Source organism: Meriones unguiculatus, chromosome 7 (assembly GCF_030254825.1).
Source record: "Meriones unguiculatus strain TT.TT164.6M chromosome 7, Bangor_MerUng_6.1, whole genome shotgun sequence".
Classification (NCBI taxonomy): Eukaryota; Metazoa; Chordata; class Mammalia; order Rodentia; family Muridae; genus Meriones; species Meriones unguiculatus.
This window is the reverse complement of record NC_083355.1, coordinates 12,007,453-12,151,631: the sequence shown is the minus strand read 5'-3', so window position 1 is coordinate 12,151,631 and position 144,179 is coordinate 12,007,453. Positions and strand designations below refer to the sequence as shown.

At 41.8% G+C, this 144,179-nt stretch overlaps 1 protein-coding gene across 5 annotated transcripts; it reads right to left on the bottom strand.

Moving 5' to 3' along the window:
- Window positions 1-70,651: 70,651 nt before the first annotated feature.
- LOC110561939 (ABC-type organic anion transporter ABCA8B-like) lies at window positions 70,652-140,760 on the bottom strand. Of its 5 annotated transcripts, none has more exons than XM_060386487.1 (39): window positions 140,698-140,760; window positions 119,829-119,933; window positions 118,688-118,892; window positions 117,509-117,670; window positions 115,345-115,448; window positions 113,952-114,178; window positions 112,454-112,595; window positions 111,989-112,174; window positions 111,224-111,371; window positions 108,531-108,699; window positions 106,315-106,373; window positions 105,576-105,686; window positions 102,885-103,060; window positions 102,206-102,325; window positions 101,857-101,995; window positions 100,921-101,011; window positions 97,753-97,892; window positions 96,963-97,082; window positions 93,778-93,976; window positions 91,960-92,126; window positions 90,349-90,482; window positions 89,491-89,628; window positions 87,638-87,745; window positions 85,516-85,689; window positions 85,214-85,327; window positions 82,952-83,071; window positions 82,114-82,179; window positions 81,633-81,724; window positions 79,864-79,984; window positions 79,171-79,288; window positions 78,449-78,540; window positions 76,216-76,376; window positions 75,679-75,754; window positions 75,512-75,606; window positions 74,511-74,630; window positions 74,156-74,296; window positions 72,325-72,404; window positions 71,097-71,152; window positions 70,652-70,983 (listed from the first exon to the last, which is right to left on the bottom strand). In XM_060386487.1, the coding sequence occupies exons 2-39, from the start codon at window positions 119,922-119,924 to the stop codon at window positions 70,885-70,887; spliced, it is 4,866 nt and encodes a 1,621-aa protein (XP_060242470.1). In that variant the 5' UTR covers window positions 119,925-119,933; window positions 140,698-140,760; the 3' UTR covers window positions 70,652-70,884. The 5 variants fall into 5 exon arrangements, with proteins under 5 accessions (XP_060242470.1, XP_021514215.2, XP_060242473.1 ...); XM_021658540.2 differs by having other exon boundaries at window positions 119,829-119,930; window positions 140,698-140,751; XM_060386490.1 differs by lacking the exon at window positions 140,698-140,760 and adding an exon at window positions 130,026-130,401.
- Between the last annotated feature and the right edge of the window lie 3,419 nt (window positions 140,761-144,179).

The window sequence follows — 144,179 nt, the reverse complement described above, 5'->3', positions numbered from 1 at the left end:
TTAAGAAAACCAAACTAGATTCTATCCAAACTGGGACAAGAAGACAATAGAATTAAGAAAAAAAATTATAATACTGAAGAAAAGAGGAAGTTAGATAGAATATAATTCCCCCTGAAACTAACAACATCTGATTTTTTTCCCCCAAATACGGTCACATTCATAAGTCTGGAGACATCCACATGTCCCTTGGGAAAGGGCACAATTTGATGCACTGTAATTATTAAAATAAATGAACAAGATCTGATAAATATAATAAAAGAAGCAGCAGGGGTCAGTCCAGAAAGGAAGCTGATCCATAATTCATAGTTCCCTCTCAGAATGCGGTTTATCAGAACATGAGAGCCTCATTCTTGATGTGGGTGGGAGAGCGGTAGGCAGAAAGCATGCAATATTATGTAGAGATTGAGACTTGACAGGACCCTACTGGGAGACGGAAACTTCTCTTTAAGGGCTGGAGAAGGGTTTTCTTTAAGAGAAACACAGAAATCCAGGTGTGGTGGTGCACACCTTTAATCCAGCACTCAGGATGCCGGCAGATTTCTGAGTTTGAGGTCAGCCTGGTCTAGAAAGCAAGTTCTGGTGCAGCCAGGGCTACACAGAGAAACCCTGTCTAGAAGAACCAAGGGTAGGGGCGTGGTGCTGGCATGTTGCCTTTCAGACACAGTCCTTTTAATCTGAGTGCCAAGGTGTGTAGGTGGTGCAGGGACAACAACGGTCCTGGAAGCTGCCTTGTGCTCCTGTTGTCTGAGCAGGAGGGAAGACGATCGCTTGCCTCTGGCAGCCACAGGGAGTCTGAAACAAGAATAGGGTTTTATCCTATCTCTGCCTATGTCATTTAATAAATACTTACTGAATTCTCACCATGAATTAGGTTCAGGGGATATACAGAAACATAAAACATGATCTCTCCCTGCAGGGAACACTCCATGTAGCTGGGAAACCAGACCTATACATTAGCAGTTGAAGTATCATGTGACTAGGCTTTATGAAGAAAGAGTGGAAACAGCCTGCATCTTCTACAACAGGGTAAAGATTGCATCTTTTTCTCTCGTCCTTTTCCCTGTTGGCAGAGATGCTTAGAGAAGATGAGCAGAGGGAAAGGCTGAATGTGTTTAGGGAACTTTAAGCCAGACGGCAATCTTTGAGAAAGAGAACAGGCAGAGAAGGCAGTGAACACACACGTGAGAATGGACAGGATGCTGAAGCCTGGAGGCTGAACAGAACGTCAAGAGCCACAGCACAGAACCTGAATTTTGCCAGTGAAAGAGATCTTAAGCATGAACATGCTGCAGTCTATTTGATATCAGGGAGAACCTTGGATCAGAATATATTGTGTGAGAAAAAAAACATTAAAAAACCATTTTTAATAATAATAAAAAAGAGGAACCTTGGAGAAACAGCATGGAGAATGGCCCAGATGATGGAACTCATGAAGCAAGATAGTAGAGGTGAAAGGTTAGACTGAACTGAGGAGACTTGGAGAGTGGCTCAATCGAGGTAAGGAAAATCTGTTTCAACGAATATTTACCAGAGGCCCGGAAGGTGTTATTATTGTGGTGCTTGGAAAACAATCTAATGGCGTAATTGTGAGGGAAGCCATAGAAAGCAAACAAAAATTCACATAGTTCAGATCATGGCAAAGGCTTTAAGGGGTTGTGTGGTGGGGAGATAGGTGATGGCTGAGAACTAGGAACCTACACAAAGGTTCGGGGAAACAGCAACCTGCAGTAGAAACAGGACTGTTAACCGGAATCCTGGGGCTCTGCTTGCTGGGAAGGAGCTGTGGCTCCAGCTCAGGCCACAACCTAGGAGGTCTTGGCCACAGAACAGAGGCCCTACTCAGCACACCCATTTTGCTTCTGTTGAGAGCCCTGTCCTTCCTCCATTCTAGCAGAACATTGTTCTGACCTCAACGGACAGTAGGAACCACCAGAAAACCACTCAGACCAGATATTTGCTTTTAGGACTGGGGAGTGAGGTTGGTCCAGTGGTCTGTGCTTTGGGAGGAGGTAGTAGCATGCGGAATGCTTGGGCAGCAGGCACCTCATGGGTCTCTCTCCATCCCTGTGTCACAGGGGCAATGAGGGAAACAATTAAGCTGTTTTCTCTACTCTTCAGAGATTCTCAAACTTGAGTTTACCCAGAGAAACCCTGTCTTCCCTCCCCACATTCCCTCCCATTCCCTCCCTGTTTCCCTCTCTCATTTGTTTGTTCGTTCCGTCCTGCCTCTCTCCGCCCTTCCTTCCTTCTTCACTCCCTTCTTTCTTCCTTCTATGTTTCCCTTCACCTTCCCTCCTTTCTCTCCTTCCTTCTTTTCCCCTCCTCATTCCCTTCTTTCTCCCTCTCTCTGTCTGTCTCCCTTAAGAAACGAGGAGATAACAATAATTTACTACATGATTTTGTGAGTTGTTAAACCCAACTAAGCTTTGATAATTTTTCTCAGTTTTAATTGGGGCTATTAATTATACTATATCAAGCAGTTCAATGAGAGGACTCAGTAAGAAAGTCTATGTAAGGCACTTTACTATTACTGCCCAGAATATAGCAAGAACTTGATGAAGTCTCAAGGAAGGTTTGAAAATAGTTTTGTTTTGTTTTTAATCAATTAACTGTGATGTGTGAATCCTGTACCTTTGTACCTTTCAGCTTCTTTAAAATGCCCTGATGCCTTGATTTATTTCAGACAGTTTTGAGGGTGTTTGAGTACAGGTCTGGAGTTACTGCCGCTGATTTATTTATTTATTTATTGGTTTATTTATTTATTGGTTCTGGAAACGGAAACCCCAGAGCCTCACAAATGGTAAGCGAGTGCCACCCCTAATCCCCAGCTCTGCCTTCAGTCTATACCTGATAAACAATGTCCCTGACTCCGAAGGTGGTTTTCTGAAGCTGTACCCTGGGAAAAAGAGACCTGCACGGTTTTCTCAGCTAGGAAGTAACACTTTGTCCTCCCTTAATTGTGGGAAGCACATCAAACACTACCTATGGATAGCAAGAGGCAACATACGCAAAGCTCACTCACTGAGTCGTTGGAGTCCTGGAGAACCTGACCTTGAGTTTCCCAGTGGTCCTGCCATGTCCTCAGAGAGTGGCTGTTGGGTGAGTGATGACTTAGGGGGTTGACAGTGTTCAGGGCTCTCCCAGGAGATGCAGCATCCAAAGCATCTGAACTTTTGAAGGGGGAACACGGACAGGGTATGGGAACGGGCGGCACTGTGAATGGGCAGCACAGAGGGACAGTGCTCTCCCACCTAACTGCTGACGGTGGCGGAGACGGGCTCCAACCTCACCTTTCAACACTGCTCTTGCGGGCTTTTCTTTGGTTGATGCCTTTGATTAGCATGGGCATCGGGGAGCTGGCAGAGAATAAAATGACCTGTTTCTCTGTTGCGTCCTAGATTGGAGATGGCTTTGCGGTGGAGGCTGGTGATGTGATTACAGTGGATAAAGTGAACTGTGCCTTTTTTATTTCTTTTTTAGGAATAGAAGATGGAGAAAGATGGTAACAGTTGTTTTTTTTTTTAATCGAAGGCTAGCCCTCTGTTGGGCCCCCCACACAACCTACTTTTGATGAATATTCTTGTTTAACCCTCATGACAAGCTAAGCTAATAGAGGCTATGGTGGCATCCATTTTCAAGTTACATTTATTCATTTATGCTGTCTGTTTGTGTGTTTGTATGCTTGTGTCATCGGGCACGTGTGAGCATCCTCTTTGCAAGGCCTGGCTTAAGTATGTTCAGAGACAGCCCAGTTGGTCACCAGGGCGAGGTGAGGGGACTGGAGTAGTTCCTATAGGTGGCCACAATCAGGCCTTTGTTCTCTTGTCCCTGAGATTTGGAGTTGGCCAGAAGCAGACTTTTCTAACTGTGGGAACCCCAGCGGGTCTGAAAGCAGGTTTCTTGGTGGAGTGCTGTGCATTTAACATCCGGCATCCCTGAACTCAACAACCACATCGGTTTGCATGATAGAACAGGCTCTGTGTCTGATGCGGCTGATCTCATCTCCACTGTGCACAGAGTTGAGAAAAAGAGCTGTCTCCGTCTGTGGGAAAGGCCACAGAACAGCCCGTTTCTGAAGACTTTGTGTGTGTGTGTGTGCGTGTTTGATAGAGAGAGTGTGTGAGAGAGAGTGAGTGTGCAAGAATGTGTATGGGTGGGTGTGCATATGTGCACATGTGCCTGTAGAGGTCAGAGGTCAGTCTTAGGTATCATTTGTTCCTAGTATCATTTGTTCCTTAGGTATCATTTGTCCATCGTGTTTTTTTTGAGACAAGGTCTCTCCTTGACCTGCAGCCTTAAAGCAGGCTAGGCTGGCCTTGATCAAAGAGACCTGCCTGTCCTCGATTCCTCAGTGCTGAGACCACAAGCACGTGCCACCGCAGCGGGCTTTTCTAACATGGGTTCTAAGGAGTGCCCTCGGCTCCTCACGTTCACGCTGTGACAACTGAGCTGTCTCACCCTGCAGCTTTTCAGCTTCTGAACGTGTCAGTATCAGGAGGCCTATGCTCGGCGAAGCTCCCTCGTTCAGAGGAAACACCGTATCTTGTTAGTTCTCAACCTGGAACAGAGCATCCTTAGCCAGCCTGCAAGGTGGCCTCCTATGACATCTGCCTCCCACTAGCCACCTTTGCGTCTGTCTTCTGTATTTTGACAGTTACACAGATTCAGGCAGAACACAAGGCACGAAGCTGCTGCCAAGTCGTGAGCAACCCATGGAGAGGCCCAAGTGGCAGGGACTAACCCTTCCTGCTGGCGCCATGTGAGTAAGCTCAGAAACAGATCTGGGCTCATGACAGGAGCCCTGCTTGACAGCTTGGGCTTCCTGAGAAGCCCTGACCAGAGGCACCTAGATAAGCCGTTGCCGAATTCCTTGCCCTTAGAAACTGCGAGATAATAAAGCACATGCTGTGCCTAGCTAAATGTTAGAGTAACTTGATACACAGCAACAGATAATGCAGGTAGCCTCTCACGCGTAAGACAAATATTTTGTCTTTTATAATAAGATTTAACCTGTTGACAGTGTTCTGGGGTGGAGGGGTGGCTTCAGTGAACCATTTTAGCCATAGAACAGGTTATTTTTTGCTGTGAGGTGGGCAGGACTCAGAGCAAGGCCACTGCTGCCCCCAAGCAGGACAGTTGTCTCATGGGAGTGTATGTCCCATGCAACAAGCCCTGGCTACAAACCATAGGCACCACCTCAGTTTCACTGAGCGGTTTCTGACTCCGGAGGACTGCAACGTGGATTTGGTGGTCCATATTTTCACATCATATTTTCCTATGGTTCATATTTTCACATCGGTTCCCTCAACTCTCAGCTGTTTAGGCCACAAAGGTAAAGAGCTCCGGGCTTTGTGCTAACGGAAGATCTTCATGGTCTTTTGTACTGTGTTCATGGGGTCACACCGATCTCTGCCTTTTGTGGCCAAGACTCTAAGAGGAACACACTTGCAAAAAAGGCTGTGTTGGTGATGGCCAGGGATGACTTCCCAGAGGAGGCAAACAGAGAGAAGTCTTAAAAGATGAGCCCCTTGCTTCATCCAGTCAGAATCAAACTTTGTCTCCTTAAAAATTTCGACCAGTCTCTTTTAACCACATGGATTCTGAGTTTCAGAAGGAAGAATTTGGGTAGGGTTGTCTTGAGATGTTGGTGTTATCAGTCTTTGTTTTGGTTTAGTTGTTTTCCTTTCCTTTTCTTTCTTTTTTTTAAATTAAATTTTTATTTTTATATTAATTATAGTTTATTCACTTTGTATCCCAGCTGTAGCCCCCTTCCTCCTCCCCTCCCAATCCCACCCTCCCTTCCTCGTCTCCTATATATATATATATTTTAAAGATACAATTAACCGGTCTCAAGCATTTTGTTATAGGAATGAAAAACTAACTAATGCAGAGAGTTGCAGTTGACACACCTGATCCTAAGCTAAAAGTTGATTGCAATCTTGTTCCATAAGGGTCTTAAGAAAGACAATAGTCCAGTGATGCTAAGATGGGGGAGGGGAGTCTCTGAAGATTTACTATATGTATGTTCTAATACATTTAGTATAGATATCAAAGCCCAGTCAAGTTGTTTGTTTTGTACAGGCTTTCATATCACTTTTCATTTGTCCCTCTGAATTATATTGGGTGAGTTGGTCAGAGATTTAGGGAACACGTTTGACTGTCTTAAGGCTTTTAGTTCTCAAGAATGATAATAAAAGACTGTCTTAGTTACTTTTGCTATAATAAAATACCAGGCAAAGGGCAATTTAGGAAGGAAGGATTTGGCTTGTCTCATAGTTGGAGGATACTGTCATCATGGTGAGTGAGTTATGCTGGCAGGATTTTGAGGAGGCAGCTAGCCATCTTGCTTGCATCTTCATTATGGAAGCAGAGAGTGGAAAATGCCTGCCATCAGCTAGCCTTCTGCTCTGTATTTACTTCAGGACCCCGGCCCATAGACCAGGGCTGCCTAAAATGAAGGCGAGTGTACCCACCTCAGTAAACTTAATCCAGAGACTTCCTCGCAGGCATGCTTGGACTTTTGTCTCATCAGTGATTCCACTTCTGTCAAATCAAAAGTCAATATTAATTATCTCATTGACCGAAGATAAATTTCTTCCTGAAATGGCTGATTCTACTAAGTCTGTAGTCTTTGTAATTACTTAAAGAAAAACTAAGGTTATGATCCTGATATGAGATCTTCAAGACCACAAAGTAAAGCTGCAAGGTGAACCCAAAGCTCCTTGGGAAATCAGGAGAAATTGCTTAGCATTGACAGCCACTTGGATCTGGAAAGTGTCTCTTTTTAAGTCAGTGTGCTTTTCTGAGATGAGACAGGAAAAAGATACAATTTGGAAACTTAAACAATTCCTGCCACACAGAGCCATTTTGATAAGATCATTGGCCTTTGAACTAAGTCTGTGGCTTTTCCTATTTTCTCCAAGACTTCCAGGGTGGCAGGAAACCCTTCAGTCAAGTCAGAGCTGCCTTTGCCTTGGACAGATGAAAAGAATGAAGGCTATGTTCTTCAAGAGAATTGGGACTATTTTCATGGTGGAGAAGACAGTGACCGTCTCAGGGCAAAGGCGTTGTCTTGGGGCTGGATGAACTAAAGCAAGCATTCCGGAATATCTGCTGATCAACTGTTTTCAGAGGATCGAAGGGCACCTTTTAAAAGACACAGAGTAGGAGGCAGCATGCTGGTGGCGAATCATTTGGAAGGGGCACAGGTGGCCTTGGATGGAGATGCTTGATATGAAAGGAGAGAAAGGCCGATCGTGCCGCTGGCCGACCCAGCTGGGAGTCCCGCACCCATGGGAAAACAGGGATTCGGATATCAGGTTAGACACAGGTAGGTGAAATGACAGAGACCACACCAAGTAGTATTGGTTTGGATCTACTGCAATTTACTGAAGTCAAGCCAACACTTATATAGTGATTACATGAAGAAGCACCTGAAGTTGACATATTTCCTGGAGCATTCAGACTTTTTACCAACAATACAAAGTTTACATTTTAACTGAAAGAGTAACCTGGTAGAAGCAGTGTCTACAAAAAATCTTGGCCTAAAAGCTTTTAATCAAAGCAAATACAAAACCTTAAACTAGTGGTGTTTACACAGTTTACTGCTACTAATTAGTGAGTGGAAGGCCAGGGGCTGTCATTGCCCTCCGAACCAAGTCGGCTAAAGATTTACAACCCCCCCCCCCCGAGTTAAGAATTGAGAGGAATTCCTCCTGTTTGTCTTGCTAAGGATTTACAATCTTTCCTTAGAGATAAGATGATTGAGCTAGCCTGTCCATAAACTCATCGTATAATATAAAACTCTCTGACCTCCTATGTTTGCCTATCTTCTTTTTGCCTCATCATAAACACCTGTGTTTGGTAATGGTTATGTAGTAGTTTTACTGCACTGGGAATATTCAGAGCATTTATCTTAACAGATCCTGATTAAACATTTTCTTTAGAAAGCCCTAAAACTCTTGTCCCTTTACTACCTACAATGTTTGGTTTTTCCACAAGCAATTCCTGATACTGAATCTGATTTATTACCTCTCCTAAAATTTTATTTTCCTTCTACTCTTATTTGCTAAAGCTTTTAGTAATCTATTAGAAATGTTTCCTTCAATAGTTAATTGTACTGTTCCAAGAATCATAGAGAAACAGCAAAAAAGCTCATCAATCCAATCTTGCAATCGAGTAAGTCATGGGACTCTCAGAATACGTCTTTTTGGCTTAGATGGCCATGTTAGGGTTCTTGCTAGGGACCTCCAGGAAGCATATTTGTGAAGAAAACGTATCTCCCGCCTAGTAGCACAATCTATTGATATGCTACACAGATGACTCTGGAGAGGATGTAGCACATCGTAAGTACTGTTTAGTCTGCTCCCTGCTCTGCAATCTCAAGATTGCAAGGCTATCACAGGGCATGTCATCTTACGATGCTCTACAAAAATTCACAATCCAACTAATTCTAACTGTTCCCTGTGGGACCGCTCAGCATAAACATGGAGGACTATTGAAATGAGAAAGGTGATACTATAGGTTGAGTGTGGCTTAACCCCCAAGTATCCATGTATTGGAGGCTTGGCCATCAGTGTGTCAATGAGGAACGCGGGGGAGTCTTTAATGAGTAGGGTCTTGTGGGAAATCTTTAGACCCACTTAGAGGTATGTGGTCAGAAGAATTTTCTGTAGGGCTCTTAGTTCTCAAGAATGATAAGAAAAGTCTGAGCCTGGACCCTCCCAGCCTCTCTCTGGCTTGTCTATGATGTCATAGCTCACTCCTATATATGCATCTGCCATTTCCTTTCACCGTGATGTGACACATCTAAGAGGGGTTTCTCTAGAGCCAGTGCAGGTGTCATGTCCTTGAACCTTTAGCGTTACAATACGTGAACCTCTTTTTTGTTGTTGTTGTTGAAATAATCAACTAATCTGGGGCATTTTCTTATAGCAGTGTAAAACTGGCTAATGCAGTTCCACAACCTAACCCAATGCCAAGCTGAGATTAAAGGAGTTGCAGGACTCCATCCCAAAAACATTAAAATGGGGAGTACTCTGCAGAATTTACTATTGTTCCATCCTGGTGAATTTGCGAACTATGTTGACAAAGCGAGCCTACTTGTTTATTTTCTAGAGGTTTGCATGGACCGTATCTCTAAGAGGGGTACTGTCTGTCTGACATCAGTCGACGATGCAGGAGGCGATGCTTCTTCTTCCCTCCAGGCCATGACAATGTCACAGTCACTGAGCTTAACGAGGCAGCACAGACGTGGGTCAGGGTGGGTGTCAATGAGTCGACGGAAATGTAGATTTGTATAAAAGGGAGGAGGCTTGCTTGCACGGTAGAATTTCAGGCAAGTTAGTAACTATCTTTGACTTCAAGTCAAGAGTCTTGTATCCTTGTGTGTGTGTATGAGTTTGTGTGTGCATATACATGTGTGTATTTTGTGCATGCTCATGCAGGTGTGCATGTGTGAGCCACGCAGGCATGCATGCATGTATGCGTATGCATAAGTGTATATGCTCTGTATATGTGTGTGCATATGTGTATGTATGTATGCATACACATGTATGTATGTGTATGGTGTATGTGTGCATGTGTATGCTCATGTGTGTGTGTGCACATGTATATGTGTGTATGTGTGTGCATGTATGCACATGTGTATTACATACGTATGTTTATATGTGTGTGGGTGTGTGTATGTATATGTGTGTGAGTGCCCTTGAAGGCCAGTGAGTGATAGTAAATGTGTTCCTTTTAACCTTTAATCCTCTTTACCTTTAAAAAATACACTATCTTTATTAATTTTTGAGAATCCATACATGCACACCGTGTGTTTTGATCATAGCCAGCCTCCTTTCCCTTCCCTAACTCTTCTACGTCTTGTTCTTAGCCCATCAATTACAGATTTTGCTGCTCCTGCACTCATGGGTACGGGCTGCCCATTGGAACTTAGCCAGCCAATCAGGGGCCACACTCATGAGAGAAGGGATTCTTCCTCTCTCAGAAGCTATTGACTGCCAATGCCGCCCCAGAGAAGGGTAGGCTGAGCCCCTCCCTGCTCCATGCTAGAGTGTTGGCTGGTGGGATCTTACACGGGTCTTGTGGAGGCAACCAACGCTGCTGTGAAATCACAAGTGCACCACCCTGTTCCTCCTGTCCCGCACAGACACCCTCACTCTGGTCCTCCCTGACCTCTGGCCGTGACCCTTCTAAGAGGTTCATGTATAACTGATGTGGCAAGATGCTGATGAGCACACCTTATTTATTCGAAACGGGGTCTCTCACTGAGCCCGAAAGCCACTGTTACAATCAAACTGGATGGTTAGTAAGATCCAGGGATCCTCCTGTCCGTTCTCCTTCCCTACACACCCCCAAGAACCAGGGTCATGGGGCCCAACTAACATGGCTTCTGGGGATCCAAACTCAGGTCCACATGATAGCGCAGGAGTACGTCACCACGAAGCCATCCATTCCCTCTGCCTCGGGGGCCATGGCTTCTGCCTCTGATGGTGACATGGCTCTGTGCATGTGGTTCTGTTTTCTCGTATGAGAGCAGAAATGTAAAAAGTGAAGGCATTTAAAACTTAGAGAAATCGCAAGACTTAGAGAAACCCATGAATTAAGATGTTTTGAGACCGGTGGCTAAGTCCACGACTTAATGACAGGGTTTAGTTCTGACCACCAGCAGATAAACCAAGTGGTTGCACAGAGGCACAGGCAGATCCTGTCCCAGGATTGTGGGCAGCAGGCATCCTGGGTGCAGCCTGAGTCATGTCCGGTGTGCAAACACTTGCAATCAGGCAGGCTGCAACTTGGATGACAGTCCTCAGAGCAACCTCGATGATCTGGAAAGAAAGGAAACGCAGCAAGGAACAGTTGACTTTTATTGTAGAGAAAATAAGAGAAACGAAATAGCCAAACTTCAACAAGACACCCCCCCCTCTTTCCTGCTGGTTCAGGGGTCTCCCTCTTCACTGGAAGAATTTTGTGGGACTTCTTTTAGCCTCTGCAAGGAAGGCCGCATCTAAATATCTACTTTTCTAGACTACAGAGATGGTAAACTCGCGTCTGCTGGCCCTTGGTAATCTCCTTGGTTTAAATTGCATGCTTCTGCAGCTGCTTATTTCATCGCAGCTTGGAACCCCCTGGCAAGCAAGTCTCTGGATCCGGTCTTTTCTCCAGGAAGCCTGGCTTGCTGGGATGGAGCAAGATCGCCACCGTGTGTCTCATGAGATTATTGCAGTCTCCTCTTTGGATGAGAAAGGGGACTAGCTCGTTTTTTTGTTTGTTTGTTTTTGTTTTTGTTTTGTAACAAGGAAAGCAGGGCAGTCGTGTGTGGCATCCTGAGTTGATTTCGGTAAGATATAGGTACATTACTCAAGGTTCTCAAGAGAGACAGAACCAACTGTTTTTGTTGTTGTTGTTGTTGTTGTTTTTTCCTAAAGGAAGTGCCTCATGCATATGAGGGTACTAGAAAGCATGAAATTCATGGGACTGGCTGGCAGGTTGCTAAGTAAGCAGGAACTAGGGTTACATGATTTATCTATCTATCTATCTATCTATCAATCATCTATCTATCCATCCATGTATGTATGTATGTATGTATGTATGTATGTATGTATCACCTGTCTATATCTACCTACCTACCTATTATCTCTCTAGGTATTTGTGGGTTTTTTAATCTTTATTTTTACTCACTCACAGTTGTCTGTGTGTGGATATGAGTATGCCAGTACAGGTGTCCACGAAGGCCAGAGGCACCTGATCACTCTGGGGCTGGAGTTATAGGTGGTCTTAATCAGCTGATGTGGATGCTGGGAATCAGACTCAGGTCCACACGAGAGTAGTATGTTCTCATAACCGCTGAGTCATCTCTTCAGCCTCTGGGCTTATCGTTTGGAAGCAATACCACCTAGGAAAGAGTGCTTCATGTCAACTGGGTTTTCCCAGCGTCAGTTACAAAGCTATTGGAGAACAGGTCATTTGGATTTTATAGCATGAAGGATGAGGCATACTAATGGCATAACAGATACTCACCTTTTTAAAAAAGGCTAGAACTTAGAAAAGTGATGTATTTCATGGCTGAGGTTTTGTTTTGTTTTTCAACCTTATTAACTCAAACGGAGGACGAAGCTTATCAGAGACGCGGTCACACGTGCACCTTCCTTCTTTGGTTTGAAACTGGTGATCCCACGAACAACTTTGCCTTCAGATTCCTTTATAAACTCTTTCCCGAGCATTTTGCTGTGTTGTTTTCTGCATATAGTTTACTTAAAGCACTGACACCCCTTTTCAACGCAGTGGCTTCCCCTGGTCCCTGACACTCAGCCCATTGTTTCAAAGGGGAGGCCCCGCCCACTGCGGGTGGAGCCATCCCTGGGCTGGTGCTCCCGGGTTCTGGAGACTGAACTGGTCATCAGGCTTGATGACAAGCCCCTGTCCTTGTTGAACCATCTTCCCCACCTGTGTTACTTTTCAGATATTAAGGGTTTTGTTGTTGTTATTTATATATTCTGGATATATGTGATGAGTAGCTGACTCATCTCTTCGTTTTGTTGACTTTCTTCGTTGATATGTAGAGGATTTAGAGGTTTTTTTCCTTTCTTTCTTTCTTTTTTTTTTTTCTTCTTCTTCTTTGAGACGGGGTCTCTCTATGTAGGCTGTCCTAGAACTCACTGTGTAGTCAGGCCAGCTGAAAACTCACAGAGATCCACTTGCCTCTATTTTCCGACTATTGGGATTAAAGGCATACACTATCTAGCCAGCAGTTTTTTTTTTAACTTAATATACATACCATTGGAAATTTTTATTTTGTTTCCTGTACCTTTACATCCCTAATTTTATTACTAGTTTGTTGTTGTGTGAATCCTGAGAATGGTTCACTTTTCCGTTTTCTCCTTCAGTAAGTTTATCAGTGGTTTGTTGAAAAGTCTTTCTTTCTTTCTTTCTTTCTTTCTTTCTTTCTTTCTTTCTTTCTTTCTTTCTTTCTTTCTTTCTTTCTTTCTTTCTTTCTTTTTGTGCATTGTTTTTCACCTTGCAATCTTAATGGTTTGCTTATTAGTTCTATAGTTCTAAAGCGCTGTTGAAAGATTATTCGGGGTTTTCGGATGTGGAATCATGTAAGCTTTGAACAGGGCTAATTTGACTGCTCTCTTCCCTGTCTCCTGCTTTGTACTTACTTGGTTTCTAAACGGTCTGGCTGGCATCTTTAGTGGGACACTGAAGAGAAGCGGTGAGCGTGGGCATGCGAGCCTCATTCCTCACCCTAGAGCCAGTGCCTTCAGGCCTGCTGAGGCAGAGGCAGGCACAGTGGATCCCTGGGTGAGTGGATCCCTGAGTGTCAAGAGAGATTTTCCTGCTTGGCAAGTTCCTGGACAGTAAGAGACTCCATCTCTTAAAAAACAAGGTGAGAAGGATCTTCACCAACTCTATATCTGACAGACAGCTAATATCCACAATATCTAAAGAACTCAAGAAGTTAAACAGCAACAAATCAAGTAATCCAATTAAAAAAATGGGGCACAAAACCAAACAGAGAATTCTCAATAGAGGAATATTGAATGTCAGAGAAACACTTAAAGAAATGCTCAATGGGAAGTTCCCTGTGTTCAAATTTTCTTGTTCTGTTGCTCTCCTTGTGGAGACCCTGTCCTCTCCAGCTCTTACTATTTCCCAGTTCTTACCTAAAATTCCATTCACTCTGCCCAACAGTTGCCCATCAGGCTCAGCATCTGCTTTGATAGTCTGAAGGGCAGAGGCTTTCAGAGGCCCTCTGTGGTAGGTTCCTAGGTTGTTTCCTGTTTTCTTCTTCTTCTGATGTCTATCCTCTTTGCCTTTCCGGATGGGGATTGGACATTTTAGTTAGGGTCCTCTCTCTTGCTTAGTTTCTTTAGATGCACAGGTTTTAGTGGGTTTGTCCTATGTTGTATGTCTATATGAGTGACAGAGACTCATACTCCAACCAAGGACTATTCATGGAGATAACCCAGAACCCCTGCACAGATGTAGCCCAGGGCAGTTCAGAGTCCAATTGGGTTACATAGTAATGTGAAGAGGGACTGCCTCTGACATAATCTGATTGGCCTGCTCTTTGATCACCTCCCTCTGGGGGGGAGCAGCCTTACCAGGCCATAGTAGAGGACAATGCAGCCACTTTTGATGTGAACTGACAGACTAAGATCAGAAAGGAGAGGAGAACCTCCCCTATTAGTGGACTTGGGGAGTGGCATGCAAGCAGAGGGAGGAGGGAGGGTGGGATTGGGAGGGGAGGAGGGAGGGGCTTATGGGGGGATGCAGAATGAATAAAGTGTAATTGATGAAAAAAAAAAAGAAATGCTCAATGTCCTTCGTCATCAGAAAAATGCAAATCAAAACGAACCTGAGATTTCACTTTACACCCATCAGAATGGCTAAGATCAAAAACTCAAGTGACAACACATGCTGGAGAAGATGTGGAGAAAGGGGAACCCTCCTCCATTGCTGATGGGAATTTAAACTTGTACAATGACTTTGGAAATCAATCTGATGCTTTCTCAGACAAGTAGGAACAATAGTATCTCAAGATCCAGCTATACTACTCCTAGGCATATATCCAAAATATGCTCAAGTACACAACAAGGATATTTAATCAACCATGTTCATAGCCACTTTATTTGTAATATCCAGAATCTAGAAACAACCCATATGTTCCTCAACTGAGAAATGGATACAGAAATTGTGGTAATTTACACAGGGGACTACTATGCAGCAATTAAAAACAAGGAAATCATGAAATTTGCAGGCAAATGGTGGGAATTAGAAAAGATCATCTTGAGTGAGGTATCCCAGAAGCAGAAAGACACACATGGTATATACTCACTTTTAAGTAGATATTAGACATATAATATAGGATAAATATACTAAAATCTGTATACCTAAAGAAGTTAAGCAAGAAGGAGGAGCCTGGGTAAGATGCTCAATTCTTGTTCAGAAAGGCAAATGGGATGGACATCAGAAGAGGGAGAAAACAGGGAATAGTTCAGGAGCCTACCACAGAGGCCTCTGAAAGACTCTACCCTGAAGGGTATTAAAGCAGTTGCTGAGACTCATAGCCAAACTTTGGGCAGAGTGCAGGGGATCTTATGAAAAAAGGGAGAGATAGTAAGACCTAGAGGGGACAGGAGCTCCACAAAGAGAGCAACAGAACCAAAAAATCTGGACATAGGGGTGTTTTCTAAGACTGATACTCCAACCAAGGATCATTCATGGAGATAACCTAGAACCCCTGCTCCAGTGTAGCCCATGGCAGCTCATTGTCCAAGTGGATTCCTAGTGAGGGGAACAGAGGCTTTCTCTGACATGAACTCAGTGGCTGGCTTTTTGATCACCTCTCCCTGAGGGCAGGCAGCCTTACCAGGCCACAGAGGAAGACAATGCAGCCAGTCCTGATGAGACCTGATAGACTAGGGTCAAAGGGAAGGGGAGGAGGACCTCCCCTATCAGTGAACTGGGGGAGAGGCATGGAAGGAGATGAGAGAGGGTGGGATTGGGGATGAGGGAGGGGCTACAGCTGGGATACAAAGTGAATAAAATATAATAAAAAGCTAACATCTACAAAAAACAAAAACAAACAAACAAACAAAACCAAAACCCTGAAACCAAACAACCGAGGTGAAACAAAGAGATGGCTTGGCAATTCTGAGCAATTGGCGCTCTTGCTAGAGGAACTAGGTATGATTCCTGGAACTCACTTGGCATGGCAGATCATTACCATCTATAACTCCAGCTCCAGGGATCTGACTCCTCTTTTGATCTCCATGGGCTCCTGACACATGGGTTGCATAGAGATACACTCAGGCACACACCTATACACATACAATTAAATAAATATTAAACAAGCAAACAAACAAAGTGAATTGCACCTGAGGAAAAAACAGCACCTGAGGTGGATCTTTGGCCTCCACATACATGCATGTGCCCCCTCCACCAGACACAGACACAGACACAGACACAGACACAGACACAGACACACACACACACACACACACACACACACACACACACACTCACTCACATATACATGCCCAGATAGATAGAGCAGTACCAGCTTTATATATTAAAATAAAAGAAGAAAAAGAACCAAACCCCGTAAAAATGAATGTGCTGTGCTTGTGAGTGATCAAGAAAAAAAAATGTTGAGATTCATAAGCCTTTAGAGGGCAGTATTTCTCCTTGCCTGAAGTGTTTTCACTCTTGCAAACAGACCTTTAAGGCAAAACAGTTACATCCAAAATGACCAGAAATAAAAAATGAAAAGAAAAACGGTCTGGGCTCAGTCTTGTTAGCAAATGGCCACTGGAAAGGAGGCATCCTTGATACCTGAAGTTGTTGCAATTAATCCTTTAGCACCTAGAGGCTCACTTCAGGGCTTTTGTGTTGAGAGAGAAGAGAGAGAGAGAGAGAGAGAGAGAGAGAGAGAGAGAGAGAGAGAGAATGACGCAGAGGAATGGTAACAGTTCCCATCAACTCTCAACTCTCCGTGTGACCACCAGCAAGAAACTGAGAGGCAGAGGACTCCCAACTGCTCCCAAGGCTTCCGCCTAGCTTGCTCCCCACTTCTGATGCAGCCCACTCAAAACTCCGTGTACATCCACCCGTTTGTCCGTTTAGACCTGGTGCTGCACTTCCGATCCTACACTTCACCTCTGTGATCTCCATGGTCCTGTATCCTTGCTTTATAGCTGAAGCCAGCTCAAAAGCCTATCTCAACACCACGACCCTGCAGTTTGTCCTGTACGCTTCCAGCAGCCCTCCTACGGGGTCATCTCATATTTAACTGCTGCAGCAGCTCTTCCTTCTTCTCTCAACCTCTGTCTCTGGCTCCAGCCAAGTGTCTCTGAGCTCTGCTGAGGCCTCTTTAATCCTTTGGTAGTCATTCACTATATATCTGTCTATCTGTCTATCTGCCTATCTATCTGTTTATCTATCTATCTATCTATCTATCTATCTATCTATCTATCTATCTATCTATCCATAGACCTATCTATCATCTACCTACATACCTACCTGTAGATATATAGATCTATCTATCATCTATCTACTCAACTATCATCTATCATCATATCTTTCACTTTTCAATATTATCTATCATATATTTATCAATCAATCTCTCATCTATCAATCTATCTATTGATCTATCATTTATCTATCATCTATCATCTATATATGTTTTATTTTTCAAATATCTATATCCATCATCTATCTATCTGCAATCTATCATATCAATCAATCTATCTATCTTCTATTTATAGATATAATGACTGTGTGGTGTGTAATGTATGTTCTGAGAGTTAATATTAGCAGCTGACATTGGCCTGGAGAGATGTTCATACCTGGTGCTGCACCTTGCCTCCATGGTCCTCTGACTTTTATGGCCTCCATGGTCCTCTGACTTTTATGGCCTCCATGGTCCTGTATCTTTGCCTCTATAGACAGCCTCTATAATGACTTTCTCTAGGGAGACATGTTTAACCCTTAACAGCTTTCAATTACTCAGGGGTTAAAAGCACTCGCTGCTGTTCCAGACGACCTTCATTCAGTCCCCAGAACCCACTGGGGCAGCTCACCACCACATAGAACTCTAGCTCTAGGGGATCTGACTTCTTTTTCTGGTCCTCCTCAACACTGCACACACACACACACACACACACACTTTTACAAAAAGATCAAAAGAAACCTATGTTTGCCAATGGCCAACTTTTAAGAAGAATTGGAACTACTTGACAAACTGCGACCAACACAGCTGATGTTACTTGTGAATTTTTTGCTATTTTGTAGCTTCTACCACTGGGGTTGGGCACATCCGTTTCTGGCATGGCATGGCCACAGCACAGGACATGCAGCTTCATCTGTTTTCCCCTTGAAGTAGCAAAATAAAGGGAGCTAAATTCTTGCAGAGAAATTCTCTGTGGGAGATGAGGGTCACGTGGAAGGGGAAATGGGGACAGTTTATGATTAACTACAATCAACTACTCTTTCGAGGCCATGCTAATGAATTTCTCCAGAGAGGTATGTTTAGCACTTAACAGCTTTCATACAGAAACCCATTTGTGAGTCCACAAAAGATTTATTATTTCTCCCAACTTCCTCTCTCTCTTTCCCACCAAGTCAGGAGACAATGACCCATGACGAAAACCCAGAAGTAAAAAATAAGAAGAGAAATTATACAAAAAAGATTCTTAAAAAGTTTAAAATTCTAGGAGAGAAAACAAAGAAGAGACTCTAGGAAATTTCTTGCTTATGGTTCTTGAGTGCAGGAAATCCTTACACTGGAGGGGTCCTTGGAAGCCACTCCAGTCCAGTGCATTCTTGTTTTATGAAAAAGAGAAGATGGATTCAGTCCTTGTTGGAAGAGAGATTTGTAGAGCTGAGACCCAAGGGATCTAGTGGAAGCACTAATGGGTCAGAATTCAGCTCATTAAATGTCACTTGCTTGATTCACTTCCTAAAGGACTCAGAGGGAGTTCGTGTTGTTGTTGCTTCTACCCCAGTCACAAGCTTTAACCATCTTTCCTGTGGGTTGGGTAGTGGTCACAGATGGTGGTTAACTGGTTAGATGCAGATGGAGTCTCAGCATCTTATGGACCTTTCGGGTCAGGGTGCTCCCTGCTTTCACAGTGGGACTGTTTTCATGCATTGGTTTCTGTGCTGAGTCCTATCTCTGGGACATGATCACATTCAACAATAAAAATCCTTCTGGCAGTTTTGTGAACCAGGTTTTTTATAATGTGCTCCACAGGGCAGTAACATCTTGAGATGCTTTTTATGCTTTTCTGAATAAGTATTTTTTGGCTATAGAAGCTTGGAACAGATGTGTGAATTTGTGTGTGTGTGTTTGTGTACACCAGAGTTCAACCTCAGGTGTTGCCTTCAAGAGCCTTATTTTTTGAGTCAGAGTCTCTGACTGGTGGGGAGCGCACCTATTCAGTAAGGTTGACCAGTTAGCCCTAGGGATCACCTGTTTCTGTCTCCCTGGGATTGCAATTATACATCACCACAATTTTGTTTGTTCATTTGTTTTTAATGTGGTTTCTGGGACTCAAATTCAGGTCCTCATTCTTGCATGACAGAAATGACAAGGAAATTCCTGAGAAGGCAGTCATGGATTCATGAACTCCTGATTGAAAGTCCCCAGTCAGAGCAAAGAGTTCTCTGTGGATGATCCTCCTGTTTCTCATTTCCACCACAGACATTTTTAATACTGTGGGATAGACAATAGTAACTTCTGTTGGAAATGAGTGCAATATTGTTAATATCCTGAGCTGTTTGCCGTTTTCCTTTCTCCCTGTCACAGAGGTAGGGTATCAATCTATCTTAGGACAAAAAGTTATAGACACTATTTCAGACAAACATACAGGAGCCTAGGACAAGGAAGCTATCTTCTCAGAGTCCATTTCAATAAGTACAATGAGCACATGAGACTCCACAATTATTATTTGTATTATACCTGCCTTCTTCTTCTATTTTATTCAACGGACTCTATAATTGGAGATTCATCTGGATTCCTTGAGTACAGGAGGAAACTGATATTTGTGGGACTCATTAACCTGGGCTCATCCTTCTTTGCCTTTGTCTTACCTAAATGCTGACTGAGATGAAGAATGAACCGAGGGACAGGTGTTGTGGAGCGTGCCTTTAATCCTAGCTGGTGGGTAGAAACAAGTGGATCTCTGTGAGCTCAAGTCATTCTGGTCTGCACAGTGAGTGCCAGGTCATCCAGACTGCCTTGGAGGACCCCTGCCTCAAGAAGTGCTTTTGTGCAGATGTGTGTGTGGGGGAGGGGGGCAGGGTTGGAGAAACAGTTAATTAAGAGGTCAGTTTTCTCTTTGGGAAGATTAAAGTAGGTGCACAAAGACATCCCGCTGGCTTGTTTGTAATGTGAACATGTCCCCAGGTTTTACAAGTTAGACACTTGGTTTCCGGTGCAACAATATTGAGATGTTGACCCTTTGGGAGCTGATTGGCTCATGAGAGCTCAGCTCTAATGCATGGGTAAATCTATTTATTAGTTAACAGGCCACTCCAGGAATCTGGCTCTGTTATGTTCAGCTCTCTCCAGCATGCCAGCTCTCTGGTTGTGTGATGCCCTCGGCTGTGCTTTGATGCAGCAGAAAGACCCTTACTAGGTGCTGAGTAGGTGCTGTAGCCATGCCTGTGGACTTCCCAGCCTTCAGAGCCAGGAAGTCTGCATGCTTTACAGGTATTTTGTTATCAGAAAATAAGACAAAAAGTTTCTACTCAGGGGCTTGTGCTCTAAACTGTGTAACAGGCCTCCAAACCTTAGACACTTCTCCCCTCCCCACCTCACCGCAAGACCCTAGCACAGCTGACACCATGATAGAAGCCCATTCAGGCCTTGGAATGCAGCAGGAAAGAAAGTCTACATCCAGGTCCCAGGATGCAGCTGAGAAAATCCCTAAATGTACTAACCTTGCATTTCAGCTTCTGTTGCTCTGCGGCTTGCTAAATGTTCTTCTTAACTGAAGTGCGTCAACTCAGACTATGTTTTTTTTTGTGTGTGTGTGCTTAAAGGCTCAGGTAAGGTAAGTCTTGGGGCTGCATTATTTGGGCAAGTTCCCTGTGCTGGCTATAAAGATTTTCTATTCGGCTTTAAGAGTTTGTGAGTTCTCTGAGAGAGTTACCCCGCAACTACTTGAGATGAAACCTGAAGGAGTTTTCCAAGTGATTCACTTGCACGTATATATATTTTAAATCTTAAAGTTAATTTATCTTATGTGGATGAGTACTTGCCTTCATGTGGGTTTGTGCTGTATGCATGCCTGGTGCCTGCGGAGGTCAGAAAAAGAGTTCAGACCCCCTGAGCCTGGAGTTAGGGATGGTTGTGAACTACCACACTCATGTTCTCTGCAGGGTTAACAAGTGTTCTGAACTGTCGAGCCATCTCTCCGCCCCAGGCGTCCAACGTGCCTGTCTTCTTGACCTACCTTCCTTTATGGTGAATAGACTAGAGATTTCAGATCCTTTATAGTCAACCTCACACACACCCCTCCCCGCTGCCTCAAAGTCACAGATGTAGTTTTGAGTGTGCTCAGACATCTGTAAAGAGGACTTAATGTGCCTAGGGGCATTGGCAGCTGAAGGTCCCTGTAAGCTTATATCTAAACTAGCAACTTTTCTTCAACAGGGACTTGGTGCTCAGTAAGCAGAAGTGGCTCTGGTTTGATTTGAATGCAGTTCAAGCTGCTGTCTCCCAAGAAGCCCCGATCAAATTCTGGGGAGAGAGATTTCTTACTCTACTTTCCTCCTGGGCAAATTCCGTGCCATGGCTGCGTTAAAAATAAGAAACTCTGTCAGGTTATGTTCCAGATTCTACCAGAAGATGGCAGGATCTGAAAACTTATTTATGCATGTCCACAAAACCAGGTCTTGCTGTTTTTCACATTGAAGTCTTCTAAGATCTGAAACTGAACTGGATGAAAACCAAGCATTGGAGAATGGTTCATATTATAAAAATCCTTTGCAGTCCTTAGGGGTATTTCTTTGAAAAGTTTTGGAGAAAAAGATACAAATAGCAACTACCCTCTCCCCCATTCTCCTATGTGTATTCTGGAATGTTAGAACATGTTCTCAGACTCCTATAGGGGAGGGCACAAGAACAAAGGACTCTTTTGTGGTTGTAAATAACAAGACTGATTGGGACTGGGAGGAGCACGCTTCTAGAAAGAACCAGTGTCATGGCTGTAGCTCTGTGACCTTTCCTGCTGCCCCAGAGGAGCAGAAACTTCCTGACTGCTGCAAACCAACCATTTGGCTTTTCTTATTCTCATGGAATTTAAGAGTTGGATAGGACTCTTGAGAACATTTGGTTCAAGCAGTCTCCCAGCACGGAAGTCACTCTCATTATCTCCCTGGCCACGGTAAGGAACAACATCTGTCTGTGAACCTCAGCAACAGTGATCCCCCACCCATTCAGCTCTCGGGGCAGCCTCAGAAATGCTGGAGGAGCTTGCCTCTTCAGCTGTGTCGCTGATGACAATATTTCATGAGTGTTGCTGGCTCACATTTCCTAACTGAAAGCCCTCATTCCTCTAACAGACGCGGTTCTTCGTGGGTCAGACAATAAGCAAACCAGATTGCGTGCCTCCCTCTGCTGAACCCCATAGCCAGCATGTGAGACAGGGACTATTGTTCCCTCGTGTGAAAACGAAGGGCGTGGTGCTCAGAGAGATTAAGTCACTTGCCCCAGAAAACTTGGTTCATAAGGCGTGGTGGCGGCGGTAATGGCAAGAGGCTTGCTATGAATAGTCTACCTGACCCAAAGTTCATACCTTGATCTTTGATACTGATATTAAAGTATCTCTGTGTGTGAATGACCCGGGAGGAATTCAAGATCACTGCCATCTGAGCCCTTTCATCTGAACCCCCCTAGGTGCATTTACCTCCCAGGGCATCTAGAGCAGTCTTCCACCTCTACTCAGCCAAGTGTGTGAGCACTGGACCTTTTGCCTCACAACAACCTTCTGGGTATCTTGCGCAAAGGTCGTGTCTGGCGTGAGTTCTGCCTTTGTAACCACTCTGTACAGGTATTAGGGCTGAGGAGGTGGTTCAGTCTGTACGATACCTGCCTCATAATCACGAGGACCAGAATTTGATCCCCCGGTCCAGATAAAAAGCCAGGTGCAGTGGCTACAGTCCTGATGATGGGGAGGCAGAGACAGGCAGGTCCCTGGAATTCATAGAGCAGCCAGTCAAGCGGAGCTGGTGAGCACCAGCTTTAGTGAGAGACCCTGTCTCAAAAATTAAGGTGGAGAGTGGCTGAGGAAAGCACTTGACATCAACCTCTGGCCTTCATATCCACCTACACATATGAGCTCACACACACACACACACACACACACACACACACACACACACAAGCACACAAGCACACATGCATGCATGCATACACACACAACTATGGCTGTCAACCATCTGTCCTATTGCCCCTTGTAAATCACTAACCCCCCTGTAGTGTAGTCCTGTTTCCTTGTCTGTAGGCCTCATTGTGCATGTTGTAATCTTCCCAGACCCACAGTAACTCACTGGACATCTGCCTTTCCCATTATACTCTGTGAGGGCCAGAGTCCTTCTGTTATCATGACCTCCCTGGAGCCTCAACCAGTTTCCTGACTGGTGCAGCTGTCCGGTTGATAAAATAACCAACCAGAGAATGGGAATAATCATACTTCCCTTCCTCCTGCACAAGATGATTGTGAGAAACAAATATGGGATGCACTCAGGCAGAAGCACTGTGTTCTGTTAAAAAACAAAAACAAAAACAAAAAAAATGCTGCCATCATCAGGAACAAACAAATTACTTGTGGGGTTGATTAAGTAACCGGCTTCTCTAAAAGCCAAAAAGTGCTCTCATGCCTGTTGGCAACCTTAGTGGAGGCCAAAGATGCCAAGAGCATTTGCAAGGCTCTGCTCTGATTCCTAAGCAATTTTAGAGACATCCCTTCAGAGGGCCACTATTCGGATAGCAGTACAGTCTGCCAAAGAAAACCTCTTCTGGTCAAAAGACTGGAATCTCCGGTGGGTGGAGACTGTCACTCCACATGGACTGGATCAGTCGCCCACTCAGGAGACCACCACCAGGAACAGGAGAAGGAGGTGTCCTTAATCCAGGCTATCGAAATAGGCAGAATTAATTCGTTTAATGAGATGCTGTACCTTTCCTTCCCTGAATCCCCGGCCCTAGCTCAGTAGCTTCTTGAACTGCATCTATCTGGATCCAAAACTCTACTTGATTTTATGAGGTATATGAAAAAATGTGACTTCACTTTTTCTGCATTCTCTTTTCTACGCATGCTTTCTTTGACACCCCGGGCTTCCCTAACATCTTCCTCGTGTTTCCCCTAAAGACTCCTTCTTTCTCTTCCGGACTCTATCCTTGGCCACGTGCCTGCTCATCAGCCATGTGTCTGACCCCAATGCCAGCTTAAATGGCATAGTTCCCCTCCTTTTCCTTTTTCCTCTTCTGGGCAGCTGCTGAGATATTTGTAGTTGTGGATTTATTGCCTGCCCTGGGTGTTTTATTTTAAATTCTAATAAAATTGTCCTCTAGGCTTAAAAAATTAAAAAAAATCAAAACAATAAAATGATATTATTCATTTGTATGGTAGGCAAAACTCCAATCATTTATTCATTAAATTATTCAGTTCTTTCATTCTCTATTTGTTAAGGGTCAACTATGTACTCATGAGTGTATTCTAATTAATTAATTATTTATTTTTTGGTGGGGATGAGCCTTGTGTGTTCCACAGCACCTGGAGGTCTGAGGGAAACATGTAGGAGTGATATTTCTCTTTACACCCTGTGCATTTTGGGGATCAGACTCAAATCTGCTCTCTTGGAGGCAGGTGCCTTTCCACCCTGAACGACCTCACCGACTTCAGGTTTCAGCTTTTGAGTTCAAAGCTTGGGGATGTGGCTCAGTTTAGAGTTCTTGTCTAGGGTGCACATAGTCCTGGGTTGAAAAATAAGCCCCAAATATGCTTTTGCTTATGAGTTCAGCAAATGGTTTTCCTCTGCCACAGTTGTGCCTTTTCCCTTGATCCTAATCCTGGCACTTTTTCTGTTGTCCCAGCTACACGTGTTAGTCTTTTGCTATAGCTCTCCCTCCAGCAAATGAGGGGCCAGCTGGGCTTCTTCTTGTGTCGCTAAGATACACGATCCATATATTTGGTTTTCTCTGTTTTATGGAATTCTTCTGTTGGTGGGATCAACTGTTAGACCTGTTATACACACAGAAAGGTATTGACCTGTTTTAACTTGCTTGTATTGATGGAGGAGGCAATAGAAAGTGTAGATTAAAGTGATTTAATCACATCATGCAACGTTAATTGTGGCTGAAAGTAATTCACCCTAGTCTGGGACACTTTAGGCTAAAGGGATCATAGAGAAACAATCCCTCCTGAAAAAAACCTGGTACTGGTAGTAGTGTGTGTGTGTGTGTGTGTTTTTTTTTCCCTAAGAAGTCTCAAAGTAGGATAAATTCTGTTTTACTTTCTAAGGATTATTATAAACATATTCCATGAAACTTTATCTTGCTAGATTCTCAGAGAGTGTCTGATATGTGCCCCTCTAGGAAACAAATCACACACACACACACACACACACACACACACACACACACACACACCTTTGTTTAACACATTGGTTATCTAATTTTTCATTGCTGTTATTATTTTTTAATTTCAATGTTTTATATTAATTAAAGTTTATTCACTTTGTAGTCCAGTGTTATTATTTTTGAAACAAGTTTTCACTGTATTGCCCCGGCTGGTCTGGAACTCAATGTGTAGTCAGGCTGTCCCCAAACTCACAGAGATCTGCCTGCTTCTGTCTCTAGGTTTGGTTTTTAAATTATAATTAATTTTAGAATTTCTTATTCAGGAATATCTATCCACCATGATGCCGAATGTGGCGTACGTAGCCTGAATTTCCACGGGGTCTATTAGAAATCAACCCCAGTAACATATTGTTTCTCTTATTTCCTACAGACTGTTGTTTGCAAAATCTTCAGAAAATATATGAGAGAGACAAAAGTCTTGTCCCTTCTGGTAATTTGAGCTTGATTGAGATACAGATATTAGTTGAAAGTTCAGAATTTGGCAAGGGTAATTCAGAGAAGTCAATGTTAAGCTGTCCTAGGCCAGGTTTTTTTGTTGTCATTAACATTTATTTATTTTTTTGCTAGTTAGCCATCCGAAGCACATCTCAAGAAGCTCCTTTCTTTCCTGGCCAAGAAAAGAACTTCCCTTTAGGACTTGCTGACATGGTCAAGGCAGATGCTTCTTTGGGGAGAGCCAGCTGGGTGACAGGAAGCATTCTTTCCATCCCAGACATTGGTTTTAGCACTGTGGCCACCCAAGGCTCAAGCCTCAGGGATCCGACTATTCGAAAATCCTATGGCGTTTCTAACTAAAGCATTGGGCTTGGAGGAAAAGCAGGGCTCCCTCTCTAGCTGAAGATCTTTGTTGTCCAATACGGCTCTCCCAACAAGAGACCAGTCAGGCTTCGAGAGCAGCATCATTTTGAAGACCATGCTAGCTACTCAGGGGATTCCCAGTTCCCTTGGTTCAAGCCCTTCCCTGTGTGTAGCCTTAGGGTTCTGTCTCTGGGTTCCAGGAAGCCTAATTCTACCCACTAGATGATGAGAAAAGAATGTCCCTTCTCCTCTTCCTTCTTCTTTGGTACTGGGGTTGACTCCAGCCCTATGCACGGCAGACAAATACTCTGCCAATGGTGCGACCTCCCCAACCCACTTTATCCTTGACATGCATACCTGGCTGGCTGTGGGCCTCCCACTTCCTAAGTCACGGTTGGGGGGGGGGAGCTGCTCAGAAAGTGTCCCCATTAGGCAGGGCACGACCTCACACGTACTGCCTCTCAATGGAGAGTATCTGCTGGAGCTCTTTAATACCTAATCCTTCATCAGTTTGGACCAGTTTGATCCAGATGCTTTCCTAGTCCATGATAATCAGTATGAATTGCACCAGCTGTTTGACAATGATCTTGCCCAGTCTCTTACCCTGGAGAGTGAGGCATGTAGTTGGAACTTATGGCGATGAAACATGAAAGTTTGGCACGTGGACTCTGGGCCGGATTGACTTTGGTTCTCATTCCCACACCACAGCTTAGCCAGGGCTGCCTTAGACATGCCCAGGATGTTAGCCCACACGTGGAGAAAATTTATTGAATTGCAGAGCTTCTTTTATAATGAAAGTGTTGACTATCTCATGCAGCTTATTGGGTCTTAATTTTGAAAGTGAAAAAACAAAACAAAACAAAAACAAAAACAAAAAAAAAAACAAAAAACAAAACAGAACTGGAATGGTCCAGCTTCTGCCTAGCATGAATTTGGAAACATCATAAGTCAACTGGTCCTAGGCCATGGGTCCCCTGTACTGAACTCACTGCCTGCTGCAAAAAAGGAGTTCTCAACAAATAATAACGAAAGAAAAGAGGCATCCAAGAAAGAGAAAGGGCCACTGTTCTGTGGTCCCACAAGCCGGAGAGATTTCATGGCTCCCCAGGAACCAGTTCTATGGCAAATGTTCTAGTTTGCTTTCTCTTGCTTTGATAGATAGCACCACCAAAGCCCTCTCCTCCCCAAATTACTTTTGGTCATGGTGTTTCATCACAGCAGTTGAAACCCTAAGGAAGACCTTGAGTCATGAGGCAGTTCTATTTTTAGTTTTTGAAGAACCTCCACACTGGCTTCTAGAGTGTCTGCACACATCTACATTTTAACCAGAAGTGAGGGAGGGATCCTCCTTTTCCTCCAGCTTTGCCAACATTTGCTTCTTGAGGACAGCCATTTGTCTGGAGTGAGATGGACTCTCAAAGCTGTTTGATTTGCATTTCCCCGATGTCTGTGGGTGCTGAACACTTTCTCGTGTTTTTATTGTCTTTTGAGAGCCTCCTGTTCAGTTCCGGAGCCCGCTTATCGACTGAGTGACTTGTCTCTCACCCTGGGGCCGTGGCAGGTTCAGCATTCACTGTTCCTGGGCCCTTAGAATAGCTCAGTTTTTTTTCTCCTTTTTTAAAATAATTATTTTTATTTTTATTAATTACAGTTTATTCACTTTGTATCCCCCCTTTACCTTCCTCCCTCCTCCCCTCCCAATCCAACCCTCCCTTTTCCCCACCGCTGTTGCTCTCCAAGTCCACTGATAAGGGAGGACCTCTTCCTATTCCCTCTGATCCTAGTCTATCAGGTCTCATCAGGAGTGGCTGCATTGTCTTACTCTGTGGCCTGGTAAGGCTGCTTCCCCCTTAGAGGGAGGTGATCAAAGAGCAGGCCAATCAGTTCATGTCAGAGGCAGTCCCTGTCCCCATTACTATGGAGGCCACTTGGACACTGAACTGCCATAGGCTACCCAGAAGCAGAAAGACACACAGGGTATATACTCACTCATAAGTGGATATTAGACCTATAATATAGGATAAACATACCATAATCTGTACACCTAAGGAAGCTAATCAGGAAGGAGGACTCTGGCTAAGATGCTCAATCCCCATCCCCATTCAGAAAGACAAAGAGGATGGACATCGGAGGAGGGAGAAAACAGGGAACAGGACAGGAGCCTGCCACAGAGGACCTCTGAAAGGCTCTACACTGCAGGGCAATAGAGTAGATGCTGAGACTCATAGCCAAACTTTGGGCAGAGTGCAGAGAATCTTACAAAAGAAGTGGGAGATAATAAGACCTGGAGAGGACAGGAACTCCACAAGGACAGCAACAGATCCAAAAAGTCCGGACACAGGGGTCTTTTCTGAAACTGATACTCCAGCCAAGGACCACTCATGGAGATGGCCTGGAATAGCTCAGTTTTTAAGAAATATTTATTTATTTATACATTATTCTGGCTGCATGTGTGCCTGCATGCCAGAAGAGGTCATGTGATTTTATTTTAGATGGCTGGGAGCCACCACGTGGTTGCTGGGAATTGAACTCAGGACCTCTGGAAGAGCAGCCAGTGCTCTTAACCTTTGAGCCGTCTCTCCAGCCCAGAGAATAGCCTAGTTTTAAAAATAGATTTGCTGTTCACATGGCATCTAGCCTGTGCCTCTGAGTTACACAGAGTGAGAAAACAGGGTCCCTCTCCACTGCTGACCCTCTGTCAGAGGATTCACCCCACAAAACAAACACACAAAATAACAAAAACCCCACAGATGGCTGTGATGATTGTGAGATAATGGGCGTCTGTGGGTGCTGATGTCATTTTGCCAAGTGCTGCTTGCCTCACTTCTGGGGTGAGGTTTCTGCCCCCCACTTGTTACCACAGAGCAGGTCCCTGGAGCCGTGTTTTGCTCAGTTCATTCTTTGGGGTGAACCACTTGTCTTTTCCTCTACACTCTTCACGTCTCTGATCGCACTACTTCTGTGGGTTTATTGGTTGCATGGCAAGCCAAAGCAAAGGAGCAAATAACAAGCAACAGCTCAAAGTGGCAGGTAGGTGGCAAAACATCATCAAACCAGGACCTGGATCTCCAGAAGAGACGACCGCAGTAGGCTGACCAGGCAAGCCAAAACAACATCCTCAGATCGGTGCTTAACCATTTCCAGCGCAGGCCAGCTCAGAAAGGGGCCGTCATGCTGGCAGAGCTCCGAATGTGTGTGTCTCTCCATCGACAGGCTTTGCCATCGCGTTCCCGCTCCAGGCAATTTCACATCTAGTAACCGCTGTTGTGGAGTTTACTTCTCTCCTCATCATGGAGTCAGCCTGACACGGAACAGGAGGTCTTGGAGGACACTTGTCAACGTGCTTGAGTCTGACCCAGAGGGTCTCTTGCTCCAGAGCCCCCTTTCAACAAGCTTAAACAGCACATGATACTTTTCCAAGAGACTGCATGGCATGGGGCTTCACGTTCCTCCAGTGGGCCTCAGGCTTGCTAGATAGTTGAAAATGACCTTGAACTTACAGTTCTTCCACTTCTGGGTTTGCAGGCGCTTGCCGCCATGCCTGGCTCTTCTTTTTGCTTTCTTGATAGCATCCCTTAACAAAACAGATGTTTTTAATTTCGCTGAAGTTCATTTGAGCAGGGTTTTTTTTTTTTTCTGGTGGTGGTATTCGTGCTTGTGGTTACTAAAAAAAAAAAAAAAAAAAAAAAAAGGCATTGCTTAATCCAGAATCCAAAGGTTCATACCTATGGTCCCTTTTAAGGGTTTTAATAGTTTCAACTCTTCCGTTTAAGTTTTTGGGCCCTCGAGCTTACTTTTGTATATGAAGTAAAGTGGGGATCCAGTTTCATTATTTAGTCCATGGAAGGCTCTCTCGCCTTGTACTTTTGTGCATGGCAAAGGCCTAGCCATGTCTTCAGGATTTTGCATTTCCCTAACCAGGAAGCTATAGACTTATGTTCAGTGTCAAGCGTGTTAGACAGCAGTTCTTCTGGCACTGACTCTCCTCCTAGAGACTCTTAAATGACAGCTTTTCCTCTAGAGAATTCTGAGGCCTCACACCATGCACCTGTGTCCAGGGCCCTTGGCTAGGATGTTTACAACTTTTATGCAGATAGAACTGTTGGCTATGGTCGCAGTTGGGTGGGTAATGGAATTTGGCTTGTAGAGATCTTGCGACAGAGTCTTGACACTGAAGAAGAATAATGTGATGACAGGGTCAGTTCGTGGTCCGGTTTAAGAGCCGAGAGCAGGCTTTCCTCTAGGAAAGCTCTCTCTTCTTTCCTGAACGCCACAGTCGTTCAAAAATTCAAGACACAACAGACCCAGAAAAATGTTAAAAATTCTGCCCCTTCCACAAAGGGGATGCAGAGATCAAAATGAATGGCACTGCAGTGTTTATTATCACTCCTTAGTAGATGAACTGATCCCCTTTTACCAGTCTCAGAACAAGCCAGGCTTTCTGAAAGCTTTGGTGGAGTGCCTCAGGGTCTCCTGTTAGGGCCATCTTACCACCCTTAGGCATCTTTAGTATCCAAAGACTTTGTCTGGATCAGTATATTTCACAAGCCCCTGCTATCTCTCCCTGACATGCATACATTGCTGAATGTGTATATTCTTCTTGAAGAGTAATTAATGTGGGAGATTCGTATAGCCCTGGGGGTCAACCCAGAGGGCCTGTGCTGATGGTTCCTTGGAATTGGTGAAGGGGTTCCTTGTTCCTCTGAGTTGCTCTATTTCACTGGAACAAGTGCAAATTGTCCCAGCTCTCCCGACAGCCTGGAATGGAATGTCATGTCATGTCACCCCTTGGGGTGAAAGGAGTCAGGCTTCCACAAAAATGAAGCCTTCCTGTTTGAAGCCAGTTTGACGGATGGAACCTCATGGGGAAGGGGTCTCTTGGCTTCTGGGCATGCACAAAGCCCATGTTGTGCCCGTGTGGCATCGTGTGTGCCAGCCTTCCGCAGCACTGAGTGGACTTCAGTGTGGCACAGTAGCTCGATGCAAAGGTGTCAAATGCCTGTGCTCTGACTACACCGACTCTGGACACTGGGTAGAATGGACCCAACAGAATGAAGAGCCAAGGGTTCTCACTACCCCTTTGCCTTATATAACTCAGGCTCCAACTTTTAATCCTCTTAAATGGGATTGCAGGTATGCACTACCAGGCTTGATTTTTGTACTGCTGGGGGTGGGGGTGGGGTTCACAAGGCTTTGTGTAGTTGGTAGAGGCAAACACTCTCAAGTGAGATACATTAACCAGACTGAGGAGCCTGGTTATTATTATTATTATTATTATTATTATTATTATTATTATTATTTGTACATAAACCAAAGAGAACCTCCATCACTTAGGGAACTGGTGTGGACCTCTGAGATTTCCCCCATATCTGCTGCTGATCTTAGCAGCAGGGATAACTCATTCCATCTCAATCCTGCCTTTTCCGAGGAGGAGCACTAGGGGGAGTAGGTTGAGGAAGCATTTTAGTAAACTCCCACGGAGAGCAGCCAAAATGCAATCTTGTGGTTGGTGTTGAGGATCTGAAAGCTCATACAGGGAAAGGATAAATGACTAGAAGAGTTGGATTGAAACAAGGGAGGGGTTGACAAGGGGTGAGAGGCTGGAAACAGGATTGCTGTGTCTGTCAGATGCAGTGTGCTATCCTGTGACAGAGACTGAGACACTGTGGGTTGAGACAGGCAGAGTCTTGATGGTTTGCCGGGTGTTCTAGCTTGCTTTCTGTTTCTGTGATAAGCAAAGCAAACAGAAGAGGAAAGTGTTTATTTGGCTTATACTTCTACATAACAGTTAACAGTCTATCACTCAGTGAAGTCAGGAACTCAAGCAGGAACCCAGAGGCAGGAACTAAAGCAGAGGCCACAGGGAATTGCTGTTTGTTGGCTCACTTCCATGGCTTGCTTTCCTGGTGAGAGGTGGAACTCCCCTCAATAGGTTGCTCTCATATCAGACATCATCCAAGGAAATGTGGCCAGATATGCCTACAGGCCAGTGTGACATAGGCATTTTCTCAGATGAGGTTCTATCCTAGGTGATGGTAGTTATTATCAAGTTGGCAAAAACTAAGCAGCACAGTTGGAATGTTTTCAGTCCTTTATCTTGGGACTCTACTTGATTTTTGGACAATGTTAGGAGTTGATAACCCACTGTGCTACCAATGATAGAGTGACTTCTAACATTACCACTGGGGTCTCTGTATGCCCGCCTGCCAAGTGGATCAGTAAGACAGAAAAGAGCACGTGTTCTTCCTCCATTTTTCTCCAAAGTCTAAAGATATATTAATAGCTTGAGGAAATCAGTAACTAATATTACACATCACACCCACACAAAATGTCAGGGATAGAAAGAATGTCCAAAACGCTGAATCCCAAGTTTAGCAGAGAAAGATGTTGGTGGCCAGATAAAAAGACTGGAATCATTTGCCAGATAATTTTTGGAGCTAGTTCTCATAGTTTAAGGAAGGCACTAAATTTGTTTTTGATAAGTTGATGAATATTTCTGGGAATCCAATAAGACATTGAACAATACTACAAAACAATATGAAAGCCAAACTTGTGACATTTCATCTATCTTTTCTGACTTAATAAAAAATAAGGTACCATCATTCCAAAACAAATACTTTAATATCACTCCAAACTTGTTGAGTAATGTGACGAATTGGAGAGAAACACAGTGGACAGGGGAAAAGGAATTGATGGTTTCCATGTGTTGAGAGGCAAAAGAAGTGAATGAACAAACAATAAGGCTGCTCCTGTCAGGTCTAAATGTCATTTTGATTACTGCCTATGGTCACATGATGACTGACACTCAACTGAAGAATTGCCCAAATCACATAGTTTGTCCTGAGGGTATGCCTATAGGAGACTGTTTGATTATTAACTGATTTAGAAGGGCCCTGCCCACTGAGGGTGGCACCATTCCTAGGCACGTAGTCCTGAGCTGTTTTCAAATCTGTGCATGAGCTAGCAAGCAGTGTACTTTCATTGTTTCTGTTTTAAGTTTCTGCCCTGACTGCCCTCAGTGATGGATTATGACCTGGAAGCATAAGCCAATGAAACACTTTCCTTCCTTTAGTTGCTTCAGGTTACGGTATTTGTCATAGCAACAAGAAGGAAACCAGAACAAAGCCCAATCATGCGAGTATCTTATAATTTAAGGACATTATTTGTACTTTTTTCTCATCCAGAATGAGAAGGTGGAAGGGTAAAAAAGTGAGTCAGGTGAAAGAGAGGGAGAGACAGAGAGAGAGAGAGAGAGAGAGAGAGAGAGAGAGAGAGAGAGAGAGAGAGACTCAGCAAAGCACCTGCAAGCTGACTTACCTGGAACAACCAGAAACACAAACAGGAAGGAGAGACAGGCAAGAATCCTTTCTTGTATTCCATATTGTTAAAATGGAGTGAGTGACTGGTTCTGATTGCTATTTCCACATACTTGATAACCAGAAGAACTTTATGAATAGAAGGTTTCTGAGGCTGGATATTTCCTTTTGTCTTGTGGCTCATTTCCTCGTACAGAGATACATTTTCTCTATATATTAACTCTCAAGCTTGGAGTGCTTTTATGACCTAGTCTTAGACAAACCATCTCTCTTCTTCCTTCAGGTTTTCTTAGAAGAGGTCTACACCACAATAAACTGAAATTATAAAGATCTGCTGTGCCAAGGATCTAACCCCATTGCTAGTCAGAGCATGCTTTCTGGGAAAACCATGCTTTGGGATTTTTACTATTAGTTACCTAAATCATGACCCTCATGGAATATTCTTAGGTTCTCACAGCTGTGGCCTTGTTACCAGTTCTGTTGCAGGTGACTTTTGGTGTGTTTTGCTTTCCTACAGCTTTGCCATGTCTGTTGTTCTTTTGCTTCACTGATAATTCATATTATGTTCTAAGATGGAACTCAAAGTCTGTCTTAAAATCCTATGTGAAATGGAGAAACACCTGCATCTAAGGTTGTTTCTGCAATGAAAGCTTCAATTTTGGAAGTCTTGACGTCTCTCAGCCAGACAACTGGAATAAAAAAGGACATATAGGACATATAAAAATAAAATTTAAGTATATATAATTTTCTGCCTGGTGGTGACTCACACTTTTAATCCTAGCATTTGGGAGATAGAGGCAGGGGAATCTCTGAGTTCAAGGCCATCCTGGTTAACAGAGTGAAGTCCAAGACAGCCAGCACTACCCAGAGAAACCCTGCCTCAACCCTCCCCCAAAGAATACATGATTGTATAAAATATTATTCTTGTGAAATTTTCAAACTATGAAAAGCAGATGAGTAATTCCATATGTTTATTCTTCTTGGATGTAGCTGTATTTATGCTATATTTATTTATGTGTGTATGTGTATGTATACATAAATGTCTATATATTTATATATGTATATTTCTTTATATGTATATTTATATATTCATATATGTATTTCTATATGTACATATCTATGTTTATTCATATGTACATGTTTTCACGTGTGTGCATGCATATGTGCCCTAGAGTGCATGAAAGCATGCATATGTTTGTGGTTATGTGTGGAAGGCAAGGTTGATGCCAAGAATCTTTGGGACCACCCTTCCACCTAATTCTTTAGGTTCAGATTTCTCAGTCAAACCTAGAACCCGCCATGATGGCTGGTCTGAGAGGATCTCCCGTCTCAGCATTGTGAGGCTGGAACCAGGGCATTTACAGGCTTTCTGAGGTTTGAACTCCAGCCTTCAGGCTTGCACAGTAAGCATTTTGTCACTGAGCCATCTTCCCTGTTCTAATGTCTCCCTCTTAAAAGGTATCAAGTATCCATAACCCCATGAGTCTTCCTCCCTTGTGTGAAACCTCTTCTCCAGAGAATTTTCTCAGTGCATTGTGATTCCTTAAAGACTTTGGTTGTAAAGAGGCCACAGATCCTCTTTGTAAAATGTAAAAAAAGAAAAAAAAAAGCACTAAAACAACAGCTCCATTCTTTGTTCCCCATCATTCACTGATGCTGGAAGACTGGAGCCGAAGTTATATACAACCTGACAGTTTTTCTGATTCACAGATGAGGTCTGAAAGGCAGAAGCATTTCACTTGGAACTGAAGGCGGCAGTGTTGTGCCTGGAAGAGCCTTGGAGGTGAAGCCTTTCTAGTATTTGTTGTGAAACAAAACAAAATACCCCAAGAATTTGAACATTCCTATTTTAAACCACTTGCTTTGGGGTGGAATCAAGTTAGGGTCAAGAATCCAGTGTTCTGGAACAGGGTTGTTTGAATGAGAGGCTTCAGAGCTTTGCAAGCCAGGCTGTCCTCAAGCCACAACTGAAAACACAGTTCAGTCTCTGAACTATGTCTTCAGAGCAGGACATTAACCACCAGGACACGGGCGTGCGCGGTGGTGAAGTGGCTGAGCAACCCCAATGGCACCACACAGCTTCCATCACCACCGTGGGATGTTCCGGTTAACACAGAGGGGCACTCCCCTGGGCTATTTCTATGTTCCTACCAGGGTTCACTTACAGGTGAAGTACTTGATTTTGCATCATTATTTCAATCGTTCATCTACTTTTTTTTTTTTTTCTAGGATATGCAATGTGACCAAAAAGCACATATCCCGAAGTTTGTCAGAAGAGGGAGAACTGGTAACTGGTACCTTAGAAAGTGCATGCGTGCGCACACACACACACACACACACACACATATAACATGGGTTCAGCTGTGTGTTAAAAGCCACCCATTTTCACAGCTGCACGGAGCACCGGATGTTTTTTGGCTGGGAGTCCTGAGCAAAGAAAGTTCTTCATGGCCCCAGGCTCAAGATGTTTCCAGAACACCCTGCCCCCCCTTTCTATTTTCCAATTATTCACACACAATTATTCTTACCAACATGCAACTTGGAAATATGTATAATCCTCCCAGCATACCAGAACAAAGCAAAACAAATCAAAGCCCGCAAAGCAAGCTATAAAGATGATAGAAATTAGAAAACAAACAAAAAACAAAAAACCCTAGCTGCTGTGAACTATAGGAACAGAGGAAGAACATGGCACTTTAAACACAGGGCGGTTGTCACGTTCTTCTCATTACTGTACATACTTTACCTTCTTGAGTTGAGAGCCAATTTGATTTATTTTATTTTATTTACTTTTTAATTAATTTATTCACTTTGTTTCCCAGCTGTAGCCCCCTCCCTTGTCCCCTTTCAATCCTGCCTTCCCACCCTCTTTTCCTCCCATGCCCCTCCCCCAGTCTACTGATAAGAGAGGTCCTCCTCCCCTTCCCTCTTACCCTAGTCTATCAGGTCTCATCAGGACTGGCTGCATTGTCTTCCTCTGTGGCCTGGTAAGGCTGCTCCCCACTCAGGGGGAAGTGATCAAAGAGCCAGCTGCTGAGTTCATGTCAGAGACAGCCCATGTTCCCTTACTAGGAATCCACTTGGAGACTGAGCAACTGTAGCCATTGGCTACATCTGTGCAGGGATTCTAGGTTATCTCCATTGCTCTCCTTGTGGAGCTCCTGTTCCCTCCAGATCTTTCTACCTCCCCCTTCTTGCCAAACTGATTTTGACAAATGACTGGGGAAAGGGGAACGCTCATGCACACAGATACACATGGGATGGTCATAGCTAATCCGTGGCAGATGATCTGGTGGAGTTAACATACTGAGCTGTTAACTTACTCACTTGCTTGTTATTCATTTACAACCTTATGAAGGAAAAAAAAAATCCTCCATTGATGGTCTGGACATGCTGAGCAGGCTTCGATTAGAACTTGGCAGTCTTCCAGCAGTGTAGAGGAATTTTAATTTTAATTTTAATGGCTATTCTGGCATGAGATCACATTCAAAGACCTAGACAGGTGAGAGATCATATCCAAAAGTCTTCTGGGTCTATGTGATCTGGCTGGAATACAGACAAGCCTTTACCCCAGGAGACAGGTGCAAACAGATCTGAGTTCAAGGACAGCCTGGTGTAGAGCAAGTTTCAGGTAAAGAAAAGCTTAGATCCTGCATGATGGTACCTGCCTTTAATCCCAAACAATGAAGGAAAAGGTTGTAGATGGAGGCACCCATGTTTGAAAGTGATGTCTAACTGAGTGGCAGAAACAGTGACAAATCAGAGAAAGAGTTGAGAGAAAAGGGTAAGCAAAGGGAAGCTACTTAATGGGCAATGGAGAGAGAGGGGGGCAGTTTTACCAGGACAGTAATAGGGAGACAGGCTGCAGAGAGAGGACTCAGGCAAAGGACAAATGAGCCAGAGAATGGGAAAAAGCCAGGAGATTAGAGCAGATGGCTTGAGTTAGTTTGAGGCCACGCAGAGTAATTCATTCAGGGGCTGAGAGAGAGAGAGAAGCCATATTGAACAAGTCAGCTGAGAGAGGGGTTTAAGCAGAACAGCTGACTTGAACCAGCCAAGCCAATGCTCAGTAGGAACAAGAAAGGGTGAGCATTTTAAGCAGTGTCAGAGGCAGAAAACATTCTAGGCCTAGGTTAAATTGTACAGAGGCTGGAAGCTTCAAGGTCTAGGCCTAAGTTGCCAGACAGACAGTAAACCTCCAAGACAGTTGAAATGGGCCAATAAACCTTTTACGCGACAGAGACCCAATAAGCGTTTTAGGCCAGAACACTTGGCATTGGGACTGGAAATTGTTAAAAATATTTGTGCAGAGAAGGCAAAACCATTCTGGACATGAATGAAGTTTATCATGTAAAATGTGCTTAGCCTGAAGCATTCACTGGGCTTCTTCACAGTAGCTGGAGTAAAGTGGGTCTGTGTTTCCGACCACTTAGTATTAGACAGTGTATTAGAAATATATTTATGATGCACCGGTGGTTAAGAGCAAGAGACAAGTTGGAGAAATCAGACAATATCACTGGTCCAAGAGATTAAAATTGTGTAATATTGTAGAGAAGAGTTGGCTAAATGCTTTGAAATTAACATAGCTGGGGAAAATACAACTATGGAAGTTAGTTATAGATACTGATGTTTTGGTCACTCTTGACACTGAACCTGAGTGTCCTCTGCAGGAACATTTACCCCCGGAGGGCAATATGTGACTTACTATTTGATTATGCCATCACTCACTGCCAGAATGGCCTATGCCCCCCCATGTGACTCAGCAGAAAGGACCACAATTGGTGGCAAAAAGAACAAATAATTTTAATCTGAGACGTGTTGCAAGCGCCACATTGGCATGATATAGCATCCCTGTTTGGCTGCCCCAGCTTGGGTATCCACATCAATCAAAGTGCCATAGAAAGTGCCAGCAATCCCTCAAGCTGGGCACCACTGCTGTCTCAGCTCTTCCAGAGGCTGTGAGCCTGATAGAACTGCACGTGTTTTCTGTCTCCCACGCTTGCTGGTGAGCGTCTATGGCAGTCAGAATTTGCCACCAGAAAGTGCTGACTTCTTGAATTCTGTCGTGCAAGTTTGCAGCCCAAGATCCACAGTCCTGGATTGGCAGCTTTCTCATGTGCTATGGGGCTCTGGCAGAAATAGGCCATCTCACACCCCAACCACCATAGGTGGCTATAAAGCCTCGAGAGTGCCACCTTCTTCAGTTTTCACCAGCCCAACTAATAAAAATCAAGCTATCTTAGCAGGGATCTATCATCAGTTAAATATATATCAGTTAACACCAAGTCAGGCCTGGATACAAAGTGACCAGTTGACTCCATCAGCACGTGATTGCTGTACTGGATAGAACAGAGCATCTTGTAGGGGATGCACTGACCCTTCACTTGTTCTTTGGGGGCAATAGTTCAAAAGGTTATAGTTGAAGGAATGGCTTCCTTGCTGTGACCAGCTGCCCTGTGAATGGCTGTCTCTTAATTAAGACTAGAGTAGGATGAGAAAAAAAAAAAAGTCCAATTTGAGAAACTGTGTGTGCCACTATACTCAATATCCCTTACTGTATCTTTAGCCATTCCTGGGATGTGACAAATGGCCTAATCTTTGAATAAAGGACTAGTGCTTACCTCATGGAGCATACAAGCCTTTGTCACTCGTGTGGTTGCTTGTGATGGCTAATCTTGGCTGGCATCAAGGCATCTTGACACAGTTGGGAAAAGAAGACTTTAACTGAGGAATTACCTACTTCAGATCGGCCTATGGGCATGTCTTTGGGGATTTTTTTTTAAATTAATGATTAATAACTAATGTGGGAGGTTACAGCCCACTGTGGATAGTGCCATACCTAGACTGTGTAATATTGGTCTATAGAAGAAAAGTAGTTGAGCATGAGCAAGGCACTGAGCCAGCAAACAGTGTTCTCTCAAGGTCACTGTTTCAAGTTCCTGTCTTGGCATCCCTCCACGAGAGATGAAATAAATATACTAAGATGTAATAAACATTTTGTTACGATAAATGCAATGAAAGGTGAAATAAACCCTTTCTTCTCTGAGTTACTTTTGGTGATGACATTTATCACAGCTTCAGAAAAGCAAACTAGAACATACAATCATAAGAAAGGTTTAACGAGTGAATTCAGGAATGGAATTCTCCAGCTGACAAAGCAGACATCAGAAAAGCAGTCATGGAAGTTCATCTGAAATGCAGGAATGGATCAAATCAAGAAAATGATCCTTGAAAATGCTTATAGAGTGTCATGATTTTTTTTTTCCAAGTGGCCCAAGCATCACAGTGCATGAAAATTCTACATTCTGGCTAGGCTACAAGCTTGGCTCAACTTTGGCAGATGGACACAGAGTACCCTCATGATCTGGCTTTGCTTTTGCTGGTACCTTTAGCAGCTACACTGCCATCCTCCATGGCATCTGAATGCCAGTGTCACCATAATCATCTACACCAAATGTCTGTATTTGAGTAGGGTTATTTGACTTGTTTTTCTGACTAGGTTCTTTTCTCAGCATTAGATGTATGGCTATTTTCCTTTATTGGAAATTTGAGTAAAGAGGGAATTTTTCTGGTGTATGATCTCATTAGGTCTCGCTCTCTCTTTTGTAGCTGTGATAAAATACCTTATCAAAGCAGCTTAAAGAAAGAGTTTGCCTAGTTCCAGAAGGGAAACATCACATGTGGCTGATTGCCATGTTGGTTTTGGGGAATAGGGGGTGGAGCCATGGCTTTTTCATCACCTTTTAGTTTTTGCTGTTCAGTCTGTAACTGAAGGGTTTATTTCACCTTTCATGCAGTGTGGCAGGATCAGCAGGATTGCCAGTTTATGAACTGTATCTACTACTGAAAGTTTTGCTTTGATACTAATTCGGAACTATATCTGCAGTCATGCTAAAAAATCTGATTAATCTTTACCTAATCTCTTGTTTTATGTTTGCAAAGTTAAACCTAGGATGGGTAACTATACAATCAAAGGTTGTTTGACTCAGCTATACTTAATAGATCATGGTCCTCAAACCTGTCAGAAAATCTGCAGGATAATACATTTAAATACTTAATAAAAAAGCTTAATGTGACAGAGACCCCGGCTTCTAGTGGTTGACCCCAAGGCTTCCAGGAGATTTGGGCACAACAACAATAGATCCTCCTACATTATTGTGCTGCTGGGCAAACCTGCCCCAACTTTGCTCAGGCCCTGCCAGAACTGTGGCCAAATATGATACCTGGAGAACTGACTGCCCCGTTTTGTCTAGACAAAATTAAGTCGGCCATTCTCCCAAATTTCTCTTCCATGGAAAGGCCCCTCTGATTTGCTGGGCCCAGCACCCAAAGACTGATGCTGTGGTGCTGCCCTAGGACATATGCCCACAAGAGCCGCTGACACCACAGGAGCATGGGAAGGTCGTGTGGATAATGGGTGAGCCTCTGTCATATTACTAAATAGATAGGTCTCTTGGATTATACTTCCTGCAGTAATTTATCCTTCTCAGGTCTATGATGGGTTTGAAGATCAGTTTAACAGCAGAAACCCAGGCTTCCGCTGCCCTCTCAACAATGTACAGTTTATGTAAGATCTGAGTTTCTGATAAAGTATTTGAGGGTCTGAGAAGGTGTTATAAGGTTGGTAATACTGTTGTATTAAGACTGTTCAGAGCTTTAACATTAATCAGATTTTAAATTGTCTCCCAAGCCAATGTGTCCCTTTTTGTAAACTTAGAAAGATTCTTGTAAGCTGGAATCTTAGGTCATGATCCAGATAAATACTGCCAATCAACAGCCTGTTTCCCAGCCTACCTATTCTTGAGGGTGGAATTTCTCCTCTGGTTTTGGGACTCCCCTCCCCCAACTACCAAGACCATGGGCCTAAAAGTCCATGGGCCTACAAGTTCAACTCCTTAACTTTATCTTTTGTCCCTAGCATAAATATGTTCCAACATCCTGATTCCCCAAGGGCTGTATCCAGAACTCAGGGGCTCCGGCCTAAACCTCACAGACTACATCAGCTGGACCTGCAGTTTCCTAGCTGCAGATGGTCTCACAGATCCTGGACAACAAACAGAACAGCCTGCTCTTGGGACTTGGCCAACGTTCCAGCTGTTTGCCCCACTTCCAAAAATCAACACTCCCACGTCAGCTGGAAGTAGCCAGAAAAGATGCTTTGTTCATTATCTACTTATTGTCAACAAAAGTCTGAGGTGTTAAAGTCCCTACCTGCTGCAGGGCATGGGTGCCCAGCCCTTCGCTGTATAGCCAGACATCTTGCTTCCATCACCCTCTTTTCTCATCCTTTCTCCCCCATCCGTCCTTCCTGCCCCCTCTCTCCCTTACCTACACCCCCGGTGTATGTACCCCTTCCCTTTCCCCTCCCTCACTGCTCCCAATAAACCTGCATTTATATAATATAGCTTCGTCAACCCATTAGCTCATTCTATTTTATTTAATTAGTCAATTCTATGCCTTTGAAATTTTAGGAGAAGTATCTGGCAAAGAGATATATTGTCATGGTTAGAACTGGCGATCACTCATTAAGGATGCACACTGTACATTTGTCCTTGAAGGAGGGAGGTGGGACTTAAACATTCATTATGACAAAACAAAACACTTAGTGACTGCTCAAAATAAGGGACATTGAGGTATTTTGTGTTTGAATAAGCTTCAGAGTACAGGACAAGTATTGCTTGAGTATGTGCAAAAATCTGGAAATCATATAGCTTGTGGATTTCTGGTTCTTTTGGCAGTAAAGAGCTCTTGAGATTAGCAACTTGTCCCTGTTGTAGAAACCAAGTGTGTTTGCAAGACATGATGTTGGTACTTGAAACCTGTTTTCCAATCTGAAGACATCACACCGTCATAATTCTCTGCTGGGATATATAACCAGCTGCAAGGCTTCCAAGAAGTTCAAGTCACATGCTCTCAGGAGAGACACTTGATGCCACTCAGTTATCCAGAAGTGGAAAGCACCTATCTCACGATTGGCATAGGGACATTGAACACGAGACTTTTAGATCCTTTATAGAATTGCAAGATTTGGGTGTTTCTCAAATGGAACCCAAACCAGCATCCTTTAAATAAAGAAAAAAAAAAAAAAAAGAACTAAGTTCTTTACCTCAATTAAAAATTATGATGCAGCGTTTGGAAAAGAACAGCTTTTGTGAGGCTTTGGACGGTATCCTAATGATGAGCTCAAGCTTGGAAGGATTTTTTGCTGTTGTTAAATTGTTTTGGGTTTTGAAAAATTGGCAAAGGACCCTTATGTGTCCTAGGAAAGCTGGAGACATTTTACAAATATGTTCCAAAGAGAGTCACAAACAAAGGGCTTTTGTTGCTCTAAGTAACAGGATGAAGTTGGATTTTTTTTTATTCTTCATTCTTTCTTTCTTAGGTAAGAAGAGCTACTGACTAATGAGACAGGAAGGAAAATTAGACTGTAAGCTGTGACTGCTTGAGTGCTGTTTTATGGTAGTTGCCATCAATTGACTTCCTAATGCTTGGCATCAAGGGCAATTTTTATTATTTTTTTCTATCAGGACAAGAGTCCTTAGTATGAGAATATAGATTCTGTTTAGAAGTTGTAGCTTGTGGGGATATTTTTTACTGTGGAGCATATGCTAGTCACGTTTTTTTTTTTTTTTCATTCATGTCTTAGAAGTACAGTAGGTCTACAGCACAGAAATAAATCTTAACAGTATAGAAAATTATGAAATACTTGTTGTCCTTTCATACTCCCACACTACCGCCTTTAAAGGTATTCTTGGTTGACTTGAGATGGTTTCTCATGCAGGAGACCATCTGCTGGGAAGTTCTCGCTTCACTTATTATTCTGGGGCTTGATATCAAATGGAAGATTTAATATGCTATCCTGGGATTCCTCGCGGATTTCAGCTCTCCCCAGCACTCAGGATTTCTGTAGACCCCACTTAGAGTGTTCTCTGCAAATGGAGGAAGGTCCTAATTGCACTGTCATGTCTTCTCCAGACTTATTGTTATACCTTTGCTTCTTTGTTGTCTATCTTCACCATCTCCCAAAGGGGTTCTCTACCAACTTTATTCTTTTTAATCCTGTTCCTTCTTATGATGAATTCATACAAGATTTCAACTCTGCACTGAGAAGTACATTTCTATCCATTAAAGGGGTGTCAGTGGGAAGAGTAGACAAGGAAGACATAGGTAGCAATGATGCAGTATGTGGAGACATCACACTCCAAAACACCAGACAGAGGAAAGACACCAGAAGGATAAAAGATGGACAAAAGAAGATACCAGGAGATAGAGTGCCAGGCTGCACCCAGTTTTTATTCTAGAGACAAGTTCTGGATGTCCTGTTAACCAGTTCTGGCTGTCCTGGAACTCACTATGTACAGCAGGTTGGCCTTAAATGCAGGGAGATACACCTGCCTCTGCCTTCTCAGTGCTGGGGTTAAAGGCATGCACCACCACACTGTTTTCTTATTTTCTAGGGACGAGATATATTCTCAACTCTCACCTGGAAGTAAATAATTCTGACATTTTCTACACTTTTCACATGTACTCACAGGCACGCAGGTGAGTACTTTAAAAAATCCTCTATTGTACAATGCCCATGTTTTACATCATGGATGAAGACTATAAGGAATCTACAAGGAAGCATAGTTGTCTGCCATTCCAGACAACTAACATTCTTGCCTCTACCTCATGGCTTCCTACCCCTGCACCTTCCTAATAATGTTCTTTTATCTTTCCTGGCTGGTACCATTCGGCCACAACTCTGCATGAGAATTTTTGTTCCCCGGAGTCTATGAGAGTGTGTCAGGTTTACTATTACAAGGCCTCATCCTGGACCCTTTTCTCATCCCATCTCCTTTTCAAGTTATGGTATTTTTCTCCACGATTCCCACCCAGTGCTCTTATCTTTTTAGTGTCCAAATGTCTTGAGTCCTAAGCACTTGGCCAATCAGCACAGATACTATTTCCAACTCCTCTGTGTAACCTGAGTATCCGGGAACAGATACTTCCCGACATAGTGTCAACAGCTGCACAGCCCTGTAAGGAACAGCAAAACTAATAATCTGGGCTCAAATCCCACTGCAGAGACTGCAGTATGAGCTCCTTACCCAATACACAGGGCCATCAACCAAAGAATGGATGTAAAAACGACTCAAGAAGGAAGCCCTGGAAGTTCAATTGACTGAACTAAAATGAAATAAGATTTTTTAATAGAATATGTATACTTTTTATTACAACAGTTAAGATAGCTTAATAAAAATGATATTGATTTCACAGTTAGTTGTAATGCAGTAAGATTGTATTTAAAAACCTAAGTGTTCTTCTTTAGACAACTCAGTTAGGATTATTTTTTCCACATTATGCTAAAAAAGCTTGTTTACCGTTTTCATTGATCCCATTGGCTTTGCATGTATTTTGTATTAAAGGATATTTACAACTCAGCAATAAATAACAGCCTCTGTAACAAGCTGTAGATATTTCTATAGATGTTTTAGTAATACTAAATGTCTTGTCTTTCAGGCATCAGAAAGTTACAATATGACTCCATTACTTCACTTCTGGGTACGTACCCAGAAAGCTCTATACCCTACCACAAAGGTATTCGCACTCCCATGTTCATTGCTACTTTATCCACTGTTACAAATAATTGGGATAAACCTAATCGTCCATTGACAGATAGATGGATAATGAAAATTTGTGATATATATTAATACTGTTCAGCTCCAGTGATGGCATGTGGGAAAAAGAACAAGAAAGGATAACCATAAGGGATGAATTATAAAAGAGGATATAAGGCTAATTGCTTCTCTAATTCCGGCTCTGTCATGGACTTTTCAGTTTGGGTGGTGGGTAAGTATGTAAAAATACATTTTGAGAGTAAAATTGTAAAATCCAGTGTGACGTTACACAGATTCCATCCCAAAATGCTACTCTAACTGTATGGAAATTTACTGAGATGTATTGTCATTGGGTCAGAGTGCTGATGTTTCACTAGTGTCAATGTAAATCAATAGCGTTTTTTAAATGTCTAGTTCTGTCATGTCTGTGGACCCCAAAGAGCACCAGGGAGCTGATTCTGATGCAAACACTCGAGCTCGGGCCAAAAGCAGCGGCTTTCAGGTGTAGAGCCCTGAGCTCAGGGAGAGAGGGGTTTTATTTAGGGCTACAGCAAGGTTTGAGAAATTCCAGCTTGGCAGTTACATTCAGCAAGGGCAAGCTTGTTACAAACTGATTGTGGATAACTAACTTTGAGTGAGCTATCTAGAGATCTCAGTAATGTTAGGTATTTCTGTGCCTTGAATGTTCTATTATAAAGTTGGTGGCCTGCCCAGCACAGATGCCCCATCCTGAGATAAGATACCTTCCCATTCTTGTGGTTACATCCAGGCTATTCCTTGAGTTGGGTCCTTTATTGTCTTCTCCCTGGAATTGGTGACCTATGGCCTAGTTTCTGGAACTTGTGATTTTTGTTGTTGGGGGTTCAGGACTGTTCTCTCAACTCATGGATCCCTAAATTCTTCCTTAGCATCTTTTGTTATGTTGTGAAAGCAATTTAACTACCTTGCCACAGGGGCCCCTAGGCTCCTGACAACAACCCATGCCACCATCTGTGTCCTATGTCATCACCTGGGCCAGGTAAACCTGTCTGCACTCCCACCTGTTCTCTCTGCTTCAGTTTCTCTCCCCTTCACTCCTCTGTGACTTTTCTCTCTCAGAGGGAGGGCACTATGCTTCTCTTTCTCTTCTAGAACTACGCTCATGTTTCCTTCACCCAAATAAATCTTTTCATGTCCAGATCTGTTGAGTGCACGGCATTTCTAAATATATCCTAACATCTTTGACTTCTCGTATCATAAGAATACTGCCCCAGCCCATGCCATGTGACAGTTGAGGTCAAATACTGTGGCCAGATTACAGCATGCAGTGGCTTTGGCAGCTACCAATACAGCTTATCTCAACCCAATATTGTCCCATTATTTCCTCTATTGACATTCTCAACTACAATTGAAGATAGACAGTAAATCTCAAACAAATAGCAGCAGGACCTGGTATGTGTTAGGACCAATGAAATGATGATGCACACAAAAGATTTTATATGAAAGAGGTTTATTAGATGGAGATGAAGAGAGAGAAGGAGAGAGAGACATGATGGAGGAAGGGAAGGGGCATTCTGAAAGAGAAAGGGGAGAGAGCAAGAGAGTAAGGGGGCAAGAGAGTGGCGGTTTGATCCTTTTAAAGACAAACTTAACCACATCTGCCAGGTGCAACACCTGGTGGGAGACACATGATGACATCATAGGTTGCTAAGCAACCCAGAAGCAGGCTGCCTAAATACTAACAGTAAATATGTGAGGGATGGACCTGTTAATTAGCTTGAGGCAGCCATTTCACATCAAAACAGCATGTTACATTATCACTGTTTATTTAGAGTGTGTGTGTGTGTGTGATCAAGGCATGTGTATAGAGGTCAGAGGACAACTCTCAAGAGCTATTTCTCTCCTCCAATGTGGATTCCACGAATCAAAATCAGATCATCAGACTTGATGGCAATCCTCCTCACGACAATACTTATTTCTCAATTTAAAGTAAGTTGAAAAATTAGGGGGGAAAGCCCACATGGTGTTAACTTTGTTATCTAATCTTGAATAGTGATATACACTTGCCAAGTGTCTTTAATCTGATACTTGACATATCTTAAAATGAAGTTTTAAAAATAATAATAAAGTTTTTTTTTCCTAAGTTTTTTCCTTAGAGTAAATCTCACAACTGCAGCTGTTACCATGGTTACTGAGGAGTTCTAACAGCAAAGCAATACCCTCAGCAGAGAAAACAACAATGCTTATCTTTGTTTTTGCTAGGAGGGAGCTCATGCCTTACAAATGGAAACATCTGTGTAACATCTGGGAGCCCCAGGGAACTGAGGAGTTTTAAGCCGAACCATAGAGAAGTGCGGCTGTCACTGAGCTCATGAGATAAACTTCAATGAAAAATTGCTGAGCCTCAGTTTACTTGTTTTGCAAAAGCTTTCTGAGTTAGCTAATAGAGGTAGGACTCAAACTGTGATAAACTTCAATGAAAAATTGCTGAGCCTCAGTTTACTTGTTTTGCAAAGGCTTTCTGAGTTAGCTAATAGAAGTAGGACTCAAACTGTCAGCATAAGGAAAAAAAAACCCAAGACATATTTAGTTGCATCTAATTCTTCTAACCTTTGTGATATTTTCTCTCTCTTCACTCCAACACAGGGGCGCTGCTATCCCTTTGCTGTTTGGAGGTTTTAATGAGCTAGAGTCTGGGAACTGTGCCAACAACTTATTCCAGCCTATTTAATCAAATTGATTTTCTTTATACTCTCTCAGAATATGAAATGAAGAAAAAAAATTTAGGTGAAGGACTAAGCTCTAATATTTTATGAGATGATTTGGTCCTTCACTAATATTGGTGGTCATGAAACCTCAGCATCATGGTCTCCTCAGGAGAATGAATATCATAATGGGGGAAAGGAGGCAGCACATAGCTATCACAGCTGAGCAGACATGTATGTTATAGGCATATTATATGTACATTAACATTTTTAAATTGTGGCAAAACAATTTCTAAATGCAGTTTGGTGGCATTGACTACACTTGCATTTTTGGGCAACTGTCTCTGCCTTCCATCTCTAGAACGTCCATCAAGTTGGAAAACTGAAGCTCTGCACTCAATAAACTTTAACCCTCTACTCTCCCATGCCCCCTTCTTGAATTCCAGGGGATTTAGGAGAGGAAACCCTATAATACAGTCAAGCCCCGATTTCCCCCTCATATTCTGCTCACATACTAAGTTGTTGTGAGTTAATAAAAAGTCACATTAGGAGGTCTTGGGGCACAGGATGTCTTTAAGAGCAGAGAGCCCAAATGCTGCTGGGTGCATTGTTGGAAGTAGACAAAACAAATGGCTTGCCTAGCAGAAATGAAATGTTTCACTGTTAGCCAGACTCCGGCTTGCCAAGTGTGTGTTCTATTTCTGCTGGGGCAGATTCCAAACACTTGAGTTTTACAAAACAGGCATTCAGTGCTTACTGTTCAGCCATGTTTATGATAGTGTTCATCAAGGTTAGTAACTTATTAGAGATCAGGGCAAAACCCATAGTAACCCAACATCAAACCATGCTTTCTCTACTGCTTATGCGGCCTGAGAACTTACCACAGATAGATAAGAAAGTAGTTTATGCAGACTAGGAGTAGAAAACACACTTTCTTCAATTTCTTTACAATTCACTGCAAAAGGAAACTATAGATATTTAGTACAACCCAATAAAAAGATCAGAATTGTATATGCTTAAAAGATTCCATTGACTCTATTAGCAAGTATTCCACCAAAGGTATGGGAATCCATTGTGAACTAGGGACAAGCTGGTGAAACTTAAAAAAATGATGTTTTTGTTTATACTTTGAGAATTTTATACAGCATATTTTAATCATATATATATTCATTCCCCTCCCCTTACCTCCTTACTCACCTAACTTCATGTTCTCTCTTTCTTTGTTTTCTTTTCTTCTTTTTTATTTTTGTTTGTTTGTTTGTTTGTTTTTGTTTTTTGAGATAGGATTTCTCTGTGCCACCTTGGCTGTCCTGGACTCACTTTGTAGACCAGGCTGGTCTTGAACTCACAGAGATCCACCTGGCTCTGCCTCCTTGCGTGCTGGGATTACAGGTATCTTCCACCACACCTGGCTGTTTGCTCTCTTTCTTAAGAGACAAACAAACAAGTAAACAAAAAGCAAAACCCAAACAAACTAAAAAACCCATGTAGTTTGTATTGATAGTCTAAGGTATAGACCCTGTCGTGGAGTGAGGTTAGATAATAAGCGTCTCGTCATTATAAAAAGCTGATTGTTGTCACGTGATGGCTGTGCGGTGAGAGAAAGTCATTTTTCTTCAAGGGAATAGCTGACGAATGCTGATGGCCCCTATAGGCTAATAATACATTTGAGTGGTTTGTTCCAGTTGGTGGAACTGTTTGGGAAGGCTTAGGGGATGTGACCTTGTTGGAGGTGTGTCACTGGGAGTGAGCCTATGCCATACCCAGTCAGCTCTCTCTCATTCTCACTCTTCCTCATGCTTGTGAGTTAGACGTGTGTTCTCCGCTCCTCCTCCAGCTCCAGGCTTGCCTGCCTGCTGCCTGCCCGCTGCCTTGTTTACCACTATGATGGTCATGGATTAACTGTCTGAGACTATGAGTTGCAAATACACTTGTTCTGTTTTAACTTGCCACAGTCACGGTGTCTCATCACAACAGTCAAGACAAAGTCAGACACAAATACTAGTGACTGACAGAATGTTATATTGAGGACTGGAGAGATGGCTCAGAGGTTAAGAACACCAGCTGTTCTTCCAAAGGTCCTGAGTTCAATTCCCAGGAACCACATGGTGGCTCACAACCACCTATAGTGAGATCTGGTGCCCTCTTCTGGTATGTAAGCACACATGTAGGCGGGATGCTGTATAAATAATAAATAAATCTTTTAAAAAAGGTGATTATATTGAGGAAAACAAACATAATTTAGTTACAAAGCAGCATGAGATCTGGTAGAAATATTGCAATAGCATTTAAAGAATGTTTCTCTGAGTCTACAACACCAGGGAAAGGAATACAATTCTTACGTTAATGAAGTGCTTTTGGAAGATTTATTTTTGTGTGTGCACATATGTGTGTGTGCCACTGATATGCAGGTACCTCCTCTTCTGGAGGCCAAAAATAGACAATGGATTCCCTGGTGCTGGAGTTAGAATCTGTCATGAAGCCATGCTAGAAAGTGAACTCAGGTTCTCTGGTGAAGCAGCAAGCACTGTTTCCTATTAGACCTTAATTTATTTTTCATTGATTATATGTATGTGTGTGTACCTATTTGTATATGCACCTGTAAGCACACATGCCCAGAGAAACCAGAAGGTGTCAGATGCCCTGTAGTTGGTGTTACAGGTAATTTGACACAGCTTCTACCACCTGAAACAGCTTCTAGGAACTGAATTTCTGTCTCAGCGAGTGATCTTTAATGGCTGAGCTGTGTTTACAGCTCCTGATAATGAGGTTTTAATCCAGGTAAGGAAAGAAAAAAAATTACCTTTAGGAAATAATTCCTATCCTGTTATATAAACATATTTTTGAGTATGTGAAGTTATGTATGTGTATGGGTGTTTTGCCTACAGGTATGTCTGTGCATAAAATGTGTACCTGGTCCCTAAGGAATCTGGAAGAGGGTATCAGATTCTCTGGAACTGGATTTATAGATGGTCATGAACCTCTTTGTGGGTGCTGGGAATTGAACCTAGGTCTTCTGCAAGGGAATCCAAGTGCTCTTAACCACTAAGACATCTCTCCAGTCCAAAAGTTTATTGCTGTGCTGAGAACCCTGCAAGCTTTACAGCAGGCAGGGGAAAAAAAATGATCAGAGTGAATGAAATCCAGTTCAGCCTAGTTTTATTGTAACCAGTGCTGGACCAAGACTTCTAGCATCAAGCCGAGATCATTTTTATTTAGCCATACTTAAGCATGGCACAATTTCAGAAAAAATTAAAAAAAGTGTTCAGAGAACAAGGAACCCAGTCCCAAGTCAAGTGCACAACAATTTAAGACATGTTCACATTGAGAATCTTTACATAGTACATCTGTTTTATGCTTTTGTTTTCATTTTCCCACAAGAATGGATACTGTTGACTCAGAGATTGTGCCCAAGATTTAGGGTCTAGGGAGACTGATTGGGGTAAGCTTAATTCCTGCAGGTGTCAGGATTGGCCTGGCCATAAGAGAACATAAGAGTCACTTAGGCTGTTGAGAAGCACAAATGACATCTCTCAGAAGGATGGCTTTATGGTCTAAAATCAATGCTCAGAATTGAAGGGGAAAGGGTATTGTCTGGGATAAGTAAATTCTGGAAGATACAAACAGAGCCTGTCTCATCAGACAGCAAAGGATCACCAGGTTGTAAAGCTACATCATTCCGGGCATTCCAGGAAGAGCAGCTGTGCATCTTATTTTATTGAAGAGAAAAGCTGTGTGTTTAACTTTCCTGGCTTCTCCAGTGCTTATATGTGTGCAGAAAAAAAAAAAGGCATTTTTTTTGTCCTCTACATATTTCTTAATTGTATCTTTCTGATGAAAGGTAGCTTGGTCTTAGAACATTCCAGACATAAAATACAATATCTATGACAAAAAAAAAAAATGCTGGGATAAGGATTGCTTCTTTAAGGTAATTTTGAAGCATTAAAAACAACAACAATAACAATTGTTTTGTAGGCTTTCATCACCTGAATGTCTTCCCAGTGTCCATCTTCAAAAAGACTATGGCTGCCTTGTTTTCTCAATTTAAAAAGTATTTATTATTTTATTGATTTTGAGACAGGTCTTAGTCTGGACCACAGACTGGTCTGGAACTCAATAGCCCAAGTTGGCTTCAAACTCTTGGTGATCTTTTTGTTTCGATTTTCTAAGTTCTGGGTTACAGGTGTAAGCCAGCACGCCACCTTCCAATAGCATTATTGCTTACAGCATTTGCTTGGAGCATAACAAGAAAGGAGCTACATCTGGACCCTCCACTGAGTTACTGTGGTGGAGTCCTTGGTTGTCAACCTGATTACATCTATATTTTATTAAAACCCAAATGGCTGGAAACACCTGGGAGGAATATTTTTCTTAACTAAATCATTTGAAGTGGGAAGACCCACTTCTAAACTGATCTTTTGAGGCAGGGAGATTTACATTTAATCTTGACCTTTTGCTGGCAGCCTATATAAAGGACTTTAAAAAGAAAGATTGTTCTCTCTTTGCCTGCTCTCTCTTGCTAGCAAGTTCACTCCTTTGCTGGCATAAAAGCCTACTTTTTTGATATTCCAGCCTATACTGAAGACCAGCTGAGACATCCAGCCTCCTGAATTGAATAAGCCACTAAACAGCACTCCTCCATAGCCTCTGCATCAGCTCCTAACTCCTGTTTGAGTTTGAGATCCTGTCCTGACTTCTTTCAGTGATATACAGTGATTTGGAAGCATAAGCCAAATAAACTTTTTCCTCCCTAACTTGTTTTGGTCATGGTGCTTCATCACAACAATGATAACCCAGAGTAGGACAGTTGCTGTTCATGGACATGCTCCAGTGCCAGCCTTGGATGGCAACCCTGGACCTTTGTGTTTCTTCTCATTTTGTCATTTTTGCACCGATCATTGGCTGGGCAGGCAGTGGTCTTTGCTGTCCAGAGCAGGCACATTTAGTTCAGCTGACCATGACGCTTTAGAGATGGCAGCTGAGGGTAATGGCATCCAAACGCCCCTCTGGCTGTGATTGCCGAATGGAGGAAGGGAAGAAAATGTGTTGGGTTCTGAGGCACAGATCGTAAAGAAGAGTTCAGAGAACTTATTCTAAGTGCATGGCATATCTTCTCTTCTCAGGGTTCACAGGGGGACCTTCCATGAACAGTTGGAACTGTTCCACCTTCTCCTTGACATCATGGCTGTATTGATGTTCTGAGGCATGCCACAAGAGCAGGGCTGCTCATGGTTAGTTATGCCAAAGTTATATACACTCGCAGGCTCAATGGATGGGGACCATTATTGAGTTGCCTGTGACTCATGCATGTGGATTAGGATATTGTTGAACCATTCATGATTGCCACATCTGAATGAGGCTCATTACTCAGTCATTCATGATTGTGACACACGGATGGTGACAATTGTTGAGTCACTCTTTATTGTTGCATGTGGATGGGGATCATTAGGGAGCCAGTCATAATTGCTACACATGGCAGAACTTCAAACTGCAGAGGGGACATGGCAGCGAACGAAGGGAATGTTGACACCAGAACATCCATCACCTGCTAGTTTGGAACAACAACAAAACACATAATAGATATTTTTCTTTAAAGATATTGCAGTGAGCCTTTGTCACATGACCCAAATATAAAAATGTAGGCTTAGATTTTTCAAAAATCTACTTTATTTGAGGTTCTTAAACACTCTACTTCTCTTCCAACCCAGTGAACAGAGGTAGGGGAGAAAGAAGGTTGCCTTTTTTAAAAATATAACTTTTTATTTACTACAAATTATTCACTTTGTATCCCAGCTGTAGCCCCACCCTCCTCTCCTTCCAATCATGCTCTCCCTCCCTCATCTTCTCTCATGTCCCTTCCTCAGTCCACTGATAGTGGAGGACCTCTGCCCCTTCCATCCGACCCTAGCCTATCAGGTCTTATCAGGACTGGCTTTCATAACCTTCCTCTGTGGCTTGATAAGGGTGCTACCCCCTCAGGAATTGTTGATCAAAGAGCTAGCCACTGATTTCATGTCAGAGACAGCCCCTGTTCCCCTTACTAGGAAGCCCATTTGGAGACTGAGCTGCCATGGGCTACCTCTGTGCAGGGGTACTATGTTATCTTCATGAATGGTCTTTGGTTGAAGAATCAGTCTCTGAAAAGACCCCTGGGCCCAGATTGTTTGGTTCTGTTGCTCTCCTTGTGGAGTTCCAGTCTCTTTAGGTCTTTCTATCTCCCCCTTCATTCATAAGATTTCCTCAACTCGGCCCAAAGTTTGGCTATGAGTCTCAGCATCCTCTTCAATACCCTGCTGGGTAGAGTCTTTCAGAGGCCCTCTGTGGTAGGCTCCTGTCTTGTTGCATTGTTACAAATAAAAAAAGAAAACCAAGAAGCCGATTTGGGAAAGGAGCTGGCACAAAACTGCCCCCGAAGAAAGCTTTATTGGGAGAGGGTTCCCTAGAGGGGAGATTAAGGCTCTGACTCCCAAATAGAGCTCCATTGGGAGAGATAGTAGCCCAATGAAGGTGGGGGTTATCTGAAGTCAAACCTACAAATTTTCACCCCCCATTCACAGAGGATGCCTGACTTTGTAAGCTTCCAGAAGGCAGAGAGAAGATGTATGCCATGTAATTCCACCTGGCACAGATGTGCACAGAGGCAGCAGGAAGGACCAAACATTTATCTTACAGCTGCAAGGTCCTGTTTGTTTTCTCACCAATGCTCTGAAGACCCAGCTTCGACTGTGAGTTTACAGGTGTATAACGTGTCTTGGTCATTTGCACATCCCACTACTTTCTCACCCCCACTTTCTTTACTGAATTCTTTCTTCCTCCCAGTAAGTTATGGTTCCCACTTTCACGTGTTTGGGGTTGAATTTTGTATTTCTGGGACCCATGGAGTTTAATCACTATTGCTTGCATGAGTGTGGGTGGAGTGTTATTTACAGACCATAGCCAAGTTACCATGGCCATACCATGGGGAATAAACATCATTCTTCCTCTACCAGAGGTCATTCCCTGTAAGTTTACCCCCATGAGCTCCTCCTCAATCCATGATGAAATGTTGCTTGCCTCATTTTGTGCAGCTCTTGCTGTAGCACACTTTAACCCCATTTTCTTATTCTTTTAGTCTATAGAACATGACAAACAAGACCACCCGTTATGGCTATGGCATTTCTATCTGTATTTTAATCCACTATTCTCACCTCAAAATAAACATTTTTTTGTTGTTGTTGTTGTTGTTCCTTTTTCTTTTCTGTCTTTTTGAGACAGGATCTCACTACTCACCGTGCAGGTCAGCCTGGCCTCGAACTTGACGCAGAGCCCTCCCTGGCTTCTAACTTGTATCCCTCCTGTCTTGGGCTTCCAAGTGCTCGAATTACAAGCAGGTGCCACAGTGTCATACAAAGAAGAGCATTCTTAATGCTAATTTTTAAGGAAGGAAGCAAGATCTCTTGTCCAGTAGACCTTTTGCAATGAGAATGACATCAGCTTGAACTTGATAACGTTCACCTTGCCAAATTGGCTGGGGGTGTGAGTTGATTTATTATTTATGTGCAGTCCTCCAGAAGAAACATATTACGAGGGAAGCTTGGCTTCTCTGATGCTAATGTGAAGAGTTTTCAACAGCTGCAGGGAATCAACAGCTTAATGAGAAACAGCACCGGTATCTAATCTGTTGAGAGGGACTGCAACCCTAAGTTCCCACATTAGTAGAGGAGGAGATGAACAAAACACTAATTCAAGGAGCATGGCTCAAGGCAAGCAACAGCCTCCTCTTTTCAAGTTGGTTCAGAAAACCAGGCCTCGGCCCCACGGTGAGGCTTTTCTCCCAGTTGCTCACCATTGTCACTTAGGTATCAGAGGCTAAGTGGCTCATGACTTCCTTTCGAGAATGAGATAATATCTAACCACAATTCATGGCCGAGTCCCACAACAAAGCCATAAAATGACAAGCATCTCCCATTCGTCCTCCTTCTAAGCAAGGACATAAATTATAACCCACATCTCACATGGAGCTGGACTGCTGGTTGAAGGAGCAATAAATGTCTTCTATGAACAGAGTGCAGAGAAGTATCAGCCTGGAGATCCAAGGGCGAGAGGATAAATTAAGGAGAGAATTAGTCAGATTAAAATGTATCATCTTATAATAATAAAAGTGATGACTTGTTAGACAAGTTATTGGAGCTATTAGGTAACTTAGTAAGCAAAGCTAGAGAGAAAACACACAGGGCAGTAACACTACTCTATCTGAGCCCAAAGCCATATCTTGGTACTTTTATCCTGAGCTATTTCTCTTCAAACATTTTTATCTTTTTTTAATTAGCTAATTAATTAACTAATTAATTAATTTTACATCCTGATCTCAGTTTTTCCCCTCCTCTCCTCCCAGTCCCTCCCTCTCACCTTACCTCCCCATCATCCTTACTTCCTCTCTGTCTCCTCAGAAGAGGCTCAGAAAAAGAGAGGCCTCCCACGGATATCAACCCATCTTCGCAAACCAAGCTGTAGTAGGACTAAGCGCATCTTCTCCTGTTGTGGCTAGGCAAGGTAGCCCAGCTAAAGGAAAGGAATACGAAGGTGGCCAACAGAGTCAGATACAGATCCTGCTCCCGCTGTTAGGAGTTCCACATGAGGACTGAGCTGCACAACTGTTGTATATCTACTGAGGGCCTAGGTCTGTCTTATATATGTTTGGTGGTTCAGTCTCTGTGGGTACCTATGTGCCCAGGTTAGTTGATTCTGTAGGTTTTCTTGTGGTGTCCTTGTCCTCTCTGGCCCTTTCAATCCTTCCTCCCTCTCTCCCATGGAATTCGCCAAGTTCTGTCTTATGTTTGGCTAGGGGTCTTCACATCTGTGTTCATCAGTTTCTAGGTAAAGCCTCTCAGATGAAAGTTATGCTAGGCTGGAAGTATAGCAGAATATCATTAACAGTGACAGGGGTGTGCTCTTTCTTATGGCATGGGTCTCAAGGTGGACCAGTCGTTGGTTGGTCATTCTGACAATTTCTGCTCCATCTTTACCCCTACATATCGTGTTGGCAGAACAAAATGTGGGTCTAAGGTTGGTGGCTTGGTTGGTGTCCCACTCCCTTTATTGGAAGCCTTTGCTGGTTACAGGAGATGGCCATTTCAGGCTCCATATCTCCCATCACTGAGAGTCTTAGTTATGGTCACCCTTGTAGATGTGTGAAAGTTTCCATTGTTCTAGGTTTCTAGCTAGTCTTAGAAATGCCCTTTTCTCACTCTCACTGGTTCTAGTTCTCTCCCGGTTTTTCTGGAGGCCTCACAACCCCTGATTTCCAGCTCTACTACAGAGCAAAAGTAATAAAAACTGCATGTTGACAGTTCAGGCACTAAGATCAACAATTAACAAATGTGACCTCGTGAAATTGACAAGCTTCTCTAAGGCAAAGGACACCAACAAAAAGGACAAAACAACTGCCAATAGAATGGGAAAAGGTCTTCACCAACCATACGTCCATCCAACAGAGGGCTGATATCCAAAATATGTAAAAAAAAAAACTCAGGGAACTAGACATAACTTTAGTAATCAGAGAAATGCAAATTAAAAAAGACACTGGGATTCTATCTGATACCCACCAGAAAAGCTAAGATCAAAAACTTAAGTGACAGCTCATGCTGGCGAGGATGTGGAGAAAGGGGAACACTCCTACATTGCGGGTGGGAGGGCAAACTTGTATAGCCACTTTGGAAATCAACTTGGTGGTTTCTCAGAAAATTGGGACTAAATCAGCCTCAAGACCCAGTTGTACCACTCCTGAGCATGTACCTACAGGGTACTCTACCATACCACAAGGACACTTACTCAACCATGTTCACAGCAGCTTTATTCATAATAGCCAGAAGCAACAAACAATGTTGATGTCCCTCAATCAAAGAATGGACAAAGAAAATGTGGTACGCAATGGAATGTTACCTAGCTATTTAAAACAATGGCATCATGAAATTTGTAAGCAAATGGCTGGAACTAGGAAAGATCATCCTGAACGAGGTAAGCCAGACCCAAAAAAGGTGAATATGGTATGTATTCGCTTAGAAGTAGCCAGTAGCCAGAAAGTACAGGATAACCATGCCACAATCCACAAACCCAAAGAAGCTAAGTAACAGAGAGGGCCCAAGGGGGGATGCTTCAATCTCACTGAGAAGGGGAAATAGAATAGACATCAGGGGTAGATGGAGGGAGGGAACCAGGTAGGGGACAGGGTTGGGATGGGGAGGACTGAGGAAGAGAGACCTCAAAATTTTTGAAAGGAGAGCATTATATGAATTTTATTTTAAAGTTTAGATTGGGAATTATATTACATCTAATGGTGCATATATGTATCTCTGTGTGCATGTTCATTTTTGTTCAGGTGTTGGTGTGCATATATTTGTGTATTGTTCTTCAGCATAACAATCCATCCTTCAAAAAAAAGTCAGGCCTCTTCATTAGCTGATAACTCAACTCTTTGCCTAGGCTGACTGGTCACTGAGTCCCAAGGATCAATTTTACTCCACTTCCCCATTGCTGGGATTACAAACGCATGCCACTATGCCCAGCTCTCTTACATGGGTTCTAAGGCTCAAGCATGGGTCCTCTTGCTTGTGCACAAAAACTTTATTAGCCAAGCTGTGTATCCAATCCCTTAGTAACATACATTAATTTCCATGCTTCCCTTTGATTACAGGTCCAGTTAGGATACAAAGATGATGGCGGCCACGGTAGAGAGAGATTCCCTGGAAGTGCTCTCAGCTTCTCTCCTTTTCCTCGATTCTCCAATACCCTGTTCACACTCAGGGCTGTGTGGTATTTTATTGGAATTGCCTAATTAATTTCCATCTCTTCTACATAGTTGTATTTCCTGAATATATCTTTTTCATTTTTGTGTGCTTGGAACATACTATTTATCAGTCACCCAATAAAGTATCAGTTGAATTAGTGAACAAAATAAAGCGATTCAGTCATTGGAGAGATGCAAACACTGATATATGCAGCATGTTGTTCTCAAAAGAAAGAGCCAAAGCTTTGTGAAGCAAGAATCTCATTGAAGAAGTCTTCTACGTGTTACAGTTAACTTAAAACTGTGCCACGATTTTTAAGAATATGTATTATTGAAAGTTGAAAATGTAGCTTCCTGGTAAAATGTCTTGTACACCACGTGCAAGGTCTTGGGTCTTATTCTCGACAAACACACACATGTACACACACGTGCACACATGCATGGAAGCGCTCACATACACCCACAGGCATAACTGAAATCTGCATATGGACAACAACCAAGAACACTTTGTGAATGTAACTTCCCACTCTTGAGTCTACTAAGAACCTCATACAATCTGCAGCTTTGCCTGGGATCTCAGCCGGGACTCGCTACAAGGCGCATCAGGCACACCAGCCACTGCCGTTCTGTGCCTGCTCATTATGCAGGTGCCACGGTGAACTCACTTAGCATATGGTCAGGAATCTGTACACGGTTTTTAAAAAGCTACAATTATCTGGGAAAATTGTTATAAAATTAAACGGACATTTTAAACAGATGAGCACCGATCTCTTCAAAAGAAGACTTTCTCTTCTGGTTTGCATTTATTTGTTTTGTTTAAATGCTTCATAACTTTGGACTCACTAATAACGGCCAGATGAAGCTGTGGCAGATAAAATTTTGGCATTTAACTGGGTAATAATAATAATAATAATAATAATAAGAATCCAATGCCCTCGACAACAGACGTGAGAGAAACCAATGTGTGCATTTGTTGACTGGCAGGCATGGTTTTGGTGTCCTGTGCTATGTTGCTGTCATAAGAATATTCCGACAGGAAGCAGATACTCATTTCTGCTTTATTTTATAGCTACGTAAGAACTGCTAGAAAGGTGCGCATACTCCGCAACAAACAAAAGATGAAAACAACTGCCTGGCTGAGTTCTCTCACTTCTATCAAGTGTCTACAGAGCAGTCCCAGATGCGTTGGCTTGGGAACGGAGACCCTCCCGAGTTGCTGGTGGTGGCACAGACGTATGTGTGTAAAAATTAATGGGTCATTATAGCATTGGTGGCTCATCTCATCAAGGAGCTGGAAGAGAGAAAACTAACTGGGTGAATTCGCTTGACGCAGGACCTTTTTCTAGAAATGTCACTGTTTTTACTAAAAGCCAGCAGAGGTTGTACACCTGCGGATCCTTGACTGTGTCTGTCTCCCACCAGGAGCAGTCCAGTTTAACACCCCCGGCCTTCGTCTTTGGTGTGGGTACAGTTCCACACTGCATACCGCTCTGCTTCCTTCACCGTGGAGCAAAGGGCCTTGTCTTGCCTTGTTCCGTAAGTCTGTTTTGGGCATGTGTTTTGTGGTGTATGCCCATCATTACCCCACCTTTAGCTCCCGATACTAAGGTAACCCGTGTTCTAAGTGATTCTTTCCTTGTCTCCAAGTGCCCCCGAACGACGTGGAGCCCATGGTTGAGTGACAATGAGCCACTGGGTAGGTAGAACAGAAATAAAGATTTGAAGTAGACCCCCTGCAGATTACCCCAGCATCTCTTCATCGTGGAAGTCAGACAACAATGTAGGCAGAGATTATATTCCAGACACTTCAGGCATGCAAGGTCTTATCCAGCTGCTGCCTGACCCATGAGTGAGCCGAGGAAGGGTTCTGTTATCACATCCCTCTCGGCTTTCACACTCTTGTCCTCTAACGTGGGTATCGCTCATGCATCCACATCTTATCTGTAGGAAGAGTCTCAGTCACTTTTGCTCTAAAGACTGAAATACCCGACAGGAACAAAATGAAGAAGGCTTCATTTTGGCTTATGTGTTTGGAGGGAGCTCAGTCTCTGGCGGCAGGAAGACCTGGTGGCAGATGGAGCCTTGGATTCCATTTGAGGACAGAAAATTCTCTAGAACCAGGTGCAGGTGTAAAGGTCCACCCTTGATGACCAGCTTCTGGCAGGTAGAGCATTCTTTTCTTTAAGACAGGGTTTCTCTGTGTAGCCTTGGCTATCCTGGACTCAATTTGTAGCCCAGGCTAGCTTTGAACTCACAGAGATCCACCTGCTTCTGCCTTACCCTCCCCACCCCCATTCAAGTACTGGGATTGAAGGCATGTGCCACTATGTGCAGGGCTAGACCATTCTTTTTTTTTTTTTTTTTTGTCTTTGCCTTTTTTTAAAAAATTTTATTTAACTTTTATTAATTACACTTTATTCACTTTGTATCCCCCCGTAAGCCCCTCCCTCTTCCCCTCCCGAACCCACCCTCCCTCCCCCTTCTTCATACATGCCCCTCCCAAAGTCCACTGATACTGGAGGTCCTCCTCTCCTTCCTTCTGATCTCATCAGGAGTGGCTGCATTGTCATCTTCTGTGGCCTGGTAAGGCTGCTCCCCCCTCAGGGGGAGGTGATCAAAGAGCAGGCCACTCAGATTATGTCAGAGGCAGTCCCTGTTCCCATTACTATGTAACCCATTTGGACACTGAACTGCCATGGGCTACATCTGTGCAGGGGTTCTAGGTTATCTCCATGAATAGTCCAGAAAATTTGAACACAGGGAACTTCCCAGAGACTCATACTCCAACCAAGAACTATTCATAGACCACACTTCTTAAAGGTGCTGCACAGGTTTCAAAACAAGCTCTGTAAGCTGGGGACCAAGTGCTCGAAATAGGAGCCTATGGAGGCCATGTCAGAGTCAAACACAATGACAGTTTTGAGTGGAAAGATCAAACTTTCCTGGTCTTTCTATGACATCTCTATTAATAGAGGTCTAGACTACCTCTATTAAATTTCAACCCAGTCTGCTTACTGGTCTGCTGAGTCCCCTGCTTCCAGGGTGAGAGCTGGATCCATCTTTGCTACCAGCTCCAAATGAGTGAATCAGCTCTTTCCTCAGATAAGGCTCAGAGAGGCTCTGCCGGTGCAGTGGTGATGAGAACACCGCAGACAGACGCACTGGGTGCTTGGCATTGTTCAACTTCAGAAGCCACGTTCATCAAGGAAATGGTTCCGATGACACGTCTGTTTCAGATCTCCCCATCACCTCATTCGGATGGCTCTTCTTTATTCGTTTAACAATTCATCCACATTTGCATTGGTCTCCGTGAAGGGAGCGATCTGACCTCACGCTGCATTTACTGGAAGCTGTCTTCATGGTTGTTCCGGGAAATAAGGCAGATGAATTTAAGGTTCTCATATGCAAGCATTTTTTTTTTGAAGAAAAATCAAGTTTTTCTTGATACAACGCCAGCATTCTACAGTCATTTTCTTACATATCTACAAAGAAGGAAAAAAAAAAACAACAAAAATATATTCATTTCCTTTCCGACTTGTGGGATATTCTTCGCATATGCATCTTTCTGTCCCAGAGGTCTTCAGCAGCTGCAGAAGTTGCAAATGTTCATTGATTGTAAAACGTGGCTGGACAGATGGGGCTAATTCCTTAGAGATACAGATTTAGCCACTTCTGATGGTGAGAAATTGTAGCATTCTCTTTTGAAACCGTTTGTGGAAATAAAAATGGAATATAACATTTTTTTGAGTGCCTGTGTTTTTTTAATCCATCATTTCCCTCCACTCATTATGTGTTCTCCAAATGTTATTTTTTTTTCTGTCATTGAGTGTAAGCTAGTTTAACTCCTTTTTGTAGTACAAGAAGGAACAAATTAAAAAAGTGAGAATGTTAGGGAACCAGGGATATGGCTCAATCAGTACAGTGCCTGCTGTACAAACACAAGGATCTAAGTTTAGATCCCCAGGACTCCCTTTAAGCCCCCTTTAAGAAGCCTGTTGTGGTTGTGTTCATCTGTAACTCCAGCTCTCGGGAGGAAAGCTCACTGACCCCCAGCTCCAGCTGAATCGATGGGCTCTAGGATCAATGACGGAGCACATTGCAAAAAATAAGTCAGGAATGATGAAGGAAGAACTCCGGACCTCAGCCTCTGCTATCAACATGCATTCTACGTGCACACCTACATGAAGACATACCTAATTCACACACATGGGCACATACATGAAATGCAGTAACACACGGACTAGAATGTTTTGCTGTAGTTCTGTAATTTTCTATTTAAAATATTTGCATGTTTAAGAGGTGGTTTTTCTTAATATGGGACAACAAACAGCTACTGAATAACTCCCATGGTGTTTGTAACTGTTCCGTGCAAACAAAAAGAGAACAAACAACCAAAAAGGCTCAAATACAACCTTTGACCTCAGTTTCTCTCAGCCTTAAAAACCACAGGTTCCTTTAAATGATAAGAGTACTCTCTTTCTGCTATTGATACATTGTGGACAAATATAATAAAATACCCACAAATTTGAGACACCTTAGTCTATCAGTTTAATAACTTTGAACGTGTGGTGGTTTCAATGAGAATACCCACTATGGGCTCATACATTTGAATACTTAGTTCTCAGTTGGTAGAGCTGTTTGGGAAGGATCAGAAAGTATGGCCTTGTTGGAGGAGGTGTGTCGTTAGGAGTGGGCTTTGTAGTTTCAAAAGATTCATGCCATTCCCAGGGTGCTGTCTGCTTTCTATTTGTGGTGCAGATGTCAGTCGTCAGCTGCGGCTCCAGTTGTCAGATGCTGCTCCAGTGCCTTGCCTTCCTGTCTGCTATCATCCTCCCTGCCGTGATGCTGATGGACTCCTATCCCTGTGGAACTGTAAGCCCCCAATACACCTTTCTTTCAAATACAACTTTCTTCTATAAAGAAAACACCATGCCTTTCCATGGTGTTTTATCACACCAATAACAAAGTAACTAAGACAGAACACCAGCAGAGGGAGATGATAGAGCTCCTGCACCCACTGAGATATTGCCTTAGTTGTTTTATAATATAATATTAGCATAATTCGATACCCAGAGATAAAGTTGGCAATAGAACTTAATACCATTCAAATCCCAGATCCAATATGGATATATTGGTGGAGGTTGAGGGACTTATTATTAACTCTATGGTTTGGCAATCATTCCAACCAAAATTAAGGGAACAGCACCAGTTGAAGCCCTTGTCAGTCTCTTGTTTTGGCCTCACCTGATGACTATAACCTGTAAGATGAAATAAACGTTGTAGGCATAATGTTATTTAGTTCTGTGTAAAGATTTGAACGCTGCTTTCTTTGGCCCATCTCTAGTGGTAATCCTTGTTCTGAGAATCTCCTGTCTCAATGTTGTGTAAGCATTGCTCCCCAATTGTTCCCTGATAGGTTAATAAAGAAGCTTAACAGCCAGTGACTGAGCAAGGGAGTGAATAGGGCTGGACTCCCTGCCAGCCAGGGGAGGGGGAGGAGAGAGAAAAGAAAGTGTGATTTCAGTCATTAGGAGAGGTTCAGGAGACCTCAGGAGAGAGCAGCTGGAGCAGAGAAACCATAAAAGGCAAGGATCTCAGTGATTTCGGCTGAGAGGTAGCCATATTAGCTTAGAGGGTTAAAGTAGTGATACTGCTTGGTTGTTGTGCCATAAAGCTTATTTGGGTTAAGATAAAACTGCATTAAAATATTAAAATGACCACTAGCAAAACCACTTTCTCAAGGGCGTGGTTGGTGCCCACCTGTAATCCCAGCATTCTGGAAGGCAGAGGCAGGTGGATTGCTATGAGTAAGAGGCCAGCCTGGTCTACAAAACAAGTCCAGAACAGCCAAGACTACACAGAGAAACCCTATCTCAAAATGAAACAAAACAACAACCACAGATCCTTTCTTCCCAAGCTGTTTTTGGTCAATGTTTTCTCACAGCAACAGGAAAGCAAACTAGGACAGGAATTAGTGCCAGAGAATAGGATCTTGCTATATTAGAACTCACCATGTTGTTTTGGAGAGGGTTATTGAGGGCTTATGGGGAGAAATTGAAGTTTGGTGTCCTGAAAGGCCAAGATAAGCCTTGGTTGGAGGCTCAGCCTTAGTTTCAGTGGAGACCACATAATACTGGAGATGCCAAGATCATGGGATGACCACCAAGGACAGCAGCAGGAGTGGAGTAGAGCTGGTCTGAGCCTGAGAGGCAAACTGTGTGTGTTGTAGACGGCAGAGCCAGAGAACTGGCACTTTCCAAGTCCATCAGAGGCCGGATGATCATGAGTAAGTCCCAGATATAGGTCACTGACCTATTTACAGTGTTGGATTTGGGTTTTACTTTAATTTGATTGTTCCTATGTTCTAGTTCTTTTATTTTGGAATAAGAAACACATAGCTTTTTTTTTTTTTCACTTTACAGGAACCCACAGTTAAGAGATTTTTGGATTTTTAAAGAGAACTTGTTCTTTCCTTTAATAATTGTAATTATTTGACAGGAAAATGAATGAAACTTGAAAAGATCATGCTGAATGAGGTAATACAGAGCCAGAAAGACAAACCTCACATGTTCTGTCTCATCAGAGGCTCCTAGTGCCACCTTTCAGAGGTGAGACTGGAGTGACTGCAGAAACCAGAAAAGTCAAAAGGTGCATTTCTGGGGATGGGGGTGGGGTGAGTGACGCAGAAGAGAAGGGAGTAGCCTGGTAAAAGTGATCTATTTGGAAAAAATGGGAGAAAAAGGAAGACTCCAACTAGGGAAAGGGAGGGAGATAAATACAGAAGACGAGAGGAAGGTAAAATAACAGTAAGGATGTCTAAAAATCCAGAAGGAATCATAACATTGATTAACTGTTTTGAGGTGCAAAATAACCTATAATATGCATAATTCAGTGCATAAATATGCATATCCAGGTTAAATGATTGTCAGCCCAGAACTGGGCCAACAATTCTCCCTCCAAGAACTAAAGACCGTCTAATGAAACCACAGCATCAGGCATGAGAACCGCTTTCTTTGTGTTGTGGTCATGGTTGCCCAAGAGACTCCCCAAACACTAAAGGCTATTGCTATTACTGTTGGTTGCCTGACCCTTCCAGAGATGGAAGGTAAATCCCCGTTGATGAAGACAGCATGTACTTCAGATGCAAAAAGCAAAGGCCCCTGACCTGAATTCCTTCTCCTCCGAGGACTATCTTACCCCTCTTCAAGGAAACTTATTTTTTTCAGCAGACAGACACCACTACAGAAAATCAGAGCCAATAAAACGTGAGAGTTATGGAGCCCAGGCCCAGTGGAAACATCTACAAAACAACTCCTGCACCTAAGGCCCAGAAAACATGGTTGTAAGAGCTAGAGGACCAGGAAGTTTACTGTGAGAATGTGTTTCCTCGTAATGTCAGGAGCTACATCCATCAAGTCTCACTAAACATGATCCAAACAAGGACCACAGCAGACATGGCAAAGAGGATGGGGAAAGCCCATGCAGCCTCAACCTTACACAACAAACTAGGGGGTCCTGGAAGCAGGAGAAGTAGTCTTCTCAGGGAAGAGAACAACAACTAACTATCCAATAGCAAATGGTCAGACCTTAAACCATATGTGCAAGTCACAGATAGACTGAGCTGGCTGTATTTATCTATTCATATATGCATGCAAAACAATTAATAAAAAAGAGGAATAAGAGAGGAAGGAGGAGTATATTGGAGGGTTTGGAGGAGGAAAGGGAAGGGGGAAATGATGGAATTATAATATAAAAAATTAGAGAAGTAATTTAAAACAAAAATTGAAACAAAAATTGCAATTAAAAAACATTGTTAGACTTTTAAAGTTATGCTGCATTTTATATTATACTATAATTGTGTATTAGATCTTAGGGACAAACAAGAAAGAAAGTTTTATATTTGTGTGAAAAAGTTGATAAGAGGTGGAATGTTAAAGTTAGCTTCAGATGTCAACCTGACTCAAACCTAGAGTCCCCCAGGATGAGGGAACCTCAAATGAAGAGTGATCCAGCTCAGGTTGGCTTGTGTTCATGTCTGTGATGTGTTTTTCAGTTATTTATTAATTGGGGAGGGCCCAACCCACTATGGGTGGTGCCTCCCTTAGACACATAGGCCGGGGCTGTGTAGGAAAGCAAGCTGGGCAGGACATGAGGAGCAAACCAATGAGCATCATTCCTCTGGGGTGTTTGCTTCAGTTCCTGCCTTCAGGTTCCTGCCTTGGCTCCCCTCTACTAAAGTCTGTAACCTATAAGATGACATAAGCCCTCTTCTCCTCAGCTAGGCTTGGTCAGTGCCCTCCTACAGCAACAGAAAACCAAACAAGGACACATGGCCTAATAGAGGTAAAACCCACGAGCATTGTCTTTGATGTCTTGGCTTTTGGAAGTAGCTTGTTGGGTGTTTTTGGTAAAGAGGAAAAATGCTGCCTTATTTTACATTGGGTTTAGATATTTGTGCTCTTGACGTCATTTGGTCCTCTTCACTGGTCTTCGAGTCTTTGTGAGCTTACTGAACTCCCTTGTCTCCTTTGGAACCTTCACCTTTTAGAGTTTTGTCAAGTTTATTGTGCTCCCAATGGGGTCATGTCCACCCTCCCTCCTTTCTCACCTCGACATCATCTCTCTCCTTCTAGACCACATCTCTCTCTTTTTCTGCTTTCTTTGCTGATGCTTGGCCTTACTGGCTTTCTTATGTTTATGGTCTTGAGCCTGGCCTTTACTGCAGAGCCATCTCTCCAGCCTTTACAGGGCTCTCTTAAGGGATCTGGGATGGAGGCTCTTGGACTTTCTGAGCCACAACCATTCCTTTCTAAACTCCTGTGTTAGAAAGAGCTGATGTGCAACATAGTATTTCAGAACTCTGTGTCCACCCATGTAGCAGTCTCCGTGTGTGTGTGTGTGTGTGAGTATCTCTGCTATTGTAACCCCTCATTAGAAAAAAAAAAAACAAAACAAAACCAAAACCAAGGAAGTGGCCATTCAAAAAGGAACACACAGAGTTTATATCAAGTGCAGACTGGATGTTATTGTCCAGACAGCTGCAACTAAATGCTCAACAGCTGTGGTTTGACAAAATAAATGAATAAAATTTGATGTTGGATGGCTTAAAACTGTGACTATGAGCACTACACAAAGGTTCAGATGGCCCTTGGTTCAGGATAGCATGGTTCTGAAAATAAATAGCTCCAGGCATCGCTGGTTTCTCTTTTCGTATGCTCTGTTTTCCAGTTCTCGAGAAGGTTTAAGCTATCACCTTGTGGGCTGCTGGTCTTGCCCTTCTCCAAATCACTATAGAATTAAACTACTCACTGGATTTGATTTGTTTTCCTAGTGTCAATGTTGCTGCTGTTGCATTTGATCTAGACTCGGCCACTTTTCTTTGAGTCCCAGAAACCCACAGACTATAACTAGAAGGGCCAGTCAGTCACCATTGCAGAAATGTTTGTTCCTGTTCTATACTTGAGCATCTTTTGGATATATGCCTAGGAGTAGTATAGTTGGGTCTTGAAGTAGCACTATTCTTTTTTTTTCGATTAAATGAATTTTATTACATTTTTTAACTTTTTTAATTTTTTTATTAATTACACTTTATTCATTTTGTATCCCCCCATAAGCCCCTCTCTCCTCCCCTCCCGATCCCACCCTTCCTCCCCTTTCTGTATGCATGTCCCTTCCCAAGTCCACTGATAGGGGAGATTCTCCTCTCCTTTCTGATCTTAGTCTATCAGTTCTCATCAAAAGTGTCACTATTCTTATTTGTCTGAGAAAGCACCAGATTGATTTCCAAACTGGTTGTACAAGTTTATATTCCCATCAGCAATGGAGGTTCCTCTTTCTTCACATCCTCTCCAGCCTGTGTTGTCACTTGAGTTTTTGGTCTTAGGCATTCTGATGGTTGTAAGGTGAAATTTCAGGGTTGTTTTGATTTGAATTTCCCTTATGACTACGGATGTTGAGCATTTCTTTAAGTGTTTCTCTGCCATTCGATATTCCTCTTTTGAGAATTCTCTGTTTAGCTCTGTACCCCAGTTTTTAATTGGGTTACTTGATTTGTTGCTGTTTAACTTATTTTTTAGCTTTATATATATATTAATTACAGTTTATTCACTTTGTATCCCCCTGTACCTCCCTCCTTCCTCCCCTCCCAATCTCATCCTCCTTCCCCCTTCTCCACCCATGTCCCTCCCCAAGTCTACTGATAGGGGAGGTCCTCCTCTCCTTCCTTCTGATCCTAGTCTATCAGGTCTCATCAGGACTGGCTGCATTGTCTTCCTCTGTGGCCTGGTAAGGCTTCTCCCCTCTCAGGGGGAGGTGATCAAAGAGCAGGTCAGTCAGTTCATGTCAGAGACTGTCCCTGTTCCCATTATTATGGAACCCACTTGGACACTGAACTGCCATAGGCTACATCTGTGCAGAGGTTCTAGGTTATCTCCATGAATGGTCCTTGGTTGGAGTATCAGTCTCAGAAAAGACCCCTGTGCCCAGATTTTTTGGTTCTGTTGCTCTCCTTGTGGAGCTCCTGTCCCCTCCAGGTATTTCTATCTCCCCCTTCTTTCATAAGATTCCCTGCAAGCTACAAAAATTTGGCTATGAGTCTCAGCATATGTTTTGATACCCTGTTAGGCAGAGTCTTTCAGAGGCCCTCTGTGGTAGGCTCCTGTCCTGTTCCCTGTATTCTCCCTCTTCTAATGTCCACCCTCTTTGCCTTTCTGAATGGGGATTGAGCAACTTAGCCAGAGTCCTCTTTCTTGCTTAGCTTCTTTAGGTGTACAGATTTTAGTATGTTTATCCTATATTATATATCTAATATCCACTTATGAGTGAGTATATACCCTGTGTGTCTTTCTGCTTCTGGGATACCTCACTTAGGATGATCTTTTCCAGATGTCCCTCAGTTGAGGAATGGATACAGAAATTGTGGTACATTTACACAATGGAATACTACTCAGCAATTAAAAACAAAGAAATCATAAAATTTGCAAGCAAATGGTGGGATCTAGAAATGATCATCCTGAGATGATCCAAAAAATCTGGGCACAGGGGTCTTTTCTGAGACTGATACTTCAAACAAGGACCAAGCATTGAAATAACTTAGAACCCCTGCACAGAAATAGCCCATGGCAGTTCAGTGTCCAAGTGGGTTCCATAATAATGGGAACAGGGATTGTCTCTGACATGAACTCATGGGCTGGCTCTTTGATCACCTCCACCTGAGAGGGGAACAGCCTTACCAGGCCATAGAGGAAGACAAAGAATCCAGTCCTGATGAGACCTGATAGACTAGGATCAGATGGAAGGGGAAGAGGACCTCCCCTATCATTGGACTGGGGGAGGGGCATAGGAGAAGAGGGAGGGAGGGTAGGATTGGGACAGGATGGGGGAGGGGGCTAAAGCTGGGTTACAAAGTGAATGAACTGTAATTAATGAAAATAAACTAAAAAATAAAAAAAGAAAAAGAAAAAAATAGGAGATAATCTTCATCATTACTTGGCTGGATTTATGGTAATAAACATGAATGGGAGCAAAGGGGTTTGTTTTAGATTATTATTCTTGGCAGACAATATCCCAAGCATTGATCTAAATGTTAGCCTATCCAAACCCTCACCATAGTTGCTTATATTAGAAAATATTTTAAAATATTTTTTATGAAATTTGTAAATACGAGACCATTGAGGAAAGAAAGGGGGAAAGCACACAAAGATCATGAAATAGAAAAATTGGCTAGGTATACTGGTGAATTCCTTTAATCTCATCATTAGAGAGAGGCAGAGGCAACTGGATCTTTGTGGGAGTTTGAGGCCAGCCTAGTGTAGATGGACAGTTTCAAGCCAGTCAGGTCATGGCTAGATCCATTGATGTTCTCTCTCTCTCTCTCTCTCTCTCTCTCTCTCTCTCTGTATGTGTATGTGTGTGATTTTACTTTTTCATATGCTTGGTTATGTGATTCAAAACTATATTCATGAGTTTTCTGAAGCCACATAACAAATTTTTATAAAAGATCAGTTTTAACTCAAGCATCTCTAATGCTCAGCTTTCATGTTACAGTAAAAATATGGCACAACTAATTTCTCATGGCAAGTTTTGGCTTTCCAGATTATGTCTACACCATCAGGTCATCAGTGGATATCTTACATATGTGGTTACTGGATGCTGTGACCAATAGCTTGTCAGTATTTTTAGCTGTAACTGACTCTTCAGAGCATCAGGTACCCTGAGAGTAAATGTATGGATTTCACATTCTACATCAGAAAAGCATGCTTAGATGTTTTGATTAAAAAAAATTATCTAAAAGTTTTAACTAAATATAGCACACTCAGAAATTCGAACAATTGTATAAAAGTAACTTTATTTAGCATTCTATAGAGATGCCCTACGGAGATGTGGTAGAAGCTAGGCTGCCCTGTGGTCCAGCCTCTACCTAGCGCTCATCCCTTTTCTCCAACCCCTGAAGAACCATCGTGGTGTTTATAATATAGATACTAAACTATTTCATTGGTCCTATAAAAATAGTTGTCTTTAAGAAACGACACAGTCTTACGTAGGAACGGGAAGCATTTTTGGGTTAAGCTTCTTCCTGTGGGAGGAGCTTCCAATTCGCCGAGACATCTAGTTCCTCTTCCAAGCCATCCAGCTCCTGCTCCTTGGAGAGCTCCAGGAAGACCTGGAAAGGATGGAGAAGAAGGAGGGATGTCACATGTGGCCACGAGTGAGGTAAGAGTAAGCAAATTACATGTGTGCATTTCATGGGTGGTAAAATCATTACAACTAACTCACCTGCTCCAGGGTGGACTGGGAAAGGCTGTAGTCCTCCAGGTCAAAGGTCTGCTTAACTGTGTAAGGATAAATGTATTTAGGAGCATAAATATTTTCTCATGTAGACAGTCTCATAAGCCAACAGGAGGTATGCACAATTAAACTGTTAATTATGCTATGACAATTCCACTCACTTGAAAACGCATCAACATGTTTTCTTTGACTGGGGAAGCATTGCTTGAGGTAGGCTTATATGCTGTGTGCTTTCTGGATTCTGGGCTTAAGAAAGAAAATGAGAGTGGGAAACGTTCCTTTCTTGTGCATGAGCCAGTGGTTTTGCACATCCACGTAGGAAGATGTGGATTTAAGACACCTGAATCAGGTTGCCTCTGATGATTCTGGAGAAGGCTGTCTGAGGTTTGCTAGGGAGGGGATGGCTTCACACACTCTTTCTAAAAGGCACCGAAGAGTCATCTGATTGAACTTGGAATCTTCTTTGCCAACCAGAAGGGCAGTTAGAGTTTGAGTAGGAGCCAAGCAGGTTGGCAGTATGCACCCCAAGGTCCAAGGCTAGTGTTGGGCTTGGGATAGAGCTGCAGAGTGACTGTAGCAAATGGCCACGAGGCCCGGAGAGTGGGACACTTAGCTCAGAGAATGGGAGAAAGGGTCACTGTGGCTGCACATACTGTCAGCAGGAGTCACAAAGTTCTTCTAGATCTAGTAGATCTGACCTGCCTGTCAGATCTGCTGGATTTGACCTTCTCTTCTCTTCCTTTCCCCATTTTTTTTTTTTGAGACAGTGTTTCACTCTAGCTTTTGCTGGCCCGGAACATGTGGTAATCTTCTTGCCTCAGTCTCCAGAGTATTTGGGTTACAGGCATGAGCTGTTATGCCTAGTAGTCAGTTATATTACAGCAATAAAACAATAAACCAGTCCACAGAAAATTAAAGCAACACATCCTTCATAGTTCCAAAAGAAAGCATTTTCTTAAATGTAATTAAGTTTGACTCTGACTGTACCGAGATATATATATATATATATGCAAAAAACACACCAAAAACCTGGAAAGCGAAAGTAAAACTCACTACCATTTCTCCTTAAAGTTGGTGCTTCTAAAATTCAGATTAATATCTAACTCTTAATCTTATTGTGTTATGTCACGTTTCATTTCTGTTATGGGCATAGATTATCATATGATTTAGAATTGTTCTCTCCTCAGAGTCTCAGTCTCTGAGACATGGCTCTTACCCTTCTCTAACTTGAAGAAAGCTTGGGATAAAGGCTGCACGTCTTCCACTGGTAACTTGTAAACCATCAGAGAAGAGAACCTGAGAGCAAGGAAGGAGAGGTGAGCTAAGGCAGATGTGAACTAACTGCAAGCGTCCCTCTGGCCAGCAGTGACTATTTTCAATTAGGACTAGGAATTCTTCAGCACTTCTACTCTCTTGTTCTTTCTGTGTGTCCACAATGTGTGTGAATGTGAGTGTATGTATGTGGATGTTAACTCATGTGTATGGGTCTACATGCACACACAAAAGCCAAGGGACAACCTTGGGCACAGTTCCTAAAACATTATCTCTCCTTGTTTTGTTTTTCAGTGTATTTCTGGACTGGAATCTGCTAAGTAGGCGGGGCTGGCTGGCCAGTGAACTCTGGGGATTTCCTTTTCCTGCTTCCCTCCCAGCACCTCAGAGCTAGGATTACAAGTGGGTGCCACCATATTCTCAATATTCTCTTCTCTTCTCTTCCCCCATCATGTTCATCAGCGAAGGATGTAATTTCAGACAAAGAGACAAGGAATCCATTACCAAGTAATATCAGCAATGGAAATTTAAAATAATAACCTTTAAAAGATAAATGTGGACATCACAGAGACTTAAAGTGTATTTCATAAGATACTTTCTTTTTCAGAGCATATGGGGCAACCATCTCCTATACTGTGCTCATTCTCTGCACCTTCATTACATAGTTCTGTTTGGTGGGGCTGTGCACTGTTTAAAAGGCCAGACTCCACCTAAACGAACATCGGTACAAAGTCCCAATTTATTTCTAATATCAGAGATCAGACCTCTACTCTTGCCTGATGCATCTAAAACAAAAAGGGGGAACTGTAGAGAGCTGCGGAATGCTATGCCTTAAAGATGGAGCTGGTTTCCGCCTTCCACCTTCCCAATGGTGAGTGCTCTCTGTCACGAACAACTCCACATTTGGCTAAGGCTGAGGATCTGGCTTGCTTCCATGTATGTGGACTTATCTGCATTGCCCACGTGGCACGCCTGGGTTGGCTACCCAGAGGCTATTTAAGCTGTGGGCTGGCTTTCCCCAGGGTCCGAGGATTGTTCAAGGTTCCTGAATAAACTGCATTGAAAAAAAAAAAAAAAAGGCCAGACTCAAAACATTTTTGGAATCACAGTATGTGTGTGTGTGTGTGTGTGTGTGTGTGTGTGTGTTTGTCAGAGTGTGCTTACACAGAGGCCAGATATTAACTTTGGGTGATTTTCTTTATTGTTCTCCACCTTATTTTTAGAGACAGGTTCTCTCACTTCCCTGGAGCTCAGCAGTTCAGCTAGACTAGCCAGCAAACAACCAAGATTCCCCTGCTTCCACTCCTGGTGCAGGGAATACAGGAGTGTACCCTCACGCTGGGCTTTTTACGTGGGTATTGAGTAACCAGATTCGGAATCCCGTGCTTGCACACCAATCACTTAACCCGAGTCACCTTCTAGCCCCGCCCCCCCAATACATCATTTTAGTTTAGGATGACAATCTTGGACCCGAGTCACCTTCTAGCCCCGCCCCCCCAATACATCATTTTAGTTTAGGATGACAATCTTGGACCCTGAAAAGTCTCTGTGAGGAAGAACTAAGATGACACAAGCCATACACAGTACCCAGCACATAGTAGGGCCACAACACATGGTACATCCGCTTTTACATCAGCTCTATCTTCTCTGGCTTGCTTTCCATCATGTGTCTATTGAGTAATTTTTCTTCGGCCAAGTTTCCTTTCAGCTGACTGTATATTAAACAGGGGGAAACCAGCTTTTGGTACCAAATCAAAACCAAAGGCCCGCTTTACCTTTCCTGCCGAGCAGCGTGGGGGAAAAGCCTCAGGACCTCTGTGTTGAGTGGCTCCACCTGCTGGAGGGTCTTCACCTTCATCTCCAGCAGGTAATCTTTGCCAAATTTGCTTTTCAGATGTTGGATGGAGCCAATACACCTGGGAGTTGGAGAAGGATTTGTTCAGAATAGGGAGGGAGAAAAGCGTGTAAGACAGTGTTTGAACCCCTCAGCTTGCTGCTAGGTCTGCCTTAGGGTCCTTCCTGTTAACCGGGGTCTATGGTTTCCAGGCAGTAAATTTATTTCCTGTCTATAGGCAAAACCATCTAGTTACACACTGTGGGAGTGAGTGTGATCTCAAGACACATACTCACCTCAACCTCCCAGACACCATGATGGCCACTCGGTCGCACACGGCCTCGGCCTCTGCCATGTAATGGGTGGTCAGCAGGGCGCCCCTCTCTGTGTTTTTGATGATGGCTCTGATGGCTTGCCTAGATTGTCAAGACAACGCTGGCAACTTAAAAGGCATTGTAATAAACAGGAAAAGGATAGAGAAAGGCAGCGAGCTTTGGGAAGAGCACTCACAGGGTACAGCGTTTATTACGAGCCTGTACGAAGACAGAGATTCTGTCAAAACAGGCATGTGCATGGGAACAGAATGACGCAAAGTCCCACAGCGCTGCCCACGCCAGCAGAAGGGAATAGATGCAGAGCAAACCCCAAAGGCAGCTTCTACAACTTACTGAGAACTGCTGGTCTCATGCCCAGCACTAGACACTTGGTTGTGGTGCAAACGCCACTCTACCAGCCCCAGAGAAACCTGCACCATTGTAGTAGTCAGAGTGAGCGACTTGCAGCCTGACACTATGTATTCCTCCTTCCTCAGGAAGTTTTGTAGAGAAATGCTATCTCGCAGAGCGCTTTACTAAGGATATTGGTGTTTTTTTTGTTTTCCATGCATATACAAAGCTTTGGGATACATTTTTTACAATTCTCTTTGTGTGTTTTATGTGCGTGTGTATGTGCCTGTTAGCATGTGCAAGGCGTGTGTAGGTGTGCATGTGTGGAGGCTGGAGGCCAATGTTGGGTGTCCTGCTGTCCGCATTAGCTTTTGAGGTAGCGGCTCTCACTGAGCCCCGGGGCTCACCAAATGGCCAACACTAGCTGGCCCGTGATTTCCAGAGCAAGTCTTGCCTCCACCTCCAGGGTGCCGAGATTAATGCAAGCAAGATCACACCCTGTGTTTTTATGTGGGTGTTGGGAATCCGAACCCTGGTCCTAACGCTTGGCAAGTGCAGCTTTCGGGTGAGTAAAGCAGTTTTCCAGCTCCCTGCTAGACGTGGGTTCAACCCCAGTGGCGGCAGCTCCTCACCACATTTGCTGCTGCCCCTTGGGGTCCATCCCGGTCGACGGCTCATCCAGAAGCACCACAGACGGGTTCCCCAGGATGCTCAGCACGAAGCAGAGCTGCAAGAAGAGGGACGGGCCATGTGGCACCAGCCTGCTGTGTGCTTAGGGCCGCAGCGAGCCCTGCCCTACCTTTCTCTTCGCTCCCTCAGACAGGGTCTTCACAGGAGACTTCAGCTGGTCCTGCAGCTTGAGCGCATCCGCCAACCTGAAGAGAGACAGTGGAGCATCACCGTCTGCCCCATGTGAAGGGAGATGATGGGAGGCTGCGGTGGTGTTTGGGGATGAGGGTCTATGGATGGAGTTCTGGAGCTACTATACATACATACATACATGTGTGTGTGTGTGTGTGTGTGTGTGTGTGATGGTAATGGGGAGAAAGGAAATACTGCTGGCTGGGTTGAGCCCTTTTTAAACAGAATTCAAATAGTTGATCTATAATCAATACATTAGATTTTAGTATTTACAATAAATTTTACCAATACATTCCCTTTTCTTTCTATATTTAATATGACAGAAAAAAATGAACACCCCCCCAACAGGAAAGCTAATCCCTAATTGTTAATCTTCCCAGTGTCTTGAAATTTTCACCCCAGGTTTTCTGTGAATGCTGTCACCCCAGCTTCTCCCTGACCTCCTCCTTTTCTAGGTGTGCCCCCACCCACGTACCTTGTAATGGTGACTGCAGTGTCACTTTTGCTCAGGCCCTTCACCGCAGCAAATACCTCCAGGTGTTGCCTCACGGTGAGGTTGGGCCACAGAGCGTTCTCCTGAGGACAGTACCCCAGGAACCCCAGGGTGTCCCCTTCTCCACTTCCCTTCAGAAGCACCTATGGAAAGAGGTTCATTACTAAGAGTCCATGTTCTCACACAGCCTCAAGGAGTACTTCCGTGGGAGCTCTCCCACATAACTCCGAGACCAAAGGGAGCTTAATCAGGTTTGCCATCATTTTTTGAGCCTATTAGCAGTAATTACATGTAAAGAAATGTGTGCGCCATCAGAAACGTAGTCTAAGTGGACTGTGAAGGATCCTGCGAGCCCACTTTGGTCCCCAGTTCATAGCCAACGTTTAGCAGCTTTCTAAATGACGTGTCTCACCTGTTGCTCAGTGTTCTCTGAACATCTGTGACAGATGCTGTGCTTGAAGAACAGGGGCTCAAGCAGCCAGTGCACTGTTTTTGGAGGTGTTTTTTTCTACTGAGGAAACAGGAAGAGGAAGGAGCACACGACATAAGGACAGTCCGAGTGCTGCTGGGGTGGACATCGGAAGGCTTAGACGGAGAGGGACTGTGGAAGTGACTTTGGGTCACTCGATTGGCCTGTCGTCCCCCGAGGGCTCATTTAATGGAAGAGAAGAGGTTGCCGGTCATGGGAAAAATGCCAGAGACTTTTTTGTGTGTGTGTGTGTGGGGGGGAGGATTTGGCACCAAGCAGAGAGTAAGGTTGAAGCCTATGAAGGAATGCAAGTTGCTATGCTGTTTCTAGGCTGAGGCATGGTAGGGTGGACTGGAGCAGAGCGAGCAATGGAGGGAGAAGTACAGTAGAAGGACACAGAGGTCATCATCTCTCTCTACCTGTAAGACAAGTAGGAGGTGACCGATAGTCACAGAGTAGAGGGGTTGCTGAAAGTACTGAGGCAGAACCACAAGGCTATAAACCACCATGCTGGCTGCTTCCATGACAGTCAAACTCAGGACATATGTATCTTGGTTTACTTATTTATTTTTGAGAGAGGGTCTCTTATTGGCTTGGAGCTTACCGATTAGAATAGGCTGGCTTTCCAGTGAGCTCCAGGAATGTACCTGCCTGCCTCTACGGTCCCAGCACCAGGATTAAGAGCACACAGCACCGTGCTGGGATTTTTTTTTTTTTCCTGTGATTTCTGGAGGGTGAATTCAGGTCCTCAGGCTTGTGCAACAAGCCATCTATTACCTTAACATCTCCTCAGCCTTCTCACTTTTAAAGTGTTTCGTTGCAATATACCAATGAAAAGTCATCTGCTGTCCTTTCACACCTAATGAGGAAGACATGAGTGAGCTGGGGTCAGAAGAACGACCGAGGTGGAAAGCACTGGAGACAGGTCGCAGCTGAGATGAGCATTCTCCCTAGGGTTGGCAACTCACCACCATTTACCGATGAACGCCTGCTGGCACCTTGGCTTCATCTCGTCGCCATCTTCTCTGTCTTTGGTGGGATATCTATCAATTGTACCCCGCCTATCTCTTCACCCGTTGGCTTGACCGACAACCCCTCTTCCAAGGTACAGATTCACAGGCTTCTGCTTTATGGTTTTCCCTGACCTCCCTGGACTTTCCAAAGGGATTTTCATGATTCGGCTGCACAATTTGGTGAAAGGTTTCATTTCTATCCCATGATGTGTGTCTTTATTTGATCAATCATCTCTTTTTGTTTTTTTGTCCACTTTATTCAATCTCTTCACGTATGTATGAGGTCAACTTCACTTTTCTGATGTTCTCTCCCTTTTTTTTTTAACAGTGTTAACTTCCTAATAGTGTATTTACATAAAAATAAATATTTGAGCAACTTATTGCTTTCTAAAGGACAGTGAATTTACTAAAATTTTACTCAAGATTAAAATATTTCATGCTAAGAGGAAAATGGCCATCAGAAGTGTTTTATTGACAAATGGTATAGGATTTGTGTATATACATATATATATATACACATATATATTTAATCTGGCACAGAAAATTCTTTCCGTGTAACTTTGAAGGTTTAAATCATCGTTCTCTTTGGGGACTCAGTTTCTATGTATATCATGTGTCCCATTTGAACTGATGAAGTATTACATCCACCACTTCAATCATCTATAGATGGAATGGAATCTTATGGTTTATAAAGCTGTGACATCTGACAATTTTCTAATAATATGCCACCTACCTGTCCAGCTGTGGCTTTTGTGTCTCCACTTATCATTTTAATAGATGTACTTTTGCCAGCTCCATTGTGTCCTAACAATCCTAGGATCTCACCTGAAACACAGAGATTATATTGAATTTAAAATTACAGTAAAGTTACGCATAAAACAGTCTGAGGTCTCTCTGTGTGATGCATGTCCTATGATAGGTTTGTACATGGTAACTGTACAACTGTCACAACCATCCTGAGAAATTATCAAAATCTTTTCTTCCAGGCTTGGTGATAAAAATTCTCAAGAATGAGGTATTTTTCCAAGATTACATTAATGGCAATTGGAAAGCCATCCTTAGAAACTAAGAGTGTGTGATTCTGTTTCCTGCACTCTTCAGCCTTTTACAGTAATGAGTCAAACTGCATTCCCCCAACACTGGCTAGCTAAGCTTTCAGTATGTGCTGGCACCTTCCCCTAACCAATTCCCTTTAAAAATTAATAAGCATTTGAATGTCAGTTGTGTGAGTTTAATATAAATGTGATGACTTTTATGGGTCATATAATAGTATTGGTTTCTATGTAGGAATGGCTGGGCCCCTATTCTTGGAGTAAATGAGCTTACCTACAAATGAAGGTGTATAAAGGGATTATCAGGTTACCCCAATGAGGGGTCTGCATCTGAGTGAGCAGACGAAGGCTCTTCCTCGGGGACAAGGAAAGTCGGGCCAACTGTTGAAGCCCCATGTCTAACCTTTCCTGACACAGAAGGAGACATTCCTGGTGGCTATCTTGGCCTTCTTTTTGGAAAGGCAATGCTTCCCCTTGCCTGCATACTCTTTGCGTAGGCAGCTGGCAACAATGACTGGCTTCTGAAAGTGAGAAGAAGGTCGTGTCAGATTCTGTTCTCTCCCGACTTTCAGTGAATTGTAACCTCCCATCGGTATTCTCCTTCACTGCTGCTGCTCTCTATCAAAGAGACCTCTTAATAGGCCCCACCATAGCAGACTATTCTATGCTAGTTCCTGTTTTTGGAGAGAAGTCACTGGCATCCCTCCCCTACAAAGACATCTACCAAGAAACACATTATTTTATAGAACCGGCCTGGCTCCCCAAACATGCAAAAAGGCACAAAAAGCACCAGACAGCGTGCCATATGTTGGATACTGTACATTCTCACTAGAAATAGTGTCATTTGCCACTATTCCCTCGCTTTCTCAAGTCTTTCATGACTTTTGTGATTTCAGCTGTATTCGGATTTTAGTTAATAACAAGGAATTGAAAAAGTTGACATTCAGTCTGCTCATTTATATGTTAAAACAATGGGCACATTCCAAAATAGTAACTCATTTGCTAGGATGAAAGAAACTAAACATCATTATAGAATTAGTCTGGTAGACCAGTTGCTTTAATGAGCACACATTTACTCGACACTTTGTGTGTTTACCTCAACAAAACTGGTGGATGCCAAGGCATTAGCTGCTCTTGTTCTTTCCATTTGAACATCTTCATCTTCTCCTTCCGGCTCTTCTGGATTTTGATGCACGTCATTGTTTCTTGGAGAAATTCTAAGGTCAAAACCACCCATTAATAATTGACTTGTGGCTTTTATCTGTGTGTCAACAAGGGTGCAGTCTTAGAGCTGCATACTCAAGCACCACGGTTTCCCTTTGGTGCAGCCTCACTCATTCCTTGTGACTCCTCTTGCCCTGTCAACAGCACTACCATGCTTAGTGACTTCACTCCTTACCTGTCTCACATTCTATTTAGCTATGGGAAGATTATTTTCAGTGCTAGCAGATAACTCAGAATTTATCTGACAAATCCTTTTTTGTTTTTAATAGTACACATAGCACGGCAAAGTAAACTATTATGTTCTCATGGGGGAAATGAACCAGAACAATTTAAATCAGTACTGTTTCAGAAATTAAGATACTGTGCTTTCTCAGTCATAGATGGAACATGTGTTTCACCCCCTTCCTTAAGGCTCGGGAAACATCGGGAAAGAGTGCACAGAAAGAACGCAAGAGCCAGGGGATGGGGAGGAGTGCTGTGAAATGCTCATTGGTTATCACGTGGTGTTGCCCACATGAACTGACCGTAGCTGTGGTTACCTGTGTAAGACATGCACCATACTAAGTCAGCTGAAACTCCACCATGGGGTGGGGCTCCTGATGCCCCAGCTCCAGCTGAGGTCCATATGTACTTAGCAGCTGCTGAGGGAGGGTCACCTTTCTTTCAGGGAGGGATGGGCATGGGAGGGTGCCTGCTCAAGTGGTGACCGCACACCCATCTGTGTATGGATATTACTAACTGGATTCAGCGTGTTCTGAAAAAAACACATCAAGTTGGGAGGGAGATGTGAGATGGGCTGCAGGGCAATTGGATGTAGAGGATGGCGGATAGATATGACCAAGATGTATTATTGTATGTGTACAATTTCCAAAGAATAAAAAAGGAAAAAAAGTATTGTTTCAGAACATACAAGTCACATGCTTGATCTCTCCCTGTGCCGGACTACGTCTCTGTAACCTATGTCACATTCCCCGCTCCCCACTTCCCAAGCCAGGCCTGTCATACACATACATAGTCCACGCTAATCTCTTTCATTGACTTGCTCTGCACATGGGACTGAACCTTTCTACATGGCTGCTTCCATTTTGACAGTCTTTTATGCCACCACCTGTAATAGCAGAAGATGCAACCGTGGGAGGGTAAGCGAGAATTCCATGGAGCATCCATGAATGGGTACAGAAATAGCTCTGCTTCTGTATGTCATCTGAAATGGAAACAGTCTGTGGGCTACAGTGTGGGCTTCTCGCTACTCCAGGAGAAGAACATGGCTATCGCTCTTGCTGCCTGGGGATTATTCTATTCCTTATTTCCAAATGGCAGCATTAAAACAAACAAACAAACAAACAAAAACAAAACCAAACACCTCTTTATTCAAATCAATTGCTTTTTAGAAACAGCCCAGTCACACCTCCTCCAGTGCCTGACAGATTTTACAGGCAGCACTGTAGCTCTGCTTCTGTCACTGCTTCATAATATTCTTTGGTTTGTGAACCTTCGTTTCTGTTGGCACACATACATTGTTCTGCCACAGTCTATCCCAACACATGGGCATACATTTATTAGTGTGTTTGTTCATGCATGAAAGAAACAGAGAATTGTGATGAATGAAACAAAATAATCCCTAATTTGATATCTTCCTACCTAAAGATAGGGTCCTTCCTCATTGTTTTCTTTCCAAATTTCCATTCCAGACACCGAAGAATAAAAATAAAAATGAAAACATGAAGGAAAGGCTAGGATTAAAGAGAGAGAAAAGTACAATTAGAAAACACACACAAAAAAAGCCTTGTCTTAGTATGAGGTGAAATAGGAATAATTCTTGACAAAAATATATTTAGTAACATTATAACAAATTTCCAACAACTTTCTTGATATATTTTGAAATAATTTTCATTACAAATCAACTATGATTATAAGCTATCATTATTTTCTCTCACAGGTACAACTGTGCAAGTAATTATCTTGTCAGTTAATCTTTATAAAAATAGTCTCCGATTTTACAAATATTGTATTTGTATGTATTATAGAAATCTCATCTCTACAGTAATAAAAAAATACAGTATAAAAAGGAATTAATATGGTTGGGTATGATTTAAAACACAGTGAAAGAACACATTCTTACAATGAGGAATACCAGAAATGGCTCTACAATCACCAATTCTTCATCAAAGAGATGAAACATGAGAATCTAGAAAAGAAGAAAAAACATAGTTAAACAGGAAAAATTCATCTCACAGATTTTTATCTGTAGGAATATAAATTGGACCTAAGCAATCTCAACGGCATTTCTTCCTAGTGCACCAGAAATTTCAGACAAGTGTTTATTCTAACATGTGCACCAAGAAACTGGTATCTTTGCTCCCAAGGTCTATAAAATTTCATTTGAAGCAATGAGCTTCATTGATCACTTGGAGACAGGGGATCTGGGGGATGTTGAGCCAGCCTCCTCAAATGATGAGAGACTGTCCTCACTCTTATTGCACAGAACTCCTGACATACTTCCTGCACCCCCTGCTTCTCTGCGATACCCTCTTCTCCATATCTTCCTTTGTTGGTACCTTTACTATGCCCTGCAACTTTCTTCTTCTTACAGAGGCATAGATATTAGTATATAGAAAGAAAAGAGTTTAGTCATGTCAGATACCTCTCAAACCCTGAAATCCTGAAGATCAGCATCATTTTATTTGGACCCTTTCAAAAGCTATGTAAGCCTAGAAACATGAAAGGCATAAAATGTCTGGGAACACTGCTGCTTCCCACCACCCATCCCGATTCCTCTCCATGTTTTAAAAAGTGTCAGCTGCTCTATTAAAATTCAAGCAGAACACACTGTCCCATCTGGGAGAAAAGCCATTGGCATCCTCGTGCATATTCTGCAAGACCTAGAGAGGGCCCATAAAGATGTCAGACTTTTATAATTTGTCATGAATTTCAGGATGTGAGGCAGTAGTCTTACGTACACGAACAGACAACATCAAACAGCCAATCAGGGTGGAGTGTGGTATTAAAAAGGTGACGTAATACAGCATGCCATTCCCTTGGATATCCAGTATGATCGCAATTACCGAGAACATGGTAATCTAGAGGGAGTACAAACATGCATGTTAGCTGCTCTTAATTTCATGTTTCCACCTCAAGAGGATTCATGATGAAGACAGTATAGTCCAAGTTTGCTTTCCACTCATGTTAAATTAGTTTTAAAAGTTGGCATTCAGAGTAATGCCTTTTGTGATGACAGTGTCCTTGCTTCTTTAAAGACTCGTGTCTATTTTGTCACACAACATATATTTAAGTCTTGATAGGCATAAGAGAGGAACATGCGGTAGTTCATTCCAAATTTCAACCCCAACTTCAGCATCCAAAACGAAGTCAATGTATCTGCATTAACATCCTCTACTGTTAGCGACAAAGTATAAACTTTCTTTGGCCTAGACCATCACATGTGAACCAGCACTAGATAAACCAAGGGCCTGATATATGAATTACTTTATCTATGGACAAGGGAGAGAAGATGGTATGTTTTTCTTTTGCAGGTCAATTTCAGAATAGGATAAGCATTAATTACTGGGGAAATTTGAAATTGACATTTGACTGGGAAAAAGAAAACGACAGCAACAATAGGAGCAGAATTTTTGTTAGCCTTGGGAGTGTAGAAAAATAAGCAGAAACACTACAAGACAAAATTCTGGGAATAGAAAAAATATTAGATATAAAAGCCTTCATATTCTTTTCTTTTAAAAACTTTGTGTTGATCTCATCAACATTTATGTACTCCAGAGGTTTTTGTTAGTGTTAAAAAAAAGATTTGTACAGTTTCTAGAGTATTTTTCCTAATTTATCTCTTGTATTTATCACCAGCTCCTGGGAGAAGCCTGGGTGGACTCCCCTGTAGGATTTCTGTTCATCCTTTGTTTCCTAAAATGTATCATCACACCTTTTATATGTTTCAAATCTTTCTCTTCTCCAGATTTCATCTTTTCATGTTTGATATGTGGGCTGTGAGGCTGTGTGTGTCTGTGTGTGTGTGTGTGTGTGTGTGTGTGGTTGTGTTTATGGGTTTGCTTATTCCTGAGCATGGGTCACCATTTTGCTAGGCTGCGTAGCCTGTGACCCCTGAGGCTCTGCCTGTCTTCATGCCCCAACACTGAAGTTACGGTCGCATATGCAGCCATCTCTCCCCCTTTTCAAACTTGGGTACGGGAGATCTAAACTAGGTATTCATGCTCGCACAGCAAATATTTCACCCATGGAGACATCTCCCCAGCCCTAGGTTTTACTTTTTACATGAAATTTCCGCTCCTGTTTTTATAAACAGCCCTACTCACTATTTCCATAGATCTCATTATTGCTTTATTGTGTAATAGACTCTTATGATGGAAAATAGCACAGAGATCATTTATGCTGAGTTTAATAAACTGTTGTCTATTAACTGTTATCTTTTGGAACTATTTCAGGGGTGATACATTCTATTTTCCCTTGCAATCAATCTTCATTTGCAACACACTGTAGAAGCCAATATATTTTCACTCAATTTTAAATAAATCTACTCTTTGCTGTCATGAAATCACAGGAAATTGCCATGCTCATATATTACATTTTGGGGGGGATGTAATTTAGACAAAAATGTGGCTTTGTGGGGTTGATCCTCCAAGAAGTCTGAAAAAGCAGTTTCTATTTTTTCTAATATATTATTTTTATTTATTTATTTGCAGGTGTGTGTGTGTTTACAAACGCTTGTGTATATGTGCACATCTAAGGGTTCTGTATCTGAAATCAGAAGAGGACATCAGATCCCCTGGAACTAGAATTACTTGACGGGAGTGCTGCAAACTGAACTTGGGTCCTTTGCAGGAGCCCCGTGCTCTTAACAGTTCAGCTACCTTTCCTGTCCTGTAGTCTCAGGTTATAACTAAACCAATAACAGAATCTGTAGTGGGGTAAAATCGTGGAGGTTTTCTAATTACTTCCTTTTCAATGATTTTTCTGGTTTCCATCTAAATCAGTATTTTATAGTTTTAGAAACAATGTGGTCTTTCAATGAAAGACAAAGATAGCAACAGGCTGGGGTGGGGAGGTGCAGATTTCCAACGCTCTCTGTCCTTGAGGCAAATGTAAATATTTGGAAACGAAATATCAATGCGCATTTTACCAAGGACATAAAGCATTTGCTTAGAAGTTTATATTGAATATGTACAATAAATGTCAACAGGTAACATACTTACAACAAAGAAGCTGAACGACCAAGTGCCGCTGTTTTTCCTCCCCTTGCGGGAAATGAATGCAATCAGGTATGTTAAGAAGATAAGGGAGGTGGCGTAGCCAATGGAACAGGGAATCTAAAACAACAGGAGTGCGAGGCTCAGTTAGAGAGTCACGTGACCCAGGAAAATACTCAGGCTCCCAAGCATCGCCATGGTACACTCTTAGAGTTGGTGATCAGCACTGCGCTGCCGGCGAAAGCAGTTCGCATCTTCGACTTTTTCAGTTAATTCATGCAATTCGCATGCAGGATATTGGCACTTACTTGTATGACGTGGTTTACAATAGTAAGCTTGGTATTCCCAAAGCTTAAAAGGTAGTCCATTAGATACATGAAAATGAAGACAAAGCAGTAGAGGGGAAGGTCCACCAGTGCCTGCCCTAACCAGTAAGCGGAAGGGAAGAGGCCGGAGACCCGCAGCTGGAACCAGGCTTTGTTCTGTCCAGAGAGAGCAGAGACATAAATTGGGACTTCAGCTTGAGTTTTAAGAAACCCTAGATTGATTTAGTGAATGTTCAAAGTAGATACTTATTTACAATAACTCTGACCACGGCAACAAGTAGTACCCAGGCTAAGAGGTGCAGATGGTCAATGGGTTTAGCTGCCAACGGGCTGCTTTAGTGAGGTCACACTGAGGTCCGTCACATACTTGGGAGGAATATGTGGGGAAGACTTTATATTACCAAAGCTTGAACACCACAGTGTGCGCACAGAGACTTACAGGTGTGTGTGTGTGTGTGTGTGTGTGTGTGTGTGTGTGTGTGTGTGTGAATGGAAGCTTTAGCTATCTAGAAACTCATTTCCCACTGTGGTGGTTCCTTTGTCTCCATAACTGCACATATACGTATGTAATACTCTATAACTGACTCAATTTAACTGTATTTTTTTGAGACAGGGTTTCTTAGATTCCATACACTGTGTTCCTGTTCGTTTTGCTTCTCCTAACACCCAGGAATCCATGCGCAGTACGCAACCACTCCACCAACTGAGCTATATCCTAAACCTTTAAGAAATTTAAAATGCACTATATAGCAGACATAATTATATGATAAATATAATTACATATAAATCACATAGGTAACTATACTAACATTGTATACACAGTAATTTACAGCTGTTGGCGAGCGCCTGCATTAATACATAATAGTATAGTATACAGTTGCTATATATCATGCATTCTGTAAGTTACAGACACAGTAAAGATTCATTTGAATCCGAAACACAGTACAAGTTAGAATTTACAAGTTGTCAGTTAAACATTGCAATTTTTAAAATACTTATTCCAAGAAGAATTAAATTGTATGCATGCTTATAGCAGAATTTGTTTATTAATTTATATCTGTATGGGCATCTAGGTTATTTCAAATCATTGGTTATTGTTAATTAAACTACTAAAACCCTAATATTCAGTCCTTTATGAGTGTGTATAGATGTTTTTTCTCTTTAGGTAAATAGTTAAAAGTTGCAACAATAACTATTTTTAAGCTTATAAGAAATAGTCCAACTGATTTGCAAGGTGGTCATGCAATTTACCCAGGTATCAGCTTGCATAAGAGTTTCAGAGATTCCTGTTAATGCCAGTCATTTGAACAAGATTCATTTTGTGTAAAACTTATCTCAATGGAGTCACTTCTCTGATTACTCATGATGTCAGCCATTGTTCTTGAAAATATCTCCCATCTGTGTCCCTTCTCCAGTAAAATATTTGCTCGAACATTTGTGCATTTTAAAAATTTGATTTAAGGACTCCATACATTTTCAATACCCTTCAGCTTGAAGATCTATTGATGCTAGGTGTATGGATTTAGCTTTGAATTTTGTGTTCCATTTGTATAGCTGTATGATTGTACTTAATTACCATACTGAATTATTTAAGTGTACTAATTAAAAACTGCATCAGTAGTGTGTGAGTGTGTCTGTGTGTACATACACAAGCCTGTGACGGTGTGAAGGCTATGGCATGCAGATGGAGGTCAGCAGACAACTTTTGGCAGCTGGTTCTCTTCTTCCACTATGGGTTCTGGGTCTTGAACTCAGGTTCTTGGGTTTACACAACAAAATGCTTTCACCCGATTGACCAACCATCTTGTTCTCCAAATTCCTATTTACTACAACTCTGTACTGAGTCTTGATGTCTTCGGACTTTATTTTCTATTTCAAAGTCGTTTTGTTTATTCTAGGTCCTTTGCCTATCTGTAACATTTTATAAGAATTGTCTTCAATCTACAGAGACATGTTTGAACTTACAAAACAGCCAATTAATTTTTATTTGGCCTCTCAATCAAGCATACGTATGTGTCTTCATAAAAGAAGCATTATCATTCTCCTTTCAGCTTCTAACCATAGAAAGTAACTGAAGTTAGAACTACTTGGAATTCATTGTTACCTTATAGTCCCCGACGCTGCTCATGGCGATATAAGGAGGACAAGTAGAGGTCAGGACCAGCCAGAATGCAGAATACCCCAGGAATTCAAATGGATTAGCGTTTATGTTCTGCAAAAAGCAAAGCTGAATGAACAAACTCTGAGCTTCTTTTTACGGCATAAATTAAATTATTAAATTGATTGTATGTCTTAGGTCTTTGTTGGGATCGCTAGGCTTTTCACTGTGCTTGCAGCTTGTAAGCTTGATTCTGGACTGCCTCACTTCATGCTCAAACTTTTCAGAGAGCACGCAGCAATTCAAAACTTTGCACAGCTGGAAATTATTAACAACATCTTTTATGTCAGTTATCCTACGATTTGCTCTGATGTTAGGTAAGTCACAGCTGACATCTTCGGTTTTCCAAACTGATCTTTAAATATTTCAAATGTGGTAGCTAGGCTCAAGAATCATACCAAGTGCTTTGTACCTCAGGGGGATCCCAAAGTGGAGCTGGAATATGAGGAGGGGGTGTGAAAGGACCAAGCGAACCTATTGTTGGGTGTAGCCACTGCAACTGCCTTCAAGGAAAGGGGATGCACAAACTCTTGAAAGCCATCATCATTTTAAGATTCCCACAGCTTGCTTGATTAACCATATTTTTAAAAAGAATTATAACCACAGCCACAAAGCCAGAGAGCTGAATGGGACAGAGTCAGTCATAGATACTCATTTATGTGTTTAAGAAAGTAAGTTGGTAAGTACTTCCTGTGTCCCGGCTTGTCCGTGGGTACAGGTATTCACATTTAAATGTGTTAAAAGATGTAGAGCTGAAGAGATGGCCCAGCTAGTAAGAGTGCAGCTTGTTCTCCTAGAGAATCTAGGTTCTATTCCCAGCGCCCACACAATGGCTCATAACCATCTGTACCTCCAGGTTCAAAGAATATGATGGCTTCTGGCCTCAAAGGCCGCACAAGTGAGGCGTATATTCAGTCAGGCAAAATACTACAGAGGACAATGTTCAAATATTAAATTAAAAAAACATTTAAAAATACTAAGTCTGTGATAGGGAGAAGTATTTTTGAGAATAAAGGAATCCTCTCCAAAGACGGTTGCCCAGTTCCTAAATTCAAAAGGTTGTCTATGCTCAATTGATCAGGCCTTGGGTTAGAAATATAATTTTCTTTTGTCCCTGTATACGCTGTATGCATGTTTGCATGTGTGCAGGTATAAGTGGGGCTGCAAAAGTTGATGTGGTTGTCTCTCTCCATTTCTTCTCCGTGTTACATACTGAGGCAGGGTCACTCATTTGAACATAGGTAGGGCAACGTAGTTGGCAGCTTCCCGGGGATCCTCTGTCTCCGTCTCCTAGGAGTCCAGACTCCCATAAACCACCATGACTGTCAGGCAGAGAAATGGATTTTTTTTCTTTGCTTTGTATTTTGGAAAAGCTGGTGTGGTAGGACTAAGGTAGGCCAAAAGACTTGATATTTTTGCAAGAACCAGGAGTGATTATAATAAGAACAGTCTGGAATTCCAGGCTAAGTTTTGTCCAGATCTCTTTGGTAGCATTTGTAAAAGTAGCAATTAATCTCCTTTCTCCTTCCTCCCAATCCCTCCTTTCTTATCTTCATTTTGTTTGTTCATTACTTTGTGTTAATCACAGCACTGCATGATTTTACTTTTGTCGTCTCATGTCCTCTTTGGAAAACAATTTAGTTTGCATTTTAAAAAGCCCCAAAATATGCTGTTTTTCCAAAGCCACAGTAAGTCAATGTGAATCCAAGTTTTTGTTATGTAATGGTTGATTCAAAAAGGCTATGATTTAGTACTTGAAAGGATGATCTGCAAGGTTGCTCCAAAGGACTTGAACTTACCACGAAGTATGTGCTTCTGTCAGTTTGGATGTGTCCTGATGGTTTAACCATTCCAAGCAGCCCATTGCTAAGGATGTCCATCAGAACTGGGAAGCAGTTCAGTCTCTTGGTATTGCATGCAAACGAAAAGCTTTGATTCTACAACATAATGAGTAAGATCTCTTAATTACCAAAGATCTTCTTTTTTTTCCCTAAAGATATCCAAATTCAATATTTTAAGATGTGATGATGTGGTCATTGTTTTTTTGGTGGTGCTTGGGAACAAACTAAAGACCTCATATCTGGGAGTCAAGCACTTACAATGAGATACATTTCCAGCCCCAAGATCGTGTTTTTAAAATGGTCTCAAATAATAACAGAAGAATCCCACAAATTATATAAGCAAATTACAGTCTCAAAAATAAACCAAAATGCTGTGTAAATGAAAGCAAACACTAGCATGAGTAAAACAAAACCTGTTTGAAGTAAAACAGAACCATGTAATACATCTGCCAAGTGTCTTGCTTCAGGCTAGAATTATTTTTGAAATGTTTGTTGTCACAGACAAAACAGTGTTTCTAAAACATATATGGCATAAAAATCTATAAAAAGAAATATGAATTTTCTGGTCTCAAATATAACATTAAGTATGAATAATTAATGAACTTGAATAAAGTATGTATTTTGCTAATATGCATGGGTTTTGCTGGCGAATGTGATAGACGCAAGAATTATTTATTATATTAATGAATAAGGTTCACGAAGCAAAAATAAACAGTATTTGCTTGGGTTTCTATATCTGAAGCTGGAGACCTGAGTATTTTAGTGCTAGATTATCTTTCCACCTTGGTGGAAGTTCTCAGCTAGAGCCCAGCGTACCTTCTCGTTACCAGACACAATAAGGGCCCCATTGTAGGAAGGGTCGTCTGTGCCATCTCTGGCTCCGGAAGCGTCGACTTCCAAAGCTATGTTCTGCCGTTCCACAGAGTGGATGAAGTCGTCAATGCTTGCTCCTAAGATGTCATTCAACATATTAGGTATTCAAAGCTAGAGAAGTCCATGTTAAGTTTTTCAGCTCAACGACGGCTAAATTATTATAAAAGGCTGCAACATGCGCTTTTCCACATAGTAACCCCATTGCCACTGTGAACTGAATGTCAGTTTGTTGCTCTGGGAATTCATGCTACAACAAGTGTATTTACATAAACACTGTTTCCTAACATATGGCTCTTGAAATAGCTTTCCCTCCCCTAGAATCTTGCCATGAATAGCTACAGGAGTTTTAATGGCAGATGATTTCTAACCACTAAATATATAAAAACTGAGTTCACTCTTACTAGATTATTACTTGATTTTCAAATAGTTTCCTGATACAGGAAGGCCACCTAGTGATGTGGCTTTGCAGACCTTATACCCAGATAAACCACCAGTGTGGAACAATTTGTCAAAACTTGGCTAGTTAATTATCTTTTGAAACTGTGGAGAAAATTATGTCTTGAAGCAAGTGCAGAAAATGAAGAAGCATGTATTTAAGAAAATCTACTAAAATTGGCAAGTACACACCTCCAAGAAAGTCAGTGAGCACATGAGAAGACCCTCAATACCCCATTAACAAAACACAATAGGAACCAGTAGAGCAAATGGGCTAAGGAGATGGTTTGGTCAATAAAGTGCTTGCTGAGCAAGATGAAGATTTGAGTTTCATCCCCAGCACTCTCCCAAAATTCCAGGTGTGTTGGTACATATTTGTAACACCAGGACAGAGTCAGGCAGAGCCAGGCAGGTCTCTGGAGCTCATTGGACAGGCAGCACAACGAATTCAAGGTTCGTGAGAGATGGTTTTAAATAATAAATTGGAGAATGACCGAGGAAAACATCCAGTGTTGGCCTCTGGCCTCTGCAAGGACACTCATGCATGCGCAACCTTATTTACAAAGGCATGCACATAAATAAAAACAATACATCCACACAAAACAGAAGAAATCATGGGACATTCATGACAGGAATGAGTATCATCCAAGATGTATAGAAATTAGAACACATAAATCGCTAGTATACACATACACTTCCTTTGAAAAGAGTTTGCTAGGTTCTTAAGAGTTTAAACATATGCATTACATGGTCTAACAATTCCACTTCTAAAAGGATACCCCAAAGAAATGAAAAGTCTTTACAAAAAAAAAGGCATGATCATATTTAGAAGTATTATTTATAACAGCCATTTGTTGGGGATGTATCCATTTGCAGGTGAATAATAAACACGATGTGATATATGCACATATTAGAAAACTATTTAACACTATTTTAATTAAAATGAGACTATACGGTATCAGATAGCTCTCTGACATTTTTGAACAAAATGTGTGTAAATAGATTGTCTTGTTCCCTGGCTCTCCATTCTGCTACCTTTGACCTCCCTTATAACCTCCCCACCTCTGCTCAGCAGTTTTAGAATGAAAAATACATATGTAAATTATAACCATGTATTACCTGTCTTATTGATGACCAGTAACTGAGTGAGGGTGTCCTGGGGAGGTTGTCCAGGAGCAAGGAAGTACAAGTGAGGGGAGAGTTCCCAAGAGTAACTGATTTGATGTACTTTCATCCTGATGTTCTCAAAAAGAATAGGGAAAAATCCAACCGCCAGAACCAAGAGCCTGCACAGAATAGAGCTGTCACTATGAGCATACTGGGATTGGTTAACTAATTACAAACGTTAAACGGGTAACTCTCTGCCTACATTTTTAGATTATTTTGCCCTTGTCCCAGTTTGAAATTGGTGGGGGGTAAACTGTAGCTTTACTCTTTGGTCAGCTCTCTTGCTCTCTTCTACCCTTGGGTATCCCACACCATGTATCTTGTGGGTATACAGCCCCCATGATCGGGACATTCAGACCCCGCCTATCTCACACATCCTGCATGATTCTCCTCCTCTCTCATCATTTTCCACCACCCGTTTTCTTCATATCCACTTCACTTCCCACAGTTTCTACTTTTTATAAATGACCACATGCTCTCTTTATTCTCTAGACTTATGTTTTAATTAATTGTTAACTTATTCTGAACAACCATTAATTATTTAATAATGTAATTAATTTATACATATTAATTATCAACTAATAATAATTATATTTACTTTCTTTTACTCCCTATTCCAAATAAGTTGACAAATCCTAAAATGCTGCCATCATATTTGCGACTTTGAGACCTTCCTCTGTGCCTAATTTATAAATATGTCTTGTCCGAAATCTTTTCAAACACCTGGCATCCATTCTTTCTTTGCTCTCCGTAGGCTTTGTTACTCACAGTTGATAGTGTAATGTTAATTTCCATCTTAAATAATTCTATTTCCTATCAACATTTTGTGTAATATTTGTTGAGACTGAATTACGTGCTAGGATGTATGTCTCCATTTATTAACTTGGAGCACGAAGATCGTGGCACTGGAGGGATAGCCCAGTGGTTAAGAGTCTTTGCCGAGCAATCTCAGGAACTGGGATTTGTATCCCGGCATTCACTTACCAAGCCAGGTGTTCTGCATATACCTGTGATCCCAGCTCAAGAAGGAATGGGGCCAGGAGTATGCCTAGGGCTCGCTGGCTTCTGGCATGAACAAGAAGATGTGAACCTCAGGTTCAGAGAGACCCTGCCTCAAAGGAGCAGGCAGAGAGCAATAGAAGAGGACACCAGACATCCTCTTCTGGCATGTGTATGCATGCATAGGTTCACGCACCCACAAATGCATGTATGTACACTCATACACATACACATAAACGGACCAATGAATCTGATAAAAATACAATTATAAAAGAAAAGTAACTTATTGATGGGCAAAACATCATCATCGTAATGGAAGATGATTGATATGAGTCTTTAAGTCAAGGATGGTATTTGTTACGTGTAGAGTAGGAGTGGGTAGCAAGTTACTGGCATTAAAGAAGGCTAGAGGATGCCTGACAGCCAGAACAACGCTAGTAAGATGAGGACAAAGCATCAGATCTGGGTCGCTGATATGTGGATTCTGGGAGATGGGATCTCTGCCATGTGTCTGATATCCCAGAGTGGAGAATTTGAAAGAGAAGAAATGCACAAGGAAACTTATATCACTTCAGCTTTTCCTTTATGCTCATCTTAGAAACATTATAAGTTCCATCACCTAGTCTCCTAATAGAGAATCATTAGACCAGTGACTAAACTATTGGCGATGCTTATTTAGGTTTATAGATGCAGGGAATGCTTTCTCTTCTTTCCCCACCTTCGTTACCTCTAGTGTTCTGTAAGAGAGAGCTAGAGCATCCTGATACTCACAGAGACAAGAAAGTTTTCTTTTCATGCTTTAACTTCAACAAGCGGACCTTTGCAATCGCACAGATTTGCCGTCTCCAGAGAGCCAGGCTGTTTGTCACCGTTTTCATTTCCGTAAGTGAAGAGAGAATCTGCTCCATCTCTGTAAGTCTTTCTGTGTCCCCAGATCTCTCTGTTTGTCCTTCTCCCGCGATGTCAACCTCTGCCAAACACAAAGGAGGTGATTTGTAAAAACACGCTCCAGGCAGAAGCTGCTGCGTGGGCGAGCTTTTACTGATGCTCCAGCATACAGTCTTCTGTGCTCCTCATACATTTTATGGCATTACTGGCTACTGCTTTGGGCTGGAAAGAGGCAAAAAGATACATTTATTGAACAAAGGGGGTTGTTAAAAGGGAAGATTGTGTGTACAGAAAGTATATAAAGCAATTTCTAGGTGTGACATGGCTGCCATACACATTGACTCACAGTAGCCTTGGTGACCAGCACAGGGTCAAGCTGGTAAATTTCAGCATGGATGGAGGAGGGGCTCATGACACCCCCAACCCTGGTTGAGAAGCTATGGACAGTTGATGGCAGCTGAGGGAGTGAGAGTCAATCTTCTGTGTTCCAGCTACTGGTATATGCCATGTTCCAGTGGTGGCCACACACCCATGTTTATGGATGTACATATATACATATTCTGGTGTGAGAGGGAATCTTAGAGTTGTTTTGGCTGATCACTAAGGAAGTTGAGCATTTCTTTAAGTGCCTCTGGGCCATTCAAGACTCCTCTGTTGAGAATTCTCTGTTTAGTTCTGTGCCCGATTTTTAAATTGGGTTCTTTTGTTTACTGATGCTTGATTTCTTGAACTCATTATATATTTTGGATATTAGCCCTTTGTTAGAAGTAGGATCAGTGAAGATCTTTTCCCAACCTGTAGATTGTCTTTTTGTTCTATTGACAGAGTTCTTTGCCTTATAGAAGCTTTTCTGTTTCAAGAGATCCTATTTATTGTTGATCTTAGAACCTGAGCTGCTGGTGTTCTTTCAGGAAGTTGTCTCCTATGTCAATGAATTAGAGGCTCTTCCCCACTTTCTCTCCTAATAGATTTAGTTTATCTTGTGTTATATTGAGTACTTTGATCCACTTGGATTTGAGTTTTGGCCAGGGATAAAAATAGCCACAGAGTACAAGATAAGCATCTACGAAGCAAAAACCCAAAGAAGATAAGTAATATGTATGTAGGTGAGGGTGCATACATCCCACTCAGAAGGAGAGACAGAATAGACAGAGGTAGTGGCTGAAGAGAGGGAACAAGGGAAGAGAGGGGGTGCAGAGAGTTAATGGTGTGGAGATCAGACGAGAGGAGAGCAAGGGCGAGAGGACAGATGGCCTGTAGAGAAAAGAGAAACTGAGGGTGGGGACATCTCTGTGACAAACTGGAGACCTAAGTCAGGGTAGGCTCCTGGGAGGATATGAGGGGGACTCAAGCAGAGACTTCTAGTAGCAGAGGCCATAGAGGCTGAAGAGGACATCCTCTAACTAGACTTGTCTCCTAGCAGAGGGAAGGGAACACCAACCCACCCACAAAAACTTCCACCCAAAATTTACCCTGCCTAGAAGATATGCAGGGATAAAGATAGAGCAGAGATTGAGGAATGCCAACCAATGTCTGGCCCAACCAAAGACCCACCCTATAGGAGAGTGCCAACCCCTGACACTATGAATCATAATCAGCTAAGCTTGCAGACAGGAGATTGTCAGGAATTGTCTTCTGAGAGGCTCTACCCAGTAGTGCCTCAAAACGTATGCTGAAACTCACAGACAAACATTGTTTGAGGCATAGAGAGTCTTGGGGAATAGTGGCAGGAAAGAGAAAGGGACCCAGAAATAATAATAATAACAAAAAGAACAACAGAGCCAACTAACCAGGGCCTAGAGGGCCTAGCTGAGACTGAAGCATCAACCAAAGATCATGTGTGAACCGGACCTAGGCCCCCTACAAAGATGTAGCAGACGGGCAGCTTAGACCTCATGTAGATCCTCTAGTAAGGAAAGTAGGGACTGCTTTGGACACAGACTCACTTGCTAGCTTTCTGATCACTTTCCCCTGGCAGGACTGCCTTGCTAGGTCACAGGCGAAGAGGACATGCTCAGTCCTGACGCAACTTGATGAGCTGGGGTGGATGGGAAAGGGAAGAAAAAAGGGAGGATGGAAGAAGAGAAGATGGGACTGGAAGGGGAGGAGGGATGAGGCTTCGAGGATGTAAAGGGAATAAAATAAATAAACAAGAAAAAAGAGCACATGGAATCGATATGACAGTGTTAAACGTAACCACTTTCAAATATAAACATTCCACCATCTCCCATGGCAAGTATATCGAGAAGCGTATCAAAAGGTAAAATTTAACTACATGCTGTTCGCCAGAAATGCCTCTTGATTTCAAAGCACAAGAGGAAATTAAAGTGGGACAATATAGTGTACATTAAAGATGTAGCATCCATACCCCTACCAGACAGCTCAGGATGAGCGTCCTTGTCAGAGATTAAAAGAGGCCTCCCACAGGGATGATGAAAGGCAATTCATACAAGAGACATAAAGATTCTACTTACACATGAACTGAATAACAGAAACTCAAAACACACCATCTCCCTATTCAAAAGGAGTAAAGCCCAGGACTAGACGCGTCTAGGCTTAGAGTTGGGGTTTTAATAGATCTCACTTACACATAATAGAAGATATAGACAAACAGACAAGTAAGCGTGAGTGATGTGATCATCTGCCTTTGCCTGTTTATACAATTTGCCACACAAAATAGTTATGCAGGTGTACATAGTCTACATGTTTGTAGTTCTATAATACACACATGCATCTATGTGTGATATGTTCATAAATGTTTTAAATGGATAAGAAGCAGCCACCAAGTAATCCACATTCTGATTCAATAATACAGCCCAATAAGTTGAAAAGATTTTTAATCAAAGGTTATGTTTTATGGCTCCACTAAAAAATTAAACATTAATAATGAGAAGAATGATTTTAGACAAGGCGATATTGACAAAGGATGAATGGACATTTTATACAGTCTTGCCTAAAAATAACAGAACCTTGCACTTTGTAATCTTTTCTTTAGAACCAAAAACAAAAAACAAAAACAAAAAAGCCAAACAAACAAATAAACAAAAAAGGTTTCACATTTTAGTTACCTGATTCATCAATTGCCGATTTTCCTTCTAGCTTCAGGAACACCTCATTCAAAGTTGTCATGGAAACACCATAGTTCTCAATTCCCAGTCCAGGACAGCTATCAAGGCTCTGGTAAAGATCTACAGCACATACAGCAGTGAGTCACCACGGCAAAAACCACGTGAACTGAGAATATATCTTCAAACTAAGAAATGCAAACCTATGGGATTATAGTTGACATAAGAACTAACACAGAAACTAACATTGGATAAATTATTCCAGTTTTCTAATTCTGGGTCTCATTTTGTCTCACATTTGTGCTATAACCTCAAATATACTCTCTTGTAGTCAGTTACCTATATTCATTTACGTTTCTATTTGAATTTCATTTTAGTTTTGCTTTTACAATTTACTTAATTACTTAATTTGTTTTTCTCAACTTTAAGCCTGGTTAATTTAAGAGGCTATTATTCCAGAGGACATACACAAATGGGATCCACTTATGCTGTAACCAGCAAAGAAGAAAAAAAGATTTTTGGGCTGTGAGTCCTAAGATACTGTGATAACCACAAAGAGGAAGCAAAGGCTGAAGGGAGTTCTCTGATATGTTCAAGCATTTCAACCCAAAAACTACAATAGAATGTTTCCCAGTATGGATAAAATCTCATTCTTTTGTTATTCTTTTGATCACATTTTTAACATCTGAACATGTCATAAATTCTCAGTAGAGTATAGTTATACAGTGATCACTACAACTATTACTGTAAATATTATATCCAAACCTCATTCTGTTGCGTCCATGCACATTACCTGGAAATTTGTAGGTTGTGTCTAAGGGTAAAGTAAAGACAAGTTTCCCTTCACCTTCGGCCGATAACTTAGCCTCAGGGATGTGCTGTTTAACAAGCGATGTGACGTCTTCGGGAATGCAGACTTCATTCAGCTGCAAACTGTTATTTTAAAAAAGACAGATGTTAGGTGACATAGTCTATAATAGAAAGAGAAGAGTGGCTAATTTCTTTGGGCAAGAAAAGTCAATCAAAATCGAGTGGAAGATCATAAGTCATGTAAAAGTCATGTAAACATGACAAAAAAAAAGCCAACAAAGGGATCATAGAAAGGAGTGTGGTGTTGGGTAGGGGAGTGTGCAGGGCATGGAAGCCATGATAGGTTAGGCCACCCCATGTCACTTGGCTACTTAGTTTAGGCTCCAGGGAGCAAAATGGAAGCATTGGGATTTTGTTGTTGCTGTCGTTTGTCTTGCTGCATTTATGTTTATTTCATTTTTTCTTTTATTATTATTATTATTATTATTATTATTATTATTAATTACACTTTATTCATTTTGTATCCCCCCATAAGCCCCTCCCTCCTCCCCTCCCGATCTCACCCTTCCTCCCCCTTTCTGCATGCATGCCCCTCCCCAAGTCCACTGATAGGGGAGGTCTTCCTCTCCTTCTTTCTGATCTTAGACTATTATTTCATTTTTTTTAAGAATAGATGTATAACTCAGAAAATCAATGGAATCAATTAAAATTGTATTATAAATAATCAATACAAAATTCAAAGCTTAAGATAAATGATTATCATAATGCATGGTGACAGGTTTAGCTTTGGACAATAGATTTAAGTTAAAAATATCCAGGCTCAACTACTGACTTATTAACCTATTGTTATGGTATAATGCTTTTCTTTTTTAAATTTATTTATTTATTTATTATGTGCTATTTATTGTTTTTTTTTATTTTTTGTATTAATTACAGTTTATTCACTTTGTATCCCAGCTGTAATCCTCTCTCTCTTTCCCTCTCAAGCCCACCCTCCCTCTCTCTCCTCATTTCCTTCCATGCCCCTCTCCAAGTCCTCCTTCCCTTCCATCTGACCTTAGTCTATCAGGTCTCATCAGGACTACCTGTATTGCTTTCCTCTGTGGTCTGGTAAGGCTGCTCCACATTCAAGGAGAGGTGATCAAAGAGCCAGCCACTGAGTTCATGTCAGAGACAGGCCCTGTTCCCCTTACTAGGGAACCCACTTGGACACTGAGCTGTCATGGGCTACATCTGTGCAGAGGTTCTAGGTTATTTCCATGAATGGTCCTTCATAGGAGTATCAGTATCAGAAAAGACCCCTGGGTCCAGATTTATTGGTTCTGTTGCTCTCCTTATGGTGCTCCTGTCCCCTCCAGGCAGGTCTTTCTATCTCCCCCTTCTTTCATAAGATTCCCTGCACTCTCCCCAAAGTTTGGTTATGAGCCTCAGCATCTGCTTTGATACCCTACTGGGTAGAGTCTTTCAGAGGCCCTCTGTGGTATCATGTCCTGTTCCCTGTTTTCTCCCTCTTCCGATGTCCATCCTGTTTACTTTTCTGAGTGAGGATTGATCATCTTACAAAGGGTCCTCCTTCTTGCTAAGCTTACTTAGGTATACAGATTTTAGTGTGTTTATCCTTTATTATATGTCTAATATCCACTTACAAGTGAACATATATCATGTGTGCCTTTCTACTTCTGGGATATCTCACTCAGGGTGATCTTTTCTAGTTACCATCATTTGCCTGAAAATTTCATGATTTCCTTGTTTTTAGTTGCTGAGTAGTATTCTATTGTGTAAATATACCAATTTTTGTGCCATTCCTCAGTTGAGGGGCATCTGGGTTGTTTCCAGATTCTAACTATTATGAATGAAGCTGCTATTAACATTAAACAAATGTCCTTGTTGTATACTTGAGCCTCTTTTGGATATATGCCTAGGAGTGGTATAACTGGATCTTGAGGAAGCACTATGCCTATTTGTCTGAGAAAGTGCCAGAATGATTTCCAAAGTGGTTGTACAAGTTTACATTCCCACCAACAATGGAGGAGGGTTCCCCTTTCTCCACATCCTCTCCAGCAGGTGTTGTCACTTTAGTTTTTGATCTTAGCCATTCTGATGGGTGTAAGATGAAATGTCAGGGTTGTTTAGAGTTGCATTTCCCTAATGACTAAGGGTGTTGAGTTTAAGTGTTTCTCTGCCATTTGATATTCCTCTATAGAGAATTCTCTGTTTAACTCCATGCCTCATTTTTTTTTAAATTGGATTGCTTGATTTGTTGCTTTTTAACTTCTTGAGTTATTTATATATTCTGGATATTAGCCCTCTGTCAGATATAGGGTTGGTGAAGATCCTTTCCCAGTCTGTAGGCCATATTCATGAATCAGTAGGATTAACATAGTGAAAATGGCCATCCTGCCAAAAGCAATCTACAGATTCAATGCAATGCCCATCAAAATACCAACACAATTCTTACAGACCTTGAAAGAACAATTCTCAACTTCATATGGAAAAACAGAAAAACTCAGAATAGCAAAAACAATCCTGTACAACACAGCATCTGGAGGTATCTCCATCCCTGATCTCAAGCTGTACTACGAGCAATAGTAATAAAAACGGCATGGTGCTGGCATAGAAACAGAATGGTAGATCAATGGAACCTAAAAGAAGACCCAGAAATAAACCCACACACCTATGGATACTTGATTTTTGACAAAGTCGCCAAAACCGTACAATGTAAAAAAGACAGCATCTTCAACAAATGGTGCTGGTCTAACTGGATGTCTACATGTAGAAAAATGCAAATAGATCCATATTTATAATCCTGCACACAACTAAAGTCCAAGTGGATCAAAGACCTCAACATAAAACCAGACACACTCAATCTGTTAGAAGAAAAAGTGGGGAAGAGCCTTGAACTCATTGGCACAGGAGACAACTTCCTGAACAGAACACCAACAGCACAGGCTCTAAGAGCAACAATCAATAAATGGAACCTCATGAAACTGGAAAGCTTCTGTAAAGCAAAGGACACTGTCATGAGAACAACATGGTATACTGCTTTTCGAAGTTTATGCTCTGGAGTTTTAATTCCCAACCCCACAGTGTTGAAAGGCAGGACTCTCAAGAGGTGCTTGGTTCACAAGGGCTCTGTGACCCCAGTCCTTACCTTAAGTGATACCCAAGCCCCCATTTCTTCTTCAGAAACAGAGATGAACCTGCACACTTCAGCTTCCCCTTGGAGATGAACACTTTCCTGTCTGAAGAGGAAGAAACAAACAAGAAAGTCTGTCCAGAAGTGGGTCATTTGTTTTTTGAGAAAAGACAGACAGTTGTTTACACGATCTAAAATCCAATCCAGGAGCGTCTCCAGACCAGGCTTAATGAAGACTACATGAATCATAGCCCTCAACCCCTTCTTAGGCTTATTTCTCATTGGTAAGCTCATCAGGGAGACTAAACAGTGTGGATTTATAGTATACATTTTAACAGACCATACATTAAAAGTATTTGAATGTTTCAAGTGGATTTAACTCAATTCCGAACGAAGGAATTAAGCTCTTAGAATGTAGACTTCATTTCCTTCACAGTGAGTTTCTTGGCAGGTCCGTGACGCCAAGCAACTTAAAGACACAACACTTAGAAGATATACTGAGATGGAGATGGAGAGCTAGGTCAGTTACTAAAGTGCTGGCTGTGCAAGCTGAGGACTGTGGACCTCAGCACCCATGGAAAAAGCTGAGTTTGATGATTTGCAATTCTGGCACCCTGGAGGTTGAGATGGAGAGAGAGATCATTGGGGCTTGCTAGCCAGCCGGCCTAACCCACAGGGAGATCCTGTCTCACCAAACAAGGTAAAGAGCTCCGGAGGAACAACGGCTGGGGGTGGCCTCTGGGCTGCACATGCACATACATACATGTGCTCCTACACACACATGAACATACAAGCACACACACATGCACATACACGATTCAGTAAAATAATCGATGTTCATATGTTTGTGCTAAGTTCACATCTTCACCACGTGTTTAGATGAGCAGGATAAAATACAGCTGTTCAGAACCCTAGTTCTAAGTTCCCTGGATGAAGTCACCAACGAATTACCAGCCAGAATGTCAGCCTCGTCCATGAACTGAGTGCTGAAGAGGACCACGCGGTCTGCTTTGCGTTCCTTCAGGAGATTCCACACCCGGTGCCTTGAAAAGGGATCCAGGCCAGCAGTGGGCTCGTCCAGTAGGAAAATCTAGAGGAGGGAAGGGACAGCATTTTCCTCTGAAGCAAAAAGTTCTTTCAGGGAGCAGCGCAGTGTTCCTTACTGTCTAGGTTTAAAAGGATAGTGTGTCAAGTTTCCTCTTATACTGCACATTCTAAACATTTCTACCACATAGATCCTTTGCAAATGCAAGTTTTGAATTTTTGCTGAAAATTGCCTGTAAAATCTGGTCTGACTTACTTGAGAATCTCCTAAAATGGCAATTCCAAAAGTTAACTTTCTCTTCTGTCCACCACTTAGGTTTTGAGCAAGGGTATCCTGAATATTCTTCATTTCCAATTCTAGCAAAACTCTTTGCACCTGAAAAAAAAAAAAAAGACAAGAGTTAAATCATACACAGAACATTATCTCTTTCTTTCTTTCTTTCTTTCTTTCTTTCTTTCTTTCTCTCTCTCTCTCTCTCTCTCTCTCTCTCTCTCTTTCTTTCTTTCTTTCCTTCTTTTTCTAGCTCATAAGTTCAAAGCTGTTCATTGTGATGGACAAAAGCATAGACAGTGGAGTCAAAGGTTCTGGGCTTGAATGACAGTTCATGTTAACCTATGAAACAAGCCTGCTCCAGTCATTTGCTTTCTTCAAACTTCATCTTCTTATGTGCAAGATGGAGGGAACAATGACATTTATCATTTATCTCATAGGGTATAAACGACCAAGTGCATCCAAAATGCACCCTATACATTATGTATAAATATTCTTGTTTAAATTAGATTTCCTATGTAACAACACACACCACCGATTTACACACAGAAATTGAAAAAAATGCATCTTAAACAAATGGGTTTTAACATTCACACTTGGGCAAAAAAAAAAAAAAAAAAAAAAAAAAAAAAAAAAAAAAAAGGTCCTAAGCGTACGTATGTACCTCTTTCTCCACTTCTTGGGGTGGAATTCCTCTTATTTTAGCAAAAAGCCTGAGGTTTTCTCTCACAGTTAGGAAGCCAAATTGCACATTGGATTGTGGACAAACTCCGGTTATCCTGAAGATGTTTTCTAGGTCAGCCATTTCTGAGAGCTTATTATTGTAGATGGTGACAGAGCCTGTCATAAAGATTGGATGTTAGTGCCGAGACAGTTGAGCCAATGAAAGTATTTATAAATAAAAACACCCAATTTGTTAATTCACTTTTAGATATATAACTTTATCTTCAAGGTTTATTTAAGCCAACTTTCATTTTTTTTGGAGTATGTATGCGTTTTATATGTGTAGATGCATGTGTATGTGTGTACATGTACATGTGAGCCTATGTACATGGAGGCTGATGTCAGTGGCTTCCTCAGGCATAAAGCCACCTTGGGATCTGAATCTCATGGTTGTCTAGTCTTGCAGGCCATCTAGTCAGCGATGACCAGCTGGTGGCTGCTGTTTCTCTCTATAATTTAACGCTTAATCCTTCAGGCTGTTAGCCTTGCAGTTTGGGGTTCTCTCTATGTACAGTTTCACTCTTAAACTTCCAGGATGGTACTGTTGTTATTTGGGGCTCTCTTTATATACAGTTTAACTTTCTACATACAGTTTAATTTTATGTGCAGTCTAACTCCCAGGGGCTGCTGGTCAGGAGAGCCTCTAAAGGAAAGGAGAGGCAGCAGGGAATTGGACCCTGAACTTTTAGATTTAAGGTCTGAAGCTTTATCAATTGAGTGATTCAGGCCTTCTGGTTTCTCCACCACCAAAACAGCTCTCTGGCTAAAATTTTTATTGTTTAACAGCAGAGGGTCTTAATCAGTTAAGCCAGGTGGCTCTTTTAAGTGCGAGTACAAGTGGCCGCAGCCTTGACAATTTCTTGTAAATACAAGGTGTTGTAAAAAGAAAAACCTTAATTCCTTTTAACTTGCTGGCTCAGCAGTGAACAGTGGCTTGCTGGAAGCCAGAGTCCTAATTAAGAAGGCCGATAAAACACTCTGGGCCGCTTAGCACTTCCTAAACTTACTAATCAAAGAAGGGTGAAAAACACACATATTTGGCAGACAAAGCAAGCAGATTTTTATGAACCTCACACACACACACAAGCACATATGCAATCAATAGACAAAACAAGGACACTCCCTAAGACACCACTCATCCACATATATGTAAACATACAGTTATCGATGTAAACATATACATACATACATACATATAGACAATGTAGACATACAATTAGATAGATAAATAGACAGACATAGTTTTGGATGAAGCAGATGGCTTCCACAACTGTTTAATTCTGTCTTGGGTTTTTATAGATCTAATACAAAGGTTCCCTATGTATGGAAAAAATTACCTATTCAAAAATAGATACAATCGTTACATAAAAAAGGAGTTACAGTAGGGCTGTTGATCCTAATATCTGACTAGATACTTTGTTTATTATAAGTTTAAAGCAGTGGTTTTATCTGTATGCTCATTATAAGTTCCAAGCAGAAGTTTTATATTTTTTTACATGTGTTCAAAGCAAGTTTCTTTTATTTATGTCAAGGTTTTTCTAAGTAACAGGTGTCTGTCTTGTATAGCTAATCATTTATTCTTTGATTCTATATTCATATGGTCTTTCTTATGGTGATGTACACCTGGGACTTATCTAGAATGAATGTATATCCTTGATTATTAACTTGTTTCAACATTGTTTCAAGTGCTTGGCATAAGGAGGTCCACAGAGCTCCTAGCAGTGTTTGCTATGCTGAAGGAGGGTTTTTAAATTACTTGAATCAAGTCAGAAATTCTTTAAAATCATCATCAGGGATTATGAAATCATCAATATGTCTAAACAACACTATGTCATGAAAGTACATCTTCAAAATAATCTTCAGGAAATCTGCCCAACAGAGTGAAGCAATAAGCAGTGAGGGTCTCTGCCATGCCAGGTGTATGAGACAAGCATGGAAAGGCAGTATAGCAACAATAAGCCGTCTTGAGGCAAAATCCTTGGGGCTTTGCCTACACCAGGGATACAGCCATTCCTCAGCTGTGCAAAAACAAGTGGGCTGCCTCCAGGAAGCTCACTTGCTTCCTTCTGCCAATCCAGCATTAAATTGCTCCCAGCAGTCTAGAATGGCTGGCCAGTGAGACCTTGGCGAGTGTGATGAAAGCCAAGGCTGAGGAAGAACTTCCCTGATACGATTTAATTTCTTTATACTCAGTTCATGAAGCCAGTGGATGAAGAATGTCATATTAGCCACATAGGAGTGGAAAGTCCATTTGGCAATGAAGGCTGTCCTTGCTGAAATCTCAAGCATATCGGTGAGGCCTTGCTAAGCCACCTAACCCCACTTGATTTTGCACAGAGAAACCCACAGAATCTTCAGAAATTATTAAAAAAGCATTTCTATGTAAGCTATTAAGTTTCGGAGTGTTTGTCATGCAGCAACATGCAACATACAAGTTGGAATGCCAAGTGCTAACTAAGGACCAAGGAAGCGATTGTCATGAAATACTCAAGTTTCACACCTAACAGTAGTATATACTTTATAGAATAATACTATAAATGAGCTTTTATTTTCACTTGTATTTGTGTTTGTTGTTAATAAGCAGAAGGATTTTACATTAGTAGCTGATTCATTTACCAACCCGAATTCTTACCTTTCGTAGGAGCAGTTAACCCGCTAAGAATATTTAGCAGTGTTGATTTCCCAGCTCCACTGTGACCAAGTACTGCTGTGATTTGTCCCTTGTATATGTCCAGTGTCAGGTCTGGAAGAAAAGATGAATGCTATAAGAAAGAAGTTAGGAAGAAAAAATAACTAAAATGACACAATCTTACCATCTTATAATTATTTTATCTTTTTGAATAAATATTTTTTCAAAATATTCTTTCTGAAAATGTAATTCTGTATTTTAAATGACTGAAATGTGTTAGGGTCATAGGTTCATTGACATTGCCTTGCATATGCAAACTATTTGTTACACTGAGTGGAAGAATAGATTAAAAATAAGTTACTATATGGCCAAAAGTCCTTTGAGGTAAGTGCCTCATTTTTAATTTTAATTATTTATTTACTTTAAAAAGGGGAGCATAGTCCTTGAATTACAAAAGGAAAGTTTGAGTTTGTAGATGGAAAGCCCAAAATCTACATAGGTTGACACACAATATAAATTTTAAATACATCACATTTCAACACTAGTTCATTCTAACTTTTATAAAAGTTTTATCATGTAGAACTAAAGTATTGAAGGTGATAAAGTTTATCACGTGACTCAAATCACATTTCAAGTTTGAAATATCATCAAGAACTACTCAACAAAAGTAAGATAGATCATGTTTAAGTTAAAATATTATCACTATATTTATTATTATTATATTATTATTATTATTATTTACCTTTCAAGGCTTCTATTTTATTGGGCTTTCCTTTGTATTCTTTACAAATGTTCCTGATTCTGTAAAAGAAAAAAAGCTATGGTTTGGCAATCAGTTTCTTCAGTTGGACCTTCTAGTTTGGTTCATGGGTGGATGGATCTTATTTTCGGTGTCCAGGAAGAGCCCGTGTCACTCTTATGTGGGTATATCTATGTCACAGAATCTCCTAGCATACTGCCTTCTAGACCATCATCGTCTGGGGTAATCTTTGTGCATGTTTTCTACTACATATATTCACGTGTCATAGATTTGGGGGTGAGGTGACATTAGTGTTTTTAAGAACAAGATTATTTCTGTACTGCAAAACAGGGAAGACAGAAGAGGAGATGACATGAGCACTCAACAGTGAAAGGGTTACCATGACCCCCTCCTGCAGGCTGGAGATACATGGGGTCATCTTGGCTGAGGAGCCCCAGGGACATGTTTAGAGGTGGAGTAAGATAGAGAAGCAATGGATGGTGACCTCAGGAAGATGGGTTTCACTCTCATGCCCATCTGAGTTCACCCTATTTATACCACTTTCTTTCTGATTGTCCAGGCAGGCTTCAGTTTTGCCAAGCTGAAATTTGAGAGTGCTTTCAATTGTGTTGAGGGGAACTAAAGCTTCTCATTCTGTGTACAGAATGCTTGGTTCACAGAACATATCCAGCAAGCACAAGAAGATGATAGTTAGATGATGGTGACCATAACTAGGGACGAAATTTATGTCCTCTAAGTGCTATTCTAGATCTGGAATTCCACATCACTTTTTTTAACCACAGGGAGTAGAACTCACAAGCTGAGCCAGATTTCTATTTCTTATCTTGCCATTTACTGGCCACCAAACAATTCAGCGTTCATTCATACTAAATTAATCATCTCTCTCTTTCTATTTTGAGCACCCTTGAGGGAGGTGATGACAGAAATAATTTGTGTGAACACATTGCTTTTTTTTTTTCTTTTAGCTAAGCTTACCTAATTTCTGGGACAAATATAAGCATGGATGAGGTAAGGAACTGACAAGAAAAGAAGTGGGCTTTAGAAGCTCCATGGGATGAGAGCTCAAAGGACTGGCATGAGCTGTCACTGGGGGTTGAATGAGCTGAAGTTCGCAGTCTGAGGGCTTTCTTCCTCTGTTCTTATTGGGATGTGGACAATGTGCTGTCACACTAAGATGCCTGTCTCTGAAAACCACATATTACTGAACTCCTCTCTGTCTGTCTCTGGATCTTCTCTTTTTCCTTCCTCTCTACTGTGTGTGTGTGTGTGTGTGTGTGTGTGTGTGTGTGTATGTGTATGTGAGTGTGTGAGTATGTGTGACTGTGGGAGGGTGTTTGAGTGTCTGTATGTGTTAACTAGTGCTGAAGCTGTTGGAGCAAACAGTCAGGATGGAAGTTCAAAGCCTGCATGGGCTACCCAGTGAAACCAAGGCCAAGCTGGAAAATTCAATGCAGCCCTGTCTCAATAATTAAAAAGTTAAGAATGGGATGAGGATATATCTTAGTGACATAGTGGTGTCCAGTGTGTGCAAAGCCAGAGGTTCAGTCTCCATTACTGAAAAGAGGGAGGGAAGGAGAGAAAGAGTGGAATGGATGGAGTCAGATACAGAGAAAGTCAGAGACAGAGAGAGGGAATGACACACACACAGAGAAAGAGCGCCTTCTTTAAGGAAAAAGGAAAGATAATAAATGAAGTAAGGGCTGGGTAAGTGATAGTGTGAATAACATTGCTAATAAAAAAAATGGGGCAGAAGAGGAATGGTGGAAGAAGAAACAATAGATGTTTGTAACAACAGTGAATGAAAGAAGAGGACATGAGTTTGAAAGAGAGCAAAGAAGAATACACAGGAGAGAGTTTGGAGGGAGGAAAGGAAGGGAAAATGATGTAATCATGTTATAATCTTGAAAGATAGAAGAGTTTTTAAAAACAACAAAGAAACACTTATTCAAAGTAAGAATCTTAATTATTTTCATGGGTGAAATCTGATATTTTATTTCATGTAAATGTCAACAGTGTGAGACTGAAATGATCTGCTGAATGGGATTTTTTTTTTTATACTTCAAGTGGGAATTACTATCTGTAACTGGGTAAGGCTGCCTCTAACCATCTATAGACCCCAAAGAGTGCTTTGCTTGCCTGTAATTCCAAACTTTGGGCTTCCTCAGCTTGGGCTGAGCCTTTTTTCTCATCCTTATTACCTGATGGACTCTTTTCCATGGAATTCTGGGGACAATGGTTCAAATGAATCATCGGATGAAGGATCAGAATCTATTCCATGTTCAAGAATCACATGACCGGGCTTCCTTTGTCGCGACCAAAATGAGGACTTCAGGAAAAACAGGGGAGAGTGCTGATATCCATATTCATCTACACAACCAGGAGATGAGTGAATACTAAGTCAGTCACCACTAACCCACTGCCACCACACCACCGGCCTTGCCACCCCTTTGCTGCTAAACCTGATCTCATGCATGGTCCACATGAGGCAACTGGGTAGCTTTATCAGGACAAATCCAACCAAGACCTCTCCATTGTAAGAAATGAAAGTTCACTGCAAGTTTTCCCCTATTCATTTCTTTTTTTTCCCCCAACATAATGTTTTATTATTTATTTGGAAATTTCACATCATGTATCCCAATCACACCCACTTCCTGGTCCTCCCAGGTCTGCCTCCCCATCTTTGTGACCTCCCCCTCAAAAAAAAAAAAGGAAGAGAAGAAGAGAAGGAGAAGGACAAGATCAACAACACAAACAAGAACAAGAAGAAGAACAGCATGAAGAAGAATAACAAGAAGACTAAGAACAAGAAGAACAGGAATAATAACAAGAATAAGAGCAATATACTCACTGGAGCATGGTCAAACTCCCAGCGGCCCACCCCTTAAAGACAACTGAGTCCTTCTCTACCTGCACTCCCACTAGAAGCCATCAACTGTGAATAGCTACACTTCAGCATCCTTATCACAAATTTTAAGAGTTCTCTTTGATGGCTACCTGTCTAGGCTGTTCCTTTTCTGGGGGGAGGGGGAAGTAGGGTTTGTCACAGCCTTGTATGACCTTCTTTCTCTACTGTGAGCCTGCAATCACCAATAACACTTCCAGAGTAGTTTCCTTTCGCTTTACAGTCAGCAGGAGCACAAAGCTCTCTGCCACATGGTCTCCAGTGTCATCAGCAGATGCCAGGGGCCTCAGCATGGTCTCTGGTGGCAGTGCAGACCACAGACGTCAACATGGGCCATGGACACTACTATGGCCCTCAGCAGCAGCACAGGCCAAGACTGTCAACATGGCCTCTGGGGAGCATGAGCTTCAGTCATGCTCAAAATAGTCTTAATTTCTGGGATAAAAACGTAAGACATGCTAGACATTTTGATTTCTGATTTGAGACCCAGAGCCATGTTATGCAAAGAAAGAAGGTCCCAAGAAGCAATGACTGGCTATAGGAGATATTTGGAGAGGAGATGGATGAAGAAGAGCAAATGGCATGTTTGTAGGGAATGGGAAGGTTTGTGGGCTGCTTCGAGAATGTGCTCATCGCCAGCATCTTGCTGGAAGTTAACCCGTTTGTGGTTTATCATCGTTTCTTTCCTCCCACCTTTGTTAGTGCTATTAGGAAGGCGTGTTTCTCTGACATTCTGCAACTGACCTGCACTGTAAAGATGAGAAATTTTCAAACCTGTGTAGACTTTTCACATGGTCTGTGCTTCCTTTTTCTTTTTCTTTTTTTTTTTTATGTTTTCAGTTAGCATCTATTTCTCACACCTACTGTTACAGGGTTTTGCCATTTGAGAGGATTAGTTTTCCTTTCTGTTATTCATATTTACTCTCTTTAAAAGAAATATGAACAATGCTATGTCTAGTCTTATATTTAAGCTTTGTGAATAAACGGTAGGCAGAAAATCAAAGAATTCAACGGTTTTAGATTAGAGAAAATTCCTAGTTATATTAATAATTTAAAACTGGTTTTAAAGCAGAAAAAATGGAACATGTGAAAAATATCTTTATGATGAGCAAAAAAAATATCAAAAATAGGAGCTCTCTGAAAGCATAAGTACACTCAGTATAACCGTCTAGCATGCACTCTACCAGAGAGCTCTGTCTGCACTGACTCATCCTTTCGCGTGTTCTTTTGAGACAGGATCTTACTAAGTCCTGGGTGGCCTGAAGCTCCCTGTGATCCAAGCCCTGGATTTGTCACCCTCCTACCTCAGTCTCTGGAAAGCTAGGGTTACAAGGCTGAACCACCAGGCCCTGGTCATAACATTTTCATGTTCTGATACTCTTGGAAGATTGTTAATACTCCAGGTAGCTAACTCCCACCACTGAGAAATTGCATTTGAATCTTTCCAGCATTGGCAGGAGCTGGTTTTCTTATTTCTCTACATTTCTCTGGGTGGTTCTGATGTGCAGCTCTGGGACGCAGAGTTGCTAAGCTAGCTAGTCACACAAGAGTAGCTGTAAACTTTCACCAACAGCAGACCCACCTAGGAATGAGCTTTCTAAAGTGATTTTTACAAAGAAACAAGACAACAAGGGATGGGGCTAGTAGTTCAGTGGTACAGAATTCGCTTAGCATGTGCCAAGCCATGAATCTGCATCCCTGCACCATAAATTAATAATCAAATGAACAACAACAACAAAACAAGCCATAACATAGAATCTGAAATAAAGATTAGTAAATCAATATGCAAAATTCAGGTTTCATGTTTGAACAACCAAGGGGAAAGAGAGAACAAAAGAACTGATTGGGCCAATGGTAATGGCATTGTCCATCTTTTTCATGTTGACACCTAGATTGGTTCTTGAACTATGAGTAATTCATACATTAGGAGATCTAGTTGGGGAAATACAACTATTAAAATTAGTTTATTTTAGCCATATCTGTACTCACTTGGCAGAATTTTTTCAAAGTACATCATCAAGGCCAAATACAAAAATGCATCAAATGCCAGCATGAAATTGGTTGCTATAATCAGATTTGAGCCACCTGCTGGATCAGGGGGTGCATTAGAATTTAAGTCATATTCCTCATGTAGAAGCTGAAAATTTTGAGAAATTAAGAGAAATTAAGTTTATGATAAAAGTTAAAATCCAAACTAGGTTTAACAGAGTGGTAAAATAGTCACCCACTGCTTTGATCTGTGAACATGAAAGAGAGGTATATTATGATTCTCAAACCTCCTGGGTAGTATGGACATGTGGGCAATTATAACGCAGCTTTAATAAGTGCTATGTAATTTGAACGTTGGGAAGAAATGAGGAGACTCTATGTTGGCAATTTGAACTCACATCTAGATATTTTCTAAAATATTTATGTACTTTTATTTTGTGTGCATGAGTGCTTTGCCTCCAGGTATTTGTTTGTGACATGTATGCCTGGTATCCAGGCAGGCAGCTGTGAACCCCTATATGTAGTATGGGTGAACCAAACTCTGGTCCTCTGAAGGGTAAGTATGTGCTGTTTCCCAGTGAACCATCATCTCTCCAGCATCCTTACTTTCTCCCCTCTCTAAATGACTTATCTGGCTGCATTAAATCCCACAAAAGCCTTTAAAGGGCCACTTTTTGTTAAGTCAAAGTGCTTATGCTAGGATTTTAAATCTTAGAGCTCAAGAGAAGAAAGATGTCACCAATAGATAATCAGACAGGTTCTCACCTGGGTCATTCCTAGAGTGAAGGCAAAGGGGCTGAAAAGACTGAAAGTCCACTCCATGGATTCAGGAAGGCATCTGTACAAAGCTGCGAAGCCCAGACTTCCCCAGAAGATGGTGAGAAGGAACATAACAAGGCCAGTGAGGACAGACTTCCTTACCAAGACACTCACTAGGAAGGCCAGAGTGATCTAGAGGAGAGCAAACCCAGGTGGGTTATGTTTCTCTAACAAAATATGGTAATAATAATAACAATGATGACAATGATGATGGAGCGGATCTATCATATAAATACACAAAATCATGTCTTGTAAATTATGTTACACAATACACCAAATTGTGCCTGTCTATGAAGTTTTGCATGCAATTGGAAGATAGAAAATCTACTATATATAAAGTAATGACCTCTTTGAACCAATGCTCAATTCTCAGGGTAAGAAACAGGCCCGGGGAATTTTGAATCAACTCACCATGGACAATCCATAAAGAAGGAAGAGGCTCAAGACCACCATGAAGCTGCTTAGAATAAGAAACTGGCCAGATTTGATAACCAGTGCCAGGGATAGGGCCATAATGAAGATGAAGCCAGCATAGAGCAGACCCCAGGAGAGCCTGGTGTGGAAATCAAATTCTATTTCAGTCTTTCAGACACAGCAGAAAAGGAGAATCTATGATCAGCTTGAAAGTAATTTTAAAGGTCATCTATTTGTTCACCCAGAATAAAATGCAGAATAAAATGAAGAAATCAGTCAGTATCCCATTTTGACTGATGAAAGGTTGTATTTTCATGTATTTCCCAGTAACTCTCATCTTTTAGTACTTCACTCATTTACTTATTCACTCATTCATGTCATTACACAAATATCATGTCCTTTACATATAAGCAAAATATAGGTAAAATGCTGGGCTTCATTCATTGGGGACAGCAAATATTTTTTCCCACCACACCATCTTCCACATTTAATCATTCTATTTTTATATTAAAATTGTCTGCTTACCTTTCATCATCAATTTCTTGATGATGAAATATTCTATGAGATACATAGTAAAATAATGAGTAAAAACAATTTTAAAACATAGCTACAAAACCAACAAAACAACCCTAATAGCTATGTGCTAGGAAATGTTTTAAGAACATGGCAAATGTTAAATCATCAAATTCCCACTCCAAGACTATGCAAATTCCATCTCAGTATTCTCTTGTCTTATTGATGGAGAATTTGGCAAATGAGGATGTTAAATAGTTATGATTCAAATCCAGATGTTTGGCTCTGGTATCTTTAGATTTTACAGCTTTGCTCTATTTTCTAAGAATACCAGTTCAATAACGTAGTCCAAGTAACCATAGCAACAGAAGGGACCTAACAGACACAGACACAAAATTTTAGGACTGTCGTACTGGCAGGAACTCCTCCTGATTTGTTCTGACATATTTGGCTGTGAATCCGTTTTACTTCCTTCTCTACAAATGTCACCTCCATGCCTCTGCCCTTCCGAGATGATTATCCATTCTGGTAATCACTGAATATTTAAAAATCAAACTGCCTATGCCATTTTCACAGTCCCATTCTGCCAGCCCATCCCCTCAGACTCGCCCATCCCATTCTGCAGTCGTGAAGACTCTCCAGATGCCTGGTGTCTTTCATCTTGCCTTAGTGGGACTGCCACCGACAACTGTCTGCAACACCCATCGGTCTTTCACTTCCTTGACACGCTCACCAACAGAGTGGACAGCTACCAAATATTTCCCACTTCACAGATACCCAGAAATCCCAAATTCCTGGTTCTCTACTTCAGTAAGAGAAGCACAGTGACACCCAGACTCAGCATGGCAAACTTTACACCAAGGACTATTGATTCCATGCAGAGGGAGAGTGGAAAAAGTTAGGCAGACACTGGCTCTAATAAAACAAACTGTCCACTTTGCCAGGGTACCCCATTTGGTTGTTTGTCCTGCGTTTGACCCACCAGAATGCTGACTCTTGAAGTCCCATCATCACCATCAAGCCTTTCATCCTTTTTCTCTCTCTTGTGACATTGATAGACATGTAATAGATGAATGGGGAAAAGGAGATAATGCAGAATAAAATGAAGAAATCAGTCAGTATCCCATTTTGACTGATGAAAGGTTGTATTTTCATGTATTTCCCAGTAACTGATAGCAGTTCCTCCATCACCGAATGGTTTGTTGTGGTCTAAAGAAATATTAATGTTTGTTAATAAAAATTGCAAATCAATAAATAGCATGCTCAGTTTTAAACCATCTATTTCCAGGGAATGCTTGATTATCATGCCACAATCATCTGCTAAAGGAAATTTCCACATTCATGTCCTGCCACTGACCCATTTGGATCCTGTAGTTCAGGCACAATGAGCTATCCACAATTATCAGGATTTGCCTCACGTCAGTACTTCCCCAGCTAACATCACTATAGAACAGTTTGAATGCCTTTTCTAAATTTATGCATTCAATACATCTCTTACCTCAAGTCTCAAGTTCAACTGCTATTTCAATTGGACATTACCCTATGGCATTCTAAGCTGGGAAGCTTTTTGTTTGTTCACCTACAAAGACTTTATGTCCCTGTAGTGGTTTGAGTGAGAATGGAGCCTGTAGGCTCCCATGTTCTAATGCTTGGCTACCAGTTAGTAGGGTAGGAGATGCTGATGCTTAGTTGAACGATTTAAATTTTATGGGTTTAATTACCCTCCCCCAAATAAGCAGGGGCAAGATGCAGCACTGAATCCCACAAGGCAAGGTGAGTGCAGTAGTTATGATAATGGGAGGCAAAGGCAAAGGATTAGTGGAACCATTTGGGAAGGATTTGGAGGTGTGGCCTTGCTGGAGTCAGAGCGGCCTTGTTGGAGGGGTGTGTCACTGGTGTGGGCTTTGAGGTTTCAAAAGCCCATGCCAGGCCCTGTCTTACAGTCTCTGCCTGCTGCCTGTGGAACAGAATGGAAATCTCTCAGTTACTGCTCCAGCACCAAGCCTGTCTGCTTCCAGCAATGATGATCATGGACTAACCCTCTGAAATGGTAAATGAAATGCTCTTGTTTTTTTTTTAAATAGAAGTTGTCTTTTCACAGCAATAGAGCACAATCGCCATTGCAGCCAACAACTGCTTTGATGATTTTCTTTTTACATTCATGGCTTCCTGAGAAGGCTGAGATCATGAAAGACCCCTCCCCCATTTCTGTCTTTGTTATATAACATACAACAGTTTTAGTAACTTTCTCCCTGAATGAATGAGTGGATGAAAGGACAGGGTTAGCTATGCATATTTTCTTCCTTGAATCTTTTATGCCTTTGATATCATTAATTTGCCTTGAAGATAGAGTGAATTCAACATTTTACACTCACTTCTATGATGGCGGCATTGATGGCAGCTTGAAGAGCCACAAATCCTTTCTTCCAGAATATTGATACCAGACAGTCAACATCTTCATACTTTCCAAAACAATGAGCTTTGCAGACAAAGGAAACCATAAGCACAGAAATGGGTTATTTCATAACAATGGGTTATTGAGACCAACAAACAGTGGGCTTTGCAAAATCCCCCAATTCCAACTGTTCAAAGATCTACAAAAATATAAATTATAGAAATGGTTCTCCATGTGAGTCAGACAGAGATCTCCCAGGACACCATCTGTCTTGAATTATCTCAGCAAGCTTTAGTTTTTTAAATACTATCTTTTCTTTTCTTTTGAGCTTATAGTTACACCAAATTCCCCTTTGCCTTCCCTTCTTCAGCCTCTTTCATGCACTTCTCTCTGATTGTCTTCAAATTCATGTCCTCTTTTCTTTAATTGTTGATACGTGTATATATATACATGAACATAATATATCTCAATTTATATATCATATATATAACGACATATACTATATGATATAGAAATGCAACCTGCTCAGTTTGCATAGTATTTCTTCTGTGTACGTTTATAGGGCTGACATCTAGGTATTGGATAACCAATTCCAGCTCTTCTCCGAGGAAGACTATTTCTCCAGTCCTTAACATTCCTTAGTTTCCTGTATTTCTTTGTATAGGGTAGAGGCTCTTGAACTTTTCTACATCCACATTAGCCTGTATGTTGATGTCGTACTTGTTTATGTCATGTTGCTAAGACTTTATGAATGTATTTTTTTCTGACATTTCTAGAAGACACAGCCTCATGAAAACCTTCCTATTCTTCTGACATTTAAAGTCTTTCCACACCCTCTCCCATGATGATCCCTTTTTTAAATTTTGTCTTTATTTTGTTTTAGATGTATGAGAGTTTTGTCTGGATTTGCCTGTGTACTACATGTGTGTATTTCATTCCAGCTCCAAGAGATTCAATGGCCTCTGAGCACCCAAATCTCTCTCTCTCTCTCTCTCTCTCACACATACACACACACACGTGCATGCACTATCCCATGAGTAATGCATGCATGCATGGAGCCAGCTATATACAAACACACATTAAAAACACAGGACATGAAATTGGGAGGTGAGGTTGGAAATGGGTCAGGGAGCAGTTATGGGACAGAGTGGCAGATAATTATGATCAAAATACATTGCATGAAGTTCTCAAAGAATTAATAGAAACATTATATTGAAGAATCTTTATATACACCTTCTCATAAGTACATATTTGTCAGCCAGTATATTCTGTAATGTATGTATTAGTTATGTGTCCCTTTGCTGCAGTAAAATAACTGAGGAAAGGGGGGGGATTATTTTGGTTCACGTATTACTAATGGGGCTTTCCGAGGCCACATGGGAAAAGTAATACATAATTCTAAACCCCAAAGAAGGTGAGCTGAGATTATACTTTTCCGAAGGTGAATTTTCCTATCATCATCCAGAACCCTAGGGAAGACAACCTTTTATTCTTCCTCTGATAACAGCCGATCTTGTCTCCTCTTCTGTTGATCATGCCAGCGATTTTGTTTACTTTTGTTATGAAGGTGATCCTGTGTGCTCTCTTGCTCTTATGTAGGTAACTTTGTCTACTATCTTGCTGTTATACTGCCCTTCCAAATTCATGTAGGAGTCTCCACCTTTTTCAAACTCAAGATCTCATCTTAATTGTTTCTTATACCTGTATCTCTTGGTTGCTGTGACAGGCAAAAATGTAGATAAATTCAATAATCACCTGTTCCTCTGGAGGTGGGTGCCCTTTTTACCACGGAATTTTGGGAAATTCTCTTTCATGTAGCTTTAGGCATTTGAATAGAAATCTAGTCTATGGATATATCACCCAAAATGTACCTGATCTCATCTAAAGAAAGGTTTTCTTATTTCATATTTAAATATTTTACAGTTTTATATTACAAATAACACTATTTGCATTGAAATGTATATACACATATAGGTTTGTGTATATACATACACAACTACATACATAGCTAAGCATATGTTAGTGCATTTAAACATGAATATACATTTTCAGAGGTTGTCTAATTTCACACCATAACTTCTATCTTCAGAAACTGCTCAACATCACTGAAGCAGAATAGTGGGACTAGATATCTGAAGAGCTACCTTCATGGTCCTTGTGTTCTTTCCATATTGGGATTCTTTGTCCAAACTCGAATTTCAGATGATATGAGAATGTGTCAGAAAAAATGACCCTTATTATTTCCTGATGACTTTCTGTTAGTTCCATGGTGCTTTCTTCATCCAACAGTCCCAAGACTTTTCTATCTGCCGATGAGAGAATGGGGACACTGTTGTTAGTGGATTGTGGAGAGAGGCAACTTTGAGATGTCAAGTCCAACATCATTCATAAGAGTCCTTCATGAAAATAATATTGACTCAATTACTGACATTTGTCAACATACAAGTTTGGGGAAAACTTGTGGTTCTATCTAGGCGTAATTAAAAGGAATAATTAATGATAATTAATTATTTTATTTCTATATATTTGATTATTGTGCCAACTTAAATAAAATAGAGTATCATATCATATGGCATCAGCTAAATTATTTATACCATCATCATTTTAATAAATACAAAATGGTATAAATCAGGCACTGGTTTATAGTAAGCAGAAGCAGCAATACAGTCTTGTATTCTTTTATGAGGAGGACTTTGCAGCCAGTCCTGAAGATACCTGATAAACCAGGGTCAGATGAAAGGGGAAGAGGTCCTCCCCTATTAGTGGACTTGGAAAGGGGCAAGGAGGAGATGAGGGAGGGAGGGTGGAATTGGGAGGAATGAGGGAGTGGGATACAGCTGGGATACAGAGTTAATAAACTGTAATTAATACTAAAAAATTAAAAATAGACAAAAAAGAAAAAATGAACCCTTAAATAATATGTTTTGTATGTATGAGTGTTTTGCCTTCATGTATGTATGTGTACCATGTGCATTCATGGTTCCTGAAGAGGTCAGAAGAGGGTGTCTGATCCTCTGAAACTGGAGTTATGGATAGTTGTGAGCTGCCATAGTTACAGATAGTTGTCAGCTGCATGCTGAGAACTCGATTCAGGCTCTCTGGAAGAGCTACAAGTGAGCTCTCTCTCTAGCCACCCTGATAATATATTTAATTAGCTTAATAAAGAATGGAAAAATTCAAAATATACCCAGTGCCTATGCTGATATCACTAAAATCATCTTTTCTGTAGACACTATGCTCAATGCTATGTATCTTGTTAAGGCTTAAAAGAATAAAAAGGGATCTGAATAAAATACTGACTCTTGGGTCAATAGAGCACATACCTGTCATGAAAGAGGCAGCAGCCACCTTCTCCATTATCTGTTGTGTCACATTGGTGACAGGGGTGTATGCCAAAGTGAACCCAGATTGTCTAAATGAATCTACTCGGCCCAGGTCCTTGGTGGGTACGGCAGAAAAGTCTGTAGCTTCGTGACCATGAGGGTACCAATACAAGAGAAGCAGAAGGAGCAAAGAGCTCAGCCATTCCTGCACACCCCAATAACAGAGAGAAGATTAGGGTTCCAAATTCTTCATCCGAAACCATTTTGCCATCAAATTTGCCTCTGTCTTTGTAAAAATCCGGCGTGTCTTAGACATAAACGACATGAAGCATGTGTGGCATGAATTCAGAAATAATTTGACAGCTATTAAGAGGAATGTGAATGCGTTGGGCCTCTTAGTAAGCTGTGCTGAGGCAGGTGCTCATGAGAAAATAAGAAATGCAGCCATCTGTGGTTTACATTATTATCACCTCGTGATTTTTACCTCGAACCAGTTTATGATGTCTTTGGTTGGCTGTCAATCTGGGTATTACCATGACAACATAACGTAGTTACAGCATCATGATTACACACCAAAATATTTTTAGTGGACACTCAGCAGAGTGGTGATGATCAGAGGGGTGCCACTTCACTTTGGTAGCTATAAACTCTAGCTAGTCACAAATTCCTGATGAGAAATTATGTCATTTCCCCAATGCATAAGCTTAGAAATTTGTCACAGTACATTTTTCTTGGCACTAAATATGTGTCCAACCTTTTCTGATATTTTTTGAAGCAAAGTTTTAAACAAGAAAGAAATTTAAATGAGAAAATGCCAAATATCCTTTTCTGTGGGCTGCTTTATTACTGCCAGCTTTAGAATACCATCATCCTAGCTCTTGGGTCCGTGAGTGGTACCGCTATTAAGAAATATGACCAGTGATTTAAAAAAACAATCTGTGCTGAATTCTGAATTTCTGGACAGGATTAATGTACTTAAACCAATTAAAGTCTCTTCAAATATATTCATGGCCTAAAAAAACAGCTCCTTCTATATAAGGGAAGGTCACTCATTAATATTTTTGAGTGTTCAGAAAAGCACACATAATTCTCAGACAAATACATTTTTGTATCATCAGCAGACAATGACATTGAATCATACCATTATGGTCTCTCTTTTCATTCGCCATTTTTTGAGGAGGTTCTTCTGTAATAGAGCACAAGTTTGTTGGCGCATACTTATCTCTCTCTTGACCATGTTGCCCTGCTTAATGAGAAAAAAGTGGAGAGATCAAAGTAAATGCAAAGTGTTGAAGAAGAATAAATGTGCTCTTGGGCATATACCCAAAGGATGGTTCATTCTTCCACAAGGACATTTGCACAACCATGTTCATTGCAGCTTTATTCTTAACAGGCAGAAACTGTTAGGTTGTTGGAAACAACCTAGATGGCCCTCAGCAGGAGAATGGATAAAGAAAATGTGGTACATTTACACAATGGAGTTTTACTCAGCTGTTTGAAAAATGACATCATGAAATTTGCAGACAAATGGATGCAATTAGAAAAAAAAAATTACCTGTGTGAGGTAACCAAAGTTCAGAAAGATAAGTATGGTGTGTATTCATTTGTAAGTGGATATTGGCTGTTAAGTGGATATTTGTAAGTGGATACAAGCTGCAAACCACAGACCCAGAGAGGTTAGGTAAAGAGGGCTGTCCAGAGCACTCATGGATCTCTGTCTGGGGGGAGAGGGTGGTAATGGTAGTGGTGGTAGAATAGATCTTATGGGTGGTGTGGGGGCAGGTGGGAATAGGAGCAGAGGGATCAGGGGTGGTGGGAAAGATGGGGTTGGGCAGAGACTGGGGAGAAATGCCTGGGATTGGGGGATATTTGAGGGATTGCATGGAATCCCTAGTGCAATGGAAACTTTCTGGATGCTTTGAGGGTGATCCTAATGAGGACTGCTAATAACGAGGGATATAGAGTCTCACCAGGCCATCTCTTGTCACCCAGCAAGGCTTCCAGCACTAGGACTGGGTTGCAGGCAATTGAATTGTTGGCCAAGTAGGCCCTATGGAAATCCCCAAACAAATTCGGGTTGTTGATAAGACACAGGGTTTCTCTTTGCACAGTGACAGTGGGACCCCGTTGCCAAGGACAACACCCACACAACTCACTGAACATGGAGAAGTTGAGCTGGTACCTACATGGAACCTTCACCCTATGTTCTAGTCTCTTTGATGAGGGAAGCTACTCTGCAGGCCCTGAAAGAGGAATGTGGACACCAACCCAGCCACACTCTCGTTCATCAGACTATGGTTTACACTCATGGACTGTCCACTTTGTCAACACACTTTCTCCATATCCAGGTAGATTCTCCCTTGGATAATCTCCCCAGCCCTGGATTACCCTTTTGAGTTCTGCATCCATATTCATATATCTCAGCCTATTATTATTTAATCATTGATTGTCTTGATCTTCTTCTATATTAATCACTTCATGGTTTTTGTTTTCAAATTATGCCCAGGGCAAGGCACATGAGCACACACTTTCTCTGGTGCATGAAAACTCATCCTTGTACACCTTACTTAAAATTCCTATACTATGTTGCTTGTTTAAGAATCTGAATAAATGATGTAGGAACTAACCTTAGACAGTTTAATAATCTCTGATATTTCTGATAGAAAGAATATTCCAGGTTTTTTTTCTGTGAGAAGACTTTGTGATTTGCACTGTCTTTCTATGAAAAATTAAAGTATGGAGGCCAGAAAGTCATGAGAGTTTAAGACCTAAAAGATTACACAAACAATATTCTTCACTTTTATATTTCAAAATGTGCTTTGTGGGGCTAGTACTCAGTTATTATGAGCAAGAAACCAAGCAATCCGATTAAAAAATGGGGTACAGAGCTAAACAGAGACTTCTCAGTAGAGGAATATAGAATGGCAGAGAAACACTTAAAGAAATGCTCAACATCCATAGCCATCAGAGAGATGCAAATCAAAATGACCCTGAGATTTCACCTGACACCCATCAGAATGGCTAAGATCAAAACCTCAAGTGGCAACACATACTAGAAAGGTTGTGGAGAAAGGGGAACCCTCCTTCATTGCTGGTGGGAATGCAAACTTGTACAACCACTTTGGAAATCAGTCTGGTACTTTCTCAGACAATAGTGCTTCCTCAAGATCCATCTATACCACTCCTAGGCATTTATCCAAAAGATGCTCAAGTACACAACAAGGACATTTGCTCAATCATGTTTGTAGCAGCTTTATTCATAATAGCCAGAACCTGGAAACAACCCATATGTTCATCAACAGAGAAACAGATACAGAAATTGTGGCACTTTTACACAATAGAATACTACTCAACAATTAAAAACAAGGAAATCATGAAATTTGCAGGCAAATGGTGGGACCTAGAAACTATCATCCTGAGTGAGGTATCCCAAAGCAGAAAGACACACATGGTGTATACTCACTTATATAGACCTATAAGACAGGATAAACATACTGAAATCTATACACCTAAAAAAGATAAACAAGAAAGAGGACCAGGGGTAAGATGATCAATCCTCCCTCACTTAGAAAGACAAATGGGATGGACATTGGGTGTAGGAGCAAACAAGTAACAGGAGGAGCCTACCACAGAGGGCCTATGAAAGACTTTACCTAGCAGTGTATCAAAGCAGATACTAAGACTCATAACCAAACCTTCTGCAGAGTACAGGAAATCATATGAAAGAAGGGGGAGTTAATATGACCTGCAGAGGACAGGAGCTTCACAAGGACCAAATATATCTGGGCACAGGGGTCTTTTATGAGACTGTTTCTCCAACCAAGGACCATGTATGGATATAACCTAGAACCTCTGCTCAGATGTAGCCCATGGTAGCTCAGTATCCAAGTGGGTATCCTAGTAAGGGGAACAGGGACTATTTCTGACATGAACTCAATGGCAGGCTCTTTGACCTCCCCCCTACCCCCGAGGGAGGAGCAGCCCTGAGGCTGGAGTTAGAAATCTAGAAAGGCCTCTACCACGGTGCTTGTAAGAGTTGAGGGTCGGGTTGGGAGATGGCTCAGTGGGTTACATTCTTGCTGTTCAAATATGAGGACTTTAGTCCACAGCCCTGGCACCCAAATAAAAGCCAAGCAAGGCAGTGTATATCTGTACCCGATAAGACAGACAACGAGGGATGAAGAAACAGGTAGATCCCGGGGAATGCTGGCCAGCCAACCTAGACAAAACAGTAAGGTACAGATAAGAGGGGAGGAGAGAGGAGGGACAGAGAGTTAATAGTGGAACGGAAACAATGGGGGGGGGAATGGAACTCCTTAGACTCGTAGCAAGTATAAACAGATGCGGGCCTGACATTGTGGTGTGTGTGGAGGACACCCTATCAATTTATGTTGTGGTTGTAGTTTACAGAAGGCAAATGCCTCATCTATATATTAAATGGTCTTTAGATCTCTTCTGTAAATAGTTTAGTTTGGTATGCCTGTTGATTGGGGGGGCATTTTTGTCTATAGGACTCCCTTTTTTGCCCAGGGCCCCTCTCTGACATCCACTGAGTCACACAGAATACCGCTGAGACACACAGGATTGGCAATCGGGGTTCTTGTTCTCCTTGGTTTGGGGTCAGTCAGAATTGGTGACTGACATTTTCCTCTTGTTTGAGGTCAGCCTATGACTGGCGTTGCTTTCTTGTGTTCTATACCTAGATTTAAAATCCTTTTTTAATTTGGAGACTACAAGAGGCAGCTGATAAAGATGGTTAAAGGAAGGGAAGTGAAAAGAGGAGGGAGACAAGATTTCCTCTCTGGCTCAGGACAGGTTGCTGTTCTGCAGCTGAGAAGGGGAACTTAAACTGACTTTTTTTTTTCCTGCAGTCAGGGCTGTTGGAAGTCTTTTAGCCTAAAGCTATAGGGAGTCTAAATGAGACCCTTTGGTGCTGAATCTCCTGAGGAGTCTCTGTGTAGACTAAAGGATGTCTGCCTATTTAAGGGGACTGCTGGTAGAGCCCTCAGTCTGTTAACTTATTTGTGAATCTATAGGGGAGTACGAAATAAGACAGACATAGAACATAGACCCCTCACACATACAAACACTCAACAGAGAATGGATGAGGTGAGTAGCCGCAACAAACTTTACTGCCCTGGTTACACCTCTTATACTGTGAGCAAACGCTCTCTAGTCAGAGAGAGAATTACCTCATAGTCAAAAGGATTTGTCAGAGATAAACCGTTACAATGGGAGGGAAGGTAGTGATTACATGTTTAAGTACTAAACTAAACATTTCTTTAGCTGGTCTTACATTCCAAGACATAAAGCAGGTTTAAAATGACAGTATTTCATGTCTTAAACTGACAAGACATAGGAATTACAACAAAAAGTTTATATTTTTTGACATTAAGGTTTGTACTTAATTTAGACATTTTTTTGACATCCCCATTATTTTCTGGGTTCAAACCAATTTGCCTGAATTTATGGTGCATACCAGGATTCATGGTGCCATCTCTTGAGTGAAAGCTTATCTGAAGCCACAGATCTACTCAAGCCTGTCACCTAGTGAGATATACATGCTTGGCAGCTGGAGGTCCACAAAGGTTTTCATTGTAGCTATAAAAGCTTTCTGTCAACTACCTGATTCCTAACTTCTAAAACTGTTTTATTCAAATCAGGGATACTATACAATCGTTGCTAGGAATTATGAAATGACTCATTCATCTGAACAGCAATGCCTCTTCATAAAGATCTTATAGGAGGTTTGTTGAATCAGAGCAGGTAAATACCCAGAAAATGAGGGTTCACATCATGCCAGATTCTTGAGAGATACAGCAGCACAGGAGAGAAGGGGTATCGAAGTCTGAAAGCAATTCTGCAGTGCATTTCAGAACAGATCTCCCAAAATACTGAAATTGCTTTCCAGAAAGCTCACGTGCCTGCTGAACTTCCCTGACAATGGCTCCTGACGCTTCTTTAATCTAGGTGCTTAGCTGCTGTTCGTCAACTCTGTTAGCCTCAGACTGCCAAGCTCATTTACCGTACCCATTTTTGTTTAGTTGTAGTCCATTTTAACAGCTCCCCCCGACCTTATACTTTATGTGCAATTCTTATTTAGGAGGAACTTCTGGGGCTGAAAGGGTGGCTCGGTTGTTGAGAGCACTGGCAGCTCTTACAGAGGAGCCCCGTTCAGTTCCCAGCATTCACACTGGGCAGCTCAAAATCACCAGTTCCAAGGTATAGGACATTGTCTTCTGGTCTCCGGAAGAGCCTGCACATGGTGAACATACATCAAAGCAGCAAAGCAGGCACTACATACACACAAATAAAAAATTATTAAGAGGAAAGCATTTCCATGCTTTGAAAAGTATATGTACGTATCTTTGACTTTCTTCAAAAGGTCTTTTATTTTTGGATATTTTACCTGTGTTAGTTAAGCTTGTATATATAAGGTACGAGACAATAGGACCTACGATGCTATTGGCAAACTTTTTCTTTTATGTCTTCTCAAATGTTAGAGAAGTATGTGTATAAGAGATTTAATTAGTGTATGCTTTCAATTAGTCTTGCTGCAGCATTCCTTACACACAACACAGTGATGGAGCTTCATAGAAAACGTTCCCAAACACTAGGAAAGACCTTCACCTAGCTGTTTTACAGTGGTCTTAACTGTCCTAGCATTTTACCTCCTGTGTCAATTACCACCAACCGTTCATGAAGACTTACCACTTTCTTTCTGTCGACTTTTCAGCCAACCTGTGCAGATTTTGTCTGCTGGGCCAGGACCTGAGGATCTGAAAGAATGGGGTGGACCACAGTCTGATACTGTAGAGCATCTGACTTCAGTTTCAGTGCGCTTTTATACCCGAATTTAACAAAGAAAACAATGATCTAAAGAGGGTCGTTCGAGTTCAGAAAAATATGTAAACAAATGCCAGTAAGCACATACTAAACATTAACAGAGCAGCCCTTTCCCAGAACTTCCTCAGGACGGAGCAATTTAAACACACACTGGCACGCATTATAGCTTATATCTGGTAAAGCACAAAAGCAAAGCAGAAGGACACATCCATATCCACTGACCAGCTTGGGTTTTATAGCTATGATCTGATATCCAACAGGAATAAACATAACCTATAGGTTGAATGTAAACAGTTAACACAGGAAACGCAAAATCATGTCCAAGAACAATGCAGGGAAAAGAACACACCTGAGGTAAAAGGCCCTGTCTTTTTCCTGGAGCCTCACTCAGCATGGCTCATGCTTTTAACCATGTTTGACGGGTTCTTTCTCTAACTTTAAACAATAGTCCATGCACAATGACAAAGGATTTTCTTTTAGCCAGTGTATATTCCACTGGCTAAAAGGAGAAATACATGCTATTTGTGAGTCCTAACCTAACCTAAAAAAAAAAAAAAAAAAGATGGATTTCTCTTTTTATTTTCCATTTTTACTCTCTAGATGAGTTTGGAGATGGTGTAGCCAAGCAATAGCTGGAACCTTAAAATGTTTAGGTTAACAGCCAACAACCGACCACACATATATGGCTCAGTGGGCAGAAATTGTATTTTTATTGTATGTGAGTCAGCATATAATCTTGGTTTCAGGGATTCCCACAGTCCCCTGGTACATTAACTAATGTGTTCTCATGGACCCAGGTGGAAGAAGTTTCTTATTGCCAGAGGCTCCAACTGCTCGAAGTGCTGGGCATAAACACGGCCCCGTGAGTGCAGAGCCATTAGACGGGACAACCACACCAACCCCTTCCAAGATGCAGCTGATGTCATAGAAGAGGTGACAGAAAGAACGTGAGAGACCGAGGACGAGAAGGCAGGCTCCGAAAGGCCGGTCTCCGGACACGACAGAGCGGGCACACACGTGACCTTGGCTGCATTGACCGGAAGGAGACCTCCACAAGATCAAGAGACTTAAAAACCTCAACAGAGGAAAGAGCTGCTCCAGAGGCCCAGCCGCTAGCTTGGGAGCTAATGGCAGCTGATAGCTGCTGAGGGAGGGAGAGTTACTTTTCTCTCTGTGTGTGTGGCAGGAATCGGCAAGCTGCCCTAGTCATGACCTAGCACATGACTCCACACACACGTGCATAAGGGGCAGTGCTAATTTAACTCAGTGATGGAAAAAAAATACATGAAGTGGAGAGGCAGATAGGTAGGGAAGGTGTAGGGATGAGGGTGGGAAGAACATATAGATAAAATTATTTAAAAAATTTTTTTTAAGTTTAGGAAAGAAGAAAGGAAGAAAGGAAGGAAAGGGGTGCTAATTGCGATGACCCTAAATTTACTAATTTAATAGAGTTAAAATTTTACACTGCTAAGTTTTCTTCTATGTAGATTTGCTTTCCACTTAACTAGATTACTTCCCTAGTAATATATAATTTTTTGATTCTCTATAGAAGATTTACTGAATATTTGTGTGTTTCTAGCTTGCATTTAGCATTGTGTATTGCATGCCTTGGTAATTGCTGGTTTACAGAAATTCTACTGATACTATACATATATAAATCTTGTTTCTAAAGCTATCAATGAATTCCCTCATTACTATGGCATTTTAAAGACCAAGCCCTCTGTGCTCTAATACAGAGATGTCACCTTAAAAATTGCCCTTTAGTTGCTTCCATGACACCTGGACCTTGTGTGGAGGGAAGGACAGAAATGCAAGGCTGAAGAGCTACAGTAATAGCGGATGCCCTTAGTGAAGTGAGAAAACATATTTGCTAAATCCGAACCTGACCTGGGGCTGAAACGGAGGTCAGCCTGCCCCTCTGGCATAGTGCTTACAGAGACGTTTGCTAACCTACAATGTTCAACTTCTGGAACCACAAGGTTTCTGTTCCCTGACCAAACAGAGATACCGTGGTGACACATCTGTGCCCTTTTCTTACTAAAAGTTCATAGCCTGTCATGCTTGCTAACAAGCCATCGCAGCCATGTCAATGGGATATACCAAACTTGTGGTTTTTACCTTTCTAAAACACCTGCTCATCCAGCTCAGGGCTACCTCTGGACTTGAGTACATGTGCTGGCTAGGTCTGTGTGGCTCAATAACGGCTTCAAATTCATAGCTTGTCCTGGCTTCTTCTCTGGGTGAGAACAGCCCGGCTACGACATTATCTTTCCAGTTTAAGAGATACAGGAAATTTTCACCATTAGGAGTGACATTCGCTGCATTTTTTGTCAGGTCTTTATTAGAATAAGGAATGTCCGTTGTTTTCCTACTTTCCTGAAATATTGATTCATAATTGTATTGCATCTTATGTTTTGCATTTTAGCATACTATCTACTACATTGTTATATTTATATCTAATATAATCTGCTAGTGTCAATTGATTACATAAGGGGTCTCATTTCTTCTTCTTCTTCTTCTTCTTCTTCTTCTTCTTCTTCTTCTTCTTCTTCTTCTTCTTTTTACCTCTGCTTGTGGGTTTGGACTGGCTTCATCTGGATTGGGATATTTATGATCTTTTGTCCTGTGTGTGAGGAAGCCTGTGTACACTGGAAATTGCCTCATGGGCTTTGTGCAGAATTGGCTGAAGAGAGCAGCATTATGCTGCCATAGAGACTACATTAGCAGAACAGAACAGGCTTACCCACAGGAGTATAGCAAATCACAGCTTTAGCAGATTCAACACTGAGCAGAGACCATGCATAAGAGAGAGAGAGAGAGTGTGTGGGTGGGTATGTTCCTGTGTGTGTGTGTGTGTGTGTGTGTGTAAATATTAGTGGGTGATTTGGTAAGGAAATTTGCACACATATTTAATTAAACAGGAGTGTAAAGCGTCTTGCAGAAGATGCATCAGTGTGTCATATCAAGACTTCCTGCCACAACTTCTTCAACGAACCCTACTATGCAGTTACATTCTGCTGAGCCTCGTCCGAAAACTATGGGACGTAAAAGCTCTTCAAAGACACTTCTGGTGGGAGGAAATAGGAGATCTAAGCTGAATTATGGAAGGGAAGATTCCCCAGAATCTGATGCTTATCAGCTTTCTGGGAAGCATGCCAGGAACATGAATGGGTTAGGGCTTTGACCACAAAGTCAGTAGCTCCCTCACGGATACTGTAAATTTGGTTTTATGTTCTGAGTTCTGAAGCAAGTGCTAGGGATGGACGCCACATGGTGGGCCTTCATAACAAGGATGGGTGAGTCCTGAGCAGAAGCTCTTGCCACATCCCTAAGCTGAGAGCTCACACAGTGCTGTATTTTCTAGAGCCAAAGTTTGGATGGTAAGTCCAGACTGGTCAATTTAATGGGAGACACAATGGCCAAAGCAAAATCTGGGGGTGGGTATTGTCAGAGGAGGAGCCTGCACAGGGCTGTCTAAGGAGGCTCAGAGGCAAGGCTGACTGGTGGAGAAAATAAATGAGACAAGGAAGGGAGAGGGAATGAAAGGGCACCCAGAATGGAGCTCTATCAAGTTGGAGCATCCAGTAAGGGGAGCTAAGGAGCCCCACAAATTGTTTCCAGTCCTGATAATCCAGAGGGAACAACTTTTGAGGGGGGTGTGTATGCTGTTGGTGTGGCGGAGCTGTCTAAACAGAGATCTCATCAGAGAATCAGCCACAGCCCCAAAGAGCATGGCAACTGCACTCTGCCTGCAGCCTCTTTGATTTTATTTGTAAATCAACATTGCCTCCTTGTCTCTCCACTGCTGGTGTGAGTTTGTAAAAAGACTAACCACACAAATCTTCCTTAAACAAGTGTGTGTGTGTGTGTGTGTGTGTGTGATTAATTTTCCTCCTCCCCTCTTGTTAAATTCAGTCTGGAATGCTTAGGCTTGTGGGAGCCTGACACTTCTGTGTTCTAGACTGTGAGAAGGAAACCCTACACACTTCACATTCTGATTCCACTGAGGGTGTCCGAAGAGTCCAAGATCCTAGAATGGACACAGATTGCCAACTCCATCAAAAGTGTTCTGTGAACACTCTTGGGAAGCAGTGTCCAACTCAGAAAAGCCATACTCCAAACCTGTCAAATGACAGATCAAAGCATGCAACTCCAGAAACAGCACAGGCCTTCCACCCAGTCCTGAAGGTCTCAGTTCTCCTTCAGTCTGTTGGCCAGCCCCAGCCCACCCCCACACACATTTCCCAACAGAGCATCCTAACTGCATACTTTAAAAACACATTTTAATTCAACACCTCGCTCTATTTAATATTAAATGCCAGATATCAAAACATTTCAAAATAGTCCATTGATTTTTTTAAAAATAACTTTGGCATGGATGGTTAGCATAAAACAGCTCATAAAACTGTCCAGTTTTATTATAACAACAACAATAATCCTGAAGCCCAAACAAATAAACCCACTAAGGAAAACAAAAGTCACAGGAACTTACTTTTGGGAAATGTGAAGCAAGGAGTCCTGGAGCACCATTTATTCACTAGCACTGTTTAGAGGAAAGTGAGTCACAGTCCCCATTCCTCCTCCTGGACTCTAGCAGATGTCTAGAGTTTAACTGTTTGGTGACTGTGAACACAACTGGTGAGAACTGCTGTCAGCCAGCCAGCTGAAGTTTACGATCTCTGCTTAGCTGGTCTTGCCAAAAGCCACAGTCACGTGACCCGCTGCTGGTGGTTGTGTGTCAGCCAGCCCCTGCAGGGCCGTGCCTAACATATTTGGTCACCTGGCCACGTCATTGTGTAACAGAGAAAATTCAATTATTTCCAAGCTTCCGGTATTGCTAAGCTTCTCTGTTAATGTTCACTGTGACAAGAACTGACAGCAAAATTTAGTGCTTTGGTTTTAAACTGGAAGATGGTAAATCTGGGAAACTGGAGGGCTGTGTCGCTGGAGGAAAGCTCTCTCTCTCTCTCTCCACTCGCAGCCCCGGGTTTCTAACTGACGTCTTCACTCAGGATTTTCATTCTGATTTCTCAGTTTTGTCTCCACTTAGTGATGACGATTTTCTAGTTCCCACTAAGCTTTATTCTTGACTCTTGGCTTCTTTAGCAGGACCTTAATTCTGGATATGGGAACTTGTTATCTCATGTGTCCCTTTTGCTCCTGGAGGACAAAGGTTGATGTCAAGTGCCGTCATCAAGTGCTCTCTATATTACTGCCTTTTTTGCAAGCTGATTGTCATTTACTTGTTAAATGTTAATTCTCTGCTATGACTGCATTATTTTATTATGTGTTATTTGTATTATACATTACTATATTCTGTATTACTATTTTTCTGGATGGTACAACTGTGGCATTCTTTACCTTGGGTGGTAACCAATGGTTATTTAATTGGATACTAGGCCTTTTCAATCAGAAGGAATAATTTGTGTTTGGTATTCTAAACCTAGTCATCTGTGGATGGAGAGATCATAGACCCTACAGCATAACCTCTACTGTTATTTTTCTAAGGCAATATCATTTCTAACTGTGTTTTAAATACTCCTTATAGCTACAGATAAGTGTAGCTCTCATGCTTCCTTAAAGACACTTCCTTTCACTTTTGGCCAGAGGTTACTTCAGGGATCCCAAACTGGTCAAAATGCTGAGAATAAATGATGACGGGGTACCCAGACCCAATGTAGTCTCAACATCCATAATACAGGTTCAGGAAGCATCCCGGAAGCAGGGATATAAATCAGAGGACTATGCTGCTGGCTGCTAGACAGCGTCTTCTTGATGCATCAGGAAGGCTGCTCCCATGACGTTGCAGCAGTATGGCTGCCTAAAGAAGATTTACAGAATGACAACACCAGTTGACATGTCAGCGGGGATACGGGACATTTCACAAGGCCCCACTCCTAGACAAAGGGATAAAGGCAACCTGTGGCTACATCTCCAGAAATGAGCTGCCTTATGGTTTGTCCAATTCCAAGTGGTCATCCCTAAAGACAGGTGCATATGAGCAATAGTGAATGGGCTTTAGATGTGTGTGTGTGTGTAGGTACAATAATAGTAACTAAGACGCCATGAATTTGAAAAGGAACTGGTGGACACCTGGGAAAAATTGGAGGGGAGGGGAAATTGTGTAAAGATGGTGCATGTATGGAGCTCTCAAACCATTTTTAAAAATTACTGCATTGTTTTTTTTGGAGACAAGTTTTCTCTGTGTATCACCGTATCTTTTCACTTAAAAACATTTGTTAATTTTGTCTTCTGAGCTAGGCTATTTTGGCATCATGTGCATGCCTTGTGCCCTTGGGGTTCAGAATGAAGAGCCAGATCCCATGAGAGGGGAGTTCCACACTGTGAGTTACTCTATGGGAACTGAACCCTGGCCCTCTGCAAGAGCAGCGGTTCTCTTTGCCCCTGAGACACCTCTTCAGTCTCCAGTCCTCCTTGTTTTTAAAACAGGGTCTTTCATCTGAACCTGTAGCTCACAGAGTTGACTAGAATGTCGAGGTAGCAAGCGACAGGGATTCTCCTGTCCTTGGCTCCCTGGTACTAAGATCAGAAGCAAACGTCCATTCGTGTCCCAGCATTTATGTGAATGGCAGGGCTGTAAACCTGGACCATTACACTTACAAAGCAAGCAGTTTGCCCCACCTAGCCATCTCCCCAACTTCCATCTTTTATTAATTTGTAGTTTGATTCCCTTAGGTCAGAGAACACCTAGTGTGTTAACTTTTGTTGAGGCTCGTTTCATGACCAAGGGAAGATCTATCTTCATGACTCTTCCTTATGGACTTAAAGAGATACACATCTTAATGCTGCCTGGCTTGAGAGCATAGCAGTCAGGCCAGAATGTGACAGTGACTGGATGAGATGCGATTTTGAGGCCCATGCCTGCCAATTTGTCAGTCTAATCTGTTACCAACGATCCCAAGACCAGAGTATGAAATTAGTCACTTATCTGTTTTTAAATCATGCCAGCCACCAATGTAAGAAAATATAAATGTATGGTTCATTTTAACATTAATTTATCAAAACACATGCATACATACATTAAAAGTTATAGACACACATGTATATTATGTGACATGCATGCTGCAGTGCATTTATGGAAGTCAGAGGACAACTCATGAGAGCTGGGTCTCTCTTTCCAACATGTAGGTTGCAGGAATTGAATTCTAGCCTGCAATGCCTCCACTGGCTGAATAATCTTACTAGCCCCATTTAAGATTATCCCAGCTACACCACTCCTGGGCACATACCAAAAAATGCTCCACCATACAACAAGGACATTTGCTCAAGCATGTTCATAGCAGCTGTATTCATAATAGCCAGAAACTGGAAACAACCTAGATGTCCCTCAGCTGAGGAATGGATAAAGAAACTGCGGTACATTTACACAATGGAATACTGTTCAGCCATTAAAAACAAGGAAATCATGAGATTTGCAGGCAAATGGGTGGAACTAGAAAAGATCATCCTGAGTGAGGTAACACAGATCCAGAAAGACACACATATCTACTCACTTGTGAGCAGGTTTTAGTCATATAGTACAGGATAGACATACTACAATGCACAGACCTAAGTCTGACGAATATCTTAGGTTTCACATAGGCTCACTATTTAGGGGAGTGGGGAATATCTCTGACACAGACTATGTTGCCTGCTTTCTGATCACTTTTCCCTGATGGGACTCCCTGATGGGCCACAGGGGAAGAATAGGGGAGAGGGGATTTGGGAGGAAGGGTGGGACTGGAAGGAGAGGAGGAAGAGGCCTATGACTGAGATATAAATTGAATTAATTAATAAAAATTTATTGTCTTAAAACTATATGTAGACAGTAAAAAAGATTATTGTGAAATAATTTAACTATTGTAAATTTCCCCTGCCTGATCCTATCATCATTACCATAGTTATTTATTTTCTTACACAATGTGACAGATGCCTACAGCAGATTAACATATAATAGAAAAGGACAAAAGCACCCCACCACCACCACTCCAGAGGTAGATATTAGCTTTGATTTTCAAGTTATACATATGATACATTTGTTTACTATGTGTGATGTGGTACCATATGTATTAAAACTTCAGAATATGTTGTCTTTAAATTTGTATGTCAAAGTCAGAATGAGTCATTTTAAAGGCCTTTTTCTCTTCATTTTTATCATTTTAAAAAATGTAGTCTTTGAAACTTTCACACATGTATACAATGCATTTTGATCATAGTCAAGCCCCACACTCCTTCTCTAATTTACCCTAGAGATCCCCTGTAACATATCTCCTTCCAAACTTCATGTCCTCCTTTTATGTCTTCCTCCTCCTCCTCATCATCATAATCATCATCATCATATCACCGAATCCAACTGCTGTCTACCTGAGCATGGATGCTGCACACACACACATGAGCACACTGCATGAAACACCGCCACAGGCCTGCCTTGCCATCCAGAAACCTGTACCAAGTTTACGCTGCTCTCAGCCTTCATCAGAGAAGCTTATTGCAGTGAGGAGTGGATAATTCCGGCTCATAACTGCTGAAAGTGCTGAGAATAGGAAAAATAAGCAACTGGGAGAACTCAGTCCAACATGGGACAGCTATATTAGCTCACATAGCCCTAAGGGGAGAGAAAAGAAATGTTAAGAGCTTGTGGATGGAGAGGTCTGTGTGAAATGCTGTCCTCTGGGCACAGATGTTGTACCGTACAGAAGCTGTGGCGACCTGCATACGACTCGCATAAAATTAAGAATTCTGTCACGGACTCCTAGCAGCACGCGGCTCATAACTGTACTTTTTAGAAGCTCCACCCAGGAGAATCGAAACAGATGCTGCGACAAGCAACCAAACATGGGGCAGAGCTCGGGGAGCCTTAGGTAAGTGTGTGTGTGTAGGGGGGAATAGAAGGACCCCGAGGGGACAAGAATTCCATAAGAAGATCAACAGAGTCAACTAACCTAGCCCCACAGGAGCTCACAGGGACTGAACCACCAACCTAAGAGCATGCATGGTCTGGACCTAAGCCCCCTACACATGCGTATCTGATGGGCAGCTTGGTCTTTATGGGAATTCCCTAACACATGAAAGGGGAGTCATATCTGTTGCCTGCTTTTGGATCACTTTCCCTTGCAGGGCTGCCTCTCCAGGACACATAGGAAGAGGACATGTTCAGTCCTGATGATATGGATTGGCTCCAGATAAGGGATAAGAGACGGCTGTATCTCTCTTGTTGCATGCTAATTGCTGGATCTAAGTCGTTGGCAGAAGATGTACAACCAACTTCTATTTCAGTTTGTTTCTTTGTTCTGTTTGGTTTCTGAGACCGTATCTTCTACGATAGCCCTCAGTGGCTTCGGCGTGTAGCCATCTTCTTGTCTCAGCAAATACTAGCCTCTTGTCTCCAGATACTGCGATTACAGGAGTAAATCACCACACCTGAAGGGAAAAGTGTCTCCTCAGAACCCCCAAGGCCAAGTTCCCAGACGAAGTGTTCAGCACAAAGGATATTTATTTGCCCCAGAGGGACAGAGGGCAGCCATAAGGGACAAAGCCAGGTAGAGGAAGGAGGGAGGAAGGAAGGAGAAGGGAACGGAACAAAGCAGAGGGAAGAAAAGGGGCAAGAGAGAGGGGTATTTGTTCCTGAAGGGGACATAGTATTGCCTCTAGAGAGGAGACAAATGTGGCCCGTAGGAAAATGACTGTTTATATTAGGATGAGATGTTTACTTGTAGTTGGGCATGTTAATTAGGGCAGCCAAATGGGGCTTTTGATTGCTGGATTTCAGTACTTTGATAGTTGGATCTTAGGAGTCAGCCTCAGGAGGAGGAAGTGGCCAAATAAGGGAATAGATGTTGGTGGCTACCTTTAGGAGTGGATTTTTTTTTTTTAACAAGGCAGCAGGACAGAGGGAACTGGGGAGAATGGCAAGGCCTTCCAGAGCCATGCCTGCCATCATGCTCGAGCTGTTTTCCAAATCAATTGAGCAAAATCTCAGGAGAAACACAATGAAAACAGTTTTAAATCTTATTTAAAATGTTCATTATCTTTCAGATTCTTAGTTTAGTGAAATAATTTATTTTTAACTCTTACTGCCTTAACAATTTCAATTCTCTATTTTACAGATATTGGGAACACTAAATCTTTCATCTTTTTCAATGGAGGTTAATGATAAGCAATAGCTAAGGAGCAATTCAGTGAGTTAATAGTTTTTTGTTTTTTTTTTAATTAGGATGGATCACAAGAGCAAATAGGGCTTCTTTTGTGACCTCTTTCTTACCCTCATCTGTGACTTCATCTGGCTATATTTAGAACTTAAAATATTTCACCAAGGTAATCTGCGTGGGTGCATCCTGTGTGGAGTGTAGTGCTGTGGTTATCACACGTGTGAATGTGTTAGGAGGCCAGATGTCAACCTTGGCCATCATCCCTCTGGCACCATGCCCAGATGTATTTGTATTTGGCATCAGGTATCACTGACTTGGGATTCATCAAGTAATCCGGGCTGGTTGGCCGGGGAACTCTAGGCATCTGCCTGCCTTTCCCTCCTAAGAGCTGGGAAACAGTATATGCCACCACATCTAGCTCGTTTGTTTCATATAGGTTCTAGGGATTGAACCCATGTCTCATCCTCTCAAGGCAAGCACTGTACTGATGGGGCTTCTCCCAGGCTCCATCAACTTACCCTTTTTTTCTTCTTCTGAATATTCTCCTTTATCATGTATCTTCCAGGTAAAGTAAAATGCTGCTTTAGATGCACACAAGACATTTAATGTTTCCGTTATATTTTTTCCTATCAATCATTTCAACATTTAAATTATTAAAACCTGCTGAGCAAGTGCAAAACTTTGGAGGTATGTCTATATTTTTATCCGCATTCTAAGTAGATTGGAACTTCAGGATCATAAATTCAAATATAGCCCTGACTAATTACTGACATCCAAAGCTAGATGGGATACAGATAACACCATCTCAAGGGAATTAGTGAAAATATGAAAAACAAAACCCGATCCAACAACCTACCACCCTTTCAAACACAGTAATACGTGAATAGTATGATCACACATGGCCCAATACTTAATAAACAATGGACCACTTAGACAATGAGCATCCCATTCTCTACAGCGCAGCAGAAAAAAGTACCCCTCACAAATAGTGCAATAGAAGAACAGAAACCACAGGAGGACCATAAGAACCTCCAAATAAACTTCAGTAAAAGTATTTACTTCACATACTGCGCACTTGAATAGCTACTCAAAAAAAAAAATTCAAAATACAAAAGCCCATGAAGTTATATATATATACCATAAAGCTTCAGTGATCATGGTAAATTATGTATATGTTTCAAGGCTATGATGAAAAAGGGATAAAACAAGATTTTTTTTTCTTAAAACAGAAGACAGTTGTGGTGTCCAAAATCCAAATGATTTTGTCTTTACCAAATCATTTAGATAGGTGAAGTTTTCTTTTTTCTTTCTTTTTTTTTTTTTTGTAAGAGTTCTTTCCTATTTCTTGTCATCAAAGTGATATATATGAATTTAAAATACTATTTGGGAGCTAGGTAGATTGCCCAGTAGTCAAGACAAGTTATTCCCAGGCAGAGCCAAGGTCACGTGGCTGACCATTTGCTTTAATTTCTGCTATGAGAAGATCTTATACCTCTGGCCTCCTTGGGAACTGGCATCCACATGCACACAGCCATGTCCATGCACAGACACATTAACATCACATAATTAAAGATAAAACAAATCTCCAAATAAACAATCTCCACTTATAATGTTTTTTCTCCTGCAACAGTTTCTTCCTAGAACCCAGATGATGTTAGTATCTGAAGACTTATAGAATTTTTCCTCATCATGAATTTACTCATGTGAAGGCAGGCATGTCGGCTAAAGGCTTTTACACACTACTGATATTGGTAGAATTTCTCCCCAGTGTTTCACTCATGTCCTCAGTGATGCCGTGTACATGTTAAATTCGGTAGTGGTTTGGGTGGGAAATGTCTTCCAAGCCTTCAAACATTTGAACACATGGTCCCCAGCTGGCGGCACTGCTTAGGGAGATTCAAAAAATGCTGCCTGGCCGGAGGAAGTGTGTCACTGGGAGGGTGTTTTGAGAGCTGAAAGCCTCACATCACTTCCAGTTCCCACTCTGTGCTTCACACTGCAGGGTGAAGATGTGAGCTCTGAGCTTCCTGCCTCGGCTGCCATATTTGACCCCTGCTGCCATGTCACCCTGTCATGATGAACTCTTATCCCCTTGGAAACGTAAGTCAAAATAAGTTTGACTTATTAAGTCAACGTAAGTCATTCGTTGTCTTAGAGGTTGTGTTTTAGCACAGGAACAGAAAGGGAACTAATATGTATCCATAACGTTTCTCCACTGTATGGGTTATTTCATATAGTTGAAGGTAAATTAGCCATCTAAAATGTGTACCTGATTGTTTGTATTCATGGGGCTTGGGCTCCATATGAGTTTGTAGGTGCAAACAATGTGAAGAGGGACATCAAAAGGCCTGAACACATTGTTTACAATTGTTAGTTTTTTTTTTCTCCTCCAGAATAAATAATATTGTGTCACTGATGGGAAGTGTGTTGACTAAAGATCTTACCACATTCTTCATAGTCATAGATTCCCTTCAGTATGAGTTCTTTCACATTCTCAAAGACTACTTTGCGATGGAAAGGCTATCCACATTGCTCACACACTGCTAAGGGCTTGCTTCCTTTATAAATTCTTTCATGTAATTGAAGGTAACTTTACATGCAAAAGCTTTTCCAATTTTTTACATTCTTATAGTTTCTCTGCAATATTATTTGTTTTGTACCTTTGAAGATTACTGTGATACTCAAAGTCTTTACTGCATTGATTACATTCACAGGTTTTCTCTCAAATACAACTTGTTTCATGCCTTTGAAGATCACCTCTGTTTCTTGCCCACTCTCCTTTCTCATATTTCTTTTAACAGATGCTGATAACTAATAATTATCTAACACTCAAAATTTTAGTTTTGTGTCTCATGGTGTAGAATTCAATATTTAGTATAAGAAATTATCCAAAAAGGCTGTGAATTTGTAATCCCAATTTCTGAGATAGAAGCAAATGGATTATGAGTTCTGAGTAAGCCTCACCTATGTAAGGAGACCCTGTTTAAAACAATAAGAGGAGAGAGAGAGACAGAGAGACAGAGAGGGATAGAGGACAAAGGTACTGGGATGGGATTTTGAAATTAAAGCCGAGAATATTGTCATGACAGAAATCCATGAGACATACAGAAGTTAGTGGGGGGCTGATTGTAGAGTCCTACAGTATTGGAGAATAGAAAAAAAAGAATGCACCACCAGGTACAAGAGTGTCAAGCTCTTGAAAGTAACTGAAGGAAGAGTTGGTATGAGTATGAAATCAGCACATGGCACTGGATAACCAGTGGCTTCAGCAAAAGCTCAGAAACACGTAACAGGTCACCAGGGGAAAAAGCCATGGGGTACTTTGCTTAGTTACAGAGATCTCTGTATTATCCCCCCAATAGAACAGAAAACTCTAGCATGATAGTTGGAGGGACTTATAATGCAGTTGACTGCCACAATTAGCCAATGCTAAGGCTTGCTTTACTGTCAGCCAATTAACACTAACTCATAAGAGATTTAACTACAGGGAGGTCGGGCAAGCTGGCAGTGGCTGGGAAAATTTGGGATCCTAACACATAAGATGTGGACATTAGGGGTACACAAATATGTCAATTCTTCAAATCCTGTGACCACTCTGAATTTTCAGAAGTGATACACCCTGCCCTATTTATGTTAGCATTTTCCCAACAATGAAAAACTAACACAGAAGCTTCTTCCCTGGGACACATTAAGATCTGTTTCCACTTCCTATCTTCTCCATTGGACTATACCCAAGTTTGAATTGCAGTGTAAAATGGCCAGGGACACTTTGGACCTGATCACAGGTAAAAGTAGCTATGAAACAAAGAGGCTATAGGACTTGCCAACTTGAGTCAAGGAAGGATATTACAGGGAAGACTGGACTACGGGGATCCAGACCACCAGCCTTCCAGAGAAGAGGTCATGTAAGGCATGGTGACTCATGATGGAGATGGTTTATTATCAAGCAACACAGGTTCAGAGGTAAGAAAGGACCATCAGACAGATAGTTTACTTGTCAACCCTTCAGCACTCTCCAGTGACTCCCGGCATTCCTAATGCCAGTTCCTCGTGTTGTGGTGACCCCATCCATAAAAATTACTTTTGTTGCTAACTTCGTAACTGTAATTTTGCTCCTGCTATGAAGAGCAATATAAATATTTTTTGGAGGTCTGAGTCTGCCAAAGGGGTAGAGACACACAGGTTGAGAGCTGCTGGTCTAGATAAACACTTCTAGATGCTTTCCAAGAAAATGCGAAGACACTATAGAAACACAAAGTGGTTGAGGAAGCTAAACTACTTAAATGAGGCTCGAGAGAGCCAGGACACCGACTTTGACAACCAAACATGAACAAGAAAGAGAACGGTGTAAACGCTGTCTTGAGTGACATGCCTATTTTCACCCAGTTCTGTACCCTGCTTATGAAGAGGGCACACTGAAAACTCTCCTAATCGGTTACTTCCTTACCTCTGCTGCGCCAGCCAAGGTGCACCTCTAATTTTTGTTAGAGAAATAGAATTCTCAGAGAAATATTTGACACCCAGATTCCAAGTGAGGGTCTGTAGCTGCTTGAAATAGACTCAAAAGATAGAGACTCTGAAAAGTCTACATTAAAAAAAAAAAAGGCTATTTTCTTGACCACAGAGGTAATGAGATATTATAAACTGGTATACCAGGTGGATGGAGACATATAGCCCAGGCAACTAATAAAATTAATGATAGTTCTTATGTTGGAGTGGGTTCCACTAATTCCCAATCCATTATTATACTGTATTTATAATGATTTTTTATATGTTCAGATGGGTTTCTTGCAAAGTAATCAAATGACAATATTATATCTGTGGTCTATAGTAATCCTATATATGGTTATATCATGATTCAGGCAGAAGTGAACTTCCTGCCCTCCCGCAAATAGCTTCTGTTTAGACAAACACTGAAACAAGATACCTTCTCAACATATGCTGACTCTCAATGATTATTTTTCTGGTGATGTCTCTCAGGAAAGCCTATTGGATCAGCTCGGGGAACAGCCTCACCTGATCAGAGGACTTCTCTCCCACTGTAATAATCTTTGCAACAACTGAAGTTTTTGAAATTATATTCGCTGATCCCACTGTACCTGGTTTTCTTTGATTCTTTGTTTTCCTCTGTGTAAATGATTTACAAGGCGTTGAGTAACTCTGCTTTGCGTCCCATGTCCTCTTGCAAATGTTCAACAAACCCATGAACTTCAAATAGAAGTTGACTGGGTATTTGTGACTTTGGGTAGGATGTAAGAGATTGACTTAGATCATTGATTTCTCTGTGGGATGTGTGTGTGTGTGCTATTTGTTGTTTCTTAGGCACTTTCTTTCTTGAGACAGGATCTCCCACTAGCCTGGAATGACCAGCAAGTCCCAGAGTTCTGCCTGTCTCCTCCTTCCTACACTGAGATTACAAGCGTGTACTAGCATCCCTGACTTTTTCACATGGCTTCTGTGTGTCAGACTTGTAGGTCAAGCACTGTACTAGTTGACCTACCTTCCAGTTTTAGATCACTGTTTCTGTAACAACTATATAAAAAACAGGCCAATCTTATCAGAAACCGTAAACGCAAACAGATAACAGAGTAAGCTTTTCAGGTGTACAAAGAATTTAGTCAATGTAGGCCTCCCACTAAGCAACAATAAATACTAAATTGAAGACAAAATAGACTACTTCTTGGATAGCAAACATATCTGAGAGAATTTGGCATGCAGTAAATACTGGCCAGATAATGTTAATCCTAGACTGCCACAAAATAAAACAAGGTAACTAAAAAAAAAAAAAAAAAAAAAAAGCACGGTATACATGAAATGAAACACCAAGATATGCCATTAGTCAGAAAGAAGGTAAGAATTGAGAAGAAAAAAAAAAAAAAGAGGAGTAAGTACATAGGAAGTAAAAAATTTACATGTAGTAGGTCTATTCTGCCACTTCAATAATTATGCTACCTATAAGTAATTCAATTACTCTAATCATAAAGTTGCTTCACAGACTTAAATTTAGGGATGCATGATATAAATATATGCTATCAACAGTAACAAAGAAATAAACAAATTAAATGAGAAAAACTCCTTTGAATTTAAAGATTCAAAGGTGTAAGCTAAAGAATTAGGGAAAGATGTATCAGATACAGTCAGCACGGAGGCCTTTATGAGCATATGGAAAGTGAATTTGGGGATCAGTGTTACTGACTGACATACATAATATTTTTTTGACTCTATAAAGGTTAATTCACTTAAAGCAGAACTCTGCTTAGGCTTAACACTCTAGCTCCACAATCCATGAATGAAATAAAGTAAAATGACCTAAAGGGACAATAAATAAATCTGTGTTTAAATTTTTTTTTATTTTTCTGTAATTGATAAAACCAATGGATAAGAAGTAAGGAGATTGGAGACTTGAAAAATACATCAAAGTTCCTGAATAAACTGCATTGAGAAGAACAAACAAACAAAAGATCAGAAAGAAGGAGAGGAGGACCTCCCCTATCAGTGGACTTGGGGAGTGACATGCATGCAGAAAGGGGGGGAGGGTGGGACCAGGAGGGGAGGCGGGAGGGGCTTATGGGGGGATACAAAAGGAATAAAGTGTAATTAATAAAAGTTAAATAAAAAATTTAAAAAAAAGAAAAATACATCAAAGTAATTTGACTATTTGGCCTTTTATTTTATTTTATTATTTTATTTTATTTTGTTTTCTGGCTTTTTATTAAACACACTAGGTAAAAAAAAAATCCCATAAAGAAATGGAAATTATTTTACAGATGTAATGAAATTAGCCTAGTTTCATTTCTGCTGTAGTGATAGAATATCATGTGTAAAAGCAACTTCAGGGGGAAGGGGATTTACTTTCAGTCACAGTTCCAATCACAGCCATCACAGCAGGGAGGCTGAGGCAGTACAAGAGCACAAGTGTAAAACAGCTGGTCACAGCCCATTCCTAGTTAAACGCAGGGAGGAGTGAATTAGTGCATACATTAACCCTTTGCCACATTTATAGAGTCCGGGATCCCCCTCCAAGGGAATGGTGCTTCCTTCCCTGAGCTGGGTCTCCCCACATCAGTTAATATTAGCAACCAAGACAACCCCCCACAGACTGTCTACAGCCCAGTCTAATCAACAGCCCTTCACTGGTGACTCACTTCTCAGATGATTTAGGTTGACAATGTAACTAACCATCACAAGACTGTATGTCCCAGCAGAACTATAATGAACCCATGAAACAAATATCAACAAATTAAAACCTTCAAAATACACTTTTAATAAAAAAGAAATTTGAATGAATTTAAGGAAGTAATATGCCTAAAAAATTCTCAAGTAATTGGAATATAAATACATGTTCTCAATGATCTACATCTTAAAGTACATTTTTTTTTCAATGCAGTTTATTCAGGAACATTGAACAATCCTCGGACCCCGGGGAAAGCCAGCCCACAGCTTAAATAGCCTCTGGGTAGCCAACCCAGGCGTGCCACGGGGGCAATGCAGATAGGTCCACATACTTGGAAGCAGGCCAGATCCTCAGCCTTAGCCAAATGTGGAGTTGTTTGTGACAGAGAGCACTCACCATCGGGAAGGTGGAAGGCGGAAACCAGCTCCATCTTTAAGGCATAGCATTCCGCAGCTCTCTACAGTTCCCCCTTTTTGTTTTAGATGCATCAGGCAAGAGTAGAGGTCTGATCTCTGATATTAGAAAAAAATTGGGACTTTGTACCGATGTTCGTTTAGGTGTCATCCACCCAAAGTACATTTTAAAAAGAAAACATTGCCAGGCAGCGGCGGCATGCGCCTTGAATCGTGGTACTTGGCCATGGGCGCCAGTAAGTCGTGTCCAAACCCTAAAAATCTTATCCCGCGGCTGGCAGTAGTAGGACTGCTTCCTCCCTGCTCTGGGCCTGCATGTCCCTGCACGCGAATCCTTGAGACTTTCATCTCTGCCACCCTTGAGACAGTCATATAGCCTGGTGGCCAGGTCTCAGGTTAAACTCCCTCTCTCCCTATGTCCAGCAAGTACCTGGAATTCCTCTTCATGCAAAGGAAGCATTACCAGCACCTGTGACCCCGGCCAATAATGTACACCCACTCCAAACATCCCTACCCATTCCCCAAGTTTTAGATAGCCCTTCTTTCCCCCAGTGAAGAGAGCCATTTCACTGGAAACCGTCTCTGGAAAAGGCTGTTTCTCCCACACTCAATGCGAACAGAGATCCTGCCAAACCCACCCTCCCTGGCTAAGCTTCATTGCCTCCAGCACGGCCTGGTATGCAATGGTGCCTGGATACCCCGATGGGAAAAGCAGACCGGGGGTGGCACTTGGGAGGCAGAGGCAGGTGGATCTCTGGGAGTTCAAGGCCAGCCTGGTCTACAGAGCCAGCTCCAGAACAGCCAGGGCTATAAAGAGAAAACCTGTCCTAAACAAACAAACATTTCACTTTGTGTCACCTCTCAGGTATGTTCCTGCCCCATGATGCCAAGCTTCAACTTTTCTCCATGAC

Coding starts and splice junctions, on each gene's coding strand:
- LOC110561939 (XM_060386487.1), bottom strand. CDS start 119,924: ATGGTCAAGAGAGAGATAAGTATGCGCCAACAAACTTGTGCTCTATTA. Junction 79,985..81,632: donor AGGAAGGACCCTATCTTTAG/GTAGGAAGATAT, acceptor TTTTGACCTTAG/AATTTCTCCAAGAAACAATG. Junction 70,984..71,096: donor CCCAGTCCACCCTGGAGCAG/GTGAGTTAGTTG, acceptor CATCCTTTCCAG/GTCTTCCTGGAGCTCTCCAA.